The following is a 108,217-nucleotide window of genomic DNA, read 5'->3' on the forward strand; positions in this document are numbered from 1 at the left end:
ATGCGGCCATAGATGCTGGCGTTCCTGCGCCGGGTGTGCAGGGCCTGGACCGCTTCTTCCTCCCCCCACAGTTCAAGCAGGGTCAGGTCCTCTGTCCCTGACCAGGCTGGGGATCTCCTTTTGTCGCCTGTGGTCACCAGGGCTGGCTCCCTCGAAGATCCTTGGGGGCCTCGTGGCGCTGGAGCTGCACACATGGCCACGTGCAGGTGACGCTGGGAGAGCTCTGAGCTGAATGGATCTCTCTGTGGCCAGCTTCCTGCCACAATGCCTGCCAGGGATGTCTGTGCCTTTAAAACATGGCTACAGACAGGACCAAGAAGAGGTTTTTCCTAAAGAAGGACTCTCCAGCAGGGGGCTTCCCTGGAGGTCTCCTTCTGTTGACAAAAGAAACCCCTGCGTCCAGACTACCCTTTTGTCGACAGAACTCTGTCGACAAAGACGTTATGCCTCGTAAAATGAGGTTTACCAGCGTCGACAAAGATGCTGAGTTCTGTCGACGTTATGTCGACAGAACTCAGTGGTAGTGTAGACGCTGGTATAGTTTTGTCGACAAAAGTCCACTTTTGTCGACAAAACTAGGTAGTCTAGACACACCCTCAGAATCCTTAGTGTTGCCTCTTAGACCGTGGGACCTACACAAGACACCTGTAACTCAGCTGGGCCAAACTGGAGCCCTTAGGCTCAAGCCTACTGGGACCAGCTTTGCTTGTTTTCCTTCCACCCAGAGCCCCCTTCTTCTCCTGGGCTGCAAGAAGCCTCCCTGGGATGTCCTGAGACAGGCACAGGGCTCTGCCTCCCCACAGCCAGCCCCACCCCACAGGCTTTGGCAGAACAAGGCAGGGGGGAGGTCTCTGCTCACCCTATGAGTCCCACTGAGATGTTGAGCTTTTGTCCTGCCCCCCTCAGCTTGGCCTCCCTCCTCTGCCCCATTCCCGCCTCACTTCCTCCTTGGGCAAGTCACACAAGGGAAGCAGCAGGAGGAGCCGGCCCCATACGCCAGCTTCAGAGGGCAGGGGAGGCTGAGATACAAGTGTTCATCAGGTGCCTGGCCTGACCCATCTGGCTTCCCAAGGATGGCACCAAGGGGCATTCTCATCTGATGTCACCCCCCTTTGTCACATGGGAGTTGGGCTTATCCCAGGTAGGAGGAGCTGCACTTACCCGGGCTCCCAGGGGAGCAGCAATAAGAGAAGACCCTGGCTACATCTACACTGACCCCTTCTCCGGAAGAGGCATGCTAATTTTGAACTTTGGAATAGGGAAATCCGCGGGGGATTTAAATATCCCCCGCGGGATTTAAATAAACATGGCCGCCGCTTTTTTTCCAGCTCGGGGAAAAGCTGGAAAAGAGCGTCTAGACTGGCGCGATCCTCCGGAATAAAGCCCTTTTCCGGAGGATCTCTTATTCCTACTTAAAAGCCAGGGTCTTCTTAAAAGTAGGAATAAGAGATCCTCCGGAAAAGGGCTTTATTCCGGAGGATCGCGCCAGTCTAGATGCTCTTTTCCAGCTTTTCCCCGAGCTGGAAAAAAAGCGGCGGCCATGTTTATTTAAATCCCACAGGGGATATTTAAATCCCCCGCCAATTTCCCTATTCCAAAGTTAGCATGCCTCTTCCGGAGAAGGGGCCAGTGTAGACATAGCCCCTGTGTTTCTGCCTGACTTTGAACCAAGTACCTTTTGTGTGTTAGGCAAATGTGATAACCACTACACCAAAGAAACACACCTCAGGGCAATAGAACTTGGCTGACTGTTCTGTTTCTAGCTCTTTCTAACACCCTGCTCTGCAGGGGAGGGGAATGCACCTTGTGAACACTCCACCTCTTGCTCTCACGGAAGCCACTAACCGGAGCTGCCGGCTCCTCATTTCCTCACCAGCCCCTTGAGATTTGTACCTCAAAGCTGGAGCTGCTGTGGAAGGAGGTGAAGCTACAGAAGCTGACGGGACAATCAGCGGGCAGAGGGTTATTTTTTCTCCTCCCTGAGCTGATGTGGCTTGAACTGAGGAGAAGAAAATCCTCTTCCCTTCTCCTCAGAAGATGGAAATTGCAGTTGGTTCTCTCTCTGGTTCTACTAAAGCTGGACCCAGGACTAGACTTTTTCTTTCTAAAACCCTGGTGAAAACTGAGAGCCAATTGCTTGCAGGCTGAGAATGTGAGTTAAGGAAGGGCTCCGCCCAGCATAGGGCTTGTACCCATGATCCTGAGAGTAAGCATCTCATGTTCTATCAACTGAGCTAGCCAGGCTGTGTGCAAAAAAGCTTTCTAATATCCCATCTCAGCATAACAGGAGACAAGTGTTTTCCACTGCTTGACTCAAGGCTCTTTCTTGCCCCTAATGTGGGGCTCTGGTCTGTGGAGAGGTTTGAACTCAAACCCCACTCCCAACACACCCACTTCTTTCCCCACACGGAACGGCCCCATTTCCATCTCTCCAGGGACAGGAGAAGGCCTCTGGCCTGTTCTCTGCAAAATGCTCAGCCTGTTTCATTTTCTGCAGGAACGAGTGGGATCCATGCGTCCTGTTTCCCAGTGACAAGTGTGTGTCCTCCCCCGCCTTTCCATAGACACAGCAGGCCAGGGGGTTGTGCACCTACAGTGGCCCCTTCCTACTTGGCCTCCCACAAAGCTGGGGTGAAAAATTGCTGGACCCCAGCCCTCCTGGGCCAAGCCATGGCAGAGGTAATAGGATTTACTCCCATCTTACCCTGCCTATGCCCTGGTTCTGAAGGGCCAGCCCTTTTCCTGCTGCCCACTCTTATTCCCACAATGCACTTTGTGCAGGGGCCATTGGTCTTTGTGCCAAGGTGCGTGACTGGGAGCAAGGACTCAGGACCCTTCCCCCAATACTCCCTCTGACCCGCTTACACTGTCTGGCTGCCTCCAGGATGGGATGAGCTCACAGCCAAGGTGGGTAACCTGCCCTGCAACTGTGATGGCATCAGGCCCTTCCTGCCCACCTGCTCAGTCTGGAGATGGAGCTCCAGGGGGCCTTAGACACCCAGCAAAAGGAACAAAAGTCTCTTTATTGAACCTCAGTGCATGGAAGCTAAAGCACCTGAACCTTGTAACAGCCAGCTGAGTCACAGCAGGTCCCACTGAGATTTGAACTCAGCTTGCAAGATACAGAGTCCTGAGTGCTGCCCCTTACACCATGGGACCTGTAGTGTGAGAGTGGAGTGGGCACCTCTGACTCTCAGCTCTCAGGCTGGCTTCTGTTCTCCTGGCTTCCCTCCAGCTGCTTCATCTCCCAGGACTCCCTGTCCTGCCCCAGCTCTGCTGCTTTCAGGGCAAATCCCTTGTTAGGACCAGTCACACTCTGGGGGTCAGTGAGGGTCCCTCCCACCTGAGATGTGAGTCATACAAAAGCCTCGTTTCCTGCTCCGTTCCCAACACTGGATGCAAACACATGGTTGCTATGGGGGTGTAACAAGTGCCCCCTTAAAAAGCTCATCAATTTAAATGAAACTTTTACATCTCCAGGTGTGTCACACTTTGGATTTCTATTGAACAGGGATTCTTCAAATGACCACAAACCCCTAACATGCTCTAGTGCCAATGCACATAAACCAGACAAACCCGTCCCTCAGCTGGAACCAATTCAAACTTGCTCTGTGTGTGTGTCTGGTTTCTGTTTCCATCCATTCAACAAGGGTATGATCTGATCTGGATGCCCATTGGCTCGTCCTTACTCTCCTTTGGCTGTGTCCTGCAGAAGAACAAGGACCATGTCCAGCTGGGAACGAATGGCTACAATCGATCTGACAGCATTTGATTTAGCAAGTCCAAGTAAGACTCTCTAAATCAAACCCAGAGGCCATCCCCACCAGCTTCCAGCACTTCTGCTCTTTGCCCCCTTCGGCTTCCTGCTGTGGGGACATGGCCAACTCCAGCTACGTAGGGAGGGATGGCAGGGATAGCAGACACATTGGCCAGGCACCACTGGGGGCTGCCTCCATCACCTACCCCATACCCAGCAGCTGCTTGGCCAGCTTAGTCATGGGGCCGCTCTCTGGGACTTCACTCCCAGCTCCTCCACCTGTTGCCATTGCCCATCCTAAGAGAGGGGGGACGAGAGTCACTCTCCATGGTTGCAGGAGCTGCAGAGGTTGCACTTGCAGGGTCTCTGGACACTGACAACCCCAGGGAATCACAAGGGCCCTTGGTGCTGGTTCACTTGTCCCAGCAATTGCAGTCAGAGCCCTGCCTTGCCAGGGCCAGGCACAGCAGCCTCTCAGGGTTTAGGTTGGAGTCCCCAGGCTGGGGCCGGGCCTCCTTCAGTTTGGTCCCTTCCTGACGGCACAAAACAGACAACAGAGAATTGCTTTGCCCTGCAGCAATCTCTGTTGGCCAAAGGGTTAGCAACCAAATATTTGCCCAAGTGCAGCAGCAGAAATCACTGAAGTGTGTTTCTGTGGTTATCATGTTTGCTTAACATGCCAAAGGTTCCTGGTACAAAGCCAGGCAGAAACACAGGGTCTTCTCTTACTGCAGTGCCCACAAGGCAGTTCCAGGGTCTGCCCCCTGGTGCAGGGCTAGGTGGCATGAGTGCTGGCTTTCAGGAGCATGTGGGAGAGCTAAACAGGTTAGGCTGAGACTGGAGGAGGCAGGGCTGGGGCTGAGACTTCTCAGTGATTCCTTGCCTGAGACCTGGTCATTGCAGCCACGCAGTGCAAGGCCCACCCTGGAAGTGCTACTACTGTTGCTGTTCACCTTTGGGGCAGTGTGGCTGGTGCTTTTGCCACACGGGAACACAAATCTACATAACGTCCCACCTCATGCCCAGACCCCAGCCACCCCATTCCCTTCACTTTCTTCCCAATCAGCACCCCTGGCTTCCTTTGACACCCTCCCTTGTTCCTGCTCCCCCACTCTGCTCCTTCATCCACGATCCTTCTGCACCTTCTCTCCTGGCCACATGTCTCCTTGGTGCTTCTCAAGCAAGGCCATGCAAAGAGCCACCAGGGCAAGAACCAGCCTTTGGAGCTCAGCTTGCACCGGATCTGGTAGTTTCCCACCACATCTCACCTGAGAAGAGTTGACTTGTTCTCCTTCCTTCTTACTTTACGTCTCCGTTCCCTTCAACGGTCTCTGCTGCTTCGTGACCTGCCTTCTCAGGGCGCTGCCCCTCTGCCACTGGGCTGGGAGTGGGAGACTCCACAGTCTCTGCACTTGGGCTGAGAAGTCTCACAGGGACTCTTATTGCGCAAGAAGCCACGAGTGTAGACATAGTTCAGGAGTGGGAGAAACTAACCATCTGCTTTATGTGCAAAGGGGAAACAAAGACAAACTCTTGTCCCCATCCCCACCCCGCTCAGCCTGGCACTTGCACCCCCAGCCAGGGCTGGATTAACACACAGGCTAGCAGGGGTGCCAACCTATGGAGGCACCTGATTGAAGTGGTAAGGGACACCGCATCAGGTGCCCCCATAGGTTGCCGCCCTGGGGCAGAGGGGTGCAGGCAGCATGCACCCGCTGTCTAGGATGCAAGAAAGGCTTGGGCCGGCCCTGGCCCCAGCCCAATTCTCCCAGACACCCCCAGAAAGCAGTACTCACACATGGGGGGCCAGAAAGTGGAGAGACTCCCTGAGACACCAACTCAAAAGGAATCACTTTGGATATGTCTAAACTGAGATAGCAGCCCCGTGGCCAGGCTGTAGCTGGCCCAGCTCAGCTGTACCTGGCCTGGAGGGCTTGGGTTGGGAGATTAGGAACCTGCAGACAGGGGCATCTCTGGGGGGAAGAGGGTGGATGTCACAGTGTCAGGGCAACAGTCATGCCGCCCCATCTTCCTTTGCTCCAGCCCCACTGCTGAGACATACTGACCATTATCATTGCTTAAACTGCACACAGAGCTTGTGGCAAAGGCTAACATATGGTTAAAATATAACTTACCAGAATGTTCATTGTAAGAGGAATAGCCGTGTTAGTCTGAATCTGCAAAAGCGGCGAGGAGTCCTGTGGCACCTTATAGACTAACTGAAGTGTTGGAACATAAGCTTTCATGGGCAAAGACCCATTTCGTCAGATGCATCTGACCAAGTGGGTCTTTGCCCACGAAAGCTTATGCTCTAACACTTCGGTTAGCCTATAAGGTGCCACAGGACTCCTTACTGCTTTTATTCTGGTAAGTTCTCATTTGTGTTGTGCTGTCTGCACATCTAACTAACCAGAGATCAAAGTGCATGACACGAAGGCCTTCACAGAGAGAAAACCCACAACACAGGGTAGGTTATTCAACATGTTCACATTTTTAAGAGTGAAACATAAGGAAATCTTTTAAGCCTCAGAATCTAGGAAATAAACTTACTCATTTTCTTCTGCAGTAGATAAACCTGCTTTATTTCTTGCCTCATTACATGTCTGTGTTAGTTAAAAAGTTCTATATGTCATTGTACTAAAACAAAAACACAAGTTCACCTGAACAAGTGATCTGGAGTAGTCCAGAAAAGCCCAGCAGGAACTAAACCCAGAGACGGAACCAGGGCTCTGAGATGGGACCAGTCATGCTCTGCTGGGAGGTTCATTGGGATTTCCCTGTCCACACCAGGTCTTTCTCCTGCAGCCCTCAGAAGCCAGAATTAGGACCACAGAAACCACACTGGGATTCCTGAGTATGGGGAGCCCAGGCCACTGCTCAGTGACCCTTCGGGTGCATTTACACAGCAGCCTTATTTCGGAATTACAGTGCGTGTCTACACAGCAAGCCGTTATTTGGAAATAACATCCACCTGGAGGACTTGGTCTTTTGGCTGGGCAGCATCTGAAGGGAGGAGCCAAAGACCCCACAGTTGGGGGAGCGCCCTGGTTTGGAGGGGCAGCTGGAAAAGAGGTTTTAGGGGGAGTTTGTAAAAGTTTGTATTGAAGTTTCAGTGGAGCATTAACAAAGCATTTTTTGTTACCTTTGAGTTTGTAATCTGCTTTGCTCTGCCTGTTCTCACTTATCACCACTTAAATCCTACAGCTTGTACTTAATAAAACCACTTTTACTTACTATCAAGCCTAGTGTAAACAATTACTACCTATGGGAGCAATCGGTGTGGACATTCCCCTTTCATTGCTAAATGGGGCTTACCCCATTCTTCGGGGTTTGATCCCATTTGGGGAGTGCTATCCCAGAAAGCTGGGCCCTAAACTGCTCTCTCCTCAGACCTGAAGAGGTTCAGTCTCTGTACCACTGCTCAGAGGCAGGCGTGGGGGCGGGAATCTCAGCTCGGGGTCTTGGCCAGGGGAGACTAAAAAGCTGCCCCAGCAGGACTGGGTGGTGAGAAGCCCCAGAGAGCAGAAAGGTGAGTGGCAGAGGCCAGGTCAGTACCCCAGGAGACCCTCCCCAAAGGGTCTTCTGGGACCACAGCCACCTGGCCAGGCAGCTTAAAGGGAAGTCAGGTTATACGTTTCTCCCCTGTGTGGGTCCTCCAAAGGCTAAGATGATTTGAGCTCTGACTGAAGCTTTCCCCATAGTCAGAATAACTGAATGGTTTTCTCCCCTCTGTGGACTGTCTAATCTTTAACAAAGTTTGACCTGTGTTTGAAGCTTTTTCTGTAATCAGAGCTTTTATAAAGCAACTCTCTTGTATGTATTCTGATGGCTAGTAACGCAGGAGCACTGACTGAAGCTTTTCCCGCAGTCAGAGCAATTGAAAAGTTTCTTTCCTGTGTGGGTCCTCTTATGGTTTAAAAGGCTTGCGCGGTGACTGAAGCTTTTCCCGCAGTCAGAGCAATTGAAAGGTTTCTCTCCTGTGTGGATCCTCCTATGGGTAACAAGGTATGAGCTTCTACTGAAGCTTTTCCCACAGTCAGAGCAGTAGAAGGGTTTCTCTCCTGTGTGGGTCATCCTATGTCTAACAAGGTGTGAAATCTGACCGAAGCTTTTCTCGCAGTCAGAGCAATTGAAAGGTTTCTCCCCTGTGTGGTTCCTCCTATGGGTAACAAGGTATGAGCTACTACTGAAGTTTTTCCCGCAGTCAGAGCAATTGAAGGGTTTCTCTCCTGTGTGGGTCCTCCTATGGGTAACAAGGTTTGACTTCTGACTGAAGCTTTTCCCACACACAGAGCAATTGAAAGGCTTCTCTCCTGTGTGAGCCATCCTATGGATAACCAAGTGTGAGTTTGTACTGAAGTTTTTCCCACAGTCAGAGCAGTTATGGAGTGTGTCTCTTGTATTTATTTTCTGATGGTTTGTAAAGTGTGAGTGCTCACTGAAGCTTTTCCCAGCGTCAGAGCACTTGAAGGGCTTCTCTCCCATATGGACCCTTTGATGTTCAGGAAGAGTTTCACAGTCACTACACGTGCAGGGTGACTGTTGATGGCGGATTTCCTGTTGAACGGTTTCTGTGTTTCTTTTCTCCCTTGTGCTCCTGCTACTGGAGTTACCCTGTCCCTCTCCTAGATGATTTCCCTGCTGCTTTTTTGGGGTATACTGACTCTCACAGCTCTCCCCTTGCTCACATATCTGGAAAACACGTCCTTCAGATCGTCTCAGTAATAGTCCACATGGAGACACTTGCTCCAGTCCTTCCAGCTGAAGACTCTTTTCATGGTTCTCGGTCAGTGTCCCGTCACCTGTTGGAATAGAGGAATGATCCAGACAGGAGTTATTCTCCACGATGAACTGCAAGGAAACTCTAAAAGAGGAATAGAAAAGGGGACACAAGCTCAAATAATGGTCAAATTATCATGAGCTGAGTTCGTTGTCCTCCTACACAACCCTTCCACAGAGAAGAGAACCCAGCCTTTCCTCGCCCACCACACTCTGACTGGAGAAGAAGACAAGCTGAATAAACAGTGAGACTTCATGAAAACACACAAGTTACATCTGCTCTAAGAAGACAGAAATTGGTTTCTGAGTCAGTTTAACTGATTGCTCACCTGTCAGGGTGTTGCTGATGATCTCCCCTTCCTCACAGCTCGGAGGACCTGGGATTCGCAACTCCTCCTCTCGCTCCACCCAGGAGATCCCATCAGTTTTGGAGACTGGAAATGCTGTTTGGAGAGCAAAAAACCAAGTGCTGATCTTGTTCATTAAGGTCTTTGCCATTACTGCTTCCAGAGCTGGGATCTGAGTAGAGGCTCCTTTCCCCACCTTGCAGAGACTGGGCTCTGGCTGGTACAAGATCCCAGGACACACACACCTGCAGTAAAGATGCATCACTCCCCCACCTTGGGAATGGCCCAGCTCATTCCCCAGGGCAGCTAAGCGCTCTGCTGCACTCTCTCTGGATATTCCATTAATAGCGTATGGGAGTTAGATCCCAAATCCATATTCATTTCTCCATACCTGGCTTGAGTTACAAGATTACTGTGTCTGCAACAATGGGATCTAGTTCTCAGCACCCAGTGTTTCTGATAACAAGCCACATATTCATCTGCTTGAACATGGACATAGGTTAAATGCAGGCTGCTGTATTTAAAATCCTTAGTCTTCATTCACAGATTTGCAGGACAAACTTTGCTCTCATCTCACAGAGACGTTATAAACCCTTTTCAAAACAGAGAATCAGTGAAATTAAGCATCTGAATGGTGGTGGTATTATTAAATACGTGTGCTTATTAGTAAACACTGGTGCTGAGTGTTTGTAGGATGAGATCTTAAGATTCATGGGATCAGAAGATATCCTCAGTCATGCACAAGTCATCCCTCAGTGGCACAAGCCATTACACTTAGTCCGGTTACCCGGGCACAAAGGTGTTTCCCCACAGTATATTTTCTAAAAAGTCCCCCAGTGATTTGAAGACATCAAGAGATAGGAGAATCCACCAATTCTTTATTCATTTGTTTCAGCAGCTAATCCGCTTCCCTATAAAACATTTGTGCCTTTTTCAATTATTGGCTCTTACTGAGCTGTATCCATTCGAAGAGGTGGGCCAAATTTTCATGGAGGGGCCAAATAGAAAGTGGGTGAGAGCTGCACTCTTCCATGACATAAATGCAGGAAATGGAGGATCTAGGATGGGCATTGAGAGGAGGCGGATGCTTCTGGTAACGGTATGGGATGCAGGACAGGTAGAGGGGTCTAGGAGGGAGTTTGGGTGAAGGAGCCTTTCAGCCTATTTATTGTTTGAAACCAACCCCATATTGAAACTGACTGAGCAGTGAAATCTGAGCCTGAAGGTGCCGTCCGTTTTATGCTTTAACTTCACCACTTTAGCATCACAAACCTATAGACCGGTGTTTCTCCAAGTGTCCACAGGTCCCCATGCAGCACCCTTGGGGCTCCTCACTAATCACTGGGTGATTCACGGCTCTGCGCACCGTGGTCGCTGGGTTTGGTTGGTAACTCCAATGACAATCCCATGAAGATGTTTTCAGAGGAATTCTCACATCACTTAAAGAATTTCCACCAGCAAATTCACCTTGTCTGAAAGCTCCAAGGGATTTTCCTCTTGCTCTCTCCAGTGCAGAGGGCAGAGTGTCTAGTGGGGGAAGGGATAAGAGAGGTGAGATTCCAGGCTCTCCTATTTATAATAATGTCCCCACTCTGAACTCTGAGTTTCAATTCTATCAGAGACACACACAGGTATTTAGTATGAAAGAGTCTGAAACTTTCATTTCCTCTCTCACTCGGGCACCTCCCAGCAATGGAGCCAATATCCCTGCAGCCTCACACCTGTCCCAGGACAGACAAGCGGTAAATGAAATTTACTCTTCCCTCCTCATCCCCTCCCACTTGGTTTCTCATTCACTTACTGCCTCTTATCATAACCTGGAGCTGTGGTGGCGGAACACGTGGCCATCACAGTAACTTTAGCCATTTTGATCTCGGAATGGGAGGTTCAGAGTTTGCAAACTCCTGGATTTATCTGCAAGCAGTTGGGTCTGTTTGCTCAGTGTCTCTAAGGAGAGCAGTGTGATGGGGCTGTCATTCTCCATGTGGGAATTGAGGAAGGGGAAGGTTGGCTTCAGAGGCCAGATTCAATAGGCTCAGATACTTGAACCACTTTCCCCTCATCCATCCCTTCTAGGTACCTTTGAACTCCCTCAGAGTCTCCGACAGAGCAATCGTTTCCTGGGAGAAACCTCTGACTTGTTCTTCTAGTTCAGGAGAAATCTCTTCCGGCAGTTGGAACTGCCCCATCTCACACCTGGACAGAAACAATTCAACGTGATTGTATGTCATTTACTGCTGATAAGTTCTGGCTAGTAAGTCTCAGCTCTAACAGGCCTGGAGGTAGAATTCCTCCAATTCTCCCAGCCTGAGAGCAGGGACAACACATCCCATAGCCATGCAACCTTCCTCTCAAAGATCCCATTTCAGTTCTTCACTTCTGGCCTGGGGAGACTGGCTGGGGGAGTAAAGGGGAATAGAGTCTCCAGATGCTGAGGGACAGGAGGTTTCCATGTGAAGGGCTGAAGGAATCTGTCCAGTAGGGATTAGACTGAGACACCAGCTCCCTTCAACCCAGCTCCTTCCACACAGGTCTCCAAACAGCCCTCGAGTGGGACAGACTCTTGATCCCTGCTATCCTGGGCTGAATGTGCTCAGTGCCCAGTAGTGACAGGCCCATGTTCTACCCCACAGTCCTGTGGCAACCAATCCCCAAGGAGGTGACAGCTCTAAGAAACACTTGGTCAGACTGTGCCCTGAATGGGGAATTCCAGAGTCTAAAGTGCGAGGATGAGACTCTCAGAATTAAATGCATCAGAGATATTCATGCCTAACATCTGGCTGTAGAGCTCGGGGGAGATGTGGCGTTAACATCCGCTCCAAGACTTTTCCCTGCTCTGTGTAGTTTGAGGGGTGTGAAAGCCACGTACCTACTCAGGGTGCTTCTGACGTCCTAGAAAAAAGACACAGAAAAGAATCTCAGCCCCACTGGACACACGCAGGGGATCTCTGAGAAGGGATTTTGCAAACCCGGGAAGAGAGGCCCTGCCGTGGCCCCAGAAACATGGATCCTCTGAGTGAATGGGGCTTTGTTATCTCTAATAGATCTGTGCCTGTAACTCTACAAAGCACAAGAGTCATTCACATGGCAGCAATGCACAAGGTGTTACACTGAGTTCTGACAACTGGGACCCAGCACTTGTGATTTAGGAGCCTCCCTTCGCTGTGTGAGGAGCTGGGATGTTTGTCCCTCAGTCTCACCTGCAGGAATTCACTTGCTGGCTTCTGACATGTCCCCTCCAGTTCACCGATCCCCTCGCTGATACGGGAAATCTGCACGGAGAGGTTCCTGACAGTGTCAATCTGGAACCTCCTAATTGCCTCATCTAATTGCTCCAGCTGGGCTAGGAGTCGCTGCTTTTGTTCCTCCAGAAACTGCAGCAGCTGCTGAAACTCAGCCACAATCATCTGCCTCTTGGCTTGGGTCCATTTCTGTGTGAAAACAGGGAAAGGGCTGGTCAGGGGCATGGATGGAGCCCACAGCCCTTTCACGGGGAGCGGAGTGCGCAGTAGGGAGAATTTCTTGGAAAACCCTAAAATTTGCGACATTTGACTCTTTATGATTACTAGGCAGATGCATCTCTCCCAGCATCTCCTTTGCCCCGTGTCCCTCTGAAAGGGATGTTCCCATGTCTGTCATGGGCAGCATCTTTTGTTATTCATGGGCTCTGGGAATTCATATCCAGAGCACCAGGAGGCAGGACTCAGCACCAGCCTGACAGAGATACCAGGGAGGAAAAAGAAGCAAACATATAAATGCACCAAGTGAGCAGACAGTTCTTCAGGGGCGCATTCAGCTCACTTGGGGAGGATGTCTGGGAAAGCCACAAAGGATGGACATTAACTCATGCACTGACACGGATGCTCAAGGCCTTTTTACACATGGATCTCACCCAGCAATTCATGATCCAAGAGAAACACAAACAAGCCCAACCTCACCAAGGCCACGCAAGAGTCTGCCTCCTAACACAGCCCTCCCACTGCCTGTCCCTGCTGGTCCATAGCCACAAGCACCTACCAGATACTCCTGGCTTTTCCCTTCTGCTGTTGTTTTCCTTCTCATCAGCTTCTCTCTCTCCTCCCTCAGAGTCTTCAAATGAGTCTCCAGTTTTTCCTGAAGAAACAGAAATAAGCACAAGGGCAAACCACATTAGATGTTGGGAACCTATTTGTCTGCCTTTAAGAGAGTCCCAGTTTTCTGGGGCTCTGCCTCTGTCCAGAAGGGACTCAGCCCTGGACATGGCTTTGTCCATAGAAAAATACACAGAAGGAGACTGCGGATGCAGGAGGACACCTGCGAGTGTGGAGGACAGATGGGTGGTGACACCTTCATAAAGAATGATGCAGGTGGTTAATAATACTAATCAGTGACAGTATTTTTTAACCTGCTGACAGGCAGGGTTGGTAGCGGAAATGGGATCTCCTGGAGCCAGAGATCTCTTGCGAGGTCTGCCAGGGTGGCCACAAGAACTGCTGGCCAATGGGAACGCCCAGCAGCTGCAGGCTGAAGTTAGCTGCCAGAGGCAAGTGGGAACTTCAGGGGCAGTGAGGAGTGTAAGCAGTAATTGGCACCCAGAAACATTAGCTCATCAGTTAACCAGTTTGAACTCTTGCTACAATCCAGTTGAATCCCAGTTCTGCCTGGCATAGACCTGTGCTTCCTGAAACCCTGCTATGGGTGGAGTGAAGGCGCTCGGAGCCCCACACAGCATCCAGCCCAGCAACCTCATCTAGTGCCAGCTGCTGCATTAGAGTTTAACCCCTCATGGAGCAGCCCAGAAGTTCAGCATCCCAGTGGGAAACCTCTTCTCCCTGCTGAGCCTAGGGCTTTATCAAGGCATCTTTCTCTCTTAACAGCCACACTTCATCACTGTTCAGTGATGCTGAGGGACAGGGAGCTGTGTAATCTAACAATTGGACCAGAGTTCAGGACCGAACTCTATCCCTGATGTGTTCGGCAACTATGAGCCCCACCTTCCCTTCCCACAGTTTGTCTAACTGGACTGTGACCTGCTCAGAGCAGGGACTTTCCCGTGCTGGTGATTGTGCTGGGCCCAGATGTCATTGCGGATCTATAAGGCAAATGACAGATTATTATTCCTGTTTATCCAATCAGTAACAGCTTGTAACCTCCTCTTCTCTAGTCCCAAGGCAGCTCACTGACAGAGTGGCCTGTAGCTCCTGTAATCTAAACCTCTCTGATTATTAACACCTTCCCTTGTGCAAAAACCCCTCTGCCACCAGTGAGGGCTGGGTTTCAGGATTTAGAGCCTCAGAGAAACATTTCCCACATCAGGTATCTGTAAAGAGTTGACATAAATTGCCACAAAGCCAGAACATTTACTTTTTACTGCATCTCTTGGATCATGAAGGCTTTACAGCAGTGGTCACCAACCAGCAGATCGGGATCTACAGGTAGATCTTGGAGCCTCTGACAGGTGATCTTGACTGGTTTGGCTAAGAGGCTATCAAGTGCAGCACTTCAGCTGCCCCCTTTCACTGCTGCTGCACATCTCCACAAACAGAGGGAGTCTGTAGGCTGCTTTTGAAAGTGGTGCTGGGGTGAGCCTTCCTTAGCCCCACTGCACCACCACAGAGGAGCCACCTGTGGTAAGCAGTGTGCAGCTTGAGCCTGTATCCTGAATCCCTTTTCTAGCCACGTACCTCTTCTGCACTCCAAGCCCCTTCTCTAACCCTGAGCCCCCTGAACTCAAACTCCCTTACAGAGTGTGAACCCCCTCCTGCACCCCAACCCTCTGCCCCTGCCTGATGAAAGGGAGAAAGGATGGGGGAGGGAGAAGGGATGCAGTGAGCAGAGGCGGGGCCTCGGAAAAGGGTCACAAAGGAGGTGGGGCAATGGTATTTGGGTTTGAGGTAGATCCTGGATTGCACTTAAATTCAAAAAGTGATACTTTAAAAGGCTGGAGACCACTGCTTTATACTGGTTGGTTCACATCTGTGTCTGGTAACAGTCAGTGAAATTAGCCTGTAATTAAAACCCAATGTTATTTCCCATCACACTGGACAGCAACTCTGTACCTTGTACTCCTGGGCAGCTTCCTTTATTTGCAGCACCATGGGAGCCTGGGATTTGTCACACACCACACAGATGGGAGTTTGATCCTCTTCACAGAACAGCTTCAGAGCCTCTTGGTGCTCCCCACACACCCCGTCCCATTTTGCTCTCTTTGATGACTGGAAACTCAGCGGCTTGGCTAGCTCCACCACATTTGCCAGCTGCCGGTTGGGCCAGAGGGGTCCCTGCTGCTCAGTGTCTCTGCCTTGAGGGCTGAGGGGGGCCTGGCAGAAATTGTGCCCACACTCCAAAGTGAGAGGGGCTGTGAAATCCTCCAGACAGACGGGACACGGCGCTTCTTCCCAGACACTTTCCACGGGGCTTTCTGCAGCCATGGCTGCCTCTGGGCTGGGGGACCGGGGCCGTGTCACATTCCTGAGCTCAGCAACGGAGGGGCAGGTCCGGGGGGGGACGGAGGCATGAGGTACCAGCACTAAGGACAAAAAAAAAAAAAAAAAGATAAACATTAAAAATCCAAAAAGCCCCAAAAGCTTCGCTCCCCCCCCTGCAGGGTCTTCATTGGGCCTCCCCCGCTAACTGCCCCTGTCAGAACTGCGCCCCTCAGGACAGGGCCCCTCCCCACCCTGTGTTCAAATCCCCCCCCCCCCCCCCGCACTCTGCAGCTCCCCTCACAGCTCCGCTGTGCGCCCGGTACCACCCAGCTCCCCCCTCCGAGCATCAGGAAGCGCCAACAGCCCAAGAGAGAGAGGGGGCGACGCAGCAGCGGGGGAGGCCATTGCCCAGCCGGACCCGCCCCCCCGATACCCAGCGCCAGACCCACCAGCAGCGCAGGACAGCGGGTCACAGCCCGTCCCCCCAACTCCCTCACGCCGGGATGCGACCTCCCCCGCCCCGCAGCGAATAACGACCCCAACGGCCCCTCACAACGGCTCCCGGCTCAGCGAGCGCAGCGCATGCGCAGTAACCGCGGCGAAGTCTGGTCCCTTTCCTTGCCCGCCGGAAACCCGGCCGCGGCGGAGTAGAATGGGGCGGCCCGTCAGACCGCGCATGCGCAGTAGGTCCGTGACTCCGATCAGACTCCAGCGCCAGGGCTTAGCTCAGACCGGGCGCTGCTTGGCCACGCCCCCCGGCCGGAGGCTACTTCCGCTTCTCGGAGCCCGGGCCGGTTCGCAGGTGGGGCGGGGCTTTTGCAGCGCGTGTAGCGACCCGGGAGATTCCCTCCCCTCCCTGCCGGGCTGGGAGCTGGGGGCGCCCCGAGGTGGGCGGGGCCGGCGCGCGCTGCTGGGGTTGCAGGGTTCGCTCTGGGCCCCACGTGGATGCGCGGGCGGGGGGAGGCTGCGGCGGGTGCGCGCGCGGAGCGCTGGGACCGGCCCTTTGTTGCGGGAGGGGGGGAAGATGCCCACGTGGGCCAGTCCCGGCTTCTGCCCAGCGCGATTGGTTGGTCCCGGGGCGGCGAGCGGAGGGGGGCGGGAGGATGCTCACTCGAGAGGTGGTGCCCCTGTGGGCTCCTGCCCGGGCACTGCGCATGCGCGGCGGTTCTGGCGCAGTCCTTGCCAGTCTGTCCGCGCGCTGTGAGTGTCCCGAGGCGGCTTCGCGTGGACTTGGCAGTGGGCGGGGCTAGGGCGGGGTCTGGGCAGACTCAGGTCTGGTCGGGAGAGGGGCGCCAGGTAAACTCTGCAACACCGAGAGCTAAGCCCCAGCGCTGAGGGCCTGCGGGGGGGGAGGGTTAAAGCAGCTTCCCCAGGGGGATGAAGAGCGAGTCAGAGAGACGGGCAAGGGACCTTTTTATTTGCTTCAACATTTATTTTAATCCCTTATTCACCTGGGAGGCGCTGAGCAGGCTCAGGAGGGCGGCAGACGCCCCTGCACTTTGCCTGGCCCACTCGAGTGTATGTTTGTGCTGCTGCATTTTAAAGGTGTTTAAAATGTAAAAAGATTGCTAAAGACAGGACAGAGTCTCATAACATTTTTCTTGTTTTATTCCTGGGACTCTCAGAATTGCTCTCCCGTCTCTGCAACCCATTTTCATTGTTTTCCTCTGTGCAAATGCAATGCCTTGTACTGTCACTACTCTGTGCAATGCAACTCAAAGTCCTGCTACTTCGAAACAAATGTAAGTAAAAATCCAAGTAATCTTTTGTAAAACTACTTAGTGAAAGTACAAAAGTATTCTATCTTAATTGTACTTAAGTATGCAAAAGTAAAAATTAGTTGTCCTAGGGAACCATATGCTTAACCACCCGAGTTCTTGCAGGTCACCATTAACACACACACACGCTATATAAACACTTATAATATAATTCTATATTATATGTACACCTATACTATACATTTTTCAATGATGGAATTTAACGATAGTCACTGCCTTCATTTATAAAGATGAAGAGGGACCAAATTAAATACAAGTTAGATTACAGAAATGTATTTATTTTGTCCACATTCATGGTGTGCATTTTTCCATTGTAATGATTCATGTCCAAAACGTTTGTTCAACCATAGGAGCATTTTTTTTTTCAAATTGACCAATCCTTGCTTGTCTGTGGAAAAAATGAGTCCATCACATGGAAGAATCTCTTACAGGCAGCTGATGGAGACAGAGGTCTGTTGGCCCTGGTGCACAGCTCCCTAATTCTAGAAAAAGAGTGTAGCAGCTCCATGGTCTCTTCTGAAGATGCCAAATACCCATCAAGCTTCTTTGTAGTTTCATTTGTCTAAAATGACATAGTCTCTTACCTTTTCTAATCCCAGTTTCATGCTTGTTCCAAGTGGTCCTAACATTTGGCATCAAGAGGTCAGTTGCTATTAGCTCCAGGTCCTCAATTATTTCACCAAAACATTTCTGAATGGTGCACTGAAGTTCATCTACCAGTGGCCTCGAGAGCATCTTGTTCCTTTGCAGTTTTGAAACCATCAAGTATAATTGAAACTTAAAAAACAACAAATGGTCTGGTAGCACTTTATAGACAACAAAACATATAGATGGTGGTATGAGCTTTCGTGGGCACAGCCCACTACTTCAGATGACCGGAGTTTTGAGTTTAGGCTGTACAGACGTATTTATTTTGGCTGTGCACAGCCTAAACTAAAAATTCCAGTCACCTGAAGAAGTGGGCTGTGCCCACGAAAGCTCGTGATACCACATATATGTTTTGTTAATCTATAAAGTGCTACCAGACTGTTAGTGTGTACAGGATAAACTGAAAAAAAAATCTCTGCTACCCCCTGAAGCTGGTATAATTTATGCAGCTGCACTCCATTCCATTAGTGTACTTATCTGTGCTTGGATAATATTTAGTGCTTTCACCAATGGACTCATAACCATGGCATATTCTGCCAATAAAACCAGCTCTGCTAGATTCAGCCTTTTGAACAGCCAATACATAATGTTAATAAAAATACAGAATGATCAGCGGGATTGTTTTTTTTAACAAAAAGAAAAGCATAAAGCGAAGAACTGTTTCTTGCATACTAATTTGATGTTCTGGGAACACATTTCTCATGGACCTTTCTTGTTCATTCAGTATGTACCGAATTCTCTCCCCAGCCATGAACACAGAGTTCCATCCTTTCTGGCTTGGCCGAATGAACTGTGGCTTGCATTCTGCTTCCACCATTTTTGCTCCAATTGCTGAGTGTTCAATTTTAATTTATAGTGCTTAGTATCTGGCAAAAGTGGGCCTGGCCATCTTTTTTTAGGGGACATTTGATTCTTCTTTTACCACATCTATAAATGAAACTAGGTTCTGCAAGTGGCAGGCTCAATGTTGGTGTTTTGGTATAATTTATTCACGGTTGTTATTGCTGTCAGGGACGTCTTCAGTTTTCTGAAATTCAGCTTATCAACATGAAACCCTGTAGTTGAAAACACGGTTGAAAGACCCCTCCGCCCCCCCCCCCCCCCAAAAAAACCCAAGCCACATTAATGTCCCCCAATTGATATACCATGCTGGGAACAATACATGGAGGGGATCCTAGGGGAAGCTGTGTCTCCACCCCCCAGCCAGACATCCTCTGGTCCATCCCTCTCTCCTGCCCCCTGCACTCCAGGCCGCCTATCTAGCCCCCAGCTATTCTCCACACCTGAGGATTCCCCTGCCCTTGGCCCCATAACTGCACCATGACAAGCACTGGGGCTGGCAGTGGAGCAGCCGTTCCAGCCAGGCACTGGAGGAACTGGGTGCGAGAGGCGGCAGAAGGGAAGGGGCTTGTATTAAAGTTAGGGAGCCTGGTCAGTGGCCAACCCTGTTCACCGTGCTGCCCAAGAGTGGTTCTTGCCTTGCCCTGGCCCAGCTGATTCACCCCCCCCCCCCCCAGTTGCTCCAATGCTAAGAGCTGGATATGCTGACTCAGGGACTTCCCCACTGTCTGCACAGGGGCTGGTAGGGAGCCTGTGGAACCGCAAACTGTGTGTTCGATAGCCTGGGACAGTGGCGCTGCCTGGCATCTCCAGGAGCCTGTTGGGCCAGGGGCTTCCAGTCCCAAACTGGACACCTGCCTCCCTCATCCCTCCCCCTCTCACCCTGCCCCCTTTCCCTCACAGCTCCCCTCTCCTACCCCTCGTAACTTCTGCCCCTCAGCTAGGGAGACCCACTATGCAGGCACAAGCGCTGGGGTCCAGCCATCCGATCTGGGTGTAACTTGGCGCATGCATTGCTGCCATGCGAGTGACTTTTGTGCTTTGCAGAGTCACAGGCACAGAGCTATTAGAGATGTCAAAGCCCCATTAGGTCACAAAATCGATGGCCCTGGGGCCAGGTCAGTGCGTCTCTTCCCCATATTTGCAAAATGTCTTCCCTGTGTGTGTCCAGTGCAGCTGAGATTCTTTTCTGTCTCTTTTCTCTAGGATGTAAGAAACACCTTGAGCAGGTAGGTGTCTCGCACTCCTGTCATACTGCACAGCGCAGGGAAAGAGCTTGGCGCTGATGTTGGCACCACATCTCGCCAGGGCTCTACAGCCAGATGTTGGATAGAAATGTCTCTGACTCACTTAATTCTGAGGGTCTCACCCTTACACAGCAGACTCTGGAATTCCCCATTCAGGGGCAAAGTCTGACTTCAGATATTTCCTATGGCTGTCACCTCCCTGGGGACTGGCTGCCTCAGGACTGTGGGGCTGGAATATGGGTCTGTCACTGCTGGGCACATTTAGACCAGGGCAGCAGGGACCCAGAGTCTGTCCTACCTGAGGGCTGTTTAGAGACCTGTGTGGAAGGAGCAGGGGAGGGAGAAACTGGTGTCTCAGTCTGGTTCCTAGTGGGCAGATTCCTTCACCTGGGAACATCCTGTCCCTCATCGCCTGGAAGCTAAAGAGTGAATTAGCCATTGAAACTCAATTCCACTTTTGTCACCAGCTGGTCTCTCCGGGCCAGAGGTGAAGAACAGCAGTGGGACTTTTCAGGGGAAGGTTGCACAGCCATGGACTGTGTTGCCCCTGCTCTCAGGCTGGGGGAATTCAAAGAATTCTAACTCCAGGCCTGTTAGAGCTGAGACTCGCTAGCCAAATCTTATAATCTGTAAATGAAATGGAATTGTTTCTGTCCAGGTGTGAGACGGGGCAGTTCCAGCTGCCAGAGGAGATTTCCCCTGAACTGGAAGAACAAGTCAATGCTTTCTCCCAGAAAACAATTGCTCTGTCGGAGACTGAGGGAATTCAAAGGTACCTAGAAGGGATGGATGAGGGGAAAGTTGTTTAACTATTAGAAACTATTGAATCTGGCCTCTGAAGCCAACCTTCCCCTACCTCAATTCCCACGTGGAGAATGACGGCCCCATCATGCTGCTCTCCTTAGAGGCACTGAGCAAACAGAGTCAAGTGCTTGCAGATAGAGCCAGGGGTTTGCAAACTCTGAGCCTCCTGTTAGTGTCAAGGGATCCAAATAGCTAAAGTGAATGTCATGGCAATATCTTCTCCCAGCACACCTCTAGGTTATGCCAAGAGGTGGTAAGTGACTGAGAGAAACCAGGTGGGAGGGTACGAGGAGGGAAAAGTAAATCTCACTTTCAGTTTGTGTCTCCTGGTGCGGGGATGAGGCTGCAGAGATGTTGGCTCCATTGCTGGGAGGTGCCCAAGTGAGAGAGGACACAGAAGGTTTCAGACCTTTTCATGCTAAACACTTGTCTGGTCTCTGATACAATTGAAACGCAGAGTTCAGCACAGGGACATGATTACACATAGGAGAGCCTGGAATCTCACCTCTCTTATCCCTTTCTCCACCACACACTCTCCCCTCTGCACTGGAGAGAGCAAGAGGAAAATCCCTGGGAGCTTTCAGACAGGGTGAGTTTGCTGGTGGAAATTCTTTAAATGATGAGAAAATTCCTGTGATAACATCTTCATGGGATTGTCATTGAAGTTACCAGCCAGAAGTTACCGGCGAGCACAGCCCTAAACCTCACCCACTGATCAGTGAGGAGCCCCTTGGGCACTGCATGGGGACCTGCAGACTCTTTGAGAAACACTGATCTATGAGGTGTGATGCTAAATGGGTGAAGTTAAAGGACACAACAGACGGCACCTTCAGGCTCAGATTTCACTGCTCAGTCAGTTTCAATATGGGGTTGGTTTCAAACAATATAGAGGCTGAAAAGCTGGGAGCTGTCTGGCTTCCACGGTATCAGTTTGTTCATGGTGAGAAATTGCTGGATCCCCACGGGCTCTTCGGTCTAGTGCAGGCCTGGGCAAAATACAGCCCATGGGCCAGATCTAGCTCGCCAGGCCATCGGATCTGGCTCACTGATGCTTGGCGAGCAATGGGCTAGTTCCGTACTTGCCACTTCCCACCTCCAAGCCACTAAAAGTGAAGGTGAGCCCGGAGGTGAAGCGGGAAGGCTATAGGCACTGCTTCCATCCCTAGGACAATCTCATTGGCTGGTTTCTGGCCAGAAAGGAAGCACCGTGCCCTCTCCCCTCCGGTTCATAGTTATTCACACACCCACATAGCCCCTGCAGCCTTTGCGAGGGTTGGGCAGGCTCCCTGCCTGCCTCAGAGAGGTGCTTGGCTGCTGGTCGGGAGTCACTCAGGTAAGTCTCCTGGCCAAAGCCTGCCTCTGGCACCCTTACCTCTCCCTTCCCCTCCTAATTCTCTGCCCCCTCCCACTCCTGCCCCCCACTTCACATACCCAAACTCTTAGTTCTCTTCCTGTATTCAAGTATGCAGGAAGCTCTTCATGGCCAGAAACCCTCAGCCCCTTATTTGCCCACTCAACCACTTCTCTAAATTAACTTTTTTTTTAAATATCTCATGAGTAGTTGGCTAATTCAGTGCCCAGATCACACCTGCCTCCTTCACCCAAAGTCCTTCCCAGACCCCTTTCCCTCCTGCATCCCAAAGCCTCACCCAAAACTCCCTTGTTCTCCCAGTGTCCATCCTATATCCTGAATCTCCTGCTTAATGTCTTGGAAGAGTGCAGCCCTCAACCACTTTCCAAAATCTTGGGGTTCCCTCCTCTGCTCCCCCGCCATCAAAATGAATTGCCCACTCCTGGTCTAGTGGATATAGTTCAGTGAGAGTCAATAACAGAAAGCTGCAGCCGGAGAATTTCAGGCTAGAGAGGAGGCACAAATATTTGATGGGTAAGAAGATTAGCTGCTGAAACAAATGAGCAAAGAAGTGGTGGGTTCTCCCATCTCTTGATGTTGTTGGGATTTTGTGGTTCCCAGAGAGTCAGGTGCTGGGCAGAATCAAGGGTCTTCAATACTTCAATTCAATTCCATTCAACAAGACCTTATTCAGTGTGCACAAAGGGAGAGCTCCTGGTACTAAAATCAGCCAGAGCCCCTCGAGTAAGGAGCTCCTCCCCTTGCTGTTTTATAGCATATGGCAGTTACAGGTTACATAACACAAACTTCTAAACCAATCAGATTCAACCTTTCCATATATGGCTTTGTTTGTCACATGCTTGTACTTCTCCACTCCACATGTTGAGTTCACTCCCCTCCCCTTGGCCTTTTCTAGACTGTTCCTAGGGTGGTGAGCCACAGTATGCTTTTTTATGCATATCTACTTTCCAAACCACATTTTGTTTAAAATGAACACATGCATACCCTTCAGCTCCCCCATTTGGTTTTGGGGCTAAGAACAATTCTTAGACCCCACTAACACCACTTCCTTGTATTTATTAGGAGCTATAATTGACCTTATCAACACTTAACTGCAGTTTTGGTAACAGAATTAAACAGTACATTCAACCTTTAATACATAATGATATGTACACTAAAAGTAATAAGTCCCCATATCCATTGCGAAAACACAACTGAAATCCATCCCCAGGGAATCTCTGTTCCCACAATAGCAAACTCTTCTATCCACTGAATCACTGTAATTGCCTTACCACTTCTTTCATAATATCTTCCACAATAAGAAGAACGAGATGTTCAAGCCAGGCTTACCTTCCAAAGCTAAATACCCAAATCCACACCAGGTAGTGGAGTCTTTCTTCACTGTTATATCATCCATTAAATTAAACATTACATGCACCATTAAGTCAGGTCCCAACATTTGAGATAGGGCTTGTCCTGACTCCATGTTTCTTATATGCAAAACCCATCCTCCCAGGATGTAACATTGGTCCCATGGGAAAGCTATATAGTTAGCTCCAGCCATTATTACATACTCAGCTACACAGGTGTCTATGAAATGAGAATGGGAGTGGGTGGAAGGGCTGAGCCTCCAATCCAGGAAACCAACCCACAGGAATTAACACCTCTCCAAAGATGGAATGATCATTCCAAAATGCCTGTTATCAATAGAGACCACTCCCCTGCCATCATCCAAGGTGAAGACATTCAGTCTTTGAGAACTGCGGCTCTCACCCAACAGGGCACCTGTGACAGGAGCAAGTCTCCTATCAGGGCTGCAACTTTCATGTTGAACACCATGCCAGTATGATAACACCATTCCAGACCAATGCTTGCTCATACATCTTAGTAGTTTTTAATAGATGGCTGAGTACAACAGTGAGGACCTAACCAACTATGTTGCTGAGTTAAGGTGATATCTAACTTGATTAGACATGAGCCCTATTCTCACCACAATAAACTGTCATCCCTGCCACTAACAAATTTTTAACCCAGTCTCTATTATGAGATTTGATAGCTTGAGTAATGGCATTTACAACTGATCCAGTGGCTCCTCCCCAGGTGACTCCATCAATAAAACACTGAAAGCCACAGCAGTATTATTAAGATGAGACCTCTAAAAGAACTTTCAAGTCTCAGAAACCACTCAAAACAATTAGTAGATCACAAAAAAATTCCTACATCAATTTTAAACTGGGAATATCAAATTAAAACACTTAACAATATTGAGAATGGCCCTCAAGGAGTCCATAGAGTAAACAGAGATTATTGTGCCCTATGTTGAGTGTCACCCTTGTATAATTTTACTCGTGACAGGTGCACCCAAACTGGAATTCCAGTGACCTGGGCCGCTGAAGGAGTTACCAGGAGGACCATGTGAGGTCCAGTCCAGGCTGGTTCAAAGGTTCATTTTCTATAGGCTTTCACCAGTACCTGATCACCGGGCTGCACCTCACATATGTCCTCTTCGCTAGCCTTTGGGTCTGGTTCAGTTCGGGGGTCCTGTGAGACACACTGAGATAATAATTTACAATATTCAGCAAGCTGGTCACCCATGACATACAACTCCCCCGCTCCAATGCACAGATTTCCTGGTGTCCTCATCGCCCGCCCTGTCAGCATTTCAAAAGGAGATAAGGAATGTGGATTAGTAGGACTGGATCTCATAGACATGAGAACCACTGGTACATTGGTGACCCAGTCTTTCCCTGTAGCAGAAAACATCTGTTTGGTTAGTTTGTTTTTAATAGTTCGGTTAACTCTTTCTACTAATCCCGAACTCTGGGTATGGTAGGGACAGTGGAATTTCTGTTTGATCCCCAGTGCCATGCATACCGTTATCATCACCTTCCCTGTAAAGTGGGTACCTTGGTCACTATCAATGAAGCATGGAAATCCCCATTGGGGAATTATTTCGGTCATCAATATTTTAGCTACATCAGACACAGTGGCCTTGGCCACTGGGAAAGCTTCTACCCACTTAGTAAAGTGATCCACGATCACCAGAACATATTCTTTCCCTCTGCACTTTGGCAGGGGTCCAATGAAATCTATTTGTAACTGTGTGAAGGGCTGTGTTGGTCTTGGCTGATGTCGCATTCTTACTTTTACTGTGGGAGCAGAATTACATTGAGCACATGTTACACACCTCCTCACATAATCATGCACATTTGCATTAAGCTTAGGATGCCACCAGGTGTCTGACATCCGGTGGATCACCCTCCGTGCTCCATCATGTCCCAACATGTGATATATTTGTATCATAGTTCCCATCAGCACATTTGGTAACACTAATGTGTTTCCTGGGCCTCTCCAAGTGTTATCATCACACAGTTTGCCCTCATTATCCATCCATAACCACTTCTCTGCCCTTGGTGCAGCGTGTTGGATGTCCTGTAATTCAAAAAAGTTTGGGGTTTTTATGAGAGGCTGTGTTGTAGCAATCAATTGCATCTCTTTACCTTCCACAGCTGCTCGTTTAGCTAGTTTGTCTGCCCATTGGTTCCTGTTACTATGAGGGTCTGTCCCTCTTGTGTGGGCCCTCACTTTTATCACTGTTAATTTGGTAGATTTCTGCATGGCTGCATGAAGTCTCTCCACTATTCCCCCATTTTGTATTGGGGATCCTGTACTCATCAGGAATCCCCAATTTACCCATAAGTTAATATAATCACGTACAACCCCAAATGCATATCTAGAATCAGTATATATGTTTGCAGCATGACCTTTTGCAGCTTCACATGCTGCAACTAATGCCTGCAGTTCTGCTACTTGTGCAGATGCCCCAGACAAACTGCTGTGTGCCACCAGCTGTCCATCTTGAGTACAAACAGCCCATCCTGTGTGTCACTTGCCATCCACATAGAAGGAAGAACCATCTACGTATAGGCAAGGGGCACCAGGTATTTCAGTTTATTTTACCAATGGAAGGCCCATGGGCTCTTCCTCAAGGCGACAATGATGTGGGTGTCCCTCATCTGGGGTAGGCATGAGGGTGGCAGGGTTTAACGATGACGCTCTTTGCAGGTGTACCGAAGGCATTAGCAAGCTTGTTTCCCATCGAGTCCATCTTGCCACATGGACTGCTGAAGATTTCTTCCCTGGTAAAATAGCAAGCAAAGTGTGAGAGACAACAATATTTACATCCTGTGCACCAATAAGTGGTGTGGCCTGATTTAGAGCCATAGAAGCTCCTTCCACTGCCTGAAGGCATGGTTGCATTGCTTGAGCGACAGCATCTAGTTTAGAAGAGTAGTATGCTACTGGGTGCTGTTTGTCCCCATGATTTTGCGTTAACACTGCTGCCATATGTCCCTGGGGGTATGTCTACACTACAAAGTTAGTTCGAACTAACGGACGTTAGTTCGAACTAACTTTCATAGGCGCTACACTAGCGCTCCGTTAGTTCGAATTTAATTCGAACTAACGGAGCGCTTAGTTCGAACTAGGTAATCCTCATTTTACGAGGATTAAGCCTAGTTCGAACTAGCTAGTTCGAATTAAGGGCTGTGTAGCCCCTTAATTCGAACTAGTGGGAGGCTAGCCCTCCCCAGCTTTCCCTGGTGGCCACTCTGGCCAACACCAGGGAAACTCGTATGCCCCCCTCCCGGCCCCGGACTCCTTAAAGGGGCACGGGCTGGCTACGATGCCCGTGCCAGGTGCAAGCTGAGGGGGAAATCTCACTCCCCTGGGGTACAGAGCCCCCAGAAGGATCCTAGGCCGGAGGTCAAATCAGTGAGGCAGGAGAGAAATCTAGAAGGAAAAACTTTATGATGTATGCATGCAGGCTGTCACATCAAGAGTGAAAGCAGCACTGAGAGACAGATTTAGGTATCCTATATACAGAATGCTTAGACAGTTCAGTTGTTGATTGTTATTCTTTAACATTTCAAAGTCTCAGCAGAAGTACTCTGAGACTTCTGTCCACCCCAGGAGTGCTAGAAGAAAGTTTTACAGAACAAAGGCACATGAGAATGTGGAGTGAGTGGTCTTACAAGCCAAACTGACAAAGATAAGAGTATACATGATAATTTGTGACAGACTAGGAGTATCCTTGAATTTGAGATAGGCATTTGTAAGGGTCTTTGATTAGAGTTAATTTGATTTCACTCTGATACAGGGAGAGAGGTCGGAAAACTTTTAACCCTTACAGTTTTCTTTTAGAGAGTTTTGATTTCTGCACAGTCCCCCCCTTAGACACAATTGGAGTTATTTGATTTTCCCCACAATTCCCCCCTTTAATACTCCTATTGGAGTATTACTCATAGTTTATCCTGGACATTCTTAGGTATTCTTCTTCTGCTAGGATGCTTAGCCCATCCCCATCTCCCAAATTTTCCGTCCTCAATACGTCTCTGGTTTGGTTGTGAGCAGATCTTTGGGATTTGTGATTGCACTGTCTCAAAGTACCTTTGGTGCAGGTAATGCAATAGTTAATGAGCACATATATTATCACAAATATGACAATAATGATTATCAGATATTTCAGCAAGGCTTTTAAGGTTCCTCCAAACCACCCTCCAATATTTGGGAGCCAGTTCAAGGGATCCCATTCTTGGATTTAACCTTACTTTACGATAGCAGGTATTTTCTGGGATCCACCCCAGATCTTTACCAGTGCCAAATTTGTTTTCAAAACATAAGGGAAACATAGTCCCTGATGGATGTAATGCTTGAGTTAGGGGAATTCTTGAGGCTATTAGATTTTTATGCCAAATCTGCCTGTTTTCCCCATGACTATGTATTCCTGGTACAGCGTTATCATTCTGGGCATCTACGCACTCCCGCTCTCCTGTAGAGTACTGACTACCAGTAAATCTGAATTTTAGGGGTCTGGTCCACTAGCAAAGCAGTCTCTTTAACTAAGCTTAATCAGTTAGTATTGTTTGGCTTGCCTCTGCAGGCACTCTTCGAGATTTCGTAGTCTCTTAGTTCACTCAATACTGGAATGGATTCCTCTTTGTGAGAGCTACGGGGCGCCAGGCTCACCTGTAGGTCTTTGCTGGTACAATCCTACCTCTCAGGTTGTACCTCGAAGCTCCTGGTGGAGGAAGGTTTGGTAACAGTCTGGTTTGAGAGTCTGCCACCTTGGTCCGCTGAACCTCGTCCTCAGGCGATTCCTCCGGGGAGGGATCCTGGGTGACGGGGTCAATCAGCTCTGTTGGATCTGCAGTTTGGTGTACATGACTTGCGTGGATCCACGAGGGGCGCTCCTTCACCTTTACTGCTGTGTGGGTGATGAGCAGCAATTGGAACGGTCCTTTCCACCGGGCTGTCAGGGAATTCTTTCTGCGATGTTTCTTCACGAACACGTAGTCGCCTGGTTGGATGTTGTGGCACGGTACATCAGTAGGTACTGGGAGGGCTTCCTTTACCTGCAGGTGCAAGCTCTCCTAACCGTCATTTTATGTCTAGGTTTCTTCTTTCTGTGTGGCCTCTAGCCTGTGGGCCTCCTGCAACATTAAACTGCTTACAAATCACACATGAATTAAATATGAATTAGATATTCTTGATAGCTTCTAGGTGCATGCCTGGGCCGTACCATTGTTTTGGGATCTGTGAGGCCACCCCCCTTTTGCTCATGTGTGTCATTTGATGAGACACCTGAGCAAGCTGTCGTGTGAGAGATTTGTCAAAGTCAGACAGGACTCACAGATTTGGCAGACTGCTCTGTTTATTCAGCAAAGCTTTGCTAAAATGCATGGAGAAAATGTGAGTACCATACAAGGTTCAAACCCCTTGATTTTATATAGTCAAAAGGCCAAGTTAACAAGATGAAAGGGTGTGGCAAAAATTCACTTTATTAGTGTGGTTAAGTATCTTCATTTCAATATCAAGCACACAGCAATCTCCTGGCTATATCTCCCTGATTATCTGGAATTGCTTTCTGTCTAACACCTAATGTTCCTTTTCCTGTTAAACTCAGGCCCAAATTGGCTAGCACCTTGATCTGCATACCTACAATCAACATTAACATACTTTTCTTCTTCCTCTTAAAAGACAAACAGAATTCCTTCAACTTATTCAATTATTACAGTACAATTCATCTTTCTCTTACAGTATAATTCTTTCTACTTTCACAGATTTTTGGGGCGACTGGGCAGCCATCAGGTGTAACCATTATCCCAGCTGGGGATAAGGAGCAGCTTGCTTTCTCCCAAAGGATTTTCTCTGCGGGTTGAGTAGCTTGCTGTAGTTCTATCAGGTCCTGCAAAGAAACAGGGAGGGAAAGAGAGACCAGAATCTGAAAGGGAGCCAGAGGTCCATGTGCTGCTGCATGTCTGGCTGCTGCATTAGCATTCCCATTACCCAGAGAAACAGGATCAGTGGCACCTGTGTGGGCCGGGCAATGGGTAATAGAGAGGGATGTGGGTAGCTGAATAGCATCAAGGAGTTGGGAGATAAGGGGACCATGAGAGATAGCAGAGCCCGAAGAGGTAAGGAAACCTCGTTGTTTCCAAATTTGTCCTGTGGCATGACAGAGAAAGCATACTTTGAATCAGTATAAATGGCAGCAGACTGTCCGGAAGCTAAAAGGCAAGCATGAATTAAAGCGATGAGCTCAGCAGACTGAGCTGATTTTGATTCCTGGAAGAGAAAAGGCCTCTAAAACATCATTATCTGAGACCACTGCATATCCAGCCTTTAGTTTACCAACTGAATTTCTTTTACATGAGCCATCAGTGTACAATACAAGATTTGCATTTTCCACCAGTTGATCAAACAAATTTTTGGGGAGGTTTTACACAGTGCTCAAGCAATTCTTCACAGTTATGGGTATGTGCTTTACCATTAGAGGGTAAAGGAGAAAAAGTAGCTGGGTTAAGTACATTACATCTTTGAATTACCACATTTGGGGAAGAGAGGATAACATTCTCATATAGGGTTTGTCTCTGAACAGATAGGTGCTGGGTGCAGTGTCGCTGTAAGAGAGCAGAGACAGCATGAGGGACCTGTAAGATAATGCTGTGGCCTAATGTGACAGGTTGGGCCTTTTTAAAGTAATTTAGCAGTAGCTGCAACTGCCCTCAGACAAAGTGGGAACCCACGGGCTACTGAGTCCAGTGTTGCAGAAAAATAAGCTACTGGACGAGGTGTGGGTCCAAGGGGTTGACAGAGAACTCCAGCTGCAATTCCATCCTGTTCATGACAAAACAGAGTAAAAGGCTTGCTATAATTAGGTAAGCCTAGAGCAGGTGGCTGTGAGAGAAGAGTTTTAAGGGAAAGGAAAGCAGATTCACATTCTGGGGACCAGGTCACTAGGTCAGGAGCTAAGTCTAAGAGTAGAATAGTAAGGGGTCTGGTGAGTCCAGAAAAATTAGGAATCCATTGTCTGCAATATCTTGCAGTACCCAGAAATTTGTGTACTTTGGTGAAAGGGTGAGGAATGGAAAGAACATGTGAGATTCGCTCAGATGTTAACTGGCGGCCATCTCCTGAAAGTAAATGTCCTAAGTACTGAACTCTTTGTTTTACAAACTGCAATTTGGCTTTGGAAGCCTTGTGACCCTTATTAGCAAGACACTTTAACACATACAAGGTTATCAGTTTTACATCCTCCCTCAGTTTTACTAGCAATTAGCACATCATCAACATACTGAACCAACACAGAATTGCAGGGACGATTTGATTTCACTCTGATACAGGGAGAGAGGTCTGGAAAACTTTTAACCCTTACAGCAGTTTTCTTTTAGAGTGTTTTGATTTCTGCACAGTCCCCCCCTTAGACACAATTGGAGTTATTTGATTTTCCCCACAAAGCCTGCCAGCACCCAGCCAGCAGACCCTGCACCTGGCACGGCACGAGCCAGCCACCCTCTGCCACCCAGCCCTCCGCCTCTTCCCGGGACCAGGCTGGCGGCTCCCGGGAGCTTGCCCGGGACCGCAAGAGGCGGGCACCCGCCTGGGCTAGTGCGGACATCGTGGACCTTGTCCATGATCTCCGCACTAGGCACAGGAAAGTGGCCGTCTAGGGCAGGAGAGCTGCCAGCCTGGCCACCCAGGAGCAGGTGTGCATGAAAATCAAGGGGGTCCACTGAGACCCCCGACCCTGAGCCCTGAGCTTACAATGGCCGTCTTGGGTCAGACCAAAGGTCCATCTAGCCCAGTAGCCTGTCTGCCGACAGCGGCCAACCCTAGGGACCCTGGAGGGGATGGACCGAAGACAGTGACCAAGCCATTTGTCTCGTGCCATCCCTCTCCAGCCTTCCACAAACCTTGGGCAGGGACACCACTCCTACCCCCTGGCTAATACCACTCCATGGACCCAACCTCCATGACTTGATCTCACTTCCCTTTAAACTCTGTTCTAGTTCTAGCCTTCACAGCCTCGTGCAGCAAAGAGTTCCACAGGTTGACTCTTTGCTTTGTGAAGAACAACTTTCTGTTACTAGTTTGAAGCCTCCTACTCTTTCCTTTCCTTTGGTGTCCTCTAGTCCTTCTTTATGGGAACTAATGAAGAACTTTTCTGTATGCACTCTCTCCACCCAACTCCTGCTTTTAGAGACCTCTGTCCTGTTCCCCCTCCGTCTCCTCTTTTCTAAGCTGAAAAGTCCCAGTCTCTTTAGCCTCTCTTCATATGGGACCTGTTCCCAACCCCTGATCATTTTAGTTGCCCTCCCCTCTCCCAGCCTCTCTCTTCCTCTCTCCCACCTCCTTTTCCCAGTCACCCCCAGTTTTGTTCAATAAAGACAGATTCCATTTTTGAACACAGTTGTCCTTTATTTTGTACATCAAGAAGAAGGGCTAGGGAAGGGTAAGTGGAAGGAGGTGAGGGAGGAATGGGGTACGCGCCCCCGATGGGGAGGACTGGGCTGGCTCTGCAGACTTCTGGGGGTGGAAGTTCTCCTGCAGCCCCCCGAATTGCCCCCTCTCCCCAGATGGCAGCCTGCAGCAAGTGCAGCCGGTTTGATGGCTGAGTGGTGTGATGTGCCCAGTGTGGGTATTCTGGGCAATCCAAGCCAGGACTGCTTTGCAAGCGGGACACCCCTGAGAACTGTCTGTCCGGGGTGGGAGTCGGGACCCTTTAAGCACAGCCCTCGGCTAGCCTGAGACAGCATCTCCACGCTCTAAGTCCTCCTCTGATGCCCTGCTGGCACTGCTTCTGGCCATCCTTAAGCCTGGTTCAGGGTCCACTTAATGTGGACATGCTAGTTCGAATTAGCAAAATGCTAATTCGAACTAGTTTTTTTGTCTGGATCCGTTAGTTCGAATTAGCTTAGTTCAAATTAACTAATTCGAACTAAGTTAGTTCGAATTAACGTTGTAGTGTAGACGTACCCTCACTGACATGCATGGACAATGTAAAAGGCATTAATGGATTAGGAAGTCCCAACCCTGGGGCAGTACTTAGCCTTTGTTTCAATGTGGTAAATGCCTGTTCACAGTCAAGTGTCCATTCGATTGCCTCATGTGGTCCACCAGCACCCTTCAGGAGATTGAGAGGCTGGACAATCCTTGAATAAAAAGCTGCTCCCCGTCTCCCTGGTCTGCAGGGAGACGGGGAGCAAAGCCTCGGAGCACGCCCGCAGTGGGACGGCCCGGGCGCGCTTGAGCTGTCCCCCTGCGGGCATGCTCCGTGGCTTTGCTCCCCGTCTCCCAACCAGCAGACCAGGGAGACGGGGAGCAAAGCCGTGGAGCACGCCCGCAGGGGGACAGCTCAAGCGCGCCCGGGCTGTCCTGCTGCGGGCGTGCTCCGCGGCTTTGCTCCCAGTCTCCCTGGTCTGCAGGGAGACGGGGAGCAAAGCCTTGGAGCATGCGGGCAGCGGGACAGCCCAGGCACGCTTGGGCTGTCCCGCTGCGGGCGTGCTCCAAGGCTTTGCTCCCCGTCTCCCTGGTCTGACCAGCAGACCAGGGAGATGGGGAGCAAAGCCTCGGAGCACACCAGCGGTGGGACAGCCGCGGCGCACCTGGACTGTCCCGCTGCCCGCGTGCTCTGCGGCTTTGCTCCGTGTTTCCCAGCTCAGCAGACCAGGGAGACAGAGCAAAGCCGTGGAAGACTTGGGCATCCCGCCACCCCCTTCTCCCTGGTCTGCTGGGGGGGGGGGGGTGCAGCTAGTGCCCCCCCAGCAGACCAGGCTTTTCTTGCCTACCCCTGGGGTAGAGCAGCTGGGGGCTGCCGGGTAGGTCCCGCAGCGCCGCTCCGGACCAACCTGGCAGCACCCCAGCTGCTCTGCCCCAGGCGTCCTGATTCAGCCGCTGCTGGTCAGTTTCAGCTGAGGAGCCGCGTTACTGGAGCAACCCAGCAGCACCCCAGCTGCTCTGCCCCAGGTGTCCCCAAGTCAGCTGCTGCTGAAACTGACCAGTGGCTGACTACAGGAAGCCCGAGGCAGAGTTGCTCTGCCCCAGGCTTCCTGGAATCAGCCGCTGATCAGTTTCAGCAGCAGCTGACTTGGGGACGCCTGGGTTTCTTAAGTTGAATCTGTATGTAAGTCAGAACTGGCGTCCAGATTCAGCCGCGGTTGAAACTGATCAGTTTCAGCAGCGGCTGACACCAGTTCCGACTTGCATACAGATTCAACTTAAGAACAAACCTACAGTCCCTATCTTGTATGTAACCCGGGGACTGCCTGTATGTGGCTTGTTAGCAGAAACACTGGGTGCTGAGAACTGAATCCCATTGCTGCAGGCAAGGTAATGTAACTGAAGCCAGGTATTTAGAGAAATAAATACAGCTTTCGGATCTAACTCCGTGTGTGGTGTTTATGGAATATCTAGACTCAGCGTTTGCCCAAATCTGCAGAGTCCAGTGTGTGTGTCACCAGCGACAGAGTCTGGGCAGAATTGGGGTGTGGAAAGGATTAAAGCCCTTTTTGAAATGTCTTCAGTTCCCCTTCTCCCCCTGCCAGGCTGCAGAACACCCATGTCTGACTCCAGCTCAGCCCCTGACCTGCAGAGCCAGGGACAGGAAATGGCCGTGGCGGAGCCGGTGAGCTTCGAAGAGGTGGCTGTGTATTTTTCTGAGGAGGAATGGGCCCTGCTGGACCCGGGCCAGAGAGCCCTCTACACGGATGTGATGCAGGAGAATTACGAGGCTTTGAGCTGGCTGGGTGAGGATTCCTATCCCCTTGTGTAACAAAAGCTGGGTGGGCTCTGGAGCAGCTGGGTTGGGTTTGGTTCAGGGTCCCTTGTTGCCCGAACCCCCAATATCAGCAGTATCTGCCCCAGTAATCCTGGCTCCTGTGTGAGAGGAGGTTCAGTGACATAATAGCGGTACTGCTTTTCCCACAGCCAAGGTCTCATTGCGGTTCCCACCATCTTGCCCATGTTGTGCCTTGGCCAGAGGTGTGGGATTGGATGTAGCTGCTCTTAGTGTCTGCAGGGTCACCTTGTGCTATTGTCTGAGCCCCTGGAAGAAAGATGCCAACTCAGAGTCCTTCCCTGCCTCTGTTAGATTCTGTGTAACCCAGAGAGGCACCAAACGGCAAGCCCGACTGGCCACAAGAGGAAGGCTGCTGCTGCTGGCAGAGTAGAACCAAGGCTGCAGAAGGGGAGCTGAGCTGCAGGAGCATCTACGAGCAGCAGAGAAGCAGCCCATCCTGTCTCCACCTTGGCTGGCCACAGGAACAGGCCAGCACTGCCCTGGCTGTCTTCAAGACTGACAGCTGTTGTGGGCCGCTGACAGGGCCCACCCAGGCACAGTCAGTTAGGATCAGGAGTGTGGACCATAGACAGGGCCTGAAGTGGCCAGCCAAGGATTCATTTTCCTGATCAGACAATTCCCCTGCCTCCTTCTGGCTCAAGTAGAGCATCTGAGCCCAAGAGCAGGGCAAGTCCAGCCCCCAGCCAAGAGCTTTGTGGGCAGAGCCCATAGGGCTCTAGAGCTCTGCTGGATCCTTTCCCTCCCAGCCCTGGAGACCTGACATGTGTCAGCTCAAATATGAGTCCTGGCTAGGGGTGTCTGTCAGTTCTGAGCATCCTAGAGCTCTCCCCTTATGAGCAGTGTGTTCCTGTCCTGCCCAAGTATGGAACAAGCCCTAAGGGAGACTGAGTTGTATCCTGCAAAGTGCAGCAGAGTGCTCAGTTCCCCATGGGAGTCAGCTGGGCTATTCCCAACATTGTAGTGGGGCGGAGGCTGTATGGAATTAGTGTGTCCTGGGATCTTGTACCAGCCAGAGACCAGTCTCTGGAAGGTGGGGAAGGAGCCTCTCTGGGTAGGAGACTCAGATCCTGGCTTTGGAAGCAGGAATGGCACAGACCTTAATGAACAAAATCAGCACTTAGTTAATTGCTCCCCGAATAGGATTTCCAGTCCCCAAAGCTCATGTGCTCTCCTGGGTGGAGCAAAGGGAAGAGCTGCAGATCCCGGATCTCCAAGGCTGTGAGGAAGGGGAGATCATCAGTGACACCCACACAGGTGAGAAATCAGCTAACCTGACTCAAACTGTGTTCTCATAGCAGATGTTGATTGTATGTTTTCATCAAATCTGATTGGCCCTTCAGCCTGTCTTCAAATCCAGTCTGAGAGTGCTGTGTGGGGAAAGAGTGATGGGGGAGCAGGGTGAACTCAGCTCATGATTATTGTATCTTTCCAGCCATTCTTTGGGTGTCGTTCCCCCCCCCCCCCCTCCACATTTTCTGTTCACCATTACGAATTTTTCTTTCACCTCAGTACACGGAATGACTCCTCTGTGGTTTCTCTCTCCATCCCAGCAGGTGATGGGATGCTGAATGAATACAGTGAGAGGCGTCTTCAGGAGGAAGGACCTGAGCAAATGGCTCCATGTGGGGTGTTAGTGGAAAGATCTGAAGGGCATGTTTCTCAAAGTCCTGAGCAAGGAGAGACTTGTGAGAGTCAGCGTAGTCTACAAAGGCAGCAGGGAAACCATCCAGGAGCAGGACAGGATAAATCCAGTCACAGGAGCAGAAGGTTAAAAACAAACACAGAAACTGTTCAAAAGAAAATCCCCCATCAACATTCACCTTGTGCTTGCAGTGACTGTGCAATTCCTATTCAACATGACAGAGCCCAAACGGGAGAGAAACCCTTCACCTGCTCTGACTGTGGGAAAAGCTTCAGAAAGACCTCAACCCTTGTTATCCATAGGAGAGCCCACACAGGGGAGAAACCCTTCAGCTGCTCTGACTGTGGGAAAAGCTTCAGTCACAGGGCACACCTTGTTAGACATAGGAGAGCCCACACAGGAGATAAAGCCTTCAGCTGCTCTGACTGTGGGAAAAGCTTCAGTCGGCAGTCATACCTTGTTATCCATAGGAGAGCCCACACAGGAGAGAAACCCTTCAGCTGCTCTGACTGTGGGAAAAGCTTCAGTGACAGGTCATACCTTGTTAGCCATAGGAGAACCCACACAGGAGAGAAACCCTTCAGCTGCTCTGACTGTGGGAAAAGCTTCAGTCAGACCTCAACCCTTGTTAGGCATAGGAGAGCCCACACAGGAGAGAAACCCTTTAGCTGCTCTGACTGTGGGAAAAGCTTCAGTCAGACCTCAACCCTTGTTATACATAGGAGAGCCCACACAGGAGAGAAACCCTTCAGCTGCTCTGACTGTGGGAAAAGCTTCAGTCGGAGGTCACACCTTGTTATCCATAGGAGAGTTCACACAGCAGAGAAACCCTTCAGTTGCTCTAACTGTGGGAAAAGCTTCAGTAACAGGTCACACCTTGTTATCCATAGGAGAGCCCACACAGGAGATAAACCCTTCAGCTGCTCTGACTGTGGGAAAAGCTTCAATGACCGGTCACAGCTTGTTATCCATAGGAGAGTTCACACGGGAGAGAAGCCCTTCAGCTGCTCTGACTGTGGGAAAAGCTTCAGTCACAGTTCACACCTTGTTAGACATAGGAGAGTCCACACAGGAGAAAAACCCTTCAACTGCTCTGACTGTGGGAAAAGCTTCAGTCGGCGGTCATACCTTATTACGCATAGGAGAGCCCACACAGGAGAGAAACCCTTCAGCTGCTCTGACTGTGGGAAAAGATTCTATGACCGGTCACAGCTTGTTATCCATAGGAGAATTCACACAGGAGAGAAACCCTTCAGCTGCTCTGACTGTGGGAAAAGCTTCAGTGACAGGTCACAGCTTGTTAGGCATAGGAGAGTTCACACAGGGGAGAAACCCTTCAGCTGCTCTGGCTGTGGGAAAAGCTTCAGTCAGACCTCAACCCTTGTTAGACATAAGAAAACCCATATGGAAGAAGTTATTCAGCTGCTTTCACTGAAGGAAATGCTGCAGTCGGAGGTCACACCTTGTTATCCATGAGAACTCTCACAGGAGTGAAATTCTTTTAACTGCTCTGAGTTTGGGATTTGCTATAGCGAGAGTTCAAGCCTTGTTGCATATAGTTAAACCCACATAGGTGAGAAACCTTATAGTGGTGGTGAGCAAAATTTTCTCGGTTAGCAGAATCCAGCCTTCCTAAGACTTTAATCCTGTCCATAAGGCAGTGCCAGGCCTCACCTCCAAATGAGCATGTGCTGAGAAGGAAGGAGCTTAGCCCCACCCCCTCTTCATGCTTTGTAGCCACTAGAGAGGAGGCAGCAGTAGGCCCAGTCTTTTCCACACAACCTGAGGCCGGCACTAGAGGCACTGCTGCTACTGCACTGCTTGCCTCCAGGGCCACATGACCATGTCAGGGGTGCCTCTGGGGCTGGTCCTGGGCTGCATGGCTGCAGCAGCAACACCTCCAGCCCTAGACTGAATGGGTGCGGTAGTGGTGCCTCTGGTGTCCGGGGCTGGTTCTAGTCTGTGTGGCTGCTGCTGCAGTAGAGCCTCCCTCTGGAGTGACTAGGACAGTGTGACTGGAGATGTTGCTGCAAGGGGGCCCAAATCCAGGTAATATTTGCTGTCCTTCCCAATCTCCTCAATTCCCTTCCCTCCAGCACCCCCAGCTTGCACTGACACCCTCCTTTTTTCTTGAACCCTCTCTCCTGGCCACACACTGAACCTTCCCCCAGGCCAGACACCTGCCTGCTTGTGCATCCCAGATCCTTCTTCAAGACCCCAACCCTTTCTTGAGGCCCCTGTCACATTATTGGATTTTAAGGTGAGCATACAGATAACTGCTGTGATCACGGGGAACTGTTTGCCCCAAATTTGGTACAGAGTGGGTCGTGCGAGGTGTCAAATGAAAGCTGATATTGTGCTGATTCTATGTGGTATTCATGTACTTCTTTGGAGTTTGTATGGGGAGTTATGACTATGGGCTCTGCTGATGCTGTGTATGGACTGCTTGTCATGAGGAAGGAATTTCCAATGAGTGACTATGCTAATCAGTATGGTTCCAAGGACAATGGTTCTCAGGGTGGCCAATACACACCTGAGGAATGCGTGTGGAAAGCTGCAAAGCAGCCAGGGCACAATGACTACTGCCATATGAAACAGGTCACTTGACTGTGTGATTAGCTCTAGCTTGAGAGACACCAGAAATGAATATCAAATGCCATGAGGGGGGCTCCGTCTTGCTACTTATCCCGGATGCAGCGTTGCTAAGGACAGAGACAAGGGGAAGGATTGCTGACCCATCCTGACATACGATGTACACCAAAGACTTTTATGCTAGCAGTTTGTAACATCTCCGCTAAGATCCTGCATCAAGAACTTGCTGATTGATGTATATAATGTATTCTCCTTAACAACCTTACTCTCAACCTTTTCTTTCTTTTATTAATAAACCTTTAGATTCTAAAGGATTGGTCCACTGTGATCTGGTGGGTAAGATCTAAAGTATAAATTGACCAGGGATTCATGGCTTTTTCTTTGGAACTGGGTGGATCTGTTCTGGATTGGAGAGATTGGGCTCTATAACCCCTCACCTGTGTATAAGTCCAGGGCTGATTGTGGCATAAGAAGAGCTGGGGTATCTGAGGGGTTTTGCTCATGAGGCTTCCGGCAGGCTGGATTGGCAGCTGAAGTGCTCAGTGTGACTGGTTTGTGGCCTATTTTGGAAAGGTCTGCAGTCAGGGGCTGTCAACAGTCCTGGTTATGAGCAATTTTCCCTTAGTGGATTCCCTCAGTGGTGCTCAAGCCCGGCCCGGCCCGGCTAATCACAGCCCTGCCCTCTGCAAACCTTCTGTAGATTACTGTTGCTAATGGAAACTCACTGTTAATTACATAGTCAAGCCATTTTGCTAGGACTGCATCTGGGCAGTTGCATTTAAATTATTAAAGAGATTAAACCTTTTAACTTTCTCATGTTAGTTAATCAAACTTTATTTTAAATGAAGTAAAATATTTATGTCCAATACATGCTCTGGAGGTAGGCCTCACTAGCCTGGCCAAAGACTGAACCGTACGTAGTGCATCCTGTGTCAGAAGCGAGCTTCCTAAGCAAGTTGAGCAAGAAACCACAATGCTGTTAAACAAACAAACAAAAAATTGCACTGCTTGCAATTTATCGGGACAAGCAGAGATTACCATTTAAGGATAAAGTGCCTTACTTCCTCTTTTCTCTGTACATTTCCACTGTGACTTTGTAAGAAGGTATAAATATCTCAGGCATTTGAGTGTGAGGAAGGGGCTTGTATTGGTAAGGGGTGACTCCCTGCCATCTGTGACAACCCCCCCCAGCTGGATTATTAAGGTGGTTTTGTATGTCTTGAACCGTAAAGCTAGCGTGTGTTTATTCCACGACAGCTGGGAGCAGCTGAAGCCAAGTGCCCTGTTCTACTGTGTCAACAATCTCTGAGGTGGCATAAAATCCCCTCTCCGGTTTCTAACCCTGAAATGTCATCGTCTTTATGATGTCATTCCTGGCCTCTTGATACAGCCTTTGAACTCGGCTGCAGAGCTATGTCTACATTGGCAGGTTCTTGTGCAAGAATGGCTGTTCTTGTGCAAGAATCCGCAGAGCGTCCACGCTGCCTGCCTGCTCTTGTGCAAGAAGATTTACAGTACGGCGTGGTAAGAGAGGGCTTCTTGTGCAAGAGCTATGCTCTTTTTTTAACAGGTGTAAGCCCTCTTGCACAGGGGCTCTTGCACAAGAGGGCAGTGTGGATGCTCGGCAGGGGTTTCTTGTGCAAGAAAGCCCTATGGCTAAAATGGCAATTGGAAAGTTATTGCACAAGAGAGCATCCACACCACCATCGATGCTCTTGCACAAAAGCACAGCTCACACATGGCAGTGTGGACATGTTCTTGCACAAAACTTCTTGCACAAGAACCCAAAAGTGTAGACATAGCCCAGATGTTTGCTTACCAGAGATGGAGAGATGCCAAAATAGACTAAGCCATCTCAAGAGAGGCTTCTGCCAAAGCTAGGGATTGATCCAGGACCCTTCAAATCTTCAGTCTAACACGCTCCCAACTGAACTACTTTGGCAACTGTTTGCAGCTTTCTAAGGCCAACACTTCTGTGACGTAGTGGGGATACCTTGCTGGTTGCTATGCTGGGCAGTGGGCTGTGGGTGACCTCCACTGGCTGCTGTCTGAAGTACAGCCCAGCAGGGTAGTGGGTGAGTCGTCATGCAAAAAGGGTCTCTCAACCTGTCCGACCAGCTACCCCCCAGGGAGAGAAACAAAGGAAGGTGGAATGCCGCCCCTGGCTGGGGGGCAGGGCTAGAAGAGAGTTAGTTAGTTTCTGTCTGGGATCATGGAGGAGACAGCCTAGGGAAAGGGGCTGGAATTTAGGGGCCCAGTCTCCCCCATCTTAAGGGGGACTGAGGCATCCTAGCCCCAGTTCCTGTAACCAGATTAGACCTATGCTGTGCTGTATCCTGGAGGAGCAATAAACTCCTTCTATTTTACTGGCTAGTGGAGTCTGTTCATGCCACTACGGGGGTGCAGGAGACGGGAAAACCCCAACGCATCGTCACACTGGTGTCAGAAGTGGGATGCACTGCACCCCGTGGATGGAGCTTTCAACGGCGAGCGACAAGGCACAATAGAAGCAAGAGCCCTGGAGCCAGGCATGCTGGAGACAGAGCAAAGTGGTTCCTGAGAATCGTGGGGCACTGCAGCACTAGACTGGTAAGTCTGCACTGAGGGGACCAGCGGGGAGATGGCTTATGCCCAACTCTTGAAGGCAGAGCTGGTGAAGCTGTGCGGAGAGAGGGGCTTGCCTCTGTGGAAAGCAACCAAGGCCCAGCTGATTGCCAGGCTGGAGGAGAATGCCCAGTCACAGGGCCAGGCTCTTGTGCCTGTGGGAAGCAGCCAGACCCCACCTGGGAAAGTCTCAGGCTCAGAGAGGGGGCGGAGCACTGGAGCCCACTGGAGAGATGGGACAGCTTCCCAGGGAAGCCCTGCAAGCCGTAGTCCACGTAGGGCAAGGTCTAGCCCAGCAGAGCTGCAGCGGCTGGAGATCCAGCTGCGGATGAAGGAATTGGAAGTAGAGGACCAAGAGAAGGAGCGCCAAGATCGAGAAAGGGACCGCCAGGACCGAGAGAGGCAGCGACAGCATGAGTTCGCCATGGCAGAATGGAGAACCAGCAGGGCCCCGACTGCACCAAGTGCGGATGGGTCCCAGGGCTGCGAGACACTTGGAGAGGCTCGTGGTGGCCCAATTGAAGGACATGGGCAACATAGACGGGTTCCTCAGCTCCTTTGAGAGGGCCTGTGGACTGCAACGGGTCCCCCCAGCTGACTGGCTGCAGGAGCTCATCCCCGCACTGAACCAGGAGGTTGCCAGAGTGATCAGTCAGCTGGAGGACCTACAGCCAGGGGATTACAACTGAGTCAAGGAGGCCCTGCTGCACAAGTTCAGGCAGACCCCTGAGATGTACAGGAAGAAGTTCCAGGGGGTGCAGAAGGAGCCACGGGAGACCTATGTGGACCTGGCCTCCTGCGTGGTGCAATACTGCCACAAGTGAGTGTCTGGAGTCGGAACCCAGACCACAGAGGAGCTGCTAAAGCTGGTCATGATGGAGCAGTTCTATGAAGCATGCACACCCAGACTGAGGCTATGGCTCAAGGACCGAAGACCAGAGAACCCTCAGGAGGCCGGGAGATTGGTGGATGAGTTCACAGAGAGCCGGTCTGGGTGTGAACGGGAGTCCCGGAGAGAAAGGGAATTGCGCAGAGACCAGTTCTCGGCTGAGTGATGGAGAGAGGCACCTCCGAGGCGAGCCCCAGTGACCAGGACCAGTAATCGATGCCCCAGAAAACCAGCCAGGGCCAGGGCAGAGCTGACCCAAAAGAGCCTGCAGGGCCTAACTTGCCATTGCTGTGGGCAAAAAGGCCACAAGAGGGCTCAGTGCACCAGGTCCCATGACCTGGGACTTTCCAGGGTTAACTGGCTGGAGCTGAAGGAAGGGCAGGCTGCCCCAGAGGCTGGGGCCAGCGGGCAAACCTCAGAGAGGGGGGAAGGATGCTCAGTGCACCTCCCCTTGGAGGTCTGACCCTCGGGAGGCAGATTTCTCCATGTACCAGGTGGGGGCAGGACAGCCCCTGCAGAGCGAATATCTCATACCTCATACCTCTGCAGGTGGACGGCAAGGGGGTGACGGGTTTCTGGGATGCAGGGGCGGAGGTGACGCTGGCCTGGTCCGACATAGTGGCCCCAGACCAGGTACTACCCCACACTCAACTGACCCTGAAGGGCATAGACAGGTCCCTGTTTAAGGTGCCTGTAGCCAGGGTGCATCTGAAATGGGGGGCCAAGGAAGGTCTCAAGGAAGTGGGGGTGCACCCGCACTTGCCCACGGAAGTGCTGATGGGGAATGACCTAGAGAAGTGGACCCATGAATCCCAGTGGGCTCTAGTCACCACCCAGAGCCAGAACCAGCAAGGGGCTGGCAACCTGGATCCAGGGGAGGACTCCCAGCAGGGTCCTCAGGGTCCCATCACAGTGGACACGGGGTCCAGCCAAGCTGGGACTCCGGACGTAGGCAAAGGTGGGGAACAGGTCCCGATCCCTGCCCCAGTGGCTGAATTCCAGGCTGAAGTGCAGGCAGACCTCTCCTTGCAGAGGCTGAGGGACCAGGCTGGCATCCGTGCAGCTCAGGCCCTGGGGAGAGGTGGGCAAGAGAGATTCCTGTGGGAGCGGGGATTCCTGTTCCGGTAATGGCTTCCCCCCAGGAAGATGAGGGTATGGGGGGGTCCAGTGGCAGCTGGTAGTCCCCCAAAAGTATCACCTCAAGCTGCTGTATTTGGCCCACGACGTCCCCTTTGGGGACCACTGGAGAATTCAGAGCACCCGGCTGAGGCTGCTCCAACACTTCTACTGGCCAGGGATATTTGTAGCTGTGCAGTGGTACTGCTGGTCCTGTGACTCCTGCCAGAGGGGTGGGAAGGCCAAAGACGGGAGGAAGGCTGTTTGGGGGCTCCTACCCCGTATAGAGGACCCCCTGGGCTTGCAGGGTCTGCTGCAGCCAGGCTTCAATTCCCCATCAGGGAAACCAGCCTTGTCATGAAACCTGCCTGGTCTTTGCCCTTTCCTATCACAGGGAGTGCCAGTGGGATGAGGGAAGGGGGATGCCAGAGGCAGGCTCTGACTGGGAGACCTGCAGAGCACAACTCTCAGGCAGCTCCTTCCTTGCATGGGCAACACAGGTTGTATGCCTGGGTGAATAAGAGCTGGCTTGGAGGTGCCAGGGCTTCAAGCAGGCAGCTCCCATTGGCCACAAGCAGGGACCAGGCTGGTTATGGCCACAGCTTGGCAAAGACAAATCAAGATAATCTGATTAGCCCTGTCGCTCTCCCTGACTTCTTCCTGTGAGTTGTTGCCTCCTTGATTAATGCTCATCCACTGTTGGCCCTAGATATGGAACAGTGGCTATGGGGATGTATTTGGATAATCTCATGTGACCTTATCCGGGGCCAGCCAGCTAAACAGGAGGGACAGGGCAATGATTCTCCTTCTTCTGCAGAGAGGGAGCCAGCTCATTCCCATGAGGCTGCATACAAATGGAGCAGGGTCTGGAGAGGTGAAGCAGCTGAATGGAAAAAGCAAGGACAGTAGAGTACCAGCTACCAGCTGAGAACCTCAAACAGAAAGCAGTGTGTTGGTCCCATAGTGTAAGGGGCAGGACTCAGGAGTTTAAATCCTGCGAGCTGAGTTCAAATCTCAGTGGGCCCTACTGGGGAAATGTTGGTTTGTGTAAATCCTTGAATATTGATCCTCTTGCCTCTCTCACTCAGTTCTACTTTGTGCTAACTTTCTCAATGTAAGGACTTTGGAGAAAACTCTCAAACATCTACTCCAGTGGCGCAATGGGTCAGTGCACAATACTTATAAGGCAGTGTGCATAGGAGACATGCTGAGGTTGTAAATTCATACCTCACCCAGACTGCCGCTTTTCAGTCCCTACTGGGCTGTCCCCTTCCAGTGAACCCTGTGGGAGCTGGGATTCCAGCTCAGAGGAGATTCAGTCAAAATTCCCCCTTTACAGATTATGGCCTCATCAGAGTGAATGCTGGGTGGCTAGGATCTAAGGCCAAGTGGCACAGAAAGAGTTGGATGTTGGCCTGTCTTGCTTCCAGGGTCTTGTTGCCCATCTTCTCTCCCCCCCCCCCCAACCAATCAGCAGCTGCTGTCCCTTTCAGCCATTGGGTCAGCTGAGGCAGGCAGGAAATGGGGCAAAGGAGCCAGACAAGCTGAGGGAGGCAGGAAAATTCTGATCTCTGCATCTCCTGTGTGAGGGTTTGTCTACTCGTCATTCCTCTTTTGAGAGAGAAATGCAAATTCAGCTGAATGAAATTGCAAATAAAGCAGGGATTTGCATAATCACATCTGGCCGCTATTTCGAAATACCCTATTTTGAAAGAACAGGCACTGTCTAGACGCAGTTATTTCGAAAGAAAACCCTTCTTTCAAAATCGCCCTTACTCCTTATAAAATGTGGTTTAAGGGTTATTTCTGAGGAAGGGTTGTCTCCCGAAATAAGCATATCTCAACAGCATTTTGTATTGCAAAATACTTTATTTTGAAATACAAAAGGCTGTTGAGATACGCTTATTTCATATTTAATACTATATTTTCAAAATAAAGTATTTTCAAATAGCACTGGAGTGTGAATATGCAAATGAAGTGCAGAATATTTAAATCCCAGTTTAATTTACAATTTCATGTGTCTACATTCACATCCCTGGCAGGATCTCTGGGCACTGACACCCCCAGTGAATCACAAGGGTGTGTGGCACTGGCTCCTCTGTCCCAGCAATTGCAGTCAAAGCCCTGCCTGCTGCCTCACAGCAACCTCTGCACCTGCTCCAAGCTTGTGGTTTCCATCTTTTCAACACTCCTCCCCAATCAGCCTTTTCCTGAACCAGCAGTTCCATGGGTGACCAGGGGAGGCCTCTTCTGTGTCCCAGAAGGATGCAGGAAAACATGAGCCAAGGCTGCAACAAGGCACCACTGGGATTTGAAACCAGGATCTCCTGCTTACAAGGCAGGCGCTTTAGCCAGCTAAGCCATAGTGCCCTTTTGAGCTACCCCTAAGACAAATTCCCTTCTTGGCTATATACCAATTATCGAGCTTTTCCAGGATACCTTTTGTATCTGGGAAAAACTCTGCTGCATCCATGGAACGGGTCAACTTTTTGAGATCAGTTTCCAAAACAGTGGGCGTGTTGTTTTGGAAGCCCTGTATTCCTCATTGTATTAGGAATAAGGCTCTTCCCAAAGAGAAGGTTTTCCCCATATTTGGGCCCATGTAGATGGGCCAAATGTCAGAAAAGCCTCTTCTGAAAAAAGAAAAGTGTCTCTAAAACCATTCTGATTTATGCTGCAATCCATCTTGGGGGTTACGTCTATGCTGCAGGCTTTTTGCAGAGCGTCTATACTGCATGCATGTTCTTGTGTAAGTAAATTTACAGTACAGCATCAGAAAACAGGTATTCTTCCGGAAGAATTATTCCTCTCCCAACGAGGAATAAACCCTCTTGTGCAAGAGCTCTTCCACAAGAGGGCAGTGTCGACAGGCAACATTAATTTCTTGCGCAAGAATCCCGTATCTTAAATGGCCATCAATGCTTTCTTGCACAAGAGAGTGTCCACACTGCCATGGATGCTCTTGCGGAAAACACATCTCTTGCACAAAAGCACATGGCAGTGTGAACGCTCTCTTGCACAAGACCTTTTGCACAAGAACTATTCTGCAAAAGAGTTGTTGCACAAGAAGCTGCCAGTGGTTGCTCTACCTCAACTTAGAGCCACAAGAGGCACTGGGGAGTAATGACTTTGAATGGCCCTGGGCAGGAACTTTTTTGAAATAGCAGCAGTGGAGCATCCACACTACCACTATTTCAAAATAGCTATTTCGGAAGAGGTGTTATCCCTTGTGCAATAAGATGTACTGATTTGGAACTAAGCTGCGGCTGGCTTTTGGGGTGCGTGAGTAGGAAGAGAGAGGGGCCACTGGAGGCTCTTGGCCCTCTGGATGGCTCTGTTTGTGAAAAAAATAGGGACCACACATTATTGGAGAATGTAGGTAAGGATCCCACTGCCTCTCACAGGCTAAGCAAGCACTCTACCACTTGAGCTAATTCCCCTGCTATGCAAGTACCAAATCTCTTGGTGACTCTGCCCTTCTCCACAGGGATGTCTGTCTTCCAGGTCAGTTAGTCAAGGGAAAGGAGATGGCTCCAATGAGGCTCCTCCTCACACTCGTGCTTGTGACCCTCATTCTCTCTCTGGCCTCAAGGGCAGATCTCAAGAAGGAGACTCCCTGCAGAAAAGCAATGGGGGGGGGGGGCATTTCTGAGATGGCCCTTGCCCTGCTTCCTGTCCCACCTGGCCATTGTCATGGACTCTCTGTGAGGTCATCGCCTCCCAACCTCCTTTAGGCCAATAAGCTGAGGGGCTGCAAAAGGCCCTTGTGATGTCCTGAAAATAATCAGCATAAAGGCATTCTGCAGGAGGGTTTTCGTTGCTCTAGAAGGGGCAGTGTAGACAGCTCCTTCTGGCACAAGAGCTTCTTCCGCAAATATGGTGGTCCATTAGCTATGCAAATGAGGCTCGGCGATATTCCACGTTTAGCCTCATTTGCATATTACTCATGCAAGAAGCCACGAGTTTAGACATAGCCTTCTTATCAGCTCACTGCAAAACACCTCACAACGGTGAGTGAGGGTGAGTGTGGATAAACCCATCTGTGCTGCAGAGCAGCTGTTAGATGGGAAAGAGAGGGGCCCCCTTGGCCTCACCGAGCAACTGACACATATAAGAAAACTTCAGTTGTGTCAGGATGGCCGAGTGGTCTAAGGCGCCAGACTCAAACCATCCCTCAGTGGGGTGCTCTGGTCTCTGAATGGAGATGTGGGTCTCCCCTGCTATTGTAGAAGCTCTTGCTTAGGATTTCTCTGAGGCTGCATCTACACAGCAGCGTTCCTTGGGAATGATGGCTGTTATACTGCAGTAACAATGGGAGTGTCTACACAGCAATTCCATTATTCCGACTTCGGTAACGCTTCATCCAGACCAGTGGTCTGAGAAACCAGGAGGTTTCCAGGCTGCAGACAGACAAGTCCAAAGACAAAGCAAAGTCCTAGCCACTTCCTGCTCAGCCCAGCAGGGTCTCTGTGTGGTCCCCAGACCTTTTGTTTGCTGTTGCCAAGTTGCAGGGGCCCAGATTCTACAACACTCACAGGCCCCACAGGAGGGGGCTGGTTTGATGCTTCACCCCTCCAGAGATCCCAAACTCCGAGTACCCAGTTTGCTGAGACCCTCCCCCCGCTGCTGCCTGAGACTCTGTTTGCTTGAGATCCCAGAGCCCTCCCTTGGGCTGCCTGGCATGTGGGGACTCACGTCTAGTCCCACAACAGCTGCTGCCAGTGTGCAGATGTGCACGTCTGTCTGGGGTTACTGGGCACTGGCCTGATTGGGTGAGTCCCGGATTCTGTTCCTGCCAGGATGGACAAAGCAGCAGGGAGAGAGGAGCTTCAATAGCTCAGCTGGCAGAGCAAGGGCACGTGTTCTTAGGGGGCTAGATTGATGCTGCTCTAAGGAGAGCTCCTTTTCCCTTCCCTGGCAGAGGAGGGGCAGGACTTGCTGGCTCCTAAGTGGAGGCGCAGGGCAGAGAAGGCCCTTCCAGGAGGCACTGCTGGGCTATTCACGGAGGAGCCAAAGAAGGGACAAGTCTCAAGAACAAAGGCTTTTGCCAAAGCCTGGGATTGAACCAGGGACCTTTAGATCTTCAGTCTAACACTCTTCCCACTGAGCTGCTTTAGCACCTGAAGCAATGCCTCCTTTCTAGGCCTGCCACTTCTCTCCCAGTATGTCTCCACTGCATATTGTGCTTGCACAAAAATCTCCCCCTGTGCGTGTGGCTGGCAGTGGTTGCTAGATGGATCCATTCACATGCAGCTTTACTGAAACCCCCCTCGTTTCTGCCTTGAGCCTCCCCCGGCCCAAGGGGTGGTGCCCAATAGAACAGGCCCTGTAAGAAATGTGTCACTTTCACCCCTGGGAGCAGCTCAGCCATGCAAAAAGGTGCCTGGAGCAGGACATTAGCCCTAGAGGGCAGGGGTGGGTGTGGAAGTGACATCACAAGGGCCTTTTGCAGCATCTCAGCTTATTGGTTAATGGAGGTTGAGAGCCTGTGTGGGGGCAGGGCAGGCTGCCTGAGAAATGTGCTGGGCTGTTGGCTGGTACCCCATGTAAACACAAGCCTCTGCGCCCATCCTGAAACCGCATCCCTCCCAGATCCTGCACCCCAATCCTCTGCCCCAAGCTCCTGTCTGCATCCAACCTGCATCCCAGACCCCCACCTCCTCCGTTAATGGCGTGGAAAAGTGCAGCCCTGGGAGCGGTTCCCCAGCAAAAGTCATTGTCCATGCCAGCCCTAAGCTCTGCAGCAGACCAGCCTTCCCCAGCTGCTTAATGAGCCCTGTCCAGCCAGGGGCTCAGGCTCAGGCCTCTGCCCATGGAGCTGCCATGTCTTCTCCAGAGCCCTTAGGCTGGTGCCGGGAAGGCCAGGGAGGCCTGAGTCCAGACAGTGCCCAGTGAAGTCCAGCAGGGGCAGAGAGAAAGGCTGGTACTTGGGTGGGGCCATCAGCTGTTCTGAAAGGCAGCAGGTGCCATTAGACCCTTTTGTCCTTCCCTGTCTCACCCTAGCACTGAGCAACACTCAGTGTCCATCTGAGCATCTGTTCTGCGTCTCTGTGGCAGGAACCTGCCCAGGTGGCTCTCGCAGTGAGGCCCCTCCCTGGCAGCACCGAGCAGTGAGAGCTGAGTGAAGGCTCCATGACTGTGTCAGAGGGAGGCTCCATGGTGCCCAGGCCTGGTGGGTCATTTCCCCAGCTTACTGAGTGGGGGCTGGAGCCAGTTCTGTGTTGTGTCCTTCAACAACCAAACTGGGCTAGTGCTGTGTGTGCCACAGAGCTTCCTGCAGGGCTGCCCACATGGGAGAGAGGAGGGGCAGTTTGAGTCACCCAGCTCTGCCCCTTCTGAAAATGGCAGAGGGGCTCTGAGTGAACCTCTTGGGCCACAGCTGCTGTAACTATCAGGTAAGATGAATAAATACTCAATTGTCTGTAATAACTAAGGCTGGTTTCCCTGACTGGAAATTGAACCCAGGCCTCAGCAGGGAAAGTGCTGAATCCGAACCACTAGACCATCAGGGACACATGAAAATGCCTTTTTCATTACCTACATTTTCTGTCCCCTTCAGGACGAGGGTCCATTTTCCATTGCCCAGAGGGGACAAGAACAGAGACCAAACAGAACATCAGAACAGCCAGACGGGGCCATGCCAGTTGCCCAATTAGCCCAGGATCCTGTCTCATGACAGCAACCAATTTCATTGTCCAGTGGGAATCCTTGAGACAGACACTTGTTAAGTGATCCCTCCTGTCGCCCATTCCTAGCTTCTAGAATACACCAGCTAGGGACGCCTGCCCTGTCCATCCTGGTTCAATGCCATTGATTGACCTTTCCTACATTAAATTATCCAGTTCTTTTTTGGACCTTCTTGTAGATTTCACCTTCTAGCAAGGAGTTCCACTGGGTGCAAAAATGCTTCCTTTTGGTTTATTTTTTATTTGGTTACTTACCAGTTTCATTCTGTCACCCGGGATCTTGAGTAGGAGAAAAAAAATTATTCTTGCTTTCTGCACCCCTGTCATCATTACACAAAACTCTGTCCCATCACCCCTTAGTCGTCCCTTTCCCAAGCTGAGAAGAAGTTCCATGAACTCATTGGAGCTGCTGTTCCAAAGAAGAGGCATTTCCCGTGGAGAAGATGGCCAAGCCCAATCCCCTACACAGAGCCCCAGAAAATACCAATGGATACTGGGCACTTGTAAAGCTCCCTCTCAGGCAGCGCTACGGAATGGATCCGGCTGGCCATCGGGCTGACTAACGCCATCAACAGACGAGTCCCCGTGAGACTTCTCAGCCCAAGTGCAGAGACTGTGGAGTCTCCCACTCCCAGCCCAGGGGCAGAGGGGCAGCGCCCTGAGGAGGCGGGTCCTGAGGCAGAGGAGAGCTTTGAAGGGAACGGAGACATAAGGTAAGAAGGAAGGAGAACAAGTCACCTCTTCTCAAGCGCGACGTGGTGGGAAACTGCCGGTTCCGGTGCAAGCCGTGCTCCAAGGGCTGGTTCCTGCCCTGGTGGCTCCTTGCAGGGCCTGGCTTGAGAAGTGCCAAGGAGCCATGTGTGGCCAAGAGAGAGGGTGCAGAAGGAAGGTGGATGAAGGAGCAGGGTGGGGTGTCTGGCCAGGATAGAGGGAGCAGGAAGAAGGGAAGGGTGTCAAAGCAAGTTGAGGGTGTTGGGTGAGAAGATAGCAAGGGGAATGGGGTGGCTGGGGTCGGCATGAGGCAGGACGTTATTTGGATTTATGTCCCCTTGCAGCAAAGGGGACTGCCACACTGCCCCAAAGGTGCAAAGCCACAGAAGTGGCACTTCCAGGGTGGGCCCTGGACTGTGTGGCTGCAGCAACCTGGTCCCAGGCAAGGCACTGCTGAGAAGTCTCAGCCCCAGCAGCAGCCCTGGTGCCTCTCAGCTCAGCCTAACCTGTTTAGCTGTCTCCCACATGCTCCTGAAAGCCAGCACACAGGCCACCCACCCGTGCACCAGAGAGCAGGCCCTGGAACTACCTTGTGAGCATTAAGGGGAACCGCAATAAGACAATACACCATGTTTCTGCCAGGCTTTGAACCAGGGACCTGCTGCATGTTAGGCAAATGTGCTAACCACTACACCACACCACAGAAACACACTTAACGGTCTCTTCTGCTGCTGCACTTAAACTTGGGCAAATATTTGGTTCCTAACCCTTTGGCCAACAGAGATTGCTGCAGGGCAAAAGAATTCTCTGTTGCCAATTTTGTGCCCTCAGGAAGGGACCAAACTGAAGGAGGCCGGGCCCCTACCTGGGGACTCCAACCTAAACCCTGAGACCAAGGGGTTTACAAGCCAGATAATCAAAGTTTGCTGCATTTGTCCCACCCAAAACCCTACAAAGGCAACTCTACAGTGCCAGCGGCTGGGGGAAGATGTGTATGCTAGAGCTTCTGCCCACTGAGCTGTAGCCTTCTGTGCCCATGGGGGGAGGGATAGCTCAGTGGACTGTGTGGCTGCAATGACCTGGTCCCAGGCAAGGAACCGCTGAGAAGTCTCAGCCCCAGCCCTGCATCCTCCTATCTCAGCTTAACCTGTTTAGCTGTCTCCCACATACTCTTGAAAGCCAGTACACAGGCTGCCCAACTCTGCACCAGGGGGTAGGCCCTGGAACTACCTTGCAGGCACCAAGGGGAGTGGGCACCAAGGGGAACCGCAATAAGAGAAGATGGTGGGTTTCTGCCTGGCTTTGAATCAGGGACCATTCACATGATAGACAACTGTGATATCCACTACACCACAGAAACACACTTAACACTGTTTTCTGCTACTGCACTTAAGCTTGGGCAAATATTTGGTTCCTAACCCTTTGTCCAACAGAGATTGCTGCGGGGCAAAGGAATTCTCTGTTGTCAATTTTGTGCCCTCAGGAAGGGACCAAACTGAAGGACGCCGGGCCCCCACCTGGGAACTCCAACCTAGACCCTGAGACCAAGGGGTTTACAAGCCAGATAATCAAAGTTTGCTCCATTTTGCCCTCCCCAAACCTTGCAAAACCTCAAAGGCAACTCTGCAGTCCAGCGGCTGGGGGAGATGTGCATGTCAGAGCCTCTGCCCACTGAGCTGTAGCTTTCTGTGCCCAGGGAACCAGACACCACTAGGGTGGGAAGTCAGGAGGGAAATGGGGAATGGCCAAACTTTGTGAGACAATGGTGTTGTCTGGGACCATACAGTAGAACAGTTTAGAGGTGGCTCTGAATAGGGCACCATAGCTTAGCTGCCTAAAGCACTTGCCTACTAAACAGGAGATCCTGGGTTAAATTACTTGTTGCAGCCTTTGTTCACATTTACTTATGCCCTTCTGGGACACAGAAGAGGCCTGTCCTGGCCACCCATGGAACTGCTGGTTCAGGAAAAGACTGAGTGGAGAGGTGTGTGGGGAAGAAGGAAACCACAAGCACCGAGAGGTTTCTCCCTCACAGGTGAGAAGCATCTGATGCCCACATACTCGCTCGATGGCTGGAGGGAAATGGGGAATGGCTGCTCTTTGGGAGTCAAAAGTATTGTCTGGAAACATTAAGAACTCTTTTAAAGAGACTTTGCAGGAGGGCACCATGGCTTAGTTGGGTAAAGCCCCTGCCTCTTAAGCAGGAGATCCTGGATTCAAGTCCCAGTGGTGCCCTGTTGTAACCTTTGCCCACATTTACTTATGCCCTTCTGGGACACAGAAGAGGCCTCCCCTGGCCACCCATGGAACTGCAGGGGCCTTTTGAAGAATTTTTTTGTTCCTCACTTTTGTGGCCCCTGATTTTTCGGTGGGTCAGTGGCTCCAACCCAAAAAAATTTCCCCACCCCTGCCATACATAAAACAACACTGAAACTTATTGTGCTGGCCATAATTTTTCCTTTCTTTAAAATGAAGTTTGATCAGCTAACATGAGACAGTTCGAACACTTAATCTATGTAATAATTTAAATTAAACTCCCCACCTGTAATTATGTCATTAGTGGCGAGTGTCCACTAGCAATGGATAGTCCATGGAAAGGTTTGGGGAGGGCAGGGGCTCAGCAAAGGGGTGGGGTGTTGCAGAAGGGACAGGATAGATCCTGGCTTGCCCTGACATTTAAAAGGTGACCTTGGGGGCATGTGGCACCCTGAGCAGCCTCTGATGTTCCCTGCGTGAGCCCCAGAACCAGCTCTGAGTGATGGGGGAAAAGGGGGAGCAGCTCACACATGCCAAGGGGCTGTCCAGGGGCAGGACATGAGCCCTGGGTGGCAGCAGTGACATCACAAGGGCTTTGTAAAGCACCTCAGCTCATTGGTTGGGAGGCAGTGACCTCACAGAGGGTCCATGGCAATGGCCAGGTGGGACAGGCTGCAGGGCTGGGGCATCTCAGAGACCCCCTCCCATGGCCTGGCTGCCTGGAATCTCCTTTGTGAGATTTCCCCCTGACGGCAGAAAAGATTGAAGGTCCCAGCTGGGAGTGTCTCTGTGGAGATTTCCCCTTTCCCCAGGCTGCAGTGGGAGGGGGCTGGGGAAGGCAGGGGTACAGGAGGGGCTGGCACTGGACTGAAGAGAGATCTGGGAGAAGCAAGAGGAATGGCCGCAAAGATCACAGTGGATTAGCAGTCCATAGCCTTAACCACTCGGCCACCTCATTTGAGATGCTGGAACTTGTTACCAATTACCCAAAGCCAGCACAGCCAGGAACCTTTGTGCCACTCGCAGGCTGGCCAGGGACACCCAGGGCTGGAAGGTTTTGGCTTTTCACAATGTTCTGTGGGCTGTTGTACAAAGCTCAGGGCTGGTAACAAACCCAAACACCCCCTGGCTACATCTACCCTGCAAACTTCTTGCACAAGAACTGTTTTGTGCAAGAGTTCTTGTGCAAAATGTCTTGTGCAAGAGCACGTCCACACTTCCACGTGCTTTTGCGCAAGAATGTCCGTGGCAGTGTGCAGGCTGTCTTGTGCAAGAAAGCTCTGATGACCATTTTAGCCATAGGGATTTCTTGCACAAAAAAACCTGTTGCCCATTCATACTACCTTCTTGTGCAAGAGCTCTTGCACAAGAGGGTTTATTTCTCATGGGGAGAGGAATAACTCTTGCCCAAAAAGCCCTCTTTTCCTACATTTTGCCGTAAATTTAGTTGCTCAAGAACATGAATGCAGTGTAGATGCTCCTCAAGTTTTTGCACAAGAACAGCCATTCTTGATCAAGAAGCCTGCAGTGTAGATGTAGCCCCTGGGTGCCCAGAGAGGGGCTGTCTAGTCAAAGTCTGGCTCGGCGCGCACTCTACAATGGGAAGATGTCTACGTAGCAGGCAGATGGCAGTGGCACACAGCTCTGGTGGGCCCAGCATCCAGAGGAGCGTTTCCGATATGAGTGTTTACTGACAGTGTCCGTCTCTGATCTGATTTCACAGTGTGGTGAGACACTGGCACCCACAGCAGCATGGATGGGGTGGCTGGACGGAGTGGCTGGCGGGTGGCTGGTAGGAGCAGTGGCAAGTGGCCAAGGGAGTGTGTGAGCCTCATTTGCATATCTAATGAGCCACCATTGTTGTGGAAGAGGCTCTTGTGCCAGAAGGAGCATGTACACAGCCCTTTCTTGTGCACAAAAAACCCTCTTGCGCAATGCCGTTATGCTTAGCCTCATTTGCATATTTCTGGTGCAACAACCTGCCAGCGTATACATAGCCCAATTGTTTTCACTGTCAGAGGACTCAGTGGCCCCTCCCTCTTCCTACTTGCTCTCCCATAAGAGACAGACCTGGCTCCCCTTTCTTTTCCCCCAGCAATTGGCATGCTGCAAAGCAGATATCAGAGACTGCAAAGTTAGCGCTCCATGAGGTTCTGTGGTGCAATGGAAAGCATGTTGGACTTCTAAGCTTTAGTGAACACTGTGACCTTAATCAGTCATTCAAAGGTTGTGGGTTCAAATCCCACCAGAGTCACTTTAGCTGCTTCCTCATTTCCAGAGCAGCTTTTACAGAACAGGAAATCCTTAGGCTGACACCAGGATGGGCTTTAGTCCAGACAGTTCCCAGGGGACCCCAGCGAGGGTGACGGCAAGGGCTTCTCTGAAAGGCTGCAGGTGCCCACAGGCTGTTTTGTCCCTCCATGTCTCCTACCAGTGCTGTGCATCACTCAAGCTATGTCTACACACACTGTTCTTCTGAAAAAGCTCGGTAAATTGTGAACTCTGGTTTGCATAGCTTTTTCTGGAAGAAGCCTTTCCAACATTTGGCCTGTTTACACTGGGCCAAATGTGGGAAAAAAATCTTTTTTTGTAACATCCCTTCTTCTTCATAAAATGAGGTTCACAGGGGGACCAAAAATGCATGTCTGTTCTTCCTAAAAAAATTCTGCAGATGTGTTCTCTGGACTAAAGCGTTGTCTCTGTAGTGTAGACAGAGCCCTGATGTAACATCTTATTTCAAGTTTAGGCGCAGCATAGATAGAGGGTTGACATATGCTGCCTCTTAGACCATGGGACCTACACAAGACACCTGAGACTCAGCTGGGCCAAACTGGAGCCCTGGCCCAGGCCCAGGCTCACTGGGACCAGCTTTGCTTGTTTTCCTTCCACCCAGAGCCCCCTCCTTCTCCTGGGCTTCAAGGAGCCTCCCTGGGATGCCCTGAGACAGGCACAGGGCTCTGCCTCCCCACAGCCAGCCCCACCCTCACAGGCTTTGGCAGAACAAGGGGCAGGGGTCTCTGCTCACCCCACTAAGTCCCACTGAGATGTTGAGCTTTTGTCCTGCCCCACTCAGCTTGGCCTCCCTCCTTTGCCCCATTCCCGCCTCACTTCCTCCTTGGGAAAGTCACACAAGGGAGGCAGCAGGAGGAGCCACCCCATATGCCAGCCCCTTAAAAAGCTCATCAATTTAAATGAAACTTTTACATCTCCAGGTGTGTCACACTTTGGATTTCTATTGAACAGGGATTCTTCAAATGACCACAAACCCCTAACATGCTCTAGTGCCAATGCACATAAACCAGACAAACCTATCCCTCAGCTGGAACCAATTCAAACCCGCTCTGTGTGTGTGTGTCTGGTTTCTGTTTCCATCCATTCAACAAGGGTGTGATCTGATCTGGATGCCCATTGGCTCGTCCTTACTCTCCTTTGGCTGTGTTCTGCAGAAGAACAAGGATCATGTCTAGCTGGGGATGAATGGCCATAATCAATCTTACAGCATTTGATTTAGCAAGTCCAACTAAGACTCACTAAATCAAACCCAGAGGCCACCCCCACCAGCCTCCAGCACTTCTGCTGTTTGCCCCCTTTCGGCTTCCTGCTGTGGGGACATGGCCAACTCCAGCTATGTAGGGAGGGATGGCAGGGAGAGCAGACACATTGGCCAGGCACCACTGGGGGCTGCCTCCATCACCTCCCTGATACCCAGCAGCTGCTTGGCCAGCTTAGTCACAGGGTTGCTCTCTGGGACTTCTCCCCTAGCTCCTCCACCTGTTGCCATTGCCCATCCCAAGGGAGGGTAGACGAGAGTCACTCTCCATGGTTGCAGGAGCTGCAGAGGTTGCACTTACAGGGTCTCTGGGCACTGACACCCCCAGGGAATCACAAGGGCATTTGGCGCTGGCTCACCTGTCCAGCAATTGCAGTTAGAGCCCTGCCTTGCCAGTGCCAGGCACAGCAGCCTCTCAGGGGTTAGTTTGGAGTCCCCAGGCTGGGGCCCGGCCTCCTTCAGTTTGGTCCCTTCCTGAGGGCACAAAACTGACAACAGGGAATTCCTTTGCCCTGCAGCAATCTCTGTTGGCCAAAGGGTTAGCAACCGAATATTTGCCCGAGTTTAAGTGCAGCAGCAGAAATGTGTTTCTGTGGTGTAGTGGTTATCACATTTGCCCAGCATGCAAAAGATCTCTGATTCAAAACCAGGCAGAAACACGGGATCTTCTCTTATTGCGGTTCCCCTGGGTGCCCATAAGGCAGTTCCAGGCTCTGCCCTCTGGTGCAGGGATTGGTGGCCTGTGTGCTGGCTTTCAGGAGCATGTGGGAGACAGCTAAACAGGTTAGGCTGAGATTGGAGGAGGCAGGGCTGGGGCTGAGCCTTCTCAGTGATGCCTTGCCTGAGACCAGGTGGCTGCGGCCACACAGTCCAGGGCCCACCCTGGAAGTGCCACTAATGTGGCTGTGCACCTTCAGGGCAGTGTGGCTGGTGCTTTCTGCCGCATGGGGACAGAAAACTCCACAATGTCCCGCCTCATGCCCAGACCCCAGCCACCCCGTTCCCCTGGCTTTCTTCCCACCCAGCATCCCCTGCTTCCTTTTACACCTTCCTGACCCTGACACAGCAGCCCCAAAATGAGCCAGGCAGTCAGATCCAGCCAGCCCTCCACTGCCCAGTCCCCCAACTCCCAAGAGCTAGCCAGGGGCTGGAGAAAGCGAGCACCATCCTGGACTTGGGTGGAGAACATGGACCTCTTTGGGGTTTGGGGGGAGGCCTCCACTGTCCATGATCTCTGCACTAGACAGAGGAACGTGGCCGTCTACAGCTGCATAGCTGGCACCGTGTCCACTAAAGGCCACATGTGCACCCAAGAACAGGTGTGCATGAAAATTAAATAATTGAGGTAGGGATATGCCAGGGCAACATGAGGCAGCACCCCAACACGGGCACACACCTGCCCCTATTTCAAGGCCCTGGACCACATCCTAGAGGGCGGGACGGTCTGTGCCAACCTAGGGGGCAGCGAACCAGGAGTAGAGAGCCCTGACCAGGGTATGGAGGAGGAGCTGCCACAGAGGGTGCCATGAAGGGTGCCACACCAGCTGGACCCCCGAGTTGTCCCAGCAGCAGAGTCACCAGTGTCATCCGGGGAGGCCACACCATGTAAGTGCCATCACTTTCCCCTTCTGTGACAGAGCATTTGCCCTGCACTGGCCCTTTAAGGGCAAATCTCAAAATAGATATTTTGGCCTTGGAAAGGGTTCAGAAAAAGGCAACTAAAATGATTAGGGGTTTGGAACGGGACCCATATGAGGAGAGGTTAAAGCGACTGGGACTTTTCAGTTTAGAAAAGAGGGGACTGAGGGGGGATATGATAGAAGTCTATAAAATCATGAATGGTGTGGAGAGGGCTGATAAAGAAAAGTTGTTTATTTGTTCCCTAAACAGAAGAACTAGAAGACACCAAATGAAATTAATGGGTAGCAGGTTTAAAACTAATAAAAGAAAGTTCTTCTTCACACAGCGTGTAGTCAACCTGTGGAACTCCTTGCCAGAGGAGGCTGTGAAGGCTAGGAGTGTAACAGAGTTTAAAGAGAAGCTAGATAATTTCATGGAGGTTAGGTCCATAAAAGGCTATTAGCCAGGGGATAAAATGGTGTCCTTGGCCTCTGTTTGTCAGAGGCTAGAGAGAGATGGCAGGAGACAAATCACTTGATCATTGTCTTTGGTCCACCCTCTCTGGGGCACCTGGTTCTGGCCACTGTTGGTAGACAGCATACTGGGCTAGAAGGACCTTTGGTCTGACCCAGTACAGCCGTTCTTATGTTCTTATGTATGTTCTTATGTAAGTCCCAGCCTGGAGCAGGGCCTTGGAGTTTAGCCCCAGCTGAGGCTGCATTAGTTTATTAGGGCCCAGCTGGGAGCTATATAAGAGGATGGGCTGCTGTTCCCGGGGAGAGCAGTGAGAGCCTGGCTGCTGGGGGAATAGGAGGCTCCCTGGAGCTGAGCTGAGCTCTGGCCAAACAAACCCCCAGACTGCAGGGCCTGAAGAATGGCCCACTGAAGAAACAACCCCTGGAAGGACGGCTCAGAGACTGATGTGGGCACTGCCGGAGGGCAGTGTCCTGAAGAGAATGCTGTGGCCTGGAGGAAAGAGGGGAAACGCCACCTGAGGGAAGGTACCCTGCCAGCAGAAGGAGCTAAATCCTAGGACAGACGGTAGGGGGTGCTATGGTGGTGAGTGAACCCCCTCACACCTTCCCAGGGTGATGGGGAGGGAAACCAGGGACCAAATGTGTGGGCCTTGCTTACTACAGATCAGGCAGCAACCTGTGCACGTGCAAGTATGTGCTGTGCCACCCCTGGGCAGGTGGCTCTAGCTGCATGACACACAGGGGCCTTGGCCTGATAGCCATGTGTGTTTGTGAAGAGACCTGACATGCTCCTTACCTCGGTGTGACAAGGCAGGATGCCCTCCCTTCACATGCACCCTCTAACATCTTCCTCCCCCACCTCACCCACACTATACACAGCACAGGGGCATGGGTGGGGTCTCAGGGCAGCTCCCACTCCCGTAGATAGCCGAGCATTCCAACCATGGCCTCTGTGCAAGCACAGCGGCTCTGACGGTGCAGGGCACGGTCATCCTCACCTTGCAGGAGGAAGGGGGGCTTCACCCCTGTTCCTCCAGAGAGAACTGACCACTTCTTTCTCCACAGCTGCACCAGCTGCGCATGCAGGGCACCCTATGGAAATCTATTGTTAACCCCCCCAAGTGATCATAGGGCATATTTTTCACACACACACAAATATAATGTGCATTTTTATATATGCATATCTACTTGTACATGCATATACTATACAGTGACATTTCAAATCAGGAATTTAAATGTAGTCAAAGCTTTAATTTATAAAGCTGAAGAGTGACTAAATTTAATGCAGGAGTCAAATTACAGAAATGTATTTATTTTGTCCACATTCACCTGCATGCATTTCTAACATTTTATCATTGTAATGATTAATTACAATTACTTAAATGTAGATGTCTGCAAGTCACCAAGGCCTAATGAAATGCACCCTAGAATACTCAAGGAGCTGATAGAGAAGGTAACTGAGCTTTTAGCTATCATCTTCAAAAAGTCATGGAGGTCAGGAGAGATTCCAGAAGATTGGAAAAGGGGCAAATCTAGTGCCCATCTATAAAAAGGGAAATAAGAACAACCCAGAAAACTACAGACCAGTTAGTTTAACTTCTGGGCCAAGGAAGATAATAGAGCAAGTAATTAAGGAATTCATCTGCAAACATCTGAAAGATAATAAGATGATAGGTAACAGTCAGCAGGTATTTGTAAAGAACAAATTAAGTCAAACCAATCTGATAGGGTACGTCTACACTACAGAGCTAATTCGAACTAACGCATCTAGAACTAAAAACTAGTTCGAATTAGCGTTTTGCTAATTCGAACTAGCGCGTCCACACTGATTGGACGCAGGGGGGGCATTTAAGGGCGGCTGAAACCGGTTCTGGCAGGGCATCAGGTCAGTAGTTGCTTTGTGTGGCTGCTGTCTGAGGCTATCTGAGGCTCGTGCTTAAAGGGACCCCCCCGGACAGCCAGTTCTCAGCTTTTCCTGTTTGCTTGCCAACCTCGCCGAGGGACAGAAAAGCGTTGGTCTCTGTGCCCGTCTGTGTCGGTGTTTCCCTTCGGGGACACCGCCGCAGGTGGCAACATGGAGCCAGAGCTCGCCCTGCACCTTCTGGTGCACTTTCTGGACTTGCTGCTGCAAGCCTGCCACCAATGGCTCGAGGCTGCCTGGCACCACCTGGTGCATGTCAGCCCCCTGCCTCTCCACCTGGCCACCCTGGAGGCTGTGGAGGAGCTGCGGCGGCGCCCCGGCACAGGCGTGCCCCGCCGCATCTGGCGTCTGGACACCAGCAGCGACTGGTGGGACCGCATCGTCCTGGGGCGCTGGGAAGACTGACAGTGGACCCAGAACTTCAGAATGAGGAGGGACACCTTCCTGGAGCTCTGCGAGTGGCTCGCCCCTGCCCTGCACAGAAGGGACACTCGCATGAGGCCCGCCATCCCCCTCCAGAATCGGGTGGTTATCGCCCTCTGGAAGCTCTCCACGCCAGACAGCTACCGATCCGTTGGGAACCAGTTCGGCGTGGGGAGATCCACCGTCGGAGCGGTGCTCATGCAAGTATGGCACTCATTGGCCACTGTGCCGGGGAGGAGGGGGGCTGCGAGGAGGGGATGGGCCGCCCCAGGGACAAAGGGGGGGGCGGGAGGAGGCAAAAGCGCCCCGCACCGGAGGGGTCGGTCTTTCCCGGCCGTACTACACGCCGCCAGTGGGGTTGCTTCCGGGAGTGGGGTGCGGGGCACTGCCAGGGCATGAACGCTCCCAGCCACCCGGGTGCCCCACTGATTGGTGCTGTGCTGTGTCTCTCCGAAGGTGGTCAAGGCCATCAACCGGGTGCTGCTCCGCAGGGTGGTCCGCCTCGCTGACCCGGACGCCATCATCCGGGAATTCGGCGCCCTCGGCTTCCCCAACTGTGGGGGGGGGGGGGGGGGGGCCATCGACTGGACGCACATCCCCATCTGTGCCCCGGAACACCAGGCATCCCATTACGTGAACCGCAAGGGGTACTTCTCCATCCTCCTGCAGGCCGTGTGTGACCACCGGGGACAGTTCATGGACATTAATGTGGGCTGGTCCAGCAAAGCACACGACGCCCGGGTGTACCGCAACTCCTCCGTGTGCCAGCGGCTGCAGGACGGGACCTTCTTCCTCGACCGCCACATCAGGGTCGGGGATGTGGACATGCCCGTGTGCCTGGTGGGGGATGCTGCCTACCCACTGCAGCCGTGGCTGATGAAGCCCTACACGGGGCACTTCAATCCCTCCCGCCAGGCCTTCAATGCCAGGCTGACCAGGGCCCGCATCGTGGTGGAGGGGGCCTTCAGGCGACTGAAAGCCCGCTTTCATTGCCTCCTCACCTGTCTGGACCTGGCCGAGCACAACATCCCTCCCGTGGTGGCAGCATGTTGTGTGCCCCACAATTTATGTGAGCGAAAGGGGGAGGCTTCCCTGCCAGCCTGGAGGGCTGAGGCTGACCGCATGGCTGGACACTACGGTCAGCCCCACACCGCCGCCGTCCGGGAAGCCCAGCAGGGGGCTGTCCGGATCCGGGAAGCCCTGCGGGAGAGCTTCCTGGTGGAGGAGGAGGACTGACCTCTTCCTTGCATGTCCCACTGGGGCCTTCTTCCACCCAACCCCCCTTCCTCTTTCCCCTCCCTACCTACTGTCAAAGAGACATTCAAACAAAAATGTCTCTTTATTTAACATAACTGGGGTGGGAGGAAGAAGGGTGGGGGAGGGGAGGGGGAGGGGGAAACCTGGGACGAGGGAGCGGGAAGGGAAAAGAAAGCTCAGGGGTGGGAGTCCGGCTGCCTCTCCTGTCTCACCACACTGTGGGTCCAGGGGTGTTGGTGGGGAATGGTTGTGGAGGGTGGGGCAGGAGCGAGGGGGGGTGTGGAGGGAGGGGGAGCAGGAGGAATTGGGAAGCGGTCCAGCAGGCTGTGGAGGTGGCCTCGCAGGGCACGGCCCTCCTCCTGCAGGGCCTCCAACCTCCTCTGGCGCAGCCTCAGGTCCTCCTGGACCCAATGGTCCTGGAGACGGAGCTGTTGCTCCAGGAACTGGAGCTGCTGCCTCTGGTACTCCTCTTGGTTCCTGGCTCTCCTGCTGGTGCAACAAGAACAGCGGTCAATTGGCCCAGGTGTGTGAAACCCAGCTCCCCTCTGTAAGGCCAGCGCCCCTGCAGGATCCCCAGCTGCTGCTCCGTGGTGGGCAAGGCCCAGGCGCACGGTCCCGGGGCTCCCTCTTGCCCCAGCCCCCCGTACCCATAAGGGGAGCACGATGGTACTCACAGGTGGACGCCTCCCCGGCCTCGGGCGACACAGGTGTGTGGCTCTGTGGGGTGCCTCGGGGGTCCTGGGTCCTGGGCAGGCTGCTGGCAGGCTCCTGGCTCTCGGAGCCCTCCTCCTCCTCCTCGGTCTCTTGCAGTGGTCCCTGTGCCCCGGGATCTAGCATGTCCCGGGGGGCAGGGATGGCATGAGCCCCCAGGAGGTGGTCCAGGGCGTGAAAGTGGGGGCAGGCCTCCAGGTCGGCCCCTGGCAGGCAGGCCCGGGAGTAGGACTGCCGCAGGTCCTTGATTTTGCAGCGCACCTACTCCTGGCTGCGCTGGTGGCCCCTGGCGGCCAGGCTGGCAGCCATGCGGCCGTAGACTGCCGCATTCCTGGGGCTAGTGTGGAGATCGTGGACATTGGAGGCTTCCCCCCAAAGCTTGATGAGGTCCACGATCTCCGCACTAGACCACGCGGGCGCCCGCCTCTTGTGGCCCCGGGCAGGCTCCTGGGAGCCGCCAGGCTGGTCCCGGGAAGAGGGGGAGGGCTGGGTGTCCTCGGGTGGCTGGCTCATGGGTGTCAGGTGCAGGGTGTGCTGGCATGGGTGCTGGCAGCCTTGCAACTGGCACAAACTGTGTAGCCAGCCCGTGGCCCTTTAAGGGCTCCGGGGCTGGGAGGGGGGCAGACAAGTTTGCCTGGTGTTGGCCAGAGTGGCCACCAGGGCAAGCTGGGAAGGGCTAGCCTCCCACTAGTTCGAATTAAGGGTCTACACAGGGTCTCCCACTAGTTCGAACTAGGCTTAATCCTCGTAAAATGAGGTTTTCCTAGTTCGAACTAAGCGCTCCGTTAGTTCGAATTAAGTTCGAACTAACGGACCGCTAGTGTAGCGCCTATGAAAGTTAGTTCGAACTAACATCCGTTAGTTCTAACTAACTTTGTAGTGTAGACATACCCATAGATATCAAGCCTTGTGGATAAGGGAGAAGCAGTGGACGTGGTACACCTAGAGTTTAGTAAGGCATCTGATATGGTCTCACAAGACCTCATCAATAAACTAGAGAAACACAACCTAGATGGGGCTATTATAAGGTGGTTGCATAACTGGCTGGATAACCGTTCTCAAAGAGTAGTTATTAATGGTTCTCAGTCATGATGGAAGGGCATAACAAGTGGGGTTCTGCAAGGGTTTGTTTTGGGTTCTGTTCAATATCTTCATCAACGATTTAGATATTGGCATAGAGAGGACGCTTATTAAGTTTGCAGATGATATGAAGCTGGGAGGGGTTGCAACTGCTTTGGAGGACAGGGCTATAATGCAAAATGATCTGGACAAACTGGAGAAATGGTCTAAGGTAAACAGGATGAAGTTTAATAAGGACAAATGCAAAGTGCTCCACTTAGGAAGGAACAATCAGTTTCACACACACCGAATGGGAAGCAACTGTCTAGGAAGGAGGACAGCAGAAAGGGATCTAGGGGTTATAGTGGACCACAAGCTAAATAAAGTCAACAGCATGATGCTGTTGCAAAAAAAGCAAACATGATTTCGGGATGCATTAACAGGAATGCTGTGAGCAAGACACGAGGAGTCATTCTTCCGCTCTACTCTGCGCTGATTAGGCCTCAATTGCTGGCCAGGTCCACTTTTGCCAAATGCCAAGCACTGTGGAATAAAACAACGTGGAAGCAGAATACACACAGTTCATTTGGCCAAACCAGACAAGATGGAGCTCTAGGTTCATGACTGTGGAGAGAATTCTGTGGCTACTAAATGAACAAGGGAATGAGGAGTAACAGTTAATTCAAATTAAGGAGTTAGTTCGAATTAACGTTTAAGTGCCACGTTTAGCCGTGGGCAATTAGTTCAGACTAAGGGGGATTTAAAAATGGCAGTGCCCGGGAACATGCAAATGAAGCCCAGGATATTTAAATCCCGGGCTTCATTTGCAACTCTGATTGCCCTCGTTTGCCTACCTAGCTCGAACTAACGAGCTAGTGTAGACATACCCCTAGAGACTCTGGGACAAAAAAGCGCATAGGAAGAACCCAATTCTTTCTTTCTTTCTTTCTTTCTTTCTTTCTTTCTTTCTTTCTTTCTTTCTTTCTTTCTTTCTTTCTTTCCACATTCAGAATTAAAACCAGATTCATATTTCATGTGTCTAGCTTCACATTCAAGAATGATACAGTCACACACGGAGGACACACTGATTCCGCAGGTCGTAAGTGTCTGATTGATCTGTTACGGGAGGCACCGAATCTAAGGCATCTTTGGGTTTTGCATGTTCATATTCAGAAGCCGATTTTCATAAACCCTGGGGAAGCCATGGGAGGGGGCTCTTCCTAACTGTTGCTGTGGTGTGATGCACCACACAGCTCACCACCACACTAAGACAGGCCTGGGCAAAATACGGCCCGCAGGTCCATCTTTGAGGGGAGGGGATGGGATGCAATGGAGGAGGGATGTAAAGGGGAAGGGGATAGGGTGCAATGGGGAGGGGTGCAATGGGGCAGGGGATGGGGTGCAATGGAGGAGGGGTGAAATGGAGGAGCAGAGATTTCTATGGAGAGGAAGACAGGATGTGAGGCTGGGGACTGAGTGGTGTTAATTGATGCAAGAGCAGGCAAGGTGATTACCATGTCTTGATTACCAATGATCTGTAGCTAGACAGTTGAAAATCACAGGAATTAATGCAGCCAGAAGTTCAAAGAATATTATAAAATCGCATGAATCTAACGAGATTGGTTAATTCATTCTATGGTTTTTTTCACATAGGAATGTTCAAAGGTGCAGCTTTGCACCTCCTGCACCACTAGAGACTCTGGGACGAAAAAGCACATGGGAAGAACCCAATTCTTTCTTTCTTTCTTTCTTTCTTTCTTTCTTTCTTTCTTTCTTTCTTTCTTTCTTTCTTTCTTAGCACATTCAGAATTAAAACCAGATTCACATTTCATGTGTCTAGCTTCACAAGAATGATACAGCCACACACGGAGAACACACTGATTCTGCAGGTCTTAAGTGCCAGATCGATCTGTTACGGGAGCACCAAATCTAAAGCAACTTTGGGTTATGCATGTTCATATTCAGAAGCCAATTTTCATAAACGCTGGGGAAGCCATGGGAGGGGACTCCTCCTAACTGTTGCTGCCGTGTGATGCACCACACAACTCACCACCACACTAAGGCAGGCCTGGGTAAAATACGGCTCGGAGGACCATCTCTGAGGGGAGGGGATGGGGTGCAATGAAGGAGGGGTGTAATGAGGGAAGGGATGGGGTGCAAAGGGGGAGGGGATGAGGTGCAATGGAAGAGGGGTGAAATGGAGGAGCAGAGATTTCTATGGAGAGGAAGACAGGATGTGAGGTTGGGGACTGTGTGGTGTTAATTCATGCAGGAGCAGGCAAGGAGGGACCATGTCTTGATTACCAATGATATGTTGCTAGATAGTTGAAAATCGCAGGAATTAAGTTGAAAATCGCAGGAATTAATCCAGCCAGAAGTTTACAGAATATTACAAAATCACATGGATCTAATGAGATTGGTTAATTCATTCTGTGGTTTTTTTCACCTATGAATGTTCAAAGGTGAAGTGCAGTATGGGATGTATGAGCCCTGCTTTCTAGAGAAAGTCAAGGCAAGCGACCAAGGGAGCAGCTGCACATGTGTGTGGCTGCTCTGGATATGACACATGGACATTGTCACTGAACAGTCTGACAATGCCATAATGAATTGGATTCAGCGAAAGGTTTTGGATTGCTTGAAGTGCCACAGCTGAAATACACACAATGCTCTGTAAACAAGTGAAATATCGATATTGATGTGAGGGAAGAAAAAGGACACAAATTCCATTTCTAAACATAGATTTTTAATAAAAAGCTGTTGAAATGTAAAGGAAAATGTTCTTGTGCTGACATCTTGTTACAATGACAGGTTTCTAAATTAGAAGATGTTTTTTCTTTCATATTTGACACTGAGATTTCACAGCAGAGGATGGGGCAAGGTGAGGGGAGCAAACCCCACCCGCTCTCTGGCCATGATTTGTACTAGTTTCACCCTGTGCTGGGGTGGAGCAAACACGGGGCAGGGGGGAAAGGCAGCCTGGGTTCTTTCCAGCCAGGGGGTCCCATTTACCCGGCCTGGGCTGCCAGGTGTCCGGTTTTCCACTGGAGGCTCCAGTTGCAAAGGGAAAGGGGCAGTGACCGGTTGGCACAAAACATCCAGGTACCTGCAGTAACCAGCCCTGCCCTGGGGAAGAGCCGCAACGCTGGGAGGGGCCAGTCAGTGCCGCGGGGTCACTGTCAGGGGCAGGGATACCCTCCTGCCTGGGCCGGCACCAGGCAGATGGTCAGGGGAGCCGCGTTGGTGCCCCTGGCGTTGTTACCGGGATAGAAATAGGAGCAGAGCGTCCCGGAGAAGGTGCTGGTGAAGGTGAAGAGATGGGACCTGTCAGTCACATTGTAAAACGAGACCTCGCCCACCTCGTAGTCCAGGAAAATCCCTACTCGGCTGGGCCTGGCACTCACGGGGAGGCGGGTGGAGGGGGAAGTGAGGGCCTCGTATCCCCCGTCCCTCAGCCACACAGCCCAGTATCCTCTCCCAGGTGAGAGTGTGACCTTCCCCTTCCTGCTCACAGATTCCCTGCAAGCCCCCCGAGTCCAGCGTGTCTTGTCTCCCACCTCCACCTCCCAGTAACGCCTCCCGCCCACAAACCCCTCGGCGCCCAGCACACAGGCAGAAGTGTCAAATCTCTCGGGAGTGTCGGGCAGATCCGGGCGCGTGTCTCCGCATCTCACACGTTTCCGATCATCAGACAGGACGAGTTTGGGATGAGCTGTGTCTGGATCCAGTGTCACGTCCACTGGGGAGAGAGTCACAGAGTAAAGGCCAGGGGCAGGGGTGGGTCCCTGGGGTCAGCGGGAAATTAACCTGCCCCCTCCCCGGTTAATCGCTGTGCGGGGGAGGGGGGTGTTATTGTCTGAGGGGAGTCAGGGCCCTTCTGCTGGTGTAGAGACAAAGAGCGGGAAAAGGGCAGGAGGAGCGGGGGAGGGGTGGGAAGCTGTCAGAGAGGGGAGGGGTGGGATAATGCTGGGAGAGGAAAGGGGAGGGGCAGATGATGGGACAGAGGGGGAGGGGCAGAGGGGAGGGAGCAACCATAGGGCCAATGTGGGGCAAGAGGAGCAGGCACAAGGGGACAGAGGGGTGAGGGAAGGGGCAGTCCCCTGGGGAGCTGGGTGGAGGGGCAGATGCAAGGAGGGCAGAGGGAGGGGCGAGCACCAGGGGGCAGAGGGGGAGGAAGGGAGCAGAGGGGGAGGAAGAGAGCAGAGGGGCACAGGGGCACAGACAGAGAGGTGTGGGGAAGGGCAGGCCCTAGGGAGGCAGAGAGTGAGGAGATGTGGGCATCAGTGCAACAGAGATGGGGTGGGGCCTACACCACAGGACCCAAAGGGGGGCCCAGGGAGGAGACCCCAGGCAGGCAGAGGGGCAAAGGGAAGAGCAGGCACCAGGAAGGCAGATTCCCAGGAGAGCTGTGAGCGAGACACGAGGAGTCGTCCTTCCGCTCTGCTCTGCGCTGATCAGGCCTCAGCTGAAGTCTTGTGTCCAGTTCTGGGCCCCACATTTCAGGAGAGAGGTGGAGAAATTGGAGAAGGTCCAGAGAAGAGCAACAAGAATGATGCAAGATCGAGACAACATGAGAGAAGAGGGAAGACTGAAGGAATTGGGTTTGTTTGGTTTGGAAAGGAGAAGACTGAGAGGGGACATGGTAGCATGGCTTAAACTGCAGCAGGGGAGGTTGAGGTTGGACATTAGGAAAAACTTCCTGCCTGTCGGGGGTGAGACACTGGAATAAAGTTGCCTGGGGGGGTTGTGGAGTCTCCATCCTTGGAGATATTGAAGAGCGGGTTGGACACACACCTGTCAGGGATGGTCTGGATGGTGCTTGGTCCTGCCGTGAGGGCAGGGGACTGGACTCGATGACTCTCGAGGTCCCTGCCAGTTCTGTGATTCTGATGGAGGTGAAGGCAGAGAGGGGCCTCAGGGAGGTGGAGAAATGACCAGAGGGGCTGGTACCAGGGGCTAGAGGGGATGAGAGATGCAGGATCGGGGGGCGGAGGGCAAGGGGCAGGTGAGAACTAAGCAGAAGGAGGGGGGAATGTGAGGGGTGGGGGCAGGTACCAGGGTGGGGGTAGGGGAGGGGAAAGGAGTTTGTGCTGAGGGGAGGGGGCAGGGCAGGAGGAGAAAGGGGCAGCACCAAGGGGCAGAGTGAGGGAGAGACAAATGCCGGGGGACAGGGATGGGGAAGGCACCAGGGCAGATGGGGATGGTGGTGGCAGGTTTGATCCTCAGTGGGTGGGAAGGCGGGGGAAGGGTGGGTGCCAGGGGGCTAAAGAGGTACCGGGGGAGGGGTGAAAAGCAGGAGGCAGAGGAGGGGCAGGTGGGCTGGCAGCAATGGGGTAGGGGGAGGGGCAGGAACCAGGGCTAACAGGAGCCAAGGGGAGACAGTGAGGGGAAAGGGCAGGAGGAGCGGGGGAAGGGTGGGAAGGTGTCAGTGGGTTGGGGTGAGCGGTAGGGGACAGGATGATGCTAGGGGAGGGGCAGATGACAGGAGCAGAAGGGGGGCCATGGGGGCAAGAGGACCAGGCTCCATGAGGACAGAGGGGGTGAAGGGAGGGGCAGGTTCCAGCTGGTGTACACCAGTGCTCCCTCCAACTGTTCCTAGCCGTGTGCGGAATACATTTTATGACGTGCACTGCGGCACGCCCAGGAGACACACGGGCTGTGGCCATGCGAATGCTCTGCAAATCCGCTGGGTGGCTCCTCAATCATCCCTGGGAGTGCAGGGCGGGTGTGACAGCAGGGCCCGGATGAGCTCTCCCGGCTGCTGTCTGTGCCGGTGTCAATGGGGCTGGTCCGGCTGCTCTGGCCAACCCACTAGTGTGTAAGCAGGATCTGAGGGAGCCCCTCCACTCCTGACAGCTTGTGAGGAGCCGGGTGGGGGAGGCGCAGGCCCAGCTTATATTGCCAGGGACACACCTGCCCTGCCTGGGGCCCGGCCCACAGAGCTGGGCTGCCCGGGATCCGTTCTGCCTGGGGCTGGGCACAAACCACTGAGGTGCCATGTGGGTCAGGAAATGTTGGGACCCTTTTAGTGTCTGAGTGATGGGCAGCAGCAGAGCTGGGCTGGGCCTGCCTGGTGAGGGACCCTCAGCACCAAATCCGGGCTCATCTGTTCCCAGCCCTGGCACCTCTGGGCTCACAAAGTCCTGCAGCGCCCACAGACTAACAGAGAGATGGCTGGATTGGTTGTTGGTTTCTCAAGTGCTACAAGACCACTCGTTGGTTTTTGAGGCTTTTTAAAGATACCAACTCATGTTGCCCCCCCTGAGACCACTGGGCCTGGCGGCTCCCAGCCCCAGCACCTCTGGGCTTGACTCATCAGTTGGGAAAGTAACAAACGTGCTGGAGCCCGGCCCCTCTCCAGTGACAGGTTAAGCCCTGGCCACCCCCACACGCCCTGCACTGGGGAGTAGGTGTGGGGCTGCCGGGTGCTGGTGAAGCGAGGATGGGTGGACCCAGGGGTTTGCTAGCGCCACAGGCCCGGTTTGCTGGCCCCCTCTCCCGTGCGGAGACAGAGCTGCCTGGGACAGATATCAGAGGGGTACCCATGTTAGTGTGGATCTGCAAAAGCATCAAGGAGTCCTGTGGCACTTTATAGACTAATATGTATTGGAGCATAAGCATAAGATTTCGTGGGCCTTCGCTTATGCTCCAATACTTCTGTTAGTCTATAAGGTGCCACAGGACTCCTTGTCACCTGGGCCAGATAGAGACTTTGGCTTGGTTCAGTGATGGCTGGAGGTGCAGTCACAGAGCTTTCAGAGCTGAGCACTTTTGGGGACAGTGTGTGGGGGAGGGGGAAGGAAGAGAGGGACAGTCCGGGCTGCACTAGCCACAAGGTTCCCCACTCAGAACTGCCCTCTCCCAGAGCTGGTGGGACCTTGAGGGATGGGCTGAGGGCATTGGGGGGAGGGAGGGAGGGGAGCAGAAGGTGCCGGTGCCGGGCCATTGGGGATGGAGCAGTAGAGGGAACGGTGGTGTAGAAATATCAGCAGCCAGAACATGGGTCTGTGGGACTGTGTTTCAGAGACTTTTCTCCAGAGCTCCCCCACTATCCAACCTGTCACCCACTCCCAGCGTCCGGCGCACAGAGGTTGGGGACACTCAGAACCGGCTGGCGCATCCCTGCCCATCCTGGCTCAGAGCCACTGGCGGAGCGACCCTCGGTGAACGGATCTTGCCCTTCTGACCATGCTGTCACTTTGGCCTTCACCCCACCCCTGGCAGAGTTCCGACGGCCCACTGCGCTGCATGAGGAAACGCTGCCTTGTGTGTGGGTCAGTCTCGCTGCCTGGTCACGTCACTGGGTGCCCCTGGCTCCTGTGTGCAGTGAAGGGGAAATGACACTTCCTGACTCACGTTCTCCTCACCTGCCCACATTCTCCTGGCCTCACATGGCCGCGGGGCAAGGGTGGCGGGGGGGGGGGGGGGGGGAGACAGGGCAGGTGACAAGGGGAAAGAGAGAAGTGAGAAGGGGTGGGGGGCAGACCCAAGGGGGAAAAAGGGCAGCAACGGGAGGGCTGTTATCAAGGGGGAGGGGCATGAGGGGCAGGTGTCAGGAGAACAGAGATGGGCAAGGGAAGGAGCAGTCCCTCAGGAGGGAGGGGCTGAGCAGAGGGGCAGAGGTAAGCAGGGCAGAGAGTAGAGGGGCAGGCACCAGGGGGCAGAGTGGGGACAAGGGAACAGGGGAGCACAGGAGGGGAGAGTTGGTGTGGAGAAGACAGGGCACAAGGGGGGCAGAGGAAAGTGAATAGAGGGGCAGAACCCAGAGAATGGGAGGTGAGAAGGAGAGTGGAGGGGAGAGTAGGGTGCCAATGGGCTAGAGGAGGAGGGAGGGGGAAGGAGCAAACATCAGGGGGCACAAAGGGGCCAAGGGTGGGGACTTGCACCGGGCTGGCAGCAGGGAGAGACAGGCCCAGGAGGCCAGGGGAGGGGAGCACAAAGGGGCTGGCACCAGTGGTTTGGGGAGGGGGAGGGGCAGAACTAAGGGGAAGGTGGAGAGGGGCAGGAGTGTGAGGCAAGGGGCAGGCACATGCGGGGGGAGGGAAGGGCTCATGCTGAGGCCTAGCTGGGGCAGATGCCAGGGGCTAGAGGGCACAAGGGGCAGGAGAAAAGGCAGGTGCCAGAGGCTCAGGGGTGCAGCCTGGAGTGGGACAGGCACCAGGGCAAACAAGGGGCCAGGTGTGAAGCAGCTACTGGAGGTTGAAGGAGGCAAGGGAAGGGAGGGCACCAGAGGGCAGGGGGAGGGGCAGGTGCCAGGGAACAGAAGGGGGAAGGGAGGGGCAGACAAAAGGAAGGGGGAGGGGAGGGAGAGGTGGGTGCTGGGGCAGAGCGGGTGAAAGGGGGGGCATGAGGAAGGCAGGGGTGGGGCAAGTCACATGTGAGGTGGCAGAGGGGTGTGAGGAGAACCAGAGCAGAGGGCGGTATTGGGGGGCACAGAGAACGAGGCAGCAGGGGGCAGGCATTGGAGGGCAGTGAGGGAAGGAGGAGGCACCAGGAGGCTGTGGGGAGGGGAAGGGAAAGGGCAGGTGCCAGGGAGATCGAGGGGGTGGAGCATAAGGACAGACATAGGAAGGGGAGGGTAGATGCAGGACAGGCCGTCACTTCCCTGGCCCAGCCCCTCCCCCAGGGCTCCTAGTAGGGGCAGGTCAGCAGAGGATGTGAGGGGGGGGGCAATTGCAAACCAATGGGCTGTTGCCAATGAGGGCCGTACCGGGCAGGGGCCATTTCCCCACTTCCTGCCCCCTCCTCCTGGGAGAAGCTGCACTGGGGGCCAGTCGCAATTCACACCCACATGGCTACACTAGGGATTTGCACGGGGGCAGCTGCATTGGTGCAAGGAAACTCCTCCTTTTTTTTTTTTTTTTTTGGCTTGACAAGCCTAGGGGTTCCTTGAAATACTGAAAAGGGTTCCTCGGTCAAATAAAATTGAGAAACACTAGCGTAGGCAATAAAGCAGTTCCTTTTATCCATTCTGCTCCTGGGTTGCCTTTTTCTTCTCTAACAACAATAAATTCAGATTAAAATATGACCATAAAATAATTAATGATTAAGGGAAAATCTAAAAAGTTTCAGCAGCTGGAGGGACACATCTCCTGATCTATACATCAGATGTGGGTTACTGGTGACAAGAATCAGCTCTCCAGGACAGTCTGAAGAAAATCAAAGGTATGAAGAAGGGAGCTAAGTAGGGACACATAGGCACAATCTGTGACTTTTGGATGTGATGGGCTCTGACTGGTGAGCTGCAATAGATGCTAACATCAAAAGGTATGTCTACACTACAAAGTTAGTCTACAGTTAGTCTACACCTTTGCTAACATCAAAGGGTATGTCTACACTGGCTGTTAGTTCAAATTAACTTTCATAGGCACTAAACATGCAAATGAATTAAATTTGAACTAGCGGAGCGCTTAATTCGAACTAGGTAAACCTCATTCTACGAGGACTAACTCCTTGTTCGAATTAAGTAGTTTGCATTAAGGGGTGTGTAGCCACTTAGTTCGAACTAATGGGAGGCTAGCACTTCCCAGCTTGCCCTGGTGGCCACTCTGGGCACAACCAGGGAAACTCTTCTGCCCCCCTCCTGGCCCCGGAGCCCTTAAAGGGGCACGGTCTGGCTACGGTGCCCGTGCCAGGTGCAAGCCTGCCAGCACCCAGCCAGCAGACCCTGCACCTGGCAAGGCACGAGCCAGCCACCTGCTGACACCCAGCCCTCCGCCTTTTCCTGGGACCAGGCTGGCGGCTCCCAGGAGCCTGCCTGGGGCCACAAGAGGCGGGTCCCCGCCTGGCCTAGTGCGGATCTCCGTGGACCTCATCCAGGTTTGGGGGGAGGCCTCTAACATCCACAACCTCCGCACTAGGCACAGGAAAGTGGCCATTTAGAGCAGGATAGCTGCCAACCTGGCCACCAAAGGCCACATGCAAACCCAGGAGCAGGATTGCATGAAAATCAAGGTGGTGCAGTGAGACCCCCGACCCTGAGCTTAGAACATAAGAACGGCTGTACTGGGTCAGACCAAAGGTCCATCTAGCCCAGTAGCCTGTCTGCCGACAGCAGCCAACACCAGCTACCCTGGAAGGGATGGACCGAAGACAATGACCAAGCAATTTGTCTCATGCCATCCATCTCCAGCCTTCCACAAACAGAGGCCAGGGACACCGTTCCTACCCCCTGACTAATAGCACTCCATGGACCCAACCTCCATGAATTTATCTAACGTCTCTTTAAACTCTGTTATAGTTCTAGTCTTCACAGCCTCCTGTGGCAAGGAGTTCTACAGGTTGACAATTTGCTTTGTGAAGAACTTTCTTTTATTAGTTTGAAGCCTGCTACCCATTGATTTCATTTGGTGTCCTCTAGTCCTTATATTATGGGAACTAATGAAGAACTTTTCTTTATGCACCCTCTTTACAAGGGGAGGGGAGGGAAGGGAGGAAGGGAAAGGAAAGCTCAGGGGTGGGAGTCCGGCTGCCTCTCCCGTCCCGCCACACTGCGGGTCCGGGGGCGTCGGTGGGGAATGGTTGTGGGGGGGGGGCAGAGGGGACAGGGGGTGTGAAGGAAGCAGGAGTGGGAGCAGGGGGAGCAGGGGGAGCAAGAGGGGGAGCAAGAGGGGTAGCAAGAGGGGGGGCAGGGGGAGGAGGAAATGGAAAGCGGTCCAGCAGGCTCTGTAGGTAGCCTCGCAGGGCACGGCCCTGCTCCTCCAGGGCCTCCAGACTCCTCCGGCTCAGCCTGAGGTCCTCCTGGACCCAGTGGTCCTGGAGACGGAGCTGTCAGTCCAGGAACCAGAGGTGCCGCCTCTGGTTGTCCTCCTGGTTCCTGGCTGTCCTGCTTGCCCGGGCGCGGGTGGCTGCTGCAGGCGGTGTGGTGCGCCCTGCAGGCCCAGGTGCTGCAGCTGTGGTGCAAGAAGACCAGCGGTCAATTTCCCCAGGGGCCCAGGTGTGTGAAACCCAGCTCCCCTGTGCAAGGTCAGGGCCCCTGCAGGATCCCCAGCTACTGCTCCGTGGTGGGCAAGGCCCAGGGCCCACATCCGTTAGTTCGAACTAACTTTCTAGTGTAGACATACCCACAGGAAGTCTGTATCAAGGCAAATAATTGAACAAAGGTCTCCCAAATGTAGTACCTGAAATGCAGTTAGAGTCCTTTTCATGTTTATCTACTACAGAGCTACCTCCACAGAACACTTGCAGAGCATGAACTGCCTCATCAACTGTCCCTTAGCCCCAGCACCCAGCTCCTCTCACTGGCAGGATGTCATAGATCAGCCACAGCCAGGAAAGGATGCTGGGAACCACACCCTCCTTCCACAGGTTCAGCCCACTGGCACAGGGGGTACCCTGCAGGCACTAACAGCAGCTGCATCCAGCCCCACAACTCTGGTGCCTGCCGTTTCTGCCTGGGCCTTTCCACTGACACCTTTGGCCAAGACACAACATGGGCACGATGGTGGGGAAGCACACTGAGACCTTGGCTGTGTCCCGCTGGGGACTCTTGGACATTTCAAAGTAAACACACGCGTGCAGCCCAGAACCAGCAGGACTTCCCATTGGCCCCGGGTTGTATGCAGAGTTCCACATTCCTCCTTTGAAATGTACAAGAGCCCCAGTGGTGCCTAATTGACTAGTCGATGGAAATTCTGCCGACTAGTCAATTAACAGCCCTAGTCAGCACCATGCCCCAGACCTTGCCAAAAACAAAAACAAAAAGCCCCACCCCCCACACACCAAACACCCAAAAAACAAACAAACAAAATACAAAGAGAATTCATTTTAAAAACCTTGGATTTTGGCAACACGGAACAGTAGGATGGTCAAAGTGAAGTGCACCATTGGAATGTATTGTAAAAATAGATATAGCTTACATAGAATCTATGAAACTGAAATATGTGATTAAAACTATTATATGAATAAAATTCTGAAAATTTATATATGCAATGAAAAAAGTAATAGAAAATTAAAGTGAGCACTTCTGTGCAGAATGGGGAATTACTTATAGAAATACAGTTTTTGTAAGAAGATTTCAAGTAAAACATTATTTTCAGAAGTATCTTGGTGCTGTCACATTTAATAATCTGATCTGAAGTGAATATTCAGAAAGTGAAGTACTGGAATGGGTTACCTAGGGAAGTAGTGGAGTCTCCATCCCTAGAGATGTTTAAGTCTCGGCTTGACAAAGCCCTGGCCGGGTTGATTTAGTTGGAACTGGTCCTGCCTAGAGCAGGGGGCTGGACTTGATGACCTTCTGAGGTCTCTTCCAGTTCTATGATTCTATGATAAAGGAAAATCTACACAAGTGGCTGGTGATGTGAAAAACCTCCAGGGCAGTGGTCACAAACAAGTAGATTGGGATCTTGGAGCCTCTGACAGGTGATCCTGATTGGTTTAGCCAGGAAGCTATCAAGCAGCTGGCACTTCAGTTGTCCCTTCACCCACTGTCATACTGCTCCTGCCCTCTGCCTTGGAGCCTCCCCTTCACCCTCTACCCAGAGCTTCCTGCTTGCTGTGCAGGGCGTGGAAGACAGAAGAGGGAGGACATTAATGTCAGGGTGTCCCTGCTCCCCCCACTCCCACACAGAGAGAAGGGGATGAAGGGAGTTTAGCAATATGAATCTCTTTCACTCTGCCATTCTCACAAACACCAACTATCCTTCACTCTCCTTTCCCAACCCAATACATACATGAAGGAGGGGTAGTTGTTACTACTTTTACTACTTGCAAAGTGGGTTATTTTGGGGTTTTGACTTGTCTGTGAATTTTATAGTTTTCATTTCTCTCTTATGCTTAAATTTAATTCTTTGAGTAGTGAGTTCTAAAATGCTGACCCTGCCAGGGCTGGAGTAATTATCTCATGGTTGGTTGTGCTCTTGGAAGTAGCTGGCATGTCCCTGCTGTCTCTGAGAAAGGCAGAGGAGAGGGTCTCCACATGCTGTCCTTGACTACAGACATCACTCCTGGGCTATGTCTACACTCGCAGCTTCCTGCGCCAGAGCTGTGCAAATGAGGCTAAGCGTGGAATATCGCTAAGCCTCATTTGCATATCTAATGAGCTGCCATTTTTGCAGAAGAGGCTCTTGCGCAAGAAGGAGCTGTCTACACTGCCCCTTCTTGCGCAAGAAAAACCCTCTTGCGCAATGCTGTCCTTCCTGAAAATAATCAGCGTAACGGCATTGCGCAAGAGGGTTTTTCTTGCGCAAGAAAGGGCAGTGTAGACAGCTCCTTCTTGCGCAAGAGCCTCTTCCGCAAAAATGGCAGCTCATTAGATATGCAAATGAGGCTCTGCGATATTCCACACTTAGCCTCATTTGCATAGCTCTGGCCCAAGATCGCCCCAGTGTAGACATAGCTCTGCAGTTCCCATTGATCAAGAACTGGGAACCATGGCCAGTAGAAGCTGTGAGCTCAGTATTTATAGATGAGGGCCAGCACATGGTGCCATTGAGCCATTGTTGTACAAGCCAGTTATTTTCAGGAGTGGTGCAGGGCTAGGGCAGGAGTAAGTCTGCCTTAACCCCACTGCTCCACCACCCAGAAGCTGTCGCAGTTAAACTATACCCAGCCAGAGCCTGTTTCCTAAACCCCTGTGCCAGTCCTGATCCTCCTCCTGCCCCAGAGGTGAGTCCCCCTGCACCCAAACTCCTTCCCAGAGCTTGCACCTGGAAACCCCTCCTCAACCCCAATCCCCCCCACCTCCCCAGCTAAGCCCAGAGCCCCTCCCACACTCCTAACTCCTTGGGCTGAGACCAGAGACTACACCTTACCCCAGCCTGGTGAAAGTGAGTGTGGTGACGTGAGGCCTAAGAGAAGGGATGGAGCAGGGGTAGGGTTTCAGAAGAGGTGGGAAGGAAGCAGTGCAAGGGTATTTGGGTTTGAGGTAGATCTTACATTGCACTTCAATTGAAAAAGTGGCCTTGTGATTAAAAAGGTTGGAAACCACTGCCCTAAGGGGACCATATTTCTCTATGTTGAATACTGGATTTGTGGTAAAATTGCTCATATTCAAATGAGCTCAAAGGTAATCAATTAGAATTGAGCAAAATAGATTAAGTTCCTGTGTAGGGATGTAAAATTTTGATTATTTGGCTAATCAAATAGTCAATGCATCCACTATTCAATAAGGGCGCTTCTACCCTGGGCTGTTGCTACATTTCAAAGGTGAAAGCACTACAAGGAACATGGGGCCAATGGGAGCAGTCCCCCATTCGCCCCATATTCCCTGTGGTGTTAAAAGTGGCAGTGCCACAAGGAGCCCAGGGTCTGGTCCCAGGCTCCATGCTGTGCTACTGCTTTGAAGTACCTGGTTCTCTCCTCTTTTCTGATAGAGGCAGCAAGGGGTGGGGGAAGCAACTAGTCAACTAGGCTGCATCTAGACTGGCGTGATTTTGTGCAAATACTTTTAATGGAAAAGTTTTTCCGTTAAAAGTATTTGCGCAAGAGAGTGTCTACACTGGCACGGATGCTTTTGTACAAAAGCATCCGTGCCAGTGTAGACGCTCTCTTACGCAAGAAAGCTCCGATGGCCATTTTAGCCATCGGGCTTTCTTGCGCATGAAATTAACGTTGCTGTCTACACTGGCTCTTGTGCAAGAGGGCTTATCCCTGAGCGGGAGCATCAGAATATTTGCGCAAGAAGCACTGACTTTGTACAGTACATGGTCAGTGTTCTTGCGCAAATACTCGCAGCCAGTGTAGACAGGTGGCAAAATCTTGCCAGTCTAGACGCAGCCCTAGCCTGTTGACTATCTGATAAGCATTTGCACTTGCTTATTGGATATTCGACTAGTCATTCACATCCCTATAACTGTGTACCGGGAGCCTTATCTCTAGACTTCATACAGCAGATGGGAACACCCCCTCCAGTTATAGGCCTCTCTTACACAGCTGTGTCTGATGGCCCTGGCCCTTCCTGGCTAGTGCTCCCCTCTCCTAGAACCTGGGATCACATCTCCCTGAGGCAGCACTTGGGCAGGGTCGTGCCCCGCAGGGCATGAAGGGGCAGAGAAGGGAGGGGGCAGCAAGGGTGGAGAGGATGCAAAGGGCCGAGGCAGCATGGGGAAGAAAATTAATGGAGATTGCCTATCTCCTAGAACTGGAAAGGACCTTGAAAATTCAGCAAGTCCAGTCCCCTGCCTTCACAGCAGGGCCAAGTACCATCCCTAACAAATTTTTGCCCCAAATCCCTGAATGGCCTCTACAAGTATTGAACTCATAACCCTGGTGTAGTAAATTGAGGTCAGTAACGAGTCAGCAGGCCTAAATAGAGGCCTATAACATGCAAACAGCAACAGACCTGCAATCTAGTGTGCAAGACTTTGGTTCAGTAACAGGAGCCAAGAAAGAGGCCCTATTGATAAATTGTGTGATTGTGTAAGTTAGGTCGAGCATGGAAGGACACAGGGAGGTACTGGGTACAGACAGTAAGCCAAAGGGGAGTATTGGAACATCTTAATAAGAAATGTCTTGGTACAAAAACTCCCTAAAAACTAATGCACATATCGACCTAGGTTCAGGACCGGGTCGAGATTGACAGCATGAAGGATAGTAAGTAGGCCCCCCTTCCATAAGGTGAGGGGTGGTAACTAGGCAACAGAGGGTGGTAACCTGGTACGTAAAGAAATGATGTAAGTTGTTTGTACCTGTCTATAAAAGGACACTGCAGAGGGTGCTCTCCGGCCGACCTTGGGGGGGCGCACTAGGCGCCTGAACGGCAGGTGTCATTGCCTAAACTTACAGAGTGCACAGTAGCTTAACTTTGACTAACTGCTGTTAATATCTGTTATATGGCAATAGGCCTGCCTGGTGTTGGTACCTTGTCAACGTGGGCTATAGTGCCCAGTGGTGTAACATTGTACTGATCTCTGTTACCAACTGGTAGAGCTTCACATTTGACAATAAACCTGCTCGATTGATTTCAAACCTTGCCTGCATCTGTCGTTTCCGGGGCCTCTCAGAGATCTCTTGTGTTGACCCAAGTGCGCAGGGTCTAACACTCTAGATAAAGGGAGTACCGATTGTTACGCACGCAGCCGAAAGTTTAACAACGGAGTAGAGGTCCTGTCAGGAGCGCGCCAGGACAACCCTGACCAGAAGACGCTGACACTGACAGTCCAGACCACCGAAGGTACCGAGGTACGACACTTGGGTTTAGCAAGTCAATGCTCAAACCACTGTGCTCTCTCTTCACCCCCCCCCCCCCTTAGCTCTCCACCGGCTGCCACCTGGCACCCGCTCCTGCAAACCGGCCGACGCTGGGTCAGTGCGGGGGGGAAACGGGGGGGGGGGGGGGTTGCGCAGCCATGGGGCAGAGGTTGCACTGCGGGACCTGCGGGGGGGAGGGGAGGAGCGGAAAACGGGACAATTGGCCCGTGGGTGTGAACGAGGCGGGGCCCTGCAGCCGGGCTCCAGCCCCGCCCGCGCGCTACTCTCTGCCTGGGGCCTAGCAACAGCTGAACAGCAGCACGCGCCGGCCCCTCCGCGTTGTAACACGCCCTGTAAATGTCCCCCGTCTACCTGCAGCCCGAGGCCCACCTCAGGGAGTCCAACCCCGCTACGCTGGGGCGTGGCCAGGTAGCTTCAGGTCTCAGCTGGCCCAAGACCAGAGTCATTGACCCTCTGCACATGCGCGCGGCCTGATCCCCTCCCATTCCAGACCTACCCGTCCGGGTTTTCAGTGCGTCACTCCTTGCCCCTGCTAAGGCCCCGCCCACTGCTCTGCGATTGGCCCCTGGGCGGTGGCCACAACACCTGATTTCGCGCGTATGCAGAGGGACGCAGCGGCCCTATCGCGTGAGAGTGGAGCGCGGTGAACTGGGAGGGGCTGGGACAAGGAGTGAACGGTGGGGCAGGTGACGTGTCGGGGGGGGGGGTTGGCCTTGGGCCCAAATCTCTGGCTGCGCGCGGCCCATGTTTGTGTTTTGGTGATAAGGTTCAAACTGCCGCGGGGTGGGAAATGCAGCGGGGGAGGGGCGGCAGAGTAGGCACGTGACTGACACCCACAACTGGCCGAGGGACTCCCGCTGCGCCTGCGCTGGGCACGTGCCAGACCCCATGGTCCCTTCCGCATCGCAGTGCAGCGCCGCCTCGGTTTGCTCCCCTGGCAGCTGCAGCCCCGCCCGTACCACGGGGCAGCGCTTGTAGCCGGCTCCCGCCCCCTCACCTTAGCACTAGTTCTTCTCCCCCACTTTGCTGCCTCCTATACTAGGAGGTGGGGGGAACCAGTCACTTCCATCCCTAATCTAGGGATCTGAATGACTAGTCCAGGATCTGATCAGCAAACGCTTATTGCATAGTGACACACTAGCCGACTGGTCTTTGCCCCTTCCCCTTGCTGCCTCTGTCAGAAAGAGGCAATGGAGAGAGTGGCTTGGCGAGAGCATTTCCAAGCCGCAGTGCCACATGGAGCTGGGGACCAAATCTCAGGCTTCTTGTGGTGCTGCCACTTTGAAACACTGCTACATGGACTATTTGATTAGCTGGTTAATTTAAATGTAACATCCCTACCCTACTCTACATACAAACCAATGGAAAATACTTCAACTGATGATATATGAGAATGACAAAGATGCAAGATAAGAATAAGGCTGCCTGAAAATCTGCATCTTTTCAGCGGTGATGCTGGCAATCTGGCGATAAAGCTTTAACTTTTGGAATCCCAGTGTCTGCTGACATTCATTGTAGTCTGACTCACTAGTGACCATTATTTCCTGCAACTGTGAAAAGTCAGATTGGTAACAAGTGGACAGAAATGCCCAAACCCACATTTTTGTGCCATTGTGAAAAGTTAACTCAAGAATTACTGAAAAAAATGTTTCAATCCAGCAGTGCTGCTACTTATACCTATTAATTACATTAATCAATGAATCCTGCCAGACCTGGCTGTCTGTGCATAGCCACAGACTCTACCCCTTCAGTGCTTCTCAACAGGGAGACGTGCCCTGGTGAAGGGGTCCCAACAGGCACATGGGCCCAGTGCCCTGCATGCAGGAATGTTCTTGGGGACTGCTCCCAGTTCTGTACACAGCCTGGCTTATGCCCCAGAGGGACATGCTACTGCTGCTGCCGCAGGCATGGACTGCCTGACCCAGCTGACCTAGCTGCTTTGTGCAGCCACTGCCTGGTCATGGCTTGGGGCTGTCCTGAGGCAGCCCGGGACGGGGCTCCTGCTTTGCCCTTTGCTTTGGTATGTGGGTGGGTTTGTTCATTTCCCTCCCTGATGTGCCAGTTGTTCCAAAAAGCTGGGAAAGCCCTTTCCTGCACCTGCACCAGTTAGCTTTTGGGCCCAATGGCTGCTGCTGGTCTCACTTCTGCTCCGCCCCCACATGGCTGCTGGCCCAGGATGGGGCACCCTTGTTTGTGGGGTAGTAGCTGGTGGGTGCATGGCTGCACCTGGCTTATGGCAGGGGGGTGGTTTGGTGAGGTGGGAGAGTAGAAGGGAGTTGGGTTTCTGAGGTGGGAGGGTGGCATCCATTTACTTGCCCTTGCATAGCTCACATGGCACCTGCAGGGCATCAGTGTGTGTGTGTGGTCTATCAGAGGGGCATACACGGGCTATGTCTACACTGGTGGCTTCTTGCACAAGAACATCTTGCGTAAGGGTTCTTGTGCAAGAAGTCTTGCACAAGAAAATGTCCACACTGCAATGTGCGAGCTGTGCTTTTGCGCAAGAGCTCCCATGGCAGTGTGGACGCTCTCTTGTGCAAGAAAGCTCTGATGGCCATTTTAGCCATAGGGCTTTCTTGCGCAAGAAATCCTTGCTGAGCATCCACACTGCCCTCTTGCACAAGAGCTCCTGCGCAAGAGGGCTTACACCTGATAAAAAAAGAGCGTAACTCTTGCGCAAGGAGCCCTCTCTTACCACGCCGTACTGTAAATTTCCTTGCGTAAGAGCGGGCGGGCAGTGTGGACGCTCTGCGGATTCTTGCACAAGAACGGCCGTACTTGCACAAGAAGCTGCAAGTGTAGACATAGCCAGGCTGTGGAAGAGGGGATGGGGTGGCAAGGCAGGGGGGGGCTGTAGCTTGGCTTGTGGGAGTTGAGGGGGATTGGCACAGCTGAGCTGAAGAGAAGGGGAGGAGACTGGGTGGCAAGGCTGGCTGCAGCACAGCGTAAGGGAGTTTGGGGGATTGGCACAGCTGGGCTGGGGTGGGAGGAGGGATTGTGACCCACCATCCTGTGCTGTTTGTTGGTCAGGCTTTGAGTATCGAGGTGTACCAGCTGGAGGTGGGATCTAGGGAGGCTGCTCTGGCTGTGCAATGGCCATGCCTTGGGTTGGCCTGGCGCTGCCTGCTTTCTCCTTTATTGTTGAATTATAAAAATTCAGCTCAGTGCGTGTTGGTCCCTCTTTCTCTGTTGGTGCTTCCTGATGCTCACACTGGGCTGTGTGTGTGTGTGTGTGTGTGTGTGTGGCTGAGAGGGAGCTGGGTACTGGCTGGGGGCACACAGAGATGTTGTGCAAGAAGACTGCAGAGTGTGCAGGGGGAGGAATTTTAGCACAGGATTAAGAGGGGCCCTGGCATGAGTGGCGCAGAGGCAGGGAGTTCTGGCTGGGGCAGTTGAGTGAGAGTGCCAAATGCAGGTCCTGGCATGGACAGTGGGTGAACAGAGCTTTTGGACTTTTAATTTTGATTTTTTTATCAGTGCTGGTAAATCACACACATGCCCTCTGGACCTGCCCCTACAATGCTGAGCTCAGGATAGTGAAACTACTCCTGTTCCCCTGCCCAGAGGCAGCCATGGCTGCAGAGAGCCCTGTGGAAAGTCTCTGGGAAGAAATGACATGTCCAGTCCGTCTGGAGGATTTCACAGCCTCAGTTACTCTGGAGTGCGGGCACAATTTCTGCCAGGCCTGCCTCAGCCAGTGCTGGGAGACACTCAACCCAGACGCCCCCTGTCTGCAGTGCAGAGACACTGTGCAGCAGAGACCCTTCCAGCCCAACAGGCAGCTGGCAAACGTGGTAGAACTAGCCAAGTGGCTGAGTTTCGAGGCAGCAAAGAGAACAGATGGGATGGGGTGTGTAGGGAGCACCAGGAGGCTTTGAAGCCATTCCGTGAAGAGGATCCAACACCCATCTGTGATAGATCCTGGGCTCACATAGTAGTGCCCATACAGAAAGCTGGCCAGGAGTATAAGGTTGCTGTCTAGTGTAATGGGAAATAACTTTGAGTTTTAATTACAGGCTATTTCACTGACTGTTACCTGGCACAGGTGTGACAGTTCTGTAAAGCCTGCATGATACAAGAAGTGCTGTAAAAAATAAATACTCTGGCTGTGTGCCAACTTATGTTAAGTCTTTACAGATACCTGATGTGGGAAAAGTTTCTCTGAGACTCTGAATCCTGAAACCCCAGCCCCCACTGGTGACAGGATGGGCTTTACACAAGGGAAGGTGTTAACAATCAGAGAGGTTTAGATCACGGGAGCTGCAGGCCACTCTGTGTGAGTGAGCTGCCTTGGGACTGCAGAGGAGGAGGTTACAAGCTGTTACTAATTGTTATTACTTTTCATCCAATCTGTCATTTGCTTTATAGACCTGCAATGGCATCTGGGCCCTGCACAACACCCAGCAAGGGACAATCCCTGCCCTGAACAAGTCATAGTCTAGTTAGACAAACAGTGGGAAGGGAAAGTGGGGTAACAAATTTGCTCTTGATCACCAAGCAAGTTAGTGATAGAGTTTAGCACAGAACCCTGGTCTCTCCAGGCTCAGTCCAAGGCCCTAACCACTAGGCTCCACTCCCCCTGCCCCTCAGTATCACTGAACAGTGATGAAGTGTGGCCCTTAAGAAGGAAAAAGTCTTGATAATGTCCCAGGCCCAGCAGGGAGAGGAGGTTTCCTACTGGCATGCTGAATTGGGCTGCTCCATGACAGGTTAAACTCAAATGCTGCAGCTGGCACTAAAGGAGGTCACTGGGCGGGATGCTGTGTGGGGCCCCAAGCGCCTTGAGTCCACCCACCACAGGGCTCCAGGCCAGGTACTACTGGGATTCAAATGGGTTGTAGCAAGAGTTCAAACTGGTTAACTGATGAGCTAATGCATATTGGTTCCAGTCACCAGTTAAACTCCTCACTGCCCCTGGCAGTGCCCGTTTGCCCCTGGCAAACCTCAGTCTGCAGTTGCTGGGAGTCCCCACCCACTGGCAGTCCTTGTGCCCATCCCTGGCAGACCCCGTGAGAGAGCCCCACCCCCAGGAGAGCCCACGTCTGCTACCATACCTGCCTATTGGCAGGTTAAAAAATACTGCAACTGATTAAATTTTAATTTGTTACATGATTAGTATTTTTAACCCTTTTTACCTCCCTAATCTCCACCTGCAACATTTTTCACAAAGGTGGCACTACTGATCCATACCCCCACCCTCACATGTGTCCTGCTACATCCGCAGACTCCTATCTTTTTTCCAGGGACAAAGCCACATCCAGGACTGAGTCCCTGCTGGACAGTAACAGAGCTCCATAAAACTGGGACTGTACAGCTTAAAGTCAGACAAACGGGCTTCCAACATTTCATGGGGTTTACCCTGGTGCTTATTTATGTTTTTTTAAGGAAAAATTTTAGGCTCATTTGAAGACACAGAGAAGAAAGAGAAAAGCTGCTGGGATGGAAAGCAACCAGAGAGGGGAGGAACCAGGAGTAATTGGTATGTGCCTGTGGTTATGAACCAGCAGGAACTGGCAGTGGGAAGGCTGTGTTAGGAGGCAGACTCCTGTGTGGCCTTGGTGAGGTTGTGCTTGTTTGTGTTTCTCCCTGTGGTGGGGTGGACAAGGCCTGACACCTCTGAGAAGAAGAGGGGCAGCCTCCGCTGCAGCCAATCAGGGTATATCTAGACTGCATCCCTCTGGCGGGATATTTAACTATCCCATGCCTAATTTGCATAAAAATGGCTGCTACGTTTTGCCGACTCAGCACTTTGTCAGCAAAAGTGGCAATCTAGAGTGGGATCTGTCGAGAAAGAAAGCCTTTTTGACAGATCCCTTATGCCTCCTGCAAGGAGGTTTACAGGATCTGTTGAAAAAGGCTTTCTTTCTTGACAGATCTCCCTCTAGACTGCCACTTGTTGCCGATAAAGTGCTGAATCAGCAAAACACAGCGGCCATTTTTATGCAAATTAGGCATGGGATATTAAAATCCCTGCCTCATTTGCAATGTCGACCTGCCAACAGAGGGATGCAGCCTAGACATACCCTTAGGCTAGGTCTAGACTGGCATGATTTTCCGGAAATGCTTTTAACGGAAAAGTTTTCCGTTAAAAGCATTTTTGGAACAGATCGTCTAGATTGGCACAGACACTTTTCCGCAAAAGCACTTTTTGCAGAAAAGCATCTGTGCCAATCTAGATATGCTTTTGCTCAAAATAGCCCCGATCGCCATTTTCGCAATTGGGGCTTTTTTGCTGAAAACAAATCTCAGCTGTCTACCCTGGCCCTTTCGCGCAAAAGGACTTTTGCCCGAATGGGAGTAGCATAGTATTTCCTCAAAAAGCACTGATTTCTTACAGTAGGAAGTCAGTGCTTTTTCAGAAATTCAAGCGGCCAGTGTAGACAGCTGGCAAGCTTTTCTGGAAAAGTGGCTGAGTTTCCGGAAAAACTGGCCAGTCTATACACAACCTTAGGGTGCAGCAGGTTTCTATAAAAGGAGCTGCAGAACCCAGGGCCAGTCAGTTCGTTCTTGGAGCTCAACCCAGGCAGACCTCAGAACTGGGGAACACCAGGACTCTGGATAACTACGACTGAGGGTTGGGTGTTGTACCTGGTCGGAGCCAGGTCCTGCAGCTGAAGGTAGCCAAGAAGCGAAAGGCAACCCTGCAGATCCCCGGGCAAGGGGAACTCAACCATAAAGCCCTAGAGAAGGGCTGGACAGAATAGCATCCCAGGAAAGTGGCCCAGGGACGTGACAGCAACTAATGACTTTGAAACTCAGCAGGTAACTGCTACTTATAGGGTCCCTGGGCTGGGACCCAGACGAATGGGTGGGCCTAGGTTCTCCCCTCCCTCTCAACCTCCCTGCAAACCACACCTGGGTGTGGTTAAATAAGAGGCCTGACCTCAGATCATTTACTGGACGCTGCTTCACACACATACAGGCAAGTAGAGACTGAAAGATTCCCCTCAGCCACCAAGGGGCGCTCACACAAAGGGCAGAATCCTTTACATTCACAGATCATGGATTGCTGACTTAGATCTATGTGTAGACAGACTCTGCGCTTCCATGTCAATGATGAGTTAATGTCAAGCCTCTGTGACTTTCCCAGAAATCCTCCCTAAGAGAGCTGAATGTCCCCATGAAGGGCTGTTTGCTGTGTCTGCTCACTTTGTGCATTAACACCTTTGTTTCTTTTACCTCCTTGGGTAAATCTGTCAGGCTAGTCCAGAGTCCTGCTTCCTGCTGCTCTGAGTCTGAATTCCCAAAGCCCATGAATAACAGAACATGCTGCCCATGCCAGAGGGACACAGGGGCCAAAGGGGAAGCTGGAAGATGCTGCTGTCTAGTACCCACAGAGTAGAGTCAAATGTCACAAATTGTAGAGTTTTCTAAGAAGTTCTTTGTGCTGTGCACTCAGTTCCCCATGAAAGGGCCCCGGGCTCCATCCATGCCCCTGACCTTTCCCTGTTTTTATACAGAAACAGACACAAGCCGAGAGGCAGAAGATTGTGGCTGAGATTCAGCAGCTGTGGCAGTTCCTGGAGGAACACAAACGACTCCTGCTGGCCCAGTTGGAGAAGCTGGATGAGGAGATTGGGAGGCTCTAGACTGACACAGTCAGGAAATTCTCCATGAAGATTTCCCATCTCAGTGAGCTGATTGGGATGTGTCAGATGCCAGTGAGTGAACTCCTGCAGGTGAGACTGAGGGAGAAACATCCCAGTTCCCCATGCAGGGAAGGGAGGCTCCTGAATCACAAGCACATGGGTCCAGCCATGAGATCTTGGTGTAATTCGTTGCGTGCATTACTGCCCTCTGAGTGACTGTTGTGCTTTGCACAGTTACAGGCACAGAAATCTTAGAGATGGCAAAGCCCCATTCCCTCAGGGGATCAGTTCTCTTCCCCATGTTTGCAAAATCCCTTCCTTGGGATCCCACATGTGTTCAATGGGGCTGAGATTCTTTTCTCTTTCTAGGACCATGGTCACCAACCCGTCGATCGGAATCGACTGGTCGATCGCGAGGCCTCGACCAGTTGATCGCGAGGCGTTCAGGCCATTTTCCCACCCATTTTCCCACCACCCCCGAGAAGCCCCACTACCTACCTCTAGTGTAGTGCTGGCTTCCCGCGGGGTGGACGGAAGTCCTGTTTGAAGCCTGCGTCACTTCCGGAAGTGCGCGGGCTGCTCCCCTCCCACAGCTCTGTTGCGTGCTGGGGGAGGGGGCATTGGCCCCGGAGGAGGAGTGTGGAGGCTTCTCTGCGCTGCCAGCACCGGAGGGGTGAGTTGAGCACAGGGGTTTCCCTGTGCCATGGGAGCGGGGGTTGGCCCTGGGGTTTGGCTGGGCCACGCCACGGGAGGGGGGGTTTGGCCCCGGGGAAGGCACCCATAGGGGTTGGCCATGCTGCAGGAGGGGAGGGCGGGGGTTGGCCGGCGGGGGTTGGCCGGGCCAGGCTGGACCGGGCCGCGCTGTGCCGCGGGAGGGGGATTTGGCCCCGGGGCAGGTGCCCGTGGGGGTTGGCCGCGTTGCAGGAGGAGAGGGGATGGGCCAGGCCATGCCGTGGAAGGGGGGTTTGGCCCCGCCACGGGAGGGGGGGTTGTCCCCGGGGCAGGCTCCCACAGGGGTTTGGCCCCGCCACGGGAGGGGGGGTTGGCCCTGGGGCAGGCACGCAAGGGGTTTCCCTGCCCTGCGGGGGGGGGGGGGAGAAGGGGAAGTCGGGCCTGGAGGAGGCATGTGCTGTCTTCCCTCTGGGGGGGGTGGGAGATTCCTGGGATGAGGCAGATGCAGGGGACTCTCTGCTGCCACTGGCACCCCGTCCCCACTCCCCAGACCCTACTCCCCTGTCTCCAGCTACAGAACTCTGTCCCCATTCCCGTCCCCATTACCTGAACTCTATCCCCACTGACACTCTGTTCCCTGATGCAGAACCCTGTCCTCTGCCCTCCCAGCACCCTGTTCCCTCTCCCGTGCCCCCAGCCGCAGAACTCTGTCCCCACAAAATGTATAATTATAAATGCTTCATTGTAGATTTAAATAGCATGAATAAAAAACAGACCATTTATATCATAACTATAAACACGTGATTTTAATTTTATATATCGCATAATTTAAAAATAAACTGTTTATCAGAGTGTGTAAGTAAGGGTTGGGAATAGCAAGTGATGGACAGGAGGAGAATAGAGAGGGCAGGGCTTCAAGGAAGATCTTCACCTGTTCTGAGATTTAAAAAGTGATCTTCAGTGTAAAAAGGTTGGAGACCACTGTTCTAGGAGGTCAGAAGTACCTTGAGCAGGTAAGTGGCTCTCTCCTCACACTGCATAGCTCAGGGAAAGAGCTTGGAGCTGATGTTAGCACCACATCTTCCCAGGGCTCCATAGCCAAATGTTTGAGATAAAAGGAATAAAAGTAAAAGCTAGAATTTTGCAATTAATGTAAGGTGGCTTAAACAGCATACCGCTATACAAACAGGCTGCGTCTAGACTGGCATGATTTTGCAGAAATACTTTTAACGGAAGAGTTTATCTGTTAAAAGTATTTCCGCAAAAGAGCGTCTAGATTGGCAAGGATGCTTTTGCGCAAAAGCATCCGTGCCAATCTAGACGCACTTTTGCAGAAGAAAGCTCCGATGGCCATTTTAGCCATCGGGCTTTCTTGCGCAAAAAATTAAGGTGCCTATTTACACTGGCCCTCTTGCGCAAGTATTCTTGCGCAACAGGGCTTATTCCTGAGCAGGAGCGTGAAAGTATTTGCTCAAGAAGCTCTGATTTTGCGCAAATTCAAGCAGCCAGTGTAGACAGCCAGTCTAGACGTACTCATAAAGGAAACAACATAGACTGTCAAGCACTGGAAAGCTGCTCTGCAGGCAGCTTGAACAAGTAAAGCAGGAAAATGGGAAATTAAGCAAGGAAACTGTTAAAAACCTGGAAAAGGAATGAAGCACCGTCCCCTGTTGTAAACAACAGACTGCAAGCATGTTCAGTGTGCCTGAAAAGTGAGGACAGAAATAGAAAGGTGGCCCTGGCAAATTTAAAAGATTAAATGGGATTCACTGCATTGCAACCACAATCATATGAGGGGCAAGCCCAGAAGAATTAGTGTTAGTGTTTCTGTTCTTCCCTCATAGAATATTAAGAGTACATGACAAATAAGATTAAAATTGCTAGTGAAACAAACTGGGCACATTGGTGCAAAAATTCAGAAAAAAAGCCTTATGAAAAGGAGAAAAGGTACACTATATCTTTGGAACAAATATTGCAAAAGTTTAAGCACAGCCCATGGTCTGACAGTATCTTAGCTTACCATGCAAACCAAATTGGTGAAATATTTATTGGTTTACAAACCCTTAATCTTAGTCAAAAAAATACTGCTGTTGTCTGGCTGTTATGAACAACCCGTACTGAGGAGTTTAAAAATTTTTATTAGCTGACTGCAGAAATAAACACTTGAACTTACCTGATGAAAGGAACCAGAAGATGTGGAGGCTAACTGAAAAGCCCACCCTTCTTATTAATTAGTAGTGGACAAATCTGTGCCCCTGGGAAGGAGCCATTTAGCAGGAAAAGCAGAATCAGGTACAGACAGATAAGGGGGGGGGGGGGGGAAAGCATGTACAAGTAGTTACCAGATTTGCCCAATACTCTGGGGTATGCTCTTTTATCAGGGTTACCCTTATGGGACTGGGGGAAGGTTAACAGTTCTATCAGTGTGCTGTTGGTGCTTACTTGGGCTCTCATATGGAGCTGAATTTTCCCTGCTGCCAATTCCCCCTCCCACTGGAGCTCTCCTGCAGGAACTAGGTTCCTCAGGATGGGGTTCTTCCCACCTTAGCAACACACACAGACACTCACACCCACTAATCAGAGCACGTCTGAGAGGACTGGGTACTCAGCACTCACAAGCTGACCCCCTCATATGTCCCTGGACTCACCTGGCTGGGTTTCACAGCAATGCCACACTGCACCCTCATGTGCCTTTGGACTCCGTGGGCTGGATTAAACAGCACTTTAAGCTGCCATCCTCATAAGCCCCCAGGTTCAGCACCCCCTATCCCCACTTTCACACCACAGTCATTCACTGGTAAACCACACGATGAGCAAACCCCACAGGATTTTAGGCACTACAGGGATCTTTTGCTTGGGTACAAGAAGCGTTGTTGCAGAGCGAATGGGGAAGCCAAAACAACACCCCTTAAGGAAGAGTGAGCAAAAGAGAAAGAAAGAGAGAGAAGCAACCAGTTTAACAATGAAAGTGATTTATTTCTGAGTAGTGAATAGAGATCAGACAGTTACAATATTAAATCTAAATTGAAGCTGATTACAAATGTTAGGTAACCATATAACAGTTTACACAGGGCAGGGTCAGGAGGCTATGCTTAGAGAGATAGTTGAGAGAGAGAGAGAGAAAGAGAGAGAGAGACCTCACCACTCCACGGAGCTTGCACTGATCGGGGTTCCCAGATGATGATGGTAGCCAGGTGTCCAGAGGGCAGGAGAAAAGCAGGACAGAGCCCCCAGTACGATCAGACAGGAGATGAAGAAGTCTCAATGGAACTGATGCAGTTTAAGTCCAGGTATCAGAACAGTTTTCTTGGGGCAAGGATAGGAGTTTTTATAGGGATAGTTCAAAGAGAAAGAGGAGAGACAATAGAGATAGATCACACCTGGTTATAGGTGATGTTCCTTGAACGAGCTCACAATGCAACTTGGCAGTTTCAGTATTTTAGATGTCAATAGGATCGTTACTAGAATTGGTCTGATAATGACTAATTTGGGTGTGAGCAGGCTTAGGTTCATTAGCATCTGGAGCAGGGATTTCCCATCAGGCAGTGCTTCTCTGCTTTCGGTGTCCCATAGTTCAGTGCGGTTCCTACCTTGGAAGAGCTGCTCTCCATTCTGTATGCTAATGAGATATAGAATCATAGAATCATAGAATCATAGAATAATAGGACTGGAAGGGACCTCGAGAGGTCATCGAGTCCAGCCCCCCGCCCTCAAGGCAGGATCAAGCTCTGTCTACACCATCCCTGACAGATGTCTATCTAACCTGTTCTTAAATATCTCCAGAGAGGGAGATTCCACCACCTCCCTTGGCAATTTATTCCAATATTTGACCACCCTGACAGTTAGGAATTTTTTCCTAATGTCCAATCTAAACCTCCCCTGCTGCACTTTAAGCCCATTACTCCTTGTCCTGTCCTCAGAAACCAAGAGGAACAAATTTTCTCCTTCCTCCTTGTGACACCCTTTTAGATATTTGAAAACCGCTATCATGTCCCCCCTTAATCTTCTTTTTTCCAAACTAAACAAGCCCAGTTCATGAAGCCTGGCTTCATAGGTCATGTTCTCTAAACCTTTAATCATTCTCGTCGCTCTTCTCTGTACCCTTTCCAATTTCTCCACATCTTTCTTGAAATGTGGCGCCCAGAACTGGACACAGTACTCCAGCTGAGGCCTAACTAGTGCAGAGTAGAGCGGCAGAATGACTTCACGAGTTTTGCTTACAACACACCTGTTGATACAACCTAGAATCATATTTGCTTTTTTTGCAACAGCATCACACTGTTGGCTCATATTCAACTTGTGGTCCACTATGACCCCTAGATCCCTTTCCGCCATGCTCCTTCCTAGACAGTCGCTTCCCATCTTGTATGTATGGAACTGATTGTTCCTTCCTAAGTGGAGCACTTTGCATTTCTCTTTATTAAACCTCATCCTGTTTACCTCTGACCATTTCTCTAACTTGCTAAGGTCATTTTGAATTATGTCCCTATCCTCCAAAGAAGTCGCAACCCCACCCAGTTTGGTATCATCTGCAAACTTAATAAGGGTACTCTCTATCCCAATATCTACATCATTGATGAAGATATTGAACAGTACGGGTCCCAAAACAGACCCTTGAGGAACTCCACTTGTTATCCCTTTCCAGCAGGATTTAGAACCGTTAACAACAACTCTCTGACTACAGTTATCCAGCCAATTATGCACCCACCTTATCGTGGCCCTATCTAAGTTATTTTTGCCTAGTTTATCAATAAGAATATCATGCGAGACCGTATCAAATGCCTTACTAAAGTCTAGGTATATGACATCCACCGCTTCTCCCTTATCCACAAGGCTCGTTATCTTATCAAAGAAAGCTATCAGATTAGTTTGGCATGACTTGTTCTTCACAAACGCATGCTGGCTATTCCCTATCACTTTATTACCTTCCAAGTGTTTGCATATGATTTCCTTAATTACCTGCTCCATTATCTTCCCTGGGACAGACGTTAAACTGACCGGTCTGTAGTTTCCTGGGTTGTTCTTATTCCCCTTTTTATAGATGGGCACAATATTTGCCCTTTTCCAGTCTTCTGGAATCTCCCCTGTCTGCCATGATTTTTCAAAGATCATAGCTAAAGGCTCAGATACCTCCTCTATCAGCTCCTTGAGTATCCTGGGATGCATTTCGTCAGGACCTGGTGACTTGCTGACATCTAACTTTCCTAGGTGATTTTTAACTTGTTCTTTGTGTATCCTATCTTCTAAACTTACCCTCTCTCTGCTTGTATTCACTACCTTAGGCACACCACCAGACTTCTCGGTGAAGACCGAAACAAAGAAGTCATTGAGCATCTCCGCCATTTCCAAGTTCCCTGTTACTGCTTCTCCCTCCTCACTAAGCAGTGGGCCTACCCTGTCCTTGGTCTTCCTCTTGCTTTTAATGTATTTATAAAAGGTCTTCTTGTTTCCCTTTATGCCTGTAGCTAGTTTGATCTCATTTTGTGCCTTTGCCTTTCTAATCTTGCCCCTGCATTCCCGTGTTGCTTGCCTATATTCATCCTTTGTTAGTTGTCCTAGTTTCCATTTTTTATATGACTCCTTTTTTATTTTGAGATCAAGCAAGATCTCCTTGTTAAGCCAAGCTGGTCTTTTGCCATATTTTCTATCTTTCCTACACAGCGGAATTGTTTGCTTTTGGGCCTTTAACAACGTCCCTTTGAAATACTTCCAACTCTCCTCAGTTGTTTTTCCCTTCAGTCTTGCTTCCCATGGGACCTTACCTACAAGTTCTCTGAGCTTATCAAAATCTGCCTTCCTGAAATCCATTACCTCAATTGTGCTGGTCTCCCTTCTACCTTTCCTTAAGATCATGAACTCTATTATTTCGTGATCACTGTCCCCTATACTGTCTTCCACTTTCAAGTTCTCAACTAGTTCCTCCCTATTTGTTAAAACCAAATCCAGAACAGCTTCTCCTCTGGTAGCTTTTTCAACCTTCTGAAACAGAAAGTTGTCTCCAATGCAGTCCAGAAACTTATTGGATAGCCTGTGCCTCGCTGTATTAGTTTCCCAACATATGTCTGGATAGTTGAAGTCCCCCATCACCACCAAATCTTGGGCTTTGGATAGTTTTGTTAATTGTTTAAAAAAGGCCTCATCCACCTCTTCCACCTGGCTAGGTGGCCTGTAGTAGACTCCTAGCATGATATCACCCTCGTTTTTTACCCCTTTTAGCTTAACCCAGAGACTCTCTACACAGCTATCTCCTACGTTCATCTCCACTTCAGTCCAAGTGTGTACATTTTTAATATACAAGGCAACCCCTCCTCCCTTTTTTCCCTGTCTGTCCTTCCTGAGCAAGCCGTACCCTTCCATACCAATATTCCAATCATGCGTCCCATCCCGCCAGGTTTCTGTAATACCAATGATATCATAGTTGTATTTAGTGGTTAGCAATTCCAGTTCTTCCTGCTTATTACCCATACTTCTTGCATTTGTATATAGGCATCTAAGATACTGATTTGATCTTGCCTCCCTGTTGTGCCCTGACCCTCCTTTCTCCTTGCCATTATAGGCCGTAGTCCCCCCCATTTCCAACCCATCTCCCAGTCCCGCACATTCAGCACTTACCTGTGGGCTTTGCTCACCTGCCCCCGACAAACCTAGTTTAAAGCCCTCCTCACAAGGTTAGCCAGTCTGTGTCCAAACAAGGCCTTCCCGCTCCTGGAAAGGTGAACTCCATCTCCGCCAAGCAGTCCTTCCTGGAAGAGCACCCCGTGATCAAGGAAGCCGAATCCCTCCTGGCGACACCATCGTCGCAGCCAGGCATTCACCTCCAGGATGCACCTCTCTCTGCCCGGGCCCCTACCTTTGACAGGAAGGATAGAAGAGAATACCACCTGCACTCCAAACTCCTTCACCCGTACTCCCAAAGCCCTGTAGTCACACTTGATCCGCTCAGTGTCACACCTGGCAGTATCATTTGTGCCCACGTGGATGAGTAGCATGGGGTAGTAGTCAGAGGGCCGGATAATCCTCGACAATGCCTCCGTAACATCTCGGATACGGGCCCCTGGCAGACAGCATACCTCTCGAGATGAGCTGTCAGGGCGACAGATGGGTGCCTCCGTTCCCCTCAGAAGAGAGTCTCCAACCACCACTACCCTACGTTTCCTCCTCGCAGTGGTGGCAGGAGACTGCTCAACCTTGGTGGTGCAAGGCCTGGTCTCCTCCACTGTGGGGGGTGACTCCTTGTCTCCTGCTGAAAGTAAAGTGTAACGGTTATGTAACAACACAGTGGGAGGGTTAGGAGCAGGGGTGGAACACTGCCTGCTGCCGGAAGTAACCAGCTGCCAGTGCTCACCCTGCACCACTGCCTCCTCCATAAGTGGCTGGTCAACAGTCCCACATCCTAGGACAGTGACCTCCGTGGACTCCACAGGAATACTGTCCAGGAAATCCTCATGGCTTCGAATGCTCCTCAGCCTGGCCACCTCCTCCTGTAGCTCTCCCACCTGCTGCCTGAGAGATTCCACCAGCAGGCACCTTTCACAACGGTTGTCTCCCACAGCCTGGAGATCACTCAGTGGGAATTGCAAGCCACAACTACAGCAACACCACACCAGGACCTGGGTAGAGGCATCCATGCTCAGGTTCTCTGTCTGGATACAGGCACAGGTGGAGGAGACAGGAGAAGTACTGGCACAAGCGCTTCGGGTCTTCATCACCATCAGTCACTCCCTCTGCCCAACTCCCTCTTCAACTCCCCTGTCTGCAGTCCCCTGGTCGCACTGCTCTGGCTTTTTAAAGCCTGCTTGCCTAGGTCAGGCCTGCCCCCTTCTGAGTCACACAGGGGAAGGCTGAGCCTGAGGCTAATCAGAGGCAATCAAGGGAACAATGGCAGGCTCTCAGTCCCAACTCTCCACAGAAGCTGAAACTGAAACTGCTAGCACTCACCTGGAATCAGACTCAATTCACACTTCAAACTGTAAAATTCAAACAGTCAGGCACGCGCACACACACACACACACACACACACACACACACCACAGCTTGTACTCTCACCGGGTAGAATGTGGGTATCAATCTCACTACCTCTCACATGCGAAGCAAGCGCTCTACCACTTGAGCTAATTCCCCTGTCCCTCTGTTCCATCTTTAATGCAAATGAGGCTGGGGTGTTTCCTTAATTATATCACCCTTGTCTGAAGCAGTTTAGGTGTGTCTTCCCCGGCCTTTTCATTGCTTTGTCTTTGATTCTAGCAGAGGCCTGAGGGAGGGGAAGGGTTTTCCATGAATGTCACTCCCTGACTCCCCAAGAGCACAAGGCTGACAAGTGACCATGTTCTTGTTCCCCAATAATCACAGATCTGGTGGGTAACAAAGTGGGTAAGGAGTTTGGGGCCCTGTGCAGGCATAGTAAAAGGAATAAGAGAAATCAGTAATACAGGCATTGGAAAGTTAAATTACTGGGAATGAGGAAAGTTTTCATTTGAGGACCAAAGCAAGTGATTAAAGGTATAAGAAGGTGAGAAGTTAACTCCTTCTGTAGGACTGTGGAAGGAATTAAGCAATTATTGTAATGTGTGAGAAGGAAACCTGCTTTAAAAAAAAACCCTCCGTGTTTCTTTGCGTTAAGCAATGTGTAAAGAAACAATCTAATTTAAAATTAGTTAAATGGGAAAATAAGGAATTACTGAAACAATTACTGAAACTTAATTGGTTAAATGCATAAAAGGAAATAAAATCTATGCTTTGTAAATCTGTTTTGTAGGTTTAAAATAAATTAATTTGGTTTTGTGTTAAATAATGTCCTTTCATTTAAAGCTGCAAACTGACAAGACACTTTTGTCAGACACAAAACTAGAGCTACTTGTCTTCTGGCATTTAACCCTTCAGGTACCTCAATGCTTTATAAGGTTCAAAATCTTGTTACATGCCAAATTGTAACTAATATTTTGGACAGCCAAAACCCCCAAAATGAAGATGGATTCTGGATTTCTTATTTTTGGATAACTAATCAGACCCAATATGTTTTTGCTGTGTGCTTTAAAAGCAGAACTTAAAAGTGAAAAGAATCAAAATTCACTGTGTCCCTTTTCAAGGCTGGATCTCTGGATTGCTGGTAACTTTGGATCTGAAAGCAAGCCAGAAAGTTGTGTGTGAATGCAGGCCTGGCTGTTATAGAAGGAGTCTGTTATTCAAAGAATTCATGAGAGTATAACATACACCATCCTCTAAAGTAAATTGTCCAAATAAAAGGCATGGTATATAACCAGATATTCATAAGCACCTAAATGTCAATGTTATTGTTTAATATAGGAATAAATTTAGTGTTAATAAGTAACCCTGCAACATTTTATATATATATATATATATATATATATATATATATATATATATATATATATATGATTCTCTTTCAGAAAAAAGGAAAAGTTTTTGGCTGTGTCTATACTGGCAACTTCTTGTGCAAGAACAGCTGTTCTTGCGCAAAAGCTTGCCTGCTGTCTACCCTGCCCATAAATTTTTTTTACGCAAGTAAATTTACAGTATAGCGTTGTAAAACAGGGCTTCTTCCGGAAGTTATTCCTCTCCCCACGAGGAATAAGCCCTCTTGCACAAGAGCTCTTCCACAAGAGGGCAATGTAGACAGGGAACATGAATTTCTTGCTCAAGAAACCCCTATGGTTAAAATGGCCATCAGAGCTTTCTTGCTCAGGAGAGCGTCCACACTGCCATGGATGCTCTTGCACAAAAGCACATCTCTTTTGTGCAAAAGCACATGCCAGTGTAGACACGCTCTTGTGGAAGACTTTTTGTATAAGAACTCTTCTGCAAAACAGTTCTTGCACACGAAGCTGCCAGTGTAGACGTAGCCTTAGGGTTTGCTGAAATGGTAATTGGCAAATACTTAGGGCTAAGTAAAGGAGAATTACTATAATGGTAAAGCTCCTAAGTTACCACCCATGAATAATTTGAAGCTTTACCACAGACAAACTATTAAAGACCTACTGGTCTGCTGTATAAAAAGGGAAACTGAGGCATGCTACCCCATTAATTTAATAAATGAGCAGTGAAATGATTTACCTGGAACCCACAGAGAGTGGACATTACTGAGGCTTGGCTGGTTTGCAAAATAAAAGCATAAGTAATTATTGGGTAACAGCAGGCTGATAAGAAAATCAGCAAGAATAGTTGTAACAGAGAGAAGTATTTTAAAATATGATGTGCCACCCCTATGGGAGTAGAAAATGTTTTCTTTTGTCTTTCAGAACATCAGAAAAGTTGGTACCAGCTGGAAAGCAGCTAAAGAGCAGCTGAAGAGCAACTAAAATAACATGGACAAAAATTGTGTTTTATGTTTTTATTCTGTCTTGTGATGTCTGTCTTATTGCTAGCATTGTTAATAATTGTGTTTGGAAAGGGAGAAGACTGCATTAGGCAGAAAAGAATTAATAAGCATTTTAACTATATTTACAGGAACCAATATGCAGAAAGGGCATTGGATGGGACTATCACCCACCCTCTGGATTCCCCTGAATTCTACAGGCATGGTATCTCCTTTTTATTGGGCATGTCAAGCTGCTCCTTTTTGGAATAAAGGGAAATGGATTTTAATTATAAAGACACACCAAAGCCCCCATGTGAAATTTAGAAGACACCATAATAGGGCTATGTCTAGACTGCAAGCCTCTTTCGAAAGAGGCTTTTTCGAAAGTATCTTTCAAAAAAGCGCATCTAGACTACAAGATACGCGGATCGGAAAATCGATCCGCTTTTTCGAAAAAGAGTGTCCTGACTGCTGGACGCTCTTTCGAAATTAAAAGGCACCCGGAACCGCTTCTGCCAGGGCATGGGGGCAGCATTTCCTTCTGGGTGCTGCTGCCTGCCCTTTGCAGAGACGCGTGGTTAAAGGGACGCCCCTGAACACCCGTTGCTCTGCTTCTGCAGCTGCCTTTGCTGTCCCTCTAGGAGGGAAGCAAGGCATTGCAGTGCTGGTTTGGAGTACTCAGCTTCCTGGGACACCCCAGCAGGTTTTTTTTTGGAGGTTTTTCTGTTTTAGACCCGTTTTTTCGGCATGGAGCCAGAGCTGCCCCTGGGCAGGCGATGGCCCCACGCCATCATACTGCAAGTGTTGCTGCATCTGCATGACACAGTCATGAGGCTACTTCCCCATCTGGACCCAGACCAGAGGTACGAAGGGATCGTCCGTCATGCAGCCCCACTGCCCTTGCCTCCAAACTTCTTTGTGGACAGGCGTGTTTGGAGGCTTGACACCAGCTCTGACTGGTGGGACCGGCTCGTTATGGAGCTCTGGGATGATCAAGAATGGCTACGCAACTTCCGGATGCGAAAGACCACTTTCCAATAGCTATGTACCTGGCTCGTCCCGGCTCTGCAACGGCAAGAAACCCACCTGCAGCCTGCTATCCCCATGGAAAAGAGGGTCACCATTGCCCTCTGGAAGCTGGCAACTCCCGACAGCTACCGCTCCGTGGGACACCAATTTGGAGTGGGCATGTCTACTGTTGGATACACCCTGATGGAGGTAAGTCATTGTCTGGGGACAGTCACAATTTGGGGCGGGGGAAGGGAGACTGTCAGGAAGGGCAAAGTGGAGTGTGAGTGGGAGGGAACTCCTCCACTCACCCTGAATTGTTGGGTGGGGGGGAGTTCTGAGGAGGGGATTCCCGGGGTGTTTGAGAGGGAAGGTGGGTAGTGGGTTCTCCTCCTAAGAGATAAGGCACCCCTTCTAACATTTTGTTGTCTGTCTCTTTCTGCAGGTGGTGAGGGCCATCAATTCGGAGCTGCTGAACAGGCTCGTCTGTCTAGCAGATCTGGACATGGCTGGCTTTGCTGCCCTTGGCTTCCCGAATTGTGGAGGAGCGCTCGATGGGACACACATTCCAATCCGTGCACCGCCCCATCGAGCAGCCCAATTCATTAACAGAAAGGGCTACTTTTCTATGGTCCTCCAGGCCCTGGTTGACCATCGTGGCCAGTTTTCTGACATTTGTGTTGGGTGGTCAGGGCGGGCACATGATGCCCGCATCTTCAGGAACTCGTACCTCTACCAGAGGCTTCAGGCAGGAACATTTTTCCCGCATCACAACTTTGCGGTTGGGGATGTGCACATGCCGGTGTGCATAGTGGCTGATGCCGCCTACCCCCTGATGCCGTGGCTGATGAAGCCTTACACCGGCCACCTGGATGCGAGCAAGAAGCAGTTTAATGCTCACCTTAACCGGGCTCACAACCAGGTGGAATGTGCATTCGGACATTTAAAAGGGAGATTCCGGTGCTTGCTCACACGCCTAGACATGGGGGAGCGCAACATCCCTGAGGTGGTGGCCACGTGTTGTGTTCTCCATAACCTGGTGAAGAGGAAAGGGGAGGCCTTCCTACCAGTGTGGGGTACAGGTGCTGATGGTCAGGAGAGGCACTTTGCCCAGCCCTGGAAAGCTGCCATCCGCCAGGCTCACCGGTCTGCTGTTTTCATATGGGAAGCCCTACGGGAGCAATTCTCAATTGGAGGCCACTGACTCTACTGAGGGGCTTCTGCCTGGGGACTGGGCCCTGGCCCAATAGAAGCTTCCCTCCACAACCCATCTCCTGACCCTGTTTGGAGAAATAATAAACACCAGGGTTTGTCTCAAAAGAATAAGTTTGGTTTAATTTTTGTAAATATCACTCACTGGAAAATAGTATAACTGTTGCAAAAATAAAAAAGCTTTTGTTCATTTTTTATGTAGAAAATATACTTTCATGCCAAACTATGTACAATAAACATTTTGTTTAACACATTCCTTGTCATTTAACTGGGGTAATGGGGGTGCTTGAAACCTGAAGGAGGAAGGGGATCAGGTTGCACGGTGCTTGCCTGAGCTCAGTCTCCTGCTTGAGCCTCGTGTTCGGGGTCCACCATGGCCACGGGATTGGGTGGTGCGCCTGTTGGTTGGCTGGATAACAGAGGGTAGGTGCTCTTGGGACTGGGAGGCCTGGGGGAGAGGAGGGCAAGGGGGAGAGAGGGGCTGGGGAACTGGGGGAGCTGGGGAAGAGGGAGGTCCAAGGGGGGAAAGGGATGCTGATGTGGAAGGGGGGGTTGGGTGGGGCGGGGTCATGGGGTGCTGGAAGAGCAGGACCAGGCACAGGAGCAGGCAAGCCGCAGACCTCCCTGAGAGTGGCACACAGGGACGTGCGCTGCTGGACCAGCTCCTCCATCAGCCGGTCATGCCACTGATCCTCTGCCTCCGCCCTCTCTCGCAGGATGGTGTTGAGCTCCTGCACGGCCTCCACATGCTGCCTCAGGATGTCCACATACACATGCCTGTGTCTGCGGCTCCCATGTCCCCGAGATGGAGGTGGGGCTGGAGTGCTGTGGCTCTCTTGCACGGCTGGTCCGGCTGTGGAGGAAAAGAGGAAGACACAATCAGTCATAAAAAACTGGACTACGTAGCACTTAAAATACTAACAGGATGGTTTATTAGGGGATCAGCGTTCGTGGGCCAGACCCACTTCCTCAGATCAGAGTAACACGGCTACATTTCTATCACTATCAGTCATGTGTGCAACAGCTGTCCAAAAGGGCATGCCCTCTCCTTGAGACAGGGGAATCAGACATTCTGAAGGTAACACCGTGTGTGACCTGGGCATCAGCCTGAGCATTACAGGTTTCCCTTGTGCATCACCCGCTGTGCACCCCCCTCCACCCCTTCCCCGGGTGTTACACAACCTCACTGCACTCACCTGCTGCTTCATCTCCGGTGTCAGATGACACCTGGGAGGCCTCTGGGGTCTGTGTGACTGGCTCCAGGGTGAGGGTCGCCGTCTCCTCACTGTCCTCCTCTGGCACCATGTCCCCGTCTCCAGACTGCTCTGGGTCCTGCTCTGGCGCGTCCACCTCAGGGTCCCCCAAGCCTGACTGCACGAGACGCCGTGGTGTGCGTGCCTCACCACCACCCTGGATCTGGTCCAGCTCAGAATAATAGGGGCAGGAATGGGGGGCTGCCCCAGAACGGGAGCTATCCTCCCTGGCCTTCACATATCCTTGGCGCAGCTCCTTAACTTTGGAGTGCACCTGGTCCTGGGTGCGGGGGTAGTGTCCTTTCTGGGCCAGGGCCTCTGCCATGCGGCCATAAATGTCCGCATTTCGCCACCTGCTTTTTAGGGCTTGTAAGGCCTCCTCCTCTCCCCAGAGCTCGAGAAGGGTCTTGAGCTCTGGCCCAAACCATGACGGTGCCCGGCGTTTGGAGCCCCTGGTTGGATCCCCAGAAGGCTCTCTAGAAGGGCCAGGAGGGTCTTGGGGTTGGGACATGCTGCACTTAACCAGCCGTGTGCTCTGGTTGCTTTGCTGCCACAAGTGGCTGTGAGGGTGCCTGTCCCTTTAACAAATGGCTACAGACAGGAACCAGAGACATGCAAGGCATGCCCCAGATTGTCCACCAGGGCTTCTTCCTGGAGGCCATTATTTTCGAAAAAATGGCCTCCCCGCATCCACACACACTTATTTTTGACGGATCTCCATCGAAAAAGGCGTTCTTCCTCATGCAATGAGGTTTACCGCTGTCGAAAGAAAAGCCGCGTTCTTTCGATTTAATTTCGAAAGAACGCAGCTGTAGTCTAATCGCAGGTGAAGTTTTTTCAAAAAAAGGCTAACCCTAAGTGAATTGACTAGGTCCGAAGCATTCCTCCCACAGGGCTCAGGAAGCCTGGGGATGGGGCTGAGCAGATGGGAGAAGCAGGGGTAGGGGGCGGCTGCTGGGTATCAGTCTCTCTCTCTCATTGCCATTAGTTGGGCTGCACCATGGGCTGGTGGGCAGCTCCCAGAACTGTCTCCTTTGAGCAGGGGCAGCTTGATCGCAGCGCAAGCTAGTCAGGGTGTGATTGCTGAAGCTTCCCACCCCACCCTACAGTTGTCCCCCCCCCCCGTCAGATTACAGTGAGCCAGGCACGCTACGGGGGCTGTGCTGCGGTCACATCTTCGCTGTCTGTGTAGACAGCCCCTGAACCACTGGAAACTGAGCTTCTAGTCCAGCCTGGTGTGTGACCTCAGGCATGTCACAGCCCCCACTGTGCCTCAGTTTCCCCAGCTGTAAAATGGAAATAATGCTGGCCTCCTTGGGAAAGCCCTCTGAGTGCTACCAATGGGCTGAGTAAGGGCTGGTGAAGATTAGACTAGCCTTGGTCATGTGGGCTTGGTACCGTTCCAGTGGGCGGATGGCGCCATCAGTTGCTTGACAGCACGTTGTGTCCATACGAAATCAAGTGAGGTGGTCCAGTGACAAGCAGGTGAGTGGCTGAAAGTCAGTGGGCAGGGAACCAGGTGCCAGGTGACGGGTCACTGGCACGGGGCTCCCCACACCTCAGCTCCCAGCAATTGCAGGCAGAGTTCATAAATTACAAAGCTCTTCTCGCTTACCCGCCAGCCAAGCCATCACTTTACTGTGGGTCCTTAACATGTGCTGTCCCTTGCCTTGGCTGGGCACTGCTCCGGGGCGGGCCCAGCTCTCCTAGCTCAGAATCACAGAAGTGCCCAAAAAGTGGGGTTGTGGGGCACAAGCACCCAGACCTGTGATCCCCCACCCTGCTGTTCTTGCTCCAAGGCCCCACCCACACACTGTTTCTTCCCCCAAAAATGCTCCTGAGCTACCTCTTCCTCCCAAGACCCACCCCTCTTTGCACTCTCCCCCTGCCATTGCCTGCCCTTATACACCTCTAGCCCCCCATCCCCTGCTCCTGCCCCCTGGCCCTGGCCTGCCCGACCAGGGGCTGCCACTGGAGATTGGCAGGTTTTCTACCAGCTGATGCCAGAGCCAGGCACGCAAGCCCAGCCAGCACCGCTGCCCCTTCCCCCCCAACCAAATCTCCCTCCAGCAGTGTCAGGGACCGGAGGAACCAGTCCGGTAAGTTTATCTTACTTTTAAAAGAGGTAGCTCCTGCCAGCTGCCTCTGCTCTTAGTGTGTTCCAGGCGGCAGCAGCACATGGCTAAACTGATCTAGCATCAGGTGGGCCTGCACAGCATGCGTTCTGCTCTTACTCCGGCCTGGCACCCCCCTAGCGTGGTGCCCAGGGGCAACTGTCCCTCCCTGCCCCCACTTTGCTACACCTCTGGAAGTTGAAGCACACAATGTACAACACCTTCGATCTCAGATTTCACTGCTCAGTCTGTTTCAACATGGGCTTGGTTTCAAACAATAAAAAGGTTGAAAGGCTGAGAGCTGACTGGCTTCCACTGTATCAGTCTGTGCATGGCGAGAAACTGCTGGATCCCCAAGGGCTCTTCAGTCTAGTGCAGCCCTGGGCTAAATATGGCCAGTAAACTGGATCTGGCCTGCAGGTGCTTGGGGAGCCCCAGGCAGGCTGTCTGCTTCTCTTGCCCCATCTGCATGCTGCTCAGAAAAGTGACTGCTGGGCCATTTCTATTTAAAAACTGGGAGTCTGGAGGGGAAGGGGAAAATCTTCAGGCACTGCTACCACCCCCCAGCACAATCCCATTGGCCAGTTTCTGGCCAGAAGTGAAGCACCACGCCTTTCCCTTCCAATTCATAGTTATTTACACATGCACAGGTCCTGCAGCCTGTGCAAGGGCAGGTCCAGCTCCCTGCCTGCCTGAGAAATGTGCTTGGCTGCTGGCTAGGAGTCACTCAGGTAAGTCTCTTGGCCAGAGCTTGCCTCTGGAACCTCAACCTCTTCCTTCCCCTCCCAACCCTCTGCCCCCCACTCCACATACCCAAACCCTCTGCTCCCATCCTGTATCCATATGTGCAAGAACTCTCAGTAGTCAGAAACCCACAGTCCCTTGTTTGTCCGTTCAGGCACTTCTCTAAATTAAAATTACTTTAAATAATCTAATGAGTAGTTGGTGGTTCAGTGCCCCAGGTCACAACTGCCTCCTGCATCCCAATTCCTTACCCTGAGCTCCCTTCTGCACCTAGCCTCCATCCCAGACCCTGAATTTCCTCCATTAATGTCATGGAAGAGTGCAGTCCTCAAGCACTTTACAAAATTTTGAAGTGCCCCCCCCCCCTCAAAAATTATTGCCCTTCTCTGGTCGAGGGGATACAGCTCAGAGAGCCAATAATTGAAAGCTGAAGACAGACAATTTCAGGCTAGAAAGGAGGCACAAATGTTTGGTAGGGGAGATGATTATCCACTGAATCAAATGGCCAAAGAAAGTGGTGGATTCTCCATCTATTAATGTCTTCAAATCAACACTGGGCAACTTTCTAGAAAACATGCTTTGGGGAAATAAAGCTTTGTGCCTGGGTAACTGGGTTAAGTATAATGGCTTGTGCCACAGAGGCGGTCAGACTGTATGACAAGGGATATCTTCTGATCCCATGAATTTTAGGATCTCATCCTGCAAACACTCAGCACACATGATTAATAATAATAAGTATCTGAATAGTTGTATTAACTTTGCTTAATCTCTGTTGTGGAGAGAGGTTACAAAGTCTCTTTCAGCTGAGAGAACCAAGATCTGTGCTGCAAATAAATGGATGAAGACTCTTGTGTTAAATACAGCAGCCTAAATTTAGACACCTACATCCATGTTCGGGTAGGTGAACATGCGGCTTGTTATCGGACATGGTGCTCAAAATTGAATCTCATTGTTACAGGTGCAGTAATGTTGAAACTTAAGCCAAGTATTAAGATAAGTGAATGTGGATTTTGTATCTATCTTATGTGTGCTATTTATGGAATATCTAGACTCAAGCATTTGCCCAAAATGGCAGAGTCTAGCACCAGGGACAGATCTGGGGTGAATGGGGGGGTACAGAAGGTATTAAAGCCCCTTTTGAAATGTCTCCAATTGCCCTTCTCCCCATGAAAGGCTGCAGAACATCCATGTCTTGCTCCAGCTCCGCTTATGGCCTGCAGAGCCAGGAAAAGGAAATGGCTGTGTATTTCTCATAGGAGGAATGGGCTCTGCTGGACCCAAGTCAGAGAGCCCTCTACTGGGATGTGATGCAGGAGAATTATGAGGCTGTGAGCTGGCTGGCTACGTCTAGTCTGGCATGATTTTCTGCAAATGCTTGTAACAAATCTGAGCTGTCTACACTGGCCCTTTTGCGCAAAAGCTTTGCGCAAAAGGACTTTTGCCCGAACGGGAGCAGCATAATATTTCTGCAAGAAGCACTGATTTCAGACAGTAGGAAGTCAGTGTTCTTGTGGAAATTCAAGTGGCCAGTGTAGACAGCTGGCAAGTTTTTCTGCAAAAGCAGCTGATTTTGCGGAAAAACTTGCCAGTCTAGACGCAGCCGCTGGATAAGGATTCCTGTCCCATTGTAGATGTGGTTGTCTCAGAGAAACAAAAACATTGAGCTGGTCCAAATGAACGGTACCTACTGGTGTTTGACTACCCAGACAGATCACTCCATCCTGCCCCTCTACATATCCATTTGTGTGCATAACAGCCCCTCACCGGTCGATCCTGACCGTTAATGGAATGCGGCTCTATTGCACTTCGGCAGTGATAAGTAATCTAACATAAGATCCTGAGTAGAACAGCAGAAGTAAGTATCTAGAAAAATGTTTACTAGCCCTGCAAGCAAAGATCGAGGAGTTAGTAGCCAATGCCCAAAGATATATCAAAGCTAGCCGTCTGAGGTACACACAGATAGGGAAACACCGTGGACCATGCCAAACACCTACCTCTGCAGCACTCAACCAAGCAGTAGAAGTCAAACCTATAATCATGAGCAGCGCCAGTAAAGCGATGAAATATCTTAAAGATAAAGTTGAATAGTGTTTGTCAAATTATGTGAGAAGTTTTGATTATAACATTTATAACAGTGCTAGTGCTGTACTTGTACTTCCAGAGTAAATTAAAACCCCTTAAATTGTATTTAACCTAGTAGGTTAAAGAGAACCCCAAAGTCAAGAGAAAGGAACTATAAGAGTAAACTGAAGCAGTCCATAGTATCTTGCTGAGAATTGACAAACTCAAATCATTAGGCCAGCCTGAGAAGCATGCGCTACAGCAGTTGCTGTGACCCTGGTTCCCCTGGCAACCACATTCCAAAGGGCCTCACTTTGATAAAGCCGGTACCAAACAACCGCGCAAGATTGTTTTTACAGTTTGCTTTATTCCTAAAAAATAACCTTAGTTCCAAAAGAGCTAGCTAGCTTTTAGCTCAGAGAATAGAGACTCTTATGTCCATCAGCGAAAGACCGCTCTAGAAAAACCTTAACCAAGTTTTGCTAACCACTAACACCGCTGTGAAGTGCCAAGAACTGATTGTTAGCCAATGCTTCTCACTGCAAAAAGATCCCTCCATCTCAAAATGATCTTATCCCGATTGCTGATAAGCCTCTCTCTTCTAGTCCTGCTTTCCTACCTGCTAGACACCAGAAGAACCAAAATATTACAAAGTGATGTGCTAGTAACCTCTCCCCTGCATCATGCTGAACCACGACTGTTTCAAAAAAAAAGAAGAAAAGTCCGCTCCTCTGACACCGCCAAAGCCCAAAGATTTCTGACTACAAAAAGACATTAAGAACTGACCTTAGTAAAAGAAGTGAAGTACTGTATATTGCCAAGGAGAAACTTGTGAGAGTAGTTTAAGTTTCTCCCTCTGATCTAGACTCTGTGCTCATAGACCATTAGCATGTACCTGCCCTCCCTAATTTAGTTACTAATTATGGTATGTTGTGTTATGTTACTAAAATTATAGAACAGCCCCATCATAAAATTATATTAAAGATAGTAATGATTATATTGCTTTTGCTTATTAAAAGTTTCATATTTGATTGTTGTTGTAAAAGATGTAGTAATAGAAATAGCTTTTATGTTTGTACTAATTATGTAATGTTTAATGAAAATAAAAGTTTAGAAAAGTAGTTGTGCTGTAAGCACAAAAAAGGAGATTGTGGAGGCAGGAAAAGGGAATAAGAGAATTTGTGTGCAGCCATCTTGGTCTTGTTAACAAGAGAGCAAGTCAGGCTAAGTCTGTGGCCTGACAACGCAAGATCTGTAATTAGACGCTGTCTTTGCCTCTCGCCTCCATATGGAGATAAAGATAGAATGCTGACTCTGGCAAGGACCTTGAGATAAAGAGCATCTAAGTAGAACTAAATAACTGTTAGCCATTAGTGTTTGTAATAAGTAGGGGTATGTCTACACTACAAAGTTAGTTCGAACTAACGTCCGTTAGTTCGAACTAACTTTCCTAGGCGCTACACTAGCGCTCCGTTAGTTCGAACTTAATT

At 51.2% G+C, this 108,217-nt stretch overlaps 2 protein-coding genes and 5 non-coding genes across 20 annotated transcripts; 3 read left to right on the forward strand and 4 right to left on the reverse strand.

Annotated features, from left to right (window-relative positions):
- Positions 1 to 7,407: 7,407 nt before the first annotated feature.
- LOC102443759 (zinc finger protein RFP-like) lies at positions 7,408 to 16,065 on the reverse strand. 7 transcript variants are annotated; one of them, XM_075912363.1, is made up of 9 exons: positions 15,844 to 16,057; positions 14,922 to 15,391; positions 12,901 to 12,996; positions 12,084 to 12,314; positions 11,753 to 11,775; positions 10,964 to 11,079; positions 10,156 to 10,410; positions 8,866 to 8,979; positions 7,408 to 8,559 (listed from the first exon to the last, which is right to left on the reverse strand). In XM_075912363.1, the coding sequence occupies exons 2-9, from the start codon at positions 15,291 to 15,293 to the stop codon at positions 7,553 to 7,555; spliced, it is 2,214 nt and encodes a 737-aa protein (XP_075768478.1). In that variant the 5' UTR covers positions 15,294 to 15,391; positions 15,844 to 16,057; the 3' UTR covers positions 7,408 to 7,552. The 7 variants fall into 7 exon arrangements, with proteins under 7 accessions (XP_075768478.1, XP_075768479.1, XP_075768477.1 ...); XM_075912364.1 differs by having other exon boundaries at positions 10,351 to 10,410; positions 15,740 to 16,057; XM_075912362.1 differs by having other exon boundaries at positions 15,740 to 16,056.
- On the forward strand, positions 16,016 to 40,263 carry LOC102448535 (uncharacterized). Of its 8 annotated transcripts, none has more exons than XM_075912382.1 (7): positions 16,016 to 16,092; positions 16,916 to 17,032; positions 19,763 to 19,785; positions 20,462 to 20,575; positions 33,844 to 34,044; positions 35,238 to 35,351; positions 35,648 to 40,263. In XM_075912382.1, exons 4-7 carry the CDS (start codon positions 20,524 to 20,526, stop codon positions 37,213 to 37,215), a joined length of 1,935 nt encoding a protein of 644 aa, XP_075768497.1. In that variant the 5' UTR covers positions 16,016 to 16,092; positions 16,916 to 17,032; positions 19,763 to 19,785; positions 20,462 to 20,523; the 3' UTR covers positions 37,216 to 40,263. The 8 variants fall into 8 exon arrangements, with proteins under 8 accessions (XP_075768497.1, XP_075768492.1, XP_075768494.1 ...); XM_075912383.1 differs by lacking the exon at positions 16,016 to 16,092 and adding an exon at positions 16,096 to 16,177; XM_075912384.1 differs by lacking the exon at positions 16,016 to 16,092 and adding an exon at positions 16,230 to 16,490.
- Positions 40,264 to 45,236: 4,973 nt separating this feature from the next.
- On the reverse strand, positions 45,237 to 45,310 carry TRNAT-UGU (transfer RNA threonine (anticodon UGU)). The gene has a single exon. It is a non-coding gene; the product is annotated as a tRNA-Thr (tRNA).
- A 2,675-nt stretch (positions 45,311 to 47,985) lies between these two features.
- Positions 47,986 to 48,058, reverse strand: TRNAF-GAA (transfer RNA phenylalanine (anticodon GAA)). Its single transcript has one exon. It is a non-coding gene; the product is annotated as a tRNA-Phe (tRNA).
- Positions 48,059 to 49,380: 1,322 nt separating this feature from the next.
- On the reverse strand, positions 49,381 to 49,452 carry TRNAE-UUC (transfer RNA glutamic acid (anticodon UUC)). Its single transcript has one exon. It is a non-coding gene; the product is annotated as a tRNA-Glu (tRNA).
- A 3,046-nt stretch (positions 49,453 to 52,498) lies between these two features.
- Positions 52,499 to 52,572, forward strand: TRNAK-CUU (transfer RNA lysine (anticodon CUU)). The gene has a single exon. It is a non-coding gene; the product is annotated as a tRNA-Lys (tRNA).
- Positions 52,573 to 54,742: 2,170 nt separating this feature from the next.
- TRNAR-UCU (transfer RNA arginine (anticodon UCU)) lies at positions 54,743 to 54,847 on the forward strand. Its single transcript has 2 exons — positions 54,743 to 54,779; positions 54,812 to 54,847. It is a non-coding gene; the product is annotated as a tRNA-Arg (tRNA).
- Positions 54,848 to 108,217: the final 53,370 nt, after the last annotated feature.

Source organism: Pelodiscus sinensis, chromosome 31 (genome assembly GCF_049634645.1).
Source record: "Pelodiscus sinensis isolate JC-2024 chromosome 31, ASM4963464v1, whole genome shotgun sequence".
Taxonomy (NCBI): domain Eukaryota; kingdom Metazoa; phylum Chordata; order Testudines; family Trionychidae; genus Pelodiscus; species Pelodiscus sinensis.

Excerpts from the sequence above, each read along its gene's own strand:
- LOC102443759 (XM_075912363.1), bottom strand. The coding sequence starts at position 15,293 with ATGGCTGCAGAAAGCCCCGTGGAAAGTGTCTGGGAAGAAGCGCCGTGT. Across the intron at positions 12,315-12,900 it reads GGAAAAGCCAGGAGTATCTG|AAATGGACCCAAGCCAAGAG; the intron begins GTAGGTGCTTGT and ends GTTTTCACACAG. Across the intron at positions 8,980-10,155 it reads GGAGAAACACCGGTCTATAG|CATTTCCAGTCTCCAAAACT; the intron begins GTTTGTGATGCT and ends CTCTCCAAACAG.
- LOC102448535 (XM_075912377.1), top strand. The coding sequence starts at position 16,966 with ATGCAATGCCTTGTACTGTCACTACTCTGTGCAATGCAACTCAAAGTC. Across the intron at positions 17,033-20,461 it reads CCTGCTACTTCGAAACAAAT|GTGTGAGACGGGGCAGTTCC; the intron begins GTAAGTAAAAAT and ends GTTTCTGTCCAG. Across the intron at positions 34,045-35,237 it reads CGAGGCTTTGAGCTGGCTGG|GATTTCCAGTCCCCAAAGCT; the intron begins GTGAGGATTCCT and ends CTCCCCGAATAG.